Source organism: Salvelinus sp. IW2-2015, linkage group LG23 (assembly GCF_002910315.2).
Source record: "Salvelinus sp. IW2-2015 linkage group LG23, ASM291031v2, whole genome shotgun sequence".
Lineage (NCBI taxonomy): Eukaryota > Metazoa > Chordata > Actinopteri > Salmoniformes > Salmonidae > Salvelinus > Salvelinus sp. IW2-2015.
In genome coordinates this window covers 26,417,914-26,529,769 of record NC_036863.1, presented here as the reverse complement: position 1 = coordinate 26,529,769, position 111,856 = coordinate 26,417,914, and the positions used below count along the sequence as shown (strand labels likewise).

Genomic DNA, 111,856 nt, shown 5'->3' with positions numbered 1-111,856 from the left:
GTTGACTTGTTATTGTTTACTCCATGTGTAACTCTGTGTTGTCTGTTCACACTGCTATGCTTTATCTTGGCCAGGTCGCAGTTGCAAATGAGAACTTGTTCTCAACTAGCCTACCTGGTTAAATAAAGGTAAATAAAAAAATAAAATAACCAGATGTTCGTTCCTGATTCGGCCCAGCCTCAAGTCCTGGAATGGGCTTACTCCTCCAGGTATTAACTGTTATCCTGGTGCTCGTCATACCGTAGCATTCCTCCGACAACGCTTCTGGTGTGCCCACCATGGCTCCTGATGTTCGGCCTTCGTCGCCGCATGCATGGTGTGTGCTCAAAGCAAGACTCCTCAGCAAGGCTCCTTCTGGCTCCTTCAGCCACTTCCTTTTCCTCATCGCCCCGGATCCCATATTTCCTGGATTTTGTCACTGTGTTTCCTCCGTCAGATGGCAACAACACCATCCTGACGGTGGTTGACAGGTTCTCCAAGGCCACCCATTTTGTCCCTCTCCTAAGTTACCTTCAGCCAAGGAGACGGTCCAGCTCATGGTGCAGCATGTCTTCCGAATCCATGGACTCCCGATCGACATTGTCTCAGATCGGGATCTTCAGTTTTCGTCCCGATTCTGGAAGGCGATCTGCACCCTTATCGGGTCATCGGCCAGCCTGTCCTCCGGTTTTCATCCCAATCCAACGGCCAGTCGGAGTGAGCCAATCAAGACATGGAGACGGCACTCCGGTGTCTCGTTGCCAGTACCCCACCATCTGGAGTCAGCATCTGGTCTGGGTGGAATATGCCAGAACACTCTCCCCTGCTCGGCCAATGGACTCTCCCCTTTCGAATTTCCATGGGGTATCAGCCTCCGCTCTTCCCAGAGCAAGAAGTTGAGGTCAACATACTTTCAGCCCAGATGTTCGTCTGCCACTGTCAGCGTACCTGGAACAGAGCTCGGGCGGCTCTTCTCAAGACCACTTCCAGGTATTGTCAACAAGCGGATCACCACCAGACTCAGGCTCCCCGCTATCGTATTGGGCAGAGGGTATGATTGTTCACTCGCGGACCTACCCCTCCGGGTAGAATCCCGCAAACTTTCCCCCCCGTTTCATGGTCCTTTCCCCATTTCTAGAGTCCTTAGTTACACTGCGTCTCGCCTTCTGATGCCCCGTACCCTCGCGTTCACCCTACTTTTCATGTGTTCAGGATTAAGCCCTCTGTCTTCTGTTTCTAGGCCCATCCTCCCCCCGTGTCATCGATGGCCAGCCAGCGTATACGGTGAGACGCCTCCTGAGGGTTCGACCACGGGGCAGGGGTCGCTTATTTTCCCCGGTGTATTTATCACTGTGGTTTCCCGTCTCTCTGTGCCAGTTCGTCTTGTAAAGTCAACCAGTGTGTTTTTCCCGCTCCTGCTTTTCTTATCTCTCTTTGCTAGTCCTCCCGATTTTGACCCTTGCCTAACCGACTGAACCCACCTGCCTGACCATACTGCCTGCCCTGACCTCGAGCCTCCTGCACTCTGTATCTCCTGGACTCTGACCTTGTTATGATCTTTCTGCCTGCCCACAACCATTCACTTGCCTGGCCCTTGGATACTAATAAATATCAGAGACTCGAACCATCTGCCTCCCATGTCTGCATCTGGGTCTCGCCCTGTGCCCTTATAGTTTTAGTCAGTTTGTTATATACTGAATTATAAGCTTAAGGCTTAATTTGCATTCTTGTCCAAAGATGTTTTTATTAGAATTTTCTTATTTCACCTTTATTTAGCCAGGTAGGCTAGTTGAGAACAAGTTCTCATTGCAACTGCGACCTGGCCAAGATAAAGCATAGCAATTCGGACACATACAACAACACAGAGTTACACATGGAATAAACAAAACATACAGTCAATAATACAGTAGAACAAAAGAAACAAAAAGTCTATATACAGTGAGTGTAAATGAGGTAAGATAAGGGAGTTAAGGCAATAAATAGGCCATGGTGGCGAAGTAATTTACAATATAGCAATTAAACACTGGATGGTAGATGTGCAGAAGATGAATGTGCAAGTAGAGATATTGGGTGCAAAGGAACAATTATAAATAAAATACAGTAGGGATGAGGTAGGTAGTGTGGGCTGTTTACAGATGGGTTGTTACAGTGCATGATTGTAGCTGCTTGACAGCTGGTGCTTAAAGTAGTGAGGGAATATGAAGCTCCAGCTTCAGATTTTCTGCATTCGTTCCAGCACTGGCAGCAGAGAACTGGAAGGAAAGCGCCAAAGGAGGATTGGCTTGGGGGACCAGTGAATATACCTGCTGGAGCGCGTGCTACGGTGGTGTGCTGCTATGGTGACCAGTGAGCTGAGATAAGGCGGGCTTTACCTAGCAGAGACTTGTAGATAACCTGTAGCCAGTGGATTTGGCGACGAGTATGAAGCGAGGGCCAGCCAACGAGAGCGTTACAGGTCGCAATGGTGGGTAATGTATGGGGCTTTGGTGACAAAACGGATGGCACTCTGATAGACTGCATCCAGTTTGTTGAGTAGAGTGTTGGAGGCTATTTTATAGATGACATCACCGAAGTCGAGGATCGGTAGGATGGTCAGTTTTACGAGGGTATGTTTGCAGCATGAGTGAAGGTGTCAGGTTTTGGCCAAGACTGTTCGGGTTTTGGTCACTAGATGTCCACATTGCACCTTTTTTGTACCTTTTTGTTTTTCTTGCTCTAATTATTGTTTGCACCTGTAGGTCATTCCCTTGTTAGTATTTAAACCCTGTGTGTTCCTCAGGTCCTTGCCAGTGTTTGTAAGTTAGCACCAGCCCCAGGCCCCAGCCCAAGCCTTGTTTTATACAGATATTTCTCTTGTTGGATTTTCCAGAGGTTCTCTGGTTTAGTTCTTGTGTATTATTTGAGTAGTCTTTTGAGGTTTGTTTTTCCCTGCTGTTTTTAACCACTTTGTGGAGTTTCTTTTGTATTTTGGAGGATTTCCATTTTGTGCCTCTTGGCTTTATTTTTGGACATTGTGGATTTAGTTTCTTTGCCTGAAGATTTTGTTCTTTAATTAAACCACCATCTCTAGTACTGCTGTGTCTGCCTCATCTTCTGGGTTCTGACGATTATTAGTGACTGTTTCTCGCACCGGGTCCTGACAGAAGGATGCTTTGTTGCGATATAGGAAGCCGATTCTAGATTTAATTTTGGATTGGAGATGCTTAATGTGAGTCTGGATGGAGAGTTTACAATCTAACCAGACACCTACTMTAGGTATTTGTAGTTGTCCACGTATTCTAAGTCAGAGCCGTCCAGGGTAGTGATGTTGGACGGGCGAGCAGGTGCGGGCAGTGATCGGTTGAATAGCATGCATTTAGTTTTACTTGCGTTTAAGAGCAGTTGGAGGCCACGGAAGGAGAGGTGTATGGCATTGAAGCTCTTCTGGAGGTTAGTTAATAACAGTGTCCAAAGATGGGCCAGAGTATACAGAATGGTGTCGTCTGCGTAGAGGTGTATCAGAGAATCACCAGCATCAAGAGCAACATCATTGATGTATACAGAGAAGAGAGTCGGCCCAAGGATTGAACCCTGTGGCACCCCCATAGAGACTGCCAGAGGTCCGGACAACGGGCCCTCCGATTTGACACACTGAACTCTCAGAGAAGTAGTTGGTAAATCAGGCGAGGCAATCATTTGAGAAACCAAGGCTGTCGAGGCTGCCGAGGCTGCCAATAAGAATGTAGTGATTGACAGAGTCGAAAGCCTTGGCCAGGTCGATGAATACGGCTGCACAGTAATGTCTCTCACAGATGCYGGTTTAGTGAGCGAGAGAAGGGGTGCCAGAGATACAGAGAGAGGAGAGTTTGCCATACCCCAATTAACCTGTGYCAGCATGCAGTGTGTGCGTTCATGTGTTTGCTTTGTGAATGTGATAGTGAGGTCATAAGGGTTCATGATAGTTAGTGGGGTTTTAATTAGTAGGAAAAGTGTGTTTATGTTGACACTGCCCTATTAGTCTTCACTTCAGAAAATGTTCAATGCAGACACCTGGGGCCATCACCTCTCTTAATGAGCTATTACATCAAACAGACTCACGCACGTACACACACACACACACGTACACCCTAAGGACTCCACACGCTACATGCTGCCCCAGGTCAACTCTCAAACACTTGTGTGTAACACTTAAGCTCGATTCCTCCCTGACCTTTGGCAGCCACATCAAACAACTGTGTAAAGTGCCATTCAATACCTGAAGAACATTGCCAAACTTCGTCCAACCCTCACTCAGTCTGATGCAGAGAATCTTGTCCATGCTTTTATCTCCTCGAGGCTGGACTATTGCCTATTCCCGAAAGATTGGAAAGCTGCCACGGTCATCCCCCTCTTCAAAGGGGGAGACAGTCTATACCCAAACTGTTATAGACCTATATCTATCCTACCCTGCCTTMCTAAAGTCTTCGAAAGTCAAGTTAACAAACAGATCACCGACCATTTCGAATCCCACCGTACCTTCTCCGCTATGCAATCTGGTTTCCGAGCGGGTCATGGGTGCACCTCAGCCACGTTCAAGGTCCTAAAAGATATCATAACCGCCATTGATAANTATCATAACCGCCATTGATAAAAGACAGTACTGTGCAGCCGTCTTCATCGACCTGGCCAAGGCTTTCGACTCTGTCAATCACCACATTCTTATCGGCAGACTCAACAGCCTTGGTTTCTCAAATGACTGCCTCGCCTGGTTCACCAACTACTTCTTAGAGTTGTCCGAACCTCTGGCAGGCTCTATGGGGGTGCCARAGGGTTCAATTCTCGGGCCGACTCTTTTCTCTGTATACAACAATGATGTCGCTCTTGCTGCTGGTGATTCTCTGATCCACCTCTACGCAGACGACACCATTCTGTATGCTTCTGGCCCTTCTCTGGACACCATGTTAACAAACCTCCAGACAAGCTTCAATGCCATACAACACTCCTTCCGTGGCCTCCAACAGCTCTTTAATGCAAGTAAAACTAGGTCATCCAGGTCATCTGTAAGTCTTTGCTAGGTAAAGCCCCGCCTTATCTCAGCTCACTGGTCACCATAGCAGCACACCACCGTAGCACGCGCTCCAGCAGGTATATTTCACTGGTCCTCCCCAAGCCAACTCCTCCTTTGGCCGCCTTTCCTTCCAGTTCTCTGCTGCCAATGGCTGGAACGAATTGCAGAAATCACTGAAGCTGGAGTCTTATATATCCCTCACTAACTTTAAGCATCAGCTGTCAAAGCAGCTTACAGATCATTGCACCTGTACACAYCCCATCTGTAAATAGCCCACCCAACTACCTCATCCCCATATTGTTATCTTAAATTTTTGCTCCTTTGCACCCCAGGATCTCTACTTGCACATTCATCTTCTGCCCATCTATCACTCCAGTGTTTAATTGCCAAATTTTAAATATTTTGCCACTATTGCCTATTTATCGCCTTACCTCCCTAATATTACTACATTTGAACGCTGTCACGACTTCCGCCGAAGTCGGTCCATCTCCTTGTTCGGGCGACGTTCGGCYGTTGACATCACCGGCTTTCTAGCTACTGCCGATCCACTTTTAATTTTCCATTTGTTTTGTCTTTGTTTCACACACCTGTTGTCAATCCCACAATAACTTGTTAATTATTTAACCCTCTGTTCCCCACATGGTTTTTGTGAGTGATTGTTTATTGTATTTCGGTCCGTCTGTGTGTGCTCAAGATGTTACTTTGTATAGTTGTCTTTTTTGAGTAAAGCACGTTTATTTACTCGTATCTGCTGTCCTGCGCCTGACTCTCTCACCAGCTACACACAGGACTCTTTACACACGCAATCTATATAGATTTTTATATTGTGCTATTGACTGTACGTTTGTTTATCCCATGTGTAACTGTTGTTTTTGTCGCACAGCTTTGCTTTATCTTGGCCAGGTCGGAGTTGTAAATGAGAACCTGTTCTCAACTGATCTACCTGGTTAAATAAAGGTGAAATAAAAAATGTAAAAATAATAAATTGCAACACACTCTTCCTAGGGATCCCTGGCAGGAGTCTCCAGAATCTCCAATACATCCAGAAGAGCCTTGCCAGGATCTTGATGAGAGTGCGGAAACACCATCACATCTCTGCACTGTCTCCCCATCTCATTCTGGATTGAATTCAAAACCCCCCCTGCTGACTTTCCAGTGTATTCATCGCAATGCCCTTCCTTATRTTAAAGAACTGCTATCCCTCCATAACGCCACCCTCAGATCAAGCGATAGCCTGCTCCTCCACGCCCCCAGGACCAAGCGCCGCTCCTTGGGGTATCGACTGCCCCCAGCCTCTGGAATGCCCTCCTGGACCACCTGAAGGCACCACAAACTCTGGGCTCCTTTAAAACGGCTTAAAGACATTTCTCTTTAGGAAGGTTGTCTGTTGTTATCTGTGCTCCTTGGTGTGCTTGTACTTTATAGTGTCAGCTGTGTTCTTTGTGTCAGTTGCCCTATCTAGTTGTGTCCACAAATAAAGTAAAATGCACTATTATGCACTTTTGAGATGATTCTGTATAATGAAAAGTGCTTTACAAATGTAATAAATCATTATAATTCACATTACATCCACCGACACGAAGACAAACTGTATTTTGAAATAGGCAAACAAACACAAGCATGATGTTATTCTGTAATTCCCTGCTACAGAAAACAGAAAAGTGTGTTGTTGGTAACAAGGTTTATAATGACTGTTGATATGAGCTTGGAGGTGATGAGACACCCACAGGACTCATTAGGACTCTATCTGGAGGAGGGAGGGGGTGTCACGAGGGGGCAGTGTGTGTGTGTGTGHGMMMGGGGGGGGGGGGGTCATTAAAGACTGACTGCCCCTATAAACCAACTAATCCCTTTGTGGCATCGATATGAGTCAGAAACATTTATTCTAGTGTGAAAATTGACTACAAAGTGTAAATAGGATCATTTGCGTCATGAAGTCAGTCTTGTCTAAAACGGAGTTTGGAACCTCTGTGCTTCACAACGAGTAAATGAAAGTTGGGTTTGGATTACAATTATGTCAACAAATCAAGCCCCCTTTTGCCAGTAACAGTAATGGCAACATTGCCATCTCTGACAGAAGTTGTTTCCTACTAATTATTTGCTTACTTTAGTAATGTCATCGTATTTCCATGCCACTCTAAGTTAGTGGAATTCAGAACTAAACAGTACATAGCCTCTGAGGTGCAACCCATGTCTAGGGCACAAATACAGAAGGTAACGCACTTCATTCATTTGATATCCCAATTGTGAAACTGACATTATTTGTTGCTTATTTTCTATTTCCAGGGCGTAAACTAGCCTGGTGGATTCAGCCTGATCACTTCACATTTGATGATATCTGAAGTGAAATAGAAAGGTGAACACAGCGATCAGGTTGGTTCCATTATACAGTACCTCACATGTGACTCGTAATAAGACAAAGCAATTAGCCTATTCAAATGTTTATCTGACTACATAAAGATAATTTAAACATACAAGCAAGCATTCGGAAACTAGTGACGTTGACTAGAAAATAATTGGTCTGAGATATAAAAAGGTAGATATTTAATTAACATTGTACACAAACAAGACATACAGCTTACGCTACAAGCAATACAATATTCTGAGTATATTTATTTTTACCTTTATTTAACTAGGCAAGTCAGTTAAGAACAAATTCTTATTTTCAATGACAGCCTAGGAAGAGGGGGTTAACTGCCTTGTTCAGGGGCAGAATGACAGCCTTGTCGGCTCAGGGCTTTGAACTTGCAACCTTTCGGTTACTAGCCCAATGCTCTAACCACAGTCTACCCTGCCACCCCAAAGTGTAAATATAGATCCTAAAGTTAACTAACAGGACAAAGCATGAACAAAGAGATGCTTACTAGGCCAGAGGCCTATAAGCATAGGAAATGAGAATTGATAATACAACCTTCCTCAATGGACTAGATACAGGATAACAGAGAACAAAGGCAGTTAATTCTAACATCTGAAGGTGTAACCTTTCAACCCAAAACCAACAGCCATTGGCCAATCAAACAATACCAAGTTTACAGTGTAATCTGACCACCAAGGCCCACTCTCCACAGGGTGTCACAGCATCTAAAAACTTGTGATGGGGATGACACCAATGTAAATAAGACATAATTCATGAGAAGATAATAAAACTCCTTTCCATAATGTAATTCAGAGTTCACCCTGTACAGATACAAGTAACCACAGAGATAATACATCCACATATATAGCATCAGAGTTATCCTCAGTGAACAACTTCAGATAGAATAATGCTATATTATCCATGTTTGGTATCTATCACTCATTCAATAGTTAGTCCTCTGAATACTGTAACAGAAATGTTTTGGGCCCCTCAGAGGGGGAAGGGCTTACTAGTCCTTGTGTTCCTGGACCATTTTCCATGCAACTCCAGGTGACAGATCACATAAATTACAGTCTACTGTTTGTCTGTGACCAACCAGTATCTTTGATGAGGGGCCGGGAGCTGATCTATGCCCATCAATGYGGCTCTGGCAAAGACCTCACCTCCAGCCTCACCACTTGCCTGCTCATCAACGGTTGTCGATGGGAAGAACAGAACTAGGTAGGTTTAAGTCTGACCTGTTCAAACTTCAACATTGTACCTGTTTGTGTGTCAGATATTAACTATCCTAACTGCCATTGGTATAGAAAAGTGACTATGTTTGTATGTGTTCACAGAAACATGTATGGAGACTTGCAAGATGATGTGATGAAGTCCAGACTGACAGACAGGCTTGATAGTGGTGTCTCTGAATGGAGAGAAACCCGGCACCCGGCATTACATTTTTACTAGACACAACTTTTCCCTGTATTGTCTTTTATAAATCATTGAATGGTATCAGTCAATATGGGGAGGGAGAAACCATTTGTATTCTGCACCAGGATCAGGGTATACCAAACATTACACTGAGTATACCAAAATATTAGGAAGGTGTTCCTAATTTATGTTGCACCCCCCCTTTMCCCTCAGAACAGCCTTAATTCGTCAAGGCATGGACTCTACAAGGTGCTGTAAGCATTCAACAGTGATGCTGGATCCATGTTGACTCTAATGCTTCCCACATGTGTGTCATGTTGGCTGTCTGTCCTTTCGGTGGTGGACCATTGTTGATACACACAGGAAAACTCAGCAGTGTTGCAGTTATTTACACAAACTGGTGCGCCTGGCACCTACTACCATACCCCGTTCAAAGGCTTTTAAATATTTTGTCTTGACCATTCACCCTCTGAATGGAACACATACACAATCCATGTCTCAATTCCTTCTTTGACCTATCTCCGCCCATTCATCTACACTGATTGAAGTCGATTTAACAACTGACATCAATAAGGGATCACAGCTTTCACCTGGAATCAGCTGGTCAGTCTGTCATAGAAAGAGCAGGTTTTCTTAATGTTTCGTATACTCAGTGTTTACGGGACACCACACAGGAATGTATGACCACTCTGACATGTTTGCCAAGGTAGCCCCATTACCACCAGACAAAATGTTGATAGGCACAGTATCTGTATCAGCTGGGAATGACAATGAAAGATGAAATGTGATGGGTAAAGGTGGTAAAACAGTTGCGTAGGGCTGGTTCATGATATACCACTATCTCCATTGGCCATGGCGTTTCTCTGTGCTCTGTAAACAACTGTTCCCTCTTAAAAAAACATATCACTGTAGTAAGTAACTCAAAGTGCTTTTAAAGGCTATGGCCATAAAACTCACTAATCCGATGGATGGAATTTAAAAGCTGCCAAAACATCCACTCTCATTATTGTCCCAATGGTTATTTGACATCATCAGCTCAAATACCAGCAGAATCATTCAGGAGTTCAAAATGTTGAGGATACATACAGGTAACTGCCAAAATAATGAAAACACTTGAGTGACTGACGGATACAAAGTATATTGACAGCAGGTGTTTCTAAACAGATGTGGTTTCAGAGTTAATTAAGCAATTAACATCCCATCATGTTTAAGCTCATATGTAAAAATGCTGGGCAGGCCGTTATTTTGGAAACCATGGCTATGCCCCTATAAAATAACAATGCCCCCATCCACAGGGCATGAGCGGTRACTGAATGGTTTGATGACTATGAAAATTATGTTAACCATATGCCATGGCCATCTCTGTCACCAGATCTAAACCCAATTGAACACTTAGGGGAGATTCTGGAGTGTAACGTTCGTCGTCTGGAGGAGAAGAAGAGGACCAAGATGCAGCGTGGTATGTGTCCATAATGTTTTAATAATAAAACTGAACACTGAAACAAAACAATAAACCGACAAACGAACAGTCCCGAAAGGTGAAACACAAAAACACTAAACAGGAAATAACCACCCACAAAACACAACAGCAAACAGGCTACCTAAATATGGTTCCCAATCAGAGACAATGACTAACACCTGCCTCTGATTGAGAACCATATCAGGCCAAACGAGAAACCCAACATAGAAACACAAAACATAGATAACCCACCCAACTCACTTCCTGACCAAATAAAACAAAGAAATAACACAAGAACTAGGGTCAGAACGTGACATGGAGCGGTGCCTCAGACAGCATTTTCCACCACCATCAACAAAACCCCCAAACTTATGACATTTCTTGTGGAACAATGGTGTTTCATTCCTCCAATAGAGTTTCAMWCACTTGTAGAATCTACACCAAGGTGCATTGAAGCTGTTTTGGCTCATGGTGACCCAAAGCCCTATTAAGACACTTTATGTTGGTGTMTCCTTTATTTTGGCAGTTACAGTGAGCTCCAAAATTATTGAGACAGTAACGTATACACTGGGAGTCAGGTGCAGAAGGTGAGTCAAATCAAATGTTATTGGTCACATACGCATGGTTAGCAGATGTTAATGTGAGTGTAGCGAAATGCTTGTGCTTCTAGTTCCGACCATGCAGTAATATCTAACAAGTAATTTAACAATTTCACAACAACTACCTTATACACACAAGTGTAAAGGAATGAATAAGAATATGTACATATAAATATATGGATGAGCGATGGCCGAACGGTATAGGCAGGATGCAGTAGATGGTATAGAGTACAGTATGTACATATGAGATGAGTAATGTAGGGTATGTAAACATTATATAAAGTGGCATTGTTTAAAGTGACTAGTGATGCATTTATTACATACCATTTTTAATTATTAACTTCTTTGATATAGGGAAAAGCATTTTCACTTTTGGATGAATTGCATACCCATAGTGAACTGCCTCCTACTCTGTCCCAGATGCTAATATATGCATATTATTATTACTATTGGATAGAAAACTGTTTGAGTGATATCTGTGAGTATAATAAAAATACAATTCTGAGACTGGTCGATGTTAAAGTCATCGCCTATTCAATTCCCTGTAATATATGGATCTGTTTGCACTTCCTACGCCTTCCACTAGATGTCAACAGTCTGTAGAACGCTGAATGAAGCCTCTAGTGTGATGTGGGGCCGGATGGGAGGTGTTTCAGTCATTGGTCTGGCAGATTGCCAGTTCTTGGTCATGCGCTTTCCTCATGATATCGCCATGCGTTCCATTACTTATAGAGAATGAAAAGAATTCTCCGGTTGGAACCTTATTGGATATAAATGATAACATCCTGAAGATTGATTCTCTACTAAATTTGACCAGTTTATTCGACTTGTAATATAACTTTTTGAAGTTTTCGTCCGACGTTTGGACACGTTTACTACACATGCTAGCAAAAGTAGCTAATTGGACATAAGTAATGGACATTATCGAACAAAACAACGATTTATTGTGGAACTGGGATTCCTGGGAGTGCATTCTGATGAAGATCATCAAAGGTAAGTGAATATTTATAATACTATTTCTGGCTTCTATTGACTCCACAACATGGCGGATATCTGTATGGCTTGTTTGGGCTCTGAGCGCTGTACTCAGATTATAACATGGTGTGCTTTTTCCGTAAAGTTTTTTAAAATCTGACACAGCGGTTGCATCAAGGAGAAGTTTATCTAAAGTTCCATGTATAATACTTGTTTCTTTTATCAATGTTTATTATGAGTATTTCTGTAAATTGATGTGGCTCTCTGCAAAATCACAGGATGTTTTGGAGGCAAAACATTACTCAACATAACGCGCCAATGTAACCTAAGATTTTTGGATATAAATATYAACTTTATCGAACAAAACATACATCTATTGTGTAACATGAAGTCCTATGAGTGTCATCTGATGAAGATCATCAAAGGTTAGTGATTAATTCTATCTCTATTTCTGCTTTTTGTGACTCCTCTCTTTGGCTGTAAAAATGGCTGTGTTTTTCTGTGACTAGGTACTCACCTAAAATAATTGTTTGGTGTGCTTATGTCGTAAAGCCTTTCTGAATTCGGACACTGTGGCTGGATTAAAAACAAGTTTATCTTTAAAATTGTGTGAAATACTTGTATGTTTGAGGAATTTAAAATATGAGATTTCTGTTGTTTGAATCATGACTCACTCTGAAACATTTGCCTGGGGTTACAAAGTGAAAAAAGTCAGAGGGATTTGGATATTATTAAATATTTAATACATTTAATGGCGTACTTGTACATATGCAATATTCTTTATGGTACAAGACAAGTGATAAGCATTGGATACATTAGTCTTCTTAAGCATGGACCATTACTATTATTTTAGCATTGTCATTCTATACTATATCTACACATCAAATCTTCAACAGTGTCAAGTGCACTCAAAGAAAGTGTGCACTTCTCAGGTGTGCACTCATAAAGTACTGTGGTTCTCATGTAGTGACTGGCAGGCCTGAGAAGTACACTTAAAAATACAATTGTCTAATGGATTATTCACATACAGTAAATCGGTAAAAGGACGAAGAGTGGTAAAAGTTATAGTGATATAAAAATTTGCACTTGTTAAACTGTGTGTGTGTGTGTTTATAATAGTCGCCAGGTGGCAGAAGAATTGCTTTGGCTCCATTTCACAGATTAAGTTTGTTCCTGTCTCCCCTACAAACACTTTAGACTCACAGAAAACGACTTCTGTATGAAATGAGATCAATTAAGTCTACCTCACAGTGCTGAATATAAACAGCTAGTATACGTACAAAAACCCACACACAGTATCTCCCGTGGTAAACTCTGAATGGTTTAGTTGGCCTACTGCCCCTCGGAGTAGGATAAAGTTACCATTAGACACTGATCTAAGGTCAGTTTGGGATCCCCCTTAATGGTTAAGGTCAGCATTTGGGAAGGGTAGGATCTGATCTTAGATCTGTGCCTGAGGGTCACTTGTACCTGGAGTCTTCTCCCTCTTCTCTCTGCACGTGCTCAGACGGCCTTGCCCATAATGAGGAAGCTCATGAGGAAGACCATGATAAAGAAGAGCCACATGAAGAGTCGGTCCATGACCTTGGCCACCTTCCTCCACTCACCCGTACGTCTCTGAGTGGAACGCTGGTCATGATAGCAGCTGGCGATGTACTCGATGTTCCTGCATAGCGCTTGGTGCTGACACACACACTGGGCCCTCACCACCACCTCCCTCCTAACCCTAGCCTCTGCGCCTCCTAATGATCCTTTCCTTCTTTCTCCTCCTCCTTCCACACAGCCTCTCTCTCCTCCTCCTCTTGCACCTCCTCTCTCTCCTCCTCCACCTTTGCCTCTTTTTTCCTCTGCCCCTCCCATGCACCCAATTTTCCCTCTGAAACGTTTCTCTCTTTCTGCCTCTCCTCCTGCTGCTCCCTCCTCCTCCTCCTCCTCTTCTGCATCTATACTTACAAACAGGTCGTCTTTCCACCTACTGGGCTCAAACATTTGGTATGACCCTTTTTTCACATCCAGTCTATTCCCCTCCTCTTTCTCTTCCGGTGTCTTTACGCCCACCCATCCCACTTCCTCTTCACCCCTCTCTTCCATGTCTCCCCAGGCCTGCCCGTTCACATCCCAGTTAGTACCTCTAGTTTGGGGGTTGCTATTGTGGTCGGGTGGGGGCTCAGGCGGGGCCTGTTTCTTGGGGGTGCCAGTGAAGCAGTTCTCTCCCACCTCGAAGACGAAGCAGATCCGTGCCAGGTAGTGCAGGATGAAGCGGCGGGCCCACTCAGGMACAGGACGCGCCTCCGGACCACAGTGATGGATATTCATGATGAAGATAGTCAGGGCGGTCGATGCGGTGATCATCGTCATGGTAGCAATGTAGTACTTCCCTGTGGAGAAATAGTGATCCGCAATACAGTCTATTCCATGTATAACAACTCAACATTCAAACATAATCATTCAATGTAATGGTGTACATTGGCTAACATAACATCACTAACTTGCAGGATTCTAGACAGTGTTAAATAGACAGACACGCATAATTGCTCCAGAGAGAGAAGGCAGGGTATAGGTTATCAAGCTGTGATTGCAGCACATTAAATTATCTGGACAGTCAATATCGACTTGCCTGGCCTCTGTACCATTACATCAACATTATCCTACATACACCAACACAATTTAGTACAGCAGCTCTCTAAGCCAAGCACACACAAATGCTACAACTCAAATCATTCCTGTATTGAAATACAACTGCAAAAATGCCTACACTCTTGTTTAACTCTGCATGCATTTCAAAGTTGATTCAAATGTAATAAGTGCTTTTTGCTCATCCCAATACTATCACAATTCAATATGGAATAATATAGTGAATGTACATAGAAAATATGCTTATTCAGTATTCATAAAGGTCTCCCTGCTGTGTATCACATCTCTACTATTCCAGGCAGTTAAATGGAGCAGCAGAGAGAGGCTGTATGAGGACATTGTGCTGAGCAAGACCCATTCAATATTCACTAAACATTTCTGCCCGAGTTTATGGGAGAAGAAGATCTATAAAAGTCTCTGAGGCGAGCTGGTCAGTCTCTGTTAGTGTTGGAGAAGGAGATAAAATMACCTCAAAAGCCCAGAGAAAAGCATATATTCTAATGTGTCTTTCTCTCTGATTGCTGGCAAGCTGTTTCTCCCTCCCTCCTCCATATCTTCCCCCCCCTCTCTCTTTCTAACACCCCCAAGCCCCTCACCTATGAGTGGTACGTTCTCCGAGGGTGGCATGCTCTCTGCCACCAGCAGCTGGAACACGGTCAGGGCCAGCAGCACAGTGACCCCCAGGGATACTTTCTCCCCAGAGTCAGCCGGCAGGTAGAAGCCCAGAGGGGCCAYGAAGGAGATCATCATACAGGGGATGAGTAGGTTGAAGATGTAGAAGGAGGCTCTGCGTTTCAGGTGCAGGGTGTAGGTGATGTCTGGATAGGGGTCTGAGCAGCAGCCATACAGGATCACGTTCTTCTTGGCTGGCATACCCAGAACCTGTTGTTAGGATAGCATGGAAAAGAATAGAAATGCGTGCCCTGGGGTAGTCTAGGGGTCTACGAACACACGTACACTGTATACACCAAAGTATGTGGATTCAGCTACTTCAGCAACACCCATTGCTGACAGGTATATAAAATCGAGCACACAGCCATGCAATCTCCATAGAGAAACATTGGCAGTAGAATGTCCTTACTGATAGCTCAGTTACTTTCAACGTGGCAGACCTTTCCAACAAGTCAGTTTGTCAAATTTCTGCCTTGCTAGAGCTGCCCCAGTCAACTGTAAGTGCTGTTATTGTGAAGTGGAAAGGTCTAGGAGAAACAACGGCTCAGCCGCGAAGTGGTAGGCAACACAAGCTCACAGAACGGGACTGCCGAGTGCTAAAGCCTGTAGCTCATAATAAAAACATTTCTGGCCTCGGTTGCAGCACTCACTACCAAGTTCCAAACTGCCTCTGGAAACTGTTTGTCGGGAGCTTCATGAAATGAGTTTCCATGGCCAAGCAGCCACATACAAGCCTAAGATCACCATGCGCAATGCCAAGCGTCTGCTGGAGTGGTGTAAAGTTCACCACCATTGGACTTTGGAGTAGTGGAAACACTGGAGTTATGAATCACGCTTCAATATCTGGCAGTCCGACTGATGAATCTGGGTTTGGCGGATGACAGTAGAACACTACATTCCCGAATGCATATTGCCAACTGTAAAGTTCAGTGGAGGAGGAATACTGGTCTGGTGCTGTTTTTCATGGGCTAGGCTCCTTAGTTCCAGTGAAGGGAAATCTTGACACTACAGCATAAAATTACATTCTAGACCATTCTTTGCTTCCAGCTTTGTGGCAACAGTTTGGTGAAGGCCCTTTCCTGTTTCAGCATGACAATGCCACCTTGTACAAAGCAAGGTCCATACAGAAATAGTTAGCTGAGATCGGTGTGGAAGAACTTGACTGGCATGTACATACTCTTGGATCTCGTCACGGTATCTCTGTACATTCAAATTGCTATCAATAAAATGCAATTGTGTTCATTGTCCATAGCTTATGCCTGCCACTATGGGGCACTCTGTTCACAATGTTGACATCAGCAAACCGCTCGCCCACATGACACCATACACGTGGTCAATGTTTGTGAGGCCGGTTGGACGTACTACCACATAGTCTAAAATGATATTGGAGGCGGCTTATGGTAGAGAAATTAACATTAAATTCTCTGGCAACAGCTCTGGTGGACATTCCTGCAGTCAGCATGGCAATTGCATGATCCCTAAAAACTTGAGACATTTGTGGCATTGTGTTGTGTGACAAAATGTTATAGAGCGGCCTTTTATTGTCCCCAGTACAAGGTGCACATGTGTAATGATCATGCCATTTAATCTGCTTCTTGATATGCCACACCTGTCAGGTGGATGGATTATCTTGGCAAAGAAGAAATGCTCACTAACAGGGATGTAAACAAATTTGTGCACAAAATTAAACATAATTTGTGCAGAGATAAAAAGCTTTTTGTGTGTATGGAAAATGTTTTATTTCAGCTCATGAAACCTGGGACCAACACTTTACATGTTGCAATTATAGTTTTGTTCAGTGTAAAAAAAACATCAAGATAAGACAGTCTTACAAATGCAAAAGTGTTTTCAATCAATAAAGTGCAAAAAGGGAATAAAGATCAGGCTTTGCCTGTATAAACAGTAGCAAAAGCATTGGTATAAATAAAGGATAGAAAAGTGGCAAAATAAARTAATCAATCTGACCTCCCACTCTACGTTGGCCACAAAGTCGGCCAGGTCAGCGCTGTCCAGGGCGTTGACCAGGTCCATCTGGTTGCCGTTGTGTGTCCAGGAGCCGAAGGTTAGGCGACACTGCTGGGCATCAAACGGGAAGAAGGACACGTCCACGGAGCACGAGCTCTTACTGATGGCCGGCTGGTCCCACATGATCTGTCCGTCGTTACGGATCACCACGTTGGTCTCCATAGAGCTGGACGATCTCCTCAGCACTGAGAGTGGGGGGGGGGGGCGAGGAATGGAGAGTGTATGGGTAAGAGGTGAGAGGGAGGGAAGGAGGAAGGAGGAGTAGAGTTTGGAAAGAGGGGGGAGTGTATATGGGGGAAGAATAGCAAAGGATGATGGGAGGGAGGAGAGACGGGGAGGGAGAAGAGGCAGGGAAAGGAGTGTGTGAGGAATTCACTTTGCGAATACAAATGAAGGCAATAAACCATAGAAAATGATTTCCTTATTCAATTTGATTTAAAGAAAAAAAAAGATATACTTACTGTCAATGACTAAAGACCTTAGTGACTGACTAGCAGAGGCAGAAATGTAGGGAAGGAAGATGCATGGAGTGTTCTAATACCTTATGAAGCAGATGACAGACAAGACAGACAGACAGACGCCGCGCGACCAGCGACAGACGCAGACAGACAGACAGAACAGACAGACAGACAGACAGACAGACAGACAGACAGACGACAGAACAGAAGAGACAGACGACAGACAGCAGACAGACAGACAGACAGACAACAGGACAGCAGACCCAGACAGACAGACAGACACGACAGAAGACGAGACAGACAGACACGACACGACGGAAGACAGACAGACAGACAGACAGACACGACAGACAGACAGACAGACAGACAGACAGACAGACAGACAGACAGACAGACAGACGACGACGCGCGCGCGCGCAGACAGACAAGACAAGACAGACAGACAACGACAGACAGACAGACAGACAGACAGACAGACAGACAGACAGACAGCAGACAGACGCAGACAGCAGACAGACAGACAGACAGACAGACAGGACAGACAGACAGACAGGACAGCAGACGGACACAGACAGACAGACAGACAGACGACAGCACGAGACGACAGACAGACACAGACATGACAGACAGACAGACAGCAGACAGACGACAGACGAAGACACAGACAGACAGACAGACAGAGACAGCACAGACGAAGACGAGACAGACAGACAGACAGACAGACGAAAGGATTTAGAAAGGTGATGTTCGAGGCGCAAAGAGATTGGGGAGGGCAGGAGTGGAGCCCTCCTCTCATAGCCAACTCCTACACTCAACACTCTCACTACATTTCTGACCTTGATCACAGGGACTGGAATGAACATAGAACTTTAATAGTCACCACCCTCAAAGTTGGAATTTTCTCAGGAACCATATTTTAGGAACTTAATCTGCATTCTGTGGCATCCCCCTGCTACCAACCTTCCTCCAACAGGGATTCAAAATTTAAACAGGTAGAGTGTTAGCTCAGGAAGGGGATTATTGGGAGTTTCATGTAACACACAACCCTCACACCTGTCCAGATATAATCTCTGGAAAAAATGATATAGAACATGTTCAAGTCAAGCCCATCCTAAAGGGATTACTGATTCAGTTGTGTGTTGTAATTACAACAAATAGAGATTAAAACATAACAAAATAAAAGGAGAATAAGATACTGTGAAATAATAAATAGAAGGACTATTCCACTTATACTGTATTTCCCAATGCAAATCCCTGTGCACAGCAGTACGTCTAGATCCAGGTGCTAGTTTTGGCAAGAACAACTAGTATCCATAAACAAGCGTAAAAACCGCATACTAGAAAAGACAGGCGACCAACCTTGTCTTTAGTTCTATTTATTTTTCATTTCAGGTTGACATTGCCATAAATTATAACTAGTGCCAGGAAACCGTCCTGTCTACGTGACCTAACCAGGAAGAACCCCTGACACTAGTGAAAAAACTACTGCTCCAATACACTGTGATGAGCATCAGAAGCACACCTGTTGCCTTGACACCCCCTGAGTAACAGCATCTAGGGTGTCCAGCTSGTGTCCATAGCAGAGGAGGGTGAGGAAAAGGAGTGTGAGGAAGAGGACAACAAACCCGTGCAGGAAGAACCGATGTGTCTCAATACCAGCCAGACCTACTTGTTATATAGGACAATATCAGGCCTCCACACATAACTACTAGGTATGCGGATGGTATCGAGACCATCGTAGTCCTCCTTCTTCCAAGTGAGGTAGGCGTCCGTCCACACCATCCGGATCCACAGGTACGTGGTCAGGATCTGGTTACGCTCATCCTGCAGGCAAAACAGTATCAGTGGAGGCCTATACAGAGGATAAGTAGTGCATGTGGGGTCATCGTGGTGACCTTGTGTATGTATGCATTTGTATATATGTTTTTGTGTGTGTTACCATGTCAATGATCTGTGAGAGGGTGATCTGCAGTGTGACGTTGATGATGTGGTCTGTGTCCTCCACCGGTCTCAGAGCGTTGGTGTAGTTAGCGAACAAATCAGTCAACAACTTCTGAGCATATCTCCCATGAGCACCCAGACATACTGTCAGAGAGAGAGAGAGAGTGAGTTGTAAGCAAAGTAAGTAAAGCCTAGCAGAACTTAAGGAACCACATTAAATCCACATCACTCACAACCTTCATTATTATTCTAATTCAAYCCTCAGTTCCTCAAAGGAATGGGGCAAATTGACTCAACAGCATCCCAGCTTGATTAACCTAAGTGGTACCTTGTAATCCATTACTTTACATTTAATTGAGTAGTTAAGAGAATGTTAGTAACATTCTTCTGTGGGAATTTTAATAAATCAAATCAAATGTTATTTGTCACATACACATGGTTAGCAGATGTAAATGCGAGTGTAGCGAAATGCTTGTGCTTCTCGTTCCGACAATGCAGTAATAACCAACGAGTAATCTAACCTAACAATTTCACAACAAKTACCTTATACACACAAGTGTAAAGGGATGAAGAATATGTACATAAAAATATATGAATGAGTGATGGTACAGAACGGCATAGGCAAGATGCAGTAGATGGTATCGAGTACAGTATATACATATGAGATGAGTAATGTAGGGTATGTAAACATATAAAAGTGGCATTGTTTAAAGTGGCTAGTGATACATGTATTACATACAGATGGCAAGATGCAGTAGATGGTATAGAGTACAGTATATACATATGAGATGAGTAATGTAGGGTGTGTAAACATTACATTAAGTGGCATTGTTTAAAGTGGCTAGTGATACATTTTTTACATACATTTTTCCATTATTAAATTGGCTGGGGTTGAGTCAGTATGTTGGCAGCAGCCACTCAATGTTAGTGGTGGCTGTTTAACAGTCTGATGGCCTTGAGATAGAAGCTGTTTTTCAGTCTCTCGGGCCCTGCTTTGATGCACCTGTACTGACCTCGCCTTCTGGATGATAGCGGGGTGAACAGGCATAGCTCGAGTTGTTGTCCTTGATAATCTTTATGGGCCTTCCTGTGACATCGGGTGGTGTAGTGTCCTGGGAGGGCAGTAGTTTGCCCCGGTTTGAGCGTGTGCAGACCTCACTACCCTCTGGAGAGCCTTTACGGTTGTGGCGGAGCAAGTTGCCGTACCACGGTGATACACCCCGACAGGATGCTCTCGATTGTGCAATCTGTAATTGTGAGTGCTTTTGGTGACAAGACAAATTTCTTCAGCCACCTGAGGTTGAAGAGGCTCTGCTGCGCCTTCTTCACCACGCTGTCTGTGGGTGGCACAATGCAGTTTGTCCATGATATGTACGCCGAGAACTTAAAACTTACTACCCTCTCCACTACTGTCCCGTCAGTTGGATAGGGGGTGCTCCCTCTGCTGTTTCCTGAAGTCCACAATCATCTCCTTTTTTGTTGACGTTGAGGTTAAGGTTATTTTCCTGACACCACACTCCGAGGGCCCTCACCTCCTCCCTGTAGGCCATTCGTCGTTGTTGGTAAATCAAGCCTACCACTGTAGTGTCATCTGCAAACTTGATGATTGAGTTGGAGCATGCATGGCCACGCAGTCGTGGGTGAACAGGGATACAGGAGAGGCTCAGAACGCACCCTTGTGGGCCCCAGTGTTGAGGACACGGGTGGAGATGTTTTACCTACCCACACCACCTTGGGGCGGCCCGTCAGAAGTCCAGTACCCAGTTGCGCAGGCGGGTCGAGACCCAGGGGACCTTGATGACGAGTATTGGAGGTACTATGGTGTTAAATGCTGAGCTGTAGTCGATGAACAGCATTCTCACATTCTCCACATGACCTCTTGTCCAGATGGGTTAGTGCAGTGTGCAGTGTGGTTGCGATTGCTAGTCGTGGACCTATTGGGCGGTAAGCAATTGGAGTGGGTCTAGGGTTCAGTTAGGTGGAGGTGATATGGTCCTTGACTAGTCTATCAAAGCACTTCATGATGACGGAAGTGAGTGCTACGGGGCGGTAGTCGTTTAGCTCAGTTACCTTAGCTTTCTTGGGAACAGGAACAATGGTGGCCCTCTTGAAGCATGTGGGAACAGCAGACTGGGATAAGGATTGATCGAATATGTCCGTAAACACACCAGCCAGCTGGTCTGCGCATGCTCTGAGGACGCGGCTGGGGATGCCGTCTGGGCCTGCAGCCTTGCGAGGGTTAACACGTTTAAATGTTTTACTCACGTCGGCTGCAGTGAAGGAGAGTCCGCAGGTTTTGGTAGCGGGCCGTATTGTCCTCAAAGCAAGCAAAGAAGTTGTTTAGTCTGTCTGGGAGCAAGACATCCTGGTCCGCGACGGGGCTGGTTTTCTTTTTGTAATCCGTGATTGACTGTAGACCCTGCCACATATCTCTTGTGTCTGAMCCGTTGAATTGCGACTCTACTTTGTCTCTATTCTGACGCTTAGCTTGTTTGATTGCCTTGCGGAGGGAATAGCTACACTAATACCTCAGCATAACATTTCCTAACGGTTCTATTTAAAGTCATGTTCTCAAACGGTAAGAAAACTTTTCATAAAATCTTTAGTAACATTCAGAGAACATTAAGAAGTGTGTAACGTGTGCGTTAAGAATCGGGAAGCAAGTACAGGGAGCAAATTTAATAAATAAACAAACAGAACAAGAAACACGTAGCATACAGACATGAAACAAACAATCAATAACGCCTGGGGAAAGAACCAAAGGGAGTGACAGATATAGGGGGAGGTAATAAGGAAAGAGATGGAGTCCAGGTGGATCTCATGAAGCGCAGGTGTGCGTAATAATGAGCAAACTGGCAACAACGAGCGCCAGAGAGGAGGAGCGAGAGTAGATGGTACAGTACCCTGTCCCTGATGTGCAGCTCCGCCGACCACAGGGACAGTCCCGAGGACCAGGAACCTGCAGTGCCAGCTGAGGCGTGGGAACCTGCAGAGCCAACTGAGGCGTGGGAACCCCAGTAGTGTCGGCTATGGAAGCCTGACAAGCCAACCGAGGTTTGTGAACCTATCAAGCCAGCATCAAGCCAGCTGAGGCATGGAAGCTTGACGAGCCAGCTGGGGCATCCCCGGTTGCGTCGGCAGCCGCCCRTGGACCCGACGTCACCAGTTGAATTTTTTATWATTTTTTTATATTAAAAAGAACCCTGTTGCTTCCCTTTGGGGAGATGTTATTCTGTAACATGTACACTAATAATCAGGAAGCAAGTACAGGGATTGAATTTGATAAATAAACAAAACAAGAAACACGACTAGTGTACAGACATAAAACAGAGTCAATAACACCTGGGGAAAGAACCAAAGGGAGTGACAGATAAAGGGGAGGTAATCAGGAAGGTGATGGAGTCCAGATGAGTCTCGTGAAGCGCAGGTGCGCTTAACGATGGTGTCAGGTGTGCATAATAATGAGTAAACTGGCGACAATGAGCGCCAGAGGAGGAGCGGGAGTGTGTTGGCAGCCCCTATTAATTGGCCACACCTGATCTTAATGAGTGCTTGTTTCCTTTGAAATGGGGTCTGTTTGAACAGCTTAGTATGAGTAAAAAAGACATGGCATGCTAGCTCCATCCTGGATAGAGAACAGAAGATCATACGTTTGAATCTCACTGATGGCGTGCCACAATAAAAAGAAAGTGTTTGATGATGGTTAATGCCGAAGCAAATTAATTTTCCTCTGTCCTGTCTGTGCTTGGAGTTCAAAACAGTTAACCCAAACTAGCAGTGCTTTTAAAAGTCTTATTGAAAGATGTTCTCAGAACGTTATTTTATTACCTTCAAATAACCTATAATTTCCATTCTCAGAACGTTAATAAAACTTCCCAGGAGAATGTTCAGGGAACCATACTAAAATGCTCTCAGAACCTCCCTACAACCTAAAAATGTATATTTCAAGAACAAGAGACATTTTCACTTCAGTTTTACTGGTCAGGAAACGTATGACCTCGTTCCCAGCACCAATGAGAAACCAAAAACATACGTTGCCACAACTTCCTAGGAACCAAATGTGCTAGCTGGGATGGTTAATGTTATTACGGCTGGTGTGGCCATGAGGGCATTGCTAGCGTGATTATCCATCTGCATTGTACACTGTACATGTCATAGATGGAAAGCAGATGCCTAGTCAGTTGSACAACTGAATGGATTCACCCAAATTATGTCTTCAGCATTTAACCCAACCCCTCTGAATCAGCATCATCGGTGCCCGAGGAGTAGTTGTAGTGGGGATTAACTGCCTTGCTCAAGGGCAGAACAGCAGATTTTTCCACCTTGCCYGCTCAGGGATTTGAACCAACTACCTTTCAGTTATTGACCCAACGCTCTTAAGCGCCAGGCTACCTGACAAGGCTTAATATCCTCTACATACAACATGGATCGCATGTCAACCAACGAGAGGACTTGGCTAAAGTACCAACCACATCTGTCAACCAGGGCATCACTGTAAGTCTACCCCCTTTATCACATAGCGTTCATCCCATAACCTCAATGCCTGACACCTAGCCCATGACTAGACCAACAACTCTGGGTTCTAGTTGTAGTTAGGTTCCACAGTTTTCCCATCTCACATTACACAGTTAAAGCTGCAATATGTAACTTTTTGGGCGACCTGACCCAATTCACATAGAAATGTGGTGTTATAAATATGTCATTGTGAATGAAAGCAAGTCTAAGAAGTGGTAGATCTGTTCTATGTGCGCTATTTCAATGCTTCCCATTCTTAAGTTTTACTTTCTGTTTCGTACATCAGCTTCAAACTGCTGAAAATACATTATTTTTGGTAATGGAAAATATATTTCACAACGGTTTAGATGGTACAATGAATCTCTACACTATACTAGCTTGTTCTGTCACATAAAATGAAATCCCGTTCACCTTCTGTCTGTACAGTTGCTGAAACACTATACAAGGGATTTACTGTCCTTGATCAAGTTGCCTTAACATCAATCCAACTTATCCATCAACAGCAGTGACAAAGATGAAGTATTTATTGGCACCATGCTGTGTCATTTCCAATAGTCTACATCTACACATTTAGAAAAAAGGGTTCCAAAAGGGTTATTTGGCTGTCCCCATACCTGGTTCCAGGTAGAATCCTTTTTGGTTCCATGTAGAACTCTTTTGGTTCCATTTAGAACTCTTTGTGTAAAGGGTTCTACATGGAACTCAAAAGGGTTCTACCAAGAACCAAAAATGGTTCTTCAAAGGGTTCTCCTATGTGGACAGCCGAATAACCCTTTTAGGTTCTAGATAGCACCTTTATTTCTAAGAGTGTAGTCTAAAAGTACAGGAGGGACATCATGGCTCCTTCGCAGTGCTTTAAGGACTTGAGTAGCTACTCCATCATTTCCCTAARCCGTATAATGTGGTATTTGTAGCCATAAGGCATCATACCTCGGTGAGTAGCTCCTTCAGTATGCTAATTCACAGCTTTTTATTTAAATTAATAGATTGTATTTATGCATAGGAATGTAAGACAGTGTCACCTATAAGTCAAAAATAGTTAGAGCCTCTCGTGCTATGTGGCGGAGAGAACATTTTGCAATTTTACAAAACTTTTCATACAATTCTACTTATTTTGCCATGGTGCAGAGACAAATAATTCGCATTTTTACAGCTAATTTCCTGCAAATCTCTTTGCAGTTGTTTGTCGAAAAATGTTTGCAGTTGAAAAGCTAATTTCCTGCAATAAAAAAACCCCGCCATAACTTATGCCATGTTAACAATGACTAACGAAATCAATGAGAGCCCCCTGGAAGTCAAGGCCCCTGGGCACGTGCCCTGCGTGCCTTGTCGGTATACAGCCATGATTACTACAAGTTTAGATAGCTGGCTAGACTAACTACCAATCTACAAATTGTTAGCTGACATGGCTTATTGAGTTACTGTCAGTAGGAAGGTTTCCATTGACCCAGATCTATTTCACAAAAGCAATGTTGCAACAAAAATACATTGCAACATTTGAGCTCCCGAGTGGCGCAGCGGTCTAAGGCACTGCATCTCAGGACTTGAGGTGCCACTACAGACACCCTGGTTCAAATCCAAGCTGTATCACAACCGGCCGTGATTGGGAGTACCATACGGTGGCGCACAATTGGTTTGGCCGGTGTAGGCAGTCATTGTAACTAAGAATTTGTTCTTCACTGACTTGCCTAGTTAAATAAAATAGAAATAGCAGCTATAGGAGAAATGTTCTAAAGATCGACAAAAATGTTATCTGTTCATCAGGGGTAGATTCTTCTTTTGTCAAACTTTCATTATTGCGACAAATAATGGAAACAGTGTTTTTTGATTAAATTATGATTGCAGAGTAATTTTGAAGGTACCTCGTGGAACGTGATGTCATTGTGTAACATTAAAGCTCCACTCCACAATTCTAAATGCCTAGGCTAAATTTAAAAAAAATACTGTTTCTTTACAGGACAGGTATTGTGCTTACTTTAAAGAACGCCTGAAATGCTTCACCTTGCTTTTCTGGTTGGCTGGATGCAAGTTTCACCATCCAATTATTACAGATCMACAGGAGTGCAAGTTTTACCATGACACGATTAATCCTGCTCATGCCCTTCACTCAACTCGCTCTCCTCTAGCAACTGGAAACACACACACACTCACACAGACACAAACACATGCACACACACACACAAGAACTTTGGGATCAACTAATGGTAGTTTCAGAAGCCTGGACCTCATTTACTATGGCTCTGGGTCATCACTATCTGGACATAATTAACAAGCTTTCTAACCACAAATCATTTTTTAGATCACTATCACTAACCATAACTTTAAACGTTACCCCTAACCATAGTACGTAACATACACTACATGACCAAAAGTATGTGGACACCTGCTCATCGAACATCTCATTCCAAAATCATGGGCATTAATATGGAGATGGTCCCCCATTTGCTGCTATAACAGCCTCCACTCTTCTGGGAAGGCTTTCCACTAGATGTTGAAACATAGCTGCGGGGACTTGCTTACATTCAGCCACAAGAGCATTAGTGAGGTTGGGCACTGGTGATTAGGCCTGGCTCGCAGTCGGCGTTCCAATTCATCCCAAAGGTGTTCGATGGAGTTGAGGTCAGGGATCTGTGCAGGCCAGTCAAGTTCTTCCACACTGATCTAGACAAACCATTTATGAATGGACCTTGCTTTGTACACAGCGGCATTGTCATGCTGAAACAGCAAAGGGCCTTCCCCAAACTGTTGCCACAAAGTTGGAAGCACAGAATCGTCTAGAATGTCATTGTATGCTGTAGTATTAAGCTTTCCCTTCACTGGAACTAAGGGGCCTAGCCCGAACCATGAAAAACAGCCTCAGACCATTAATCCTCCTCCACCAAACTTTACAGTTGGCACTGTGTATTGGGGCAAGCAGTGTTCCCTTGGAATTGCACATGGTGATCTTAGGCGTGTGAGCGACTGCTCGGCAATGGAAACCCAACAAACAGTTATTGGGCTGACGTTGCTTCCAGTGTCAGTTTGGAACTCGGTAGTGAGTTTTGCAACCGAGGACAGGCAATTTCTTTATGAGCTACACGCTTCAGTCCCATTCTGTGAGCTTGTGTTGCCTACCACTTCGTGGCTGAGTTGTTGTTGCTCCTAGATGTTTCCACTTCACAATAACAGCACTAACAGTTGACCGGGGAAACTCTAGCAGGGCAGAAATTTGATGAACTGACTTGTTGGAAAGGTAGCATCCTATTTCAGTGCCACGTTGAAAGTCACTGAGCTCTTCAGTAAGGCCATTCTACTGCCAATGTATATGGAGATTGCATGGCTATGTGCTCCATTTTAAACACCTGGCAGCAACGAGTGTGGCTGAAATAGCCGAATCCACTAATTTGAAGGGGTGTCCACATACTTTTGTATATACAGTGGATTCMGAAAGTCATCAGACCCCTTGACTTTTTCCACTTTGTTACGTTACAGCCTTATTCTAAAATTGATGAGGAAAAAATGTATTCAATCTACACACAATACCTCATAATAACAAAGCGAAAAGTTGATATATATATATTAAAATAAATACCTTATTTACATAAGTATTCAGACCTTTTGCTATAAGACTTGAAATGAAGCTCAGGTGCATCCTGTTTCCATTGATCATCCTTGAGATGTTTCTACAACTTGATTGGAGTTCACCTGTGATGAATCCAGTTGATTGAACATGATTTGGAAAGGCACACACCTGTCTATATATGGTCCCACAGTTGACAGTGCATGTCAGAGGCACAGATCTGGGAAAGGGTACCAAACAATTTCTGAAGCATTGAAGGTCCCCAAGAACACAGTGGCCTCCATCATTCTTAAATGGAAGAAGTTTGGAATCACCAAGACTCCTCCTAGAGCTGGCCAGCTGGCTAAACTGAGCAATCAGGGGAGGAAGGGCCTTGGTCAGAGAGGTAACTAGAACCCGATGGTCACTCTGACAGAGCTCCAGAGTTCCTCTGTGGAGATGGGAGAACCTTCCAGAAGGACAACCATCTCTGCAGCACTCCACCAATCAGGCCTTTACGGTAGAGTGGCCAGACGGAAGCCACTCCTCAGTAAAATGCACATGACATATTGCTTGGAGTTTTCCTAAAGGCACCTAAAGGACAAGATTCTCTGGTCTGCTGAAACCAAGATTGAACTCTTTGCCCTAAATTCCAAGTGTCACATCTGGAGGAAACCTGGCACCATCCCTACGGTGAAGCATGGTGGTAACAGCATCATGCTGCGGAGACTAGTCAGGATCGAGAAAAAGATGAATGGAGCAAAGTACAGAGAGATCCTTGATGAAAACCTGCTCCTGAGCACTCAGCACCTCAGACTGGGCTGGAGGTTCACCTTCCAACAGGACAACGACCCTAAGCACACAGCCAAGACAACGCAGGAGTGGCTTTGGAACAAGTCTATGAATGTCCTTGAGTGGCCCAGCCAGAGCCCAGACTTGAACCCAATTGAACATCTCTGGAAAGACCTGAAAATAGCTGTGCAGCGACGCTCCCCATCCAACCTGACAGAGCTTGAGAGGATCTGCAGAGAAGAATGTGAGAAACTCCCCAAATACAGGTGTGCCGAGCTTGCGTCATACCCCAAAAAACTTGAGGCTGTCATCGCTGCCAAAGGTGTTTCAACAAAGTACTGAGTAAATGTCATATTTCCGTTTTTTTTTTAAACAAGTTTTTAACAATTTCTAAAAACGTTTTTTGCTTTGTCATTATGGGGTATTGTGTGTAGATTGCTGAGGGAAAACATTTATTTAATACATTTTAGAATAAGGCTGTAATGTATCAAAATGTGGAAAAGGTCAAGGGCTGTAAATAGTTTGTGAATGCACTCTGTCCTACACCAAATCCTCTTATCTATTATCAGTGATATGATCATTTGTACTACCAATATGGTTACCATTATTTATTATGATAATTTATTATTATTACTATTACTTTCATTGATGTTWTTACTACAATTAATATTATCCTCATTATTGATATTATCATGATTCATATTATGGTTACTAACACTATTAATTGCATTACTTCTGATACTACTTATTATTATTGGTACGAGGTATGACCAGAAACACGGACTACATTGAATCTCATGCTATAACATCAAATTATATCTGTTTGCTTAAATGCTTAATTTCAACTGACTGCTGCTAATTAGATTTTTGTATGAAGTGCCTATATTAGTACGTGTATTATATGTCTAATTTGAAAGGAATTCAGGCATTCAGTCATTTATTTCTATAATTGTACAAAAGTGATATATTACAACTGAGGTGAAAGGGTAGGAAATGCTTACTGCTGCTAACCTGATTTTGTGCTGTAAGTGTAACGCTCGTCTGAAGAAGAGGACCAAAGCGCAGCGTGGTACATGTTCATGATKATTTATTCAAACTGAACACTGAAACAAAACAGAACAAAACAGTTCTGTCTGGTACAGACACAAAACAGAAAACAACTACCCACAAACACAGGTGGGAAAAGGCTGCCTAAGTATGATTCCCAATCAGAGACAACGATAGACAGCTGCCTCTGATTGGGAACCACACTCGGCCAAAAACAAAGAAATATAACACATAGAATGCCCACCCTAATCAGTAAGTGTCACACCACAAGGGAAGGGTTCCAATTTCTTATGGGCCCTAGAATCCATGTGACGAAAAAATGCTACCCAAGGGAAGTGGTAGCACCGTTGGAGGTCATTTTATTCATGATTTTAAATAGCCTTTGGCTTGGTAATGTCTTAATGTACAGTTCGAACAAAACAATTTATAAAGACAATGCTGGAAAAAAATACGTGCAACGGATCAAATACAACTACAATAAATACAATATTATGTGGAAATGGGAGGAGACCAATGCATTTGGGGTACTACAAGAAACAAAGAGAATAACACCAGTTAGGAAGAGTTCTCAATACTTACAGTATACATTTAAATGGCTGGAGGAATAAAAATTTAAATGGCCTTAATAGCCCCATAAGAAGGAAAAAAATATTGTTAAAACTGGAGGTGATATCACCTTTCTCCAAGAAACACATTTATCTAAAGAGGAACATAGAAAACTAGAACGACTYGCATCAGAACAGGTGTTTTCCTCTTCCTACTGTTCAGCAAGAAGAGGGGTAGCAATAATGATAACAAAACAAAAAAATTATATCCCCTTTCACTCAGAACGAACCCTTGCAAAGACAGAAGATACATACTAGTAAAGGGAAGGATTGAGGGCACGGAAATAACATTATTAAATGTATATAACCCACCCGAACTAGGACCCAAATTCATATCCCCCCAAAAGATTTGGCCTACACATTATACCTTGCCATACACTTGTCATGCACTGCGCTCTCCTGCTGTGACTCCATCATAGTCCGAACTACAAATGTATTGGGGATACATGGGACGGACTATGATGACTCCATGCATCCCCAATACATTTGTAGTTCAGTTTAAATTCTGTAATGCTAGTATATCAGTCTATCAACCATCGATGAGTGAAAGAGACTCCGTTACTGAATTATCACTAATCAATTATTTGTAGGAAACCAAACCACAGTCGTTCTCCCTGCATGTACTTTTTTTTTCCTTGGTAAAACTGTTTAGGCCTATACTAAATAAGAATCGGAATCATGGAATATAATGAAATCCTTTTAGATTTTATTATGTTATGTTATATTCTATTCTGTGAATCTTTGAGCATTTTCCAGACAAATTGCCAGCAATAAAGTGCAGAATATGTCCAAACTGATGTGCATAGCGTTCTCTAAGCATGAGCGAGGCCACTCTCCAATTTGATGTACAATATGAAGGACTCTTTGGATTTACACTTTATTCATTTATAAAGCCATAGTATTTTCTTTACATGCGTGCTCCTTTAATCCATTTTCATAATTTGACCAAGCGTCTTGCTGTAGGTTACCATAGAGGTTCTTCAAAATACAAACTTTTGGTATGCTAATCCTTCTTAAGACCTCCCTAAACAACTAATGTACCTAGGCATACAAAGCCGTTTTACTGTTTTTAAAATATAAGGATTTATTAAATAATATTTATTTGTACAGCTGTGGACAGGTCGAGGATATTGAGACAGTAGCATATTATGGCCAGTCTTAACTCGTTGGATAACAAATATAGGCTGTAATAATGTGTAAATCTATTGACTATAAAAGTGTGCTGTTTTCTGTATACAGCTTGTATCTTAAGGAAGGTCCAAGGCAGGTGGATTCATTTGCATAAAGGGAAGGACCAAGGAATCTGGTCACAATACGGACACTATGGGAATATAAGAGACATTTTATTACCATAGTTATCGAATCATCTTGATCGGATGACCACAACCACATGTTAATGCAAGGTGTAACCACGGCTCCTGTTTCCCCTTTATTCATCTATCTTTTGTCTCCTGTCAGTATCTGCAGGACCAGGCATGAGTCTGGGTTAGAGGTCACAGGGATGACAGCATTAACCCGTTGACTGCTGGCAGATATCACGTGTCCAGACAACAGAGTTTGTAGGTGTAACGGTGTAATCTGTCATTCTCTCATCTGCTCTGATCTATTTGTGTGTGTGTGTGTATTTGCTCTTTCAGCTCAGTGGTCACGTCAGAACACACGAGCTGTGGGTTTGAGACCCAGATGGTGGGGATTATCAAGGGATGACATGAAGAGCAAGAGAGAGAGGAATTATGAGAGGAACAGCTTGCCATGAGTACAATCAATCAAATTTATAAAGCCCTTTTATATCAGCAGTTGTCCCAGTGTTTATAAAGAAACCCAGCCTAAACCCCCAAAGAGCAACCAATGCAGATGTAGAAGCATGGGCACATCAATCAGGTATTAAAGCACAAACACACCATCATCTCCACAGCTTTGTGAAGAGTGACACCAGCAATAACATGAATAATAGCTTCAGGCACTATGACATGGTAGACCATCAAGTACATCACATCATATCAACACCTAAGTTATCATCCTGAAATCACCAACCCAGAGTACATTGTGACAGTCCATGGATGCATGCATGTAATATCCACAGTCCACKTTTGCCCCTTAATACATCGTTGAAGGGTTGCTCATTCATTCAGCATCCAATGTGAATGTATAATCTGCCACATTTTCAATGTTAGGTCAGTTAGGTCACTATATTGTAGTTGGCATTTTAGAACACTCGGGGAATAAAACGAAATGGCCTACTGTTAAGCTACGGACTGCCAAAGTGAGAAAAATTGCCCTCAAATTCTTCCATCGATAAGCAATCAGAACCTCGTCTCTAATGCAATATATGTTGTAAAATGTTTAAGCAAAAAAAGAGCACGTACCTGGAAGAAAACTAAAACAGAGGAAGAATAGCCACGTAGAAAAGACGCTCCATAGATGCATGGTGCTGAACAGGCACAATATGCCGCTTTCTGTTTGACACAGCGGGCAGAAGAGCAAAATAGTCCCCTACAGCAGAGAGAATTTACCGTATTTGCGGAGTTCAGCGTAGGCCTGAAACACGCTGCGAAGAGACAGCTGCGCACAGGGCTGGTTTTGGAAGAACTGCGGCTGTATCCAGGAACCTAGTCTTCCTACCGCGCTGTGGTGCGCGCCACACATAGTGCAAAAGGAGGCATGGCGCGCCGCGCGATTTTATATACACTGCCTTTATAAAGTATTCACACCCCAGAACTTTATCCACATTTTGTTTAAAGCCTGAATTTAAAATGAATTAAATTGAGAGAAACATTTTGTTTCCGGCCTACACAGAATACCCGATAATGTCAAAGTGGAATGATGTTTTTCGATTTTTTWAAAACAAATTAATAGAGTTAATGAGTATTCAACGCCTTTATTATACGAACCTAAATAATTACAGGAGTTAAAATGTGCTTAAGTCACATACGTTCCAGTGCCCTTCTTTGGGAGTCATCTATTGGTAGATGTAAAAATAATAGCAGACATTGAATATTCCTTTGAGCATGGTTAAGTTTTTACACTTTGGATGGTGTATCAATACACCCAGTCACTACAAAATTACAGGCGTCCATCCTAACTCAGTTGCCAAAGAGAAGGGAAACCACTCAGGGATTTCACCATGAAACCAATGGTGACTTAAACAGTTAAGAGTTTAATGGGTGTGATAGGAGAAAACTGCAGATGGATGAACACCATTGTAGTTACTACGCAATACTAACATAATTGACAGAGTGAAAGGAAAGAAGCCTGTAGAGCATGTCATTCCACGGAGGACTGAATGMCTGCGGGTTTTCACTCTTCCCTTGTACTTGATTGATGAATTAAGGTCACTAATTAGTAAGGAACTCTCCTCACCTGGTTGTTTAGACCTTAATTGAAAGGAAAAAACAAAAACCAACAGACACTAGGCCCTCCATGGAATTAGTTTGAGACCCCTGATGTAGAGAATAAAAATATTCCAAAACATTCATCCTGTTTGCAACAAGGCACTACAGTAATACTGCAAAAAATGCAGCAAAGCAATTTACTTTTTGTCCTGAATACAAAAGTGTTATGTTTGGGGCAAAAACAATACATTACCGAGTTCCATTTTTTTTCAAGAATAGTGGTGGCTGCATCATGTTATGTGTTTGCTTGTAGTTGTTAAGGACTGGGGAGTTTTTCCATGATGAAAAGTAATGGAGCTAAGCACAGGCAAAATCCTAGAGGAAAACCTTGTTCCATCTGCTTTTCACCAGACACACCTTTCAGCAGGACAATAACCTAAAACACAAGGCCATATCTAGTTCTCACTGTCATTATGGGGTATTGTGTGTAATGGGTGAGAAACAATTTCATCCATTTTGAACTCAGGCTTTAACAATAAATTGTGGACTAATTCATTGGGTACAAATACTTTCTGAAGGCACTGTAATAATGTACAGAATGAATGGTAGGTTACATGCAATACTGTAGATCCATTTGAAACAAACTTTAAAGCTATAACACGGGGCACCAAAGAAGAGTCCAACTGGCACTTACTCCATAACTTCTGTAACATAGGAGGAAAACACACCATTAGGTTTTTAAAGATGCATCTGATGTGAATAATTGAACAGAAGGTAGGCCACTTGTCCGATTTCAATGTAATGGTACCTAAAGCTGCTTGTACCGTGGACACGTCAGGTGGCAGGTACTTAACGCATCCGTCCATCCATCGACACACACGGTCCCACTCAGCAACCCTGTTCATTGTAACACAATGTAAGCAAGGCACTTCATCTGGAGAAAGGAGCCCTTTAAAAATGCATTAGGCCTTTTAAAAACAGAGAGTAAATGCAAATTCTGTCCGATACAGAAGACGAACAGCCTAGAGAAGAATGGCGGTAGACTAAAAATAAACCTAGTGAGGGATTCAAGATCTGACAGAGTGCATGAGTAAAGGTATAGTATTGCACATAATTGTTGAATACAATTCAGGACAAAATAGAATGCATTTTATTCAGACTAATAAAAATGTTATCACCATCACAATCGTGCACAAAGCAACGGCAGCAACAGAAGTCCGGAGACCCTCCTCGTAAAAGGCACTGTGTGCGAGGGGAGCGGTCTTCCACCCAAAATATACTGCGACAGCAGCACAACAATCAATAAGTACATTTCTCTTGAAAAATCTAAATACAGAAAACTAGAGAGTAAGGGGAACAAAAGGATGATAATGGAGGGTGTGTGACTGAAGGTAACACCAAGGACTTGTAAATGATATTTAAAAAATCATTCAAACTCCTTGCTGACCAGAGAAATTGGATTGGCTCATTAAAAACAAACTATTGTTGGATCACTGATTACAAAAACCAGCTCTGGTAGTCCCCCATAAAATAGAAATCTGAAACATATATTTGTGATGAAGTGCTAGTTAGATTCCATTCCAATACACTACATACTCTAGGTTTCAGACAATATACAACAAAAAAGCTACAAAAATATAAGTTTATCCATTCTCAATTTACATTTTCTCTATGTCTTTTGGTATCCAAAAACAAGAATTGTTCATTTCAAGCCTGCAATTTGTACAATATTACATGAGTCTTCTCCATTTTCAGCTGGATAGATCTTCCCTATGTATTCACATATTGACAGTTCATCCCTGACAGCTCCCTAACCAATCTTACTATAATGACCTTTAAGTTTCCACGTTGATGTAAAACAAGTCAAACAAACAGTTTGCAGAAAGCATTTATACTGGCGGTACACACACCAGCCAATGAGATTGTCCCTTTAAACAGGGTCAAAAGTTGGGAAAGGTGAGTATTAGGAGGGTTGAGCAGTTCAATATTTAAACACATCTTACAAACTAAGTACAACAGAACTATACAAAAACAAAAAAACTTGCAAGTCATTCATTTCCACACACACACACACACACACACACACACACACACACACACACACACACACACACACACACACACACACACAGAAAGACACAGACAGAGGAATGCTTCATCCAATAATCTTGTGCCATTTTCTTCAGGAGAAACCAAAGTCCCAAAGGAGCACACTTCAAGTCCATCGCTGCATTCTCAACCAAACCCCAGTAGTTCTAAACTGTCCCAGATAGTCCCCTCCTACCCCCACTGTTCTCATTGGCTTCCAACAAACTACCTCAGTTGCTATTGGGCAGGGGGCAGATCATTAGCTGACAATGAGCTGTCTCAGATATGATTGGGTGAGACTGCGGAGCTCCTCGAGAGCATAGTCCTCGGGCATGGGCAGACGGCCGATGTTGGACGCAAGCTGGGACAAGGGAATCTCACCACCCTGCTGCAGACTCAACACCACACGCAGGATGTTAGCCACACACTTGGCCATCTCTGGAGACAGGAGAGAGAACAGGGTTAGATATAGGAACACACACACAACACTAAAGCAGACAGAGCTCGATCTCCTCACCTGATTGGGCGAGGCGGTCCTTGGCGGTGGAGCAAGGGAGGAGCTCTATCCTGCTGCAGAGTGACGTCACCTTAGTGTGTAGACACTCCAGCTCGTAACCAGTACTGTCCATCTGAACACACACACAGAGAGAGAGAGAATGACTCAGTAATATACCATTCCAACTGATAAACAGCTATGTTAATCTGAGTACACAGTAGAAACACTCTCCCATTAACATGCCCAAAGACACCTAAATGTGCAAGTGCTTCAGCTCATAGCCACTAGTGTCCATCTGTATATGACAGAGACAAATAATCAGGAGATTAGCAGCATAAATAATTGGCTAACATAATTAACAGTAATGGAGTCAACATAATGAAGACGACAGACAAGTGGAGCTAGCTGATGCGCTGTGGGACTAGCTTTCAAATGTCTGGACATGTGCTGATTATTTAGCAAATTTCAAGGTGAATTTTAGGTTAATTGAGCTGGGATATTGTGGTGACGACTTTTTCCTGTGTCTTTTGGGAATCATGACGGCACATGGCTACAGCTAGCTCAACTGATTTATGACAATATAACTGACAAATTCCAATTTGGGGGTTAGAAATCTTTAGGGCGCAGACAAAATCCCCCAAACTCACAGTATGTTATGCATGTCTGTTGTAGTCTAGTCTAGACAGACACACGTACCTGTTGTATGGCGTGTAGGGTCTGTATGACTCCGATGTAGTCCAGGTAGACTCTGCCAGCCGTGTCCCAGTCCTGGATCACAGAACTGCGCTCAGGAACTGCAAGCCCCTCCAGGAACACCAAGAGGTACTCATGGTTATCATTAATGATGCAATCTACAGGGGAAATTGCACAGAGACAGGGGAACAGGGTTAGAGGTTGTCTGGGTGTGTGTGCGCGCGTGTGAGTGTTTACATGCACACCTGAGGCAAGGTGCTGTATGACCAGACTGTGGCAGAGGTTCCAGTGTCCTGCTCTGTACAGGTGAAGGGCCTCTCCGTGTCTGTCTGTGTCTCTTCTGGCTCTGGTAGCTTTGGCCTGGTGGAGCCACTGTTCTGGGATCAGTAGTCTCTCTGTGAGAAAGTGCTCTTTCTTGGCAGACTCCTCCGTCTCCAGCAGGGGGCAGTGCAGCTGCAGCATCTCCCTCACCGCCCGCTCACGCAGCCTGGACAGAGGAGAAAGACATGTAAAGTCTTATGAAGTTAACTAGCTAACATGTTTCAAGTTTTCCAACAGTGCTTGCTCACGTAATGTGTAAGCTTTCCTGAGACGTGATTACTTCCTTTAGCTCACAGAGGGCTAACACATTGCGCAGACGAGTCGGGTTTGAACTTTGAACCCAGCTTGTCACAGTAGCACTTGTGAGATTATGATGAATCCTTGTCAGCCCATCCAGGTTATCTGCTGAGAGCACTGACCCTCAAATACTCCTCTCACTCATCAACTTAACCTTCCTCATGACTATGTGCCAGGTAGCCTGGCGGGTAGGATTATTGGGCCAACAACCGAAAGGTTGCTTGACCAAACCCCTGAGCTGACAAGGTAAAAATGTGTCATTCTACCCCCGAGCAAGGCAGTTAACCCACTGTTCCCTGGGCACCGAAGATGTGGATGTCGATTAAGGCAGCCCCCAGCACCTCTGATTCAGAGGGGTTGGGTTAAATGCAGAAGACACATTTCAGTTGCACAACTATCTAGGTATACCCCTTTTCCTAATAAGCAAACCACGTGTGTCTGTATGAGTGTAATACATTATATATACCTAGATATTGTTTCCACTTCACAATAACAGCTTAGTTGACGAGTGCAGAAATTTGACAAACTGACTTGTTGGAAAGGTGGCAATCCTATGATGGTGCCACGTTGAACATCAGAGTTCTTCAGTAAGGCCTTTCTACTACCAATGTCTCTATGGAGATTGCATGGCTGTGTGCTCCATTTTATACACCTGTCAGCAATTTCCATCTTTTGTCTATTCCATTTGCACAACAGCATGTAAAATGTATTGTCAATCAGTGTTACTTCCTAAGTGGACAGTTTGATTTCACAGAAGTGTGATTGACTTGGAGTTACATTGTGTTGTTTAAGTGTTCCCTTTATTTTTTTGAGCAGTGTATATATATACACACACACACACACAAATGTATGCAGACACCCCTTCAAATTAGTGGATTCAGCTATTTCAGCCACACCCGTTGCTGACAGGTGTATAAAATGGAGCACACAGCCATGCAATCTCCATAGGTAGTAGAAAGGCCTTACTGAAGAACTCTGATGTTCAACGTGGCACCATCATAGGATTGCCACCTTTCCAACAAGTCAGTTTGTCAAATTTCTGCACTCGTCAACTAAGCTGTTATTGTGAAGTGGAAACATCTGGGGGCAACAACGGCACAGCTGCGAAGTGGTAGGCCATACAACCTCAAAACGGGACCGCTGAAGCGCATAAAAATCGTCCGTCCTTGGTTGCAACGCTCACTACAGAGTTCCCAAACTGCCTCTGGAAGCAACGTCATCACAAGAACTGTTAGTCGGGAGCTTCATGAAATGGGTTTCCATGGGAACTTGTTCTCAACTAGCTTACCTGGTTAAATAAAAATAAAATGGACGATCAGCCGCACACAAGCCTAAGATTACCATGCGTAATGCCAAGGGTCGGCTGGAGTGGTGTAAAGCTCGCCACCATTGGACTCCGGAGCAGTGGAAAACGTGCTCTCTGGAGTGATAAATCACACTCAACATTTGGAAGTCCGACGGACGAATCTGGGTCTGGCGGATGCCAGGAGAACGCTACCTGCCCCAATGCATAGCGTCAACTGTAAAGTTTAGGGGAGGAGGAAAAATGGTCTGGGGCTGTTTTTCATGGTTTGAGCTAGGTCTCTTAGTTCCAGTGAAGGGAAAGCTTAATGCTACAGCATACAATGACATTCTAGACAATTCTGTGCTTCCAACTTTGTTTGGGGAAGGCCCTTTCCTGTTTCAGCATGACAATGCCCAAATGCACAAAAAGGTCCATACAGAAATGAGATCGGTGTGGAAGAACTTGACTGGCCTGCACAGAGCTCTGACCTCAACCTCATTGAACACTTTGGGATGAATTGGAATGCAGACTGCGAGCCAGGCATAATCGCCTAACATCAGTGCCCGACCTCACTAATGTTCGTGGCTGAATGGAAGCAAGTCCCCGCATCAATGTTCCAACATCTAGTGGAAAGCCTTCCCAGAAGAGTGGAGGCTGTTATAGCAGCAAAGAGGGGACCAACTCCATATTAATGCCCATGATTTTGGAATGAACTGTTCGACGGGCAGGTGTCCACATACTTTTGGTAATGTAGTGTACGTACGTGTTGTCAGGTATGTGCAGCAGTACGTAGATGGCCATGTCCCAGAGGCCAGCACTCTCCAGCTGGGCAGCATAGCTGGTGTGTATGAGGCCCTGTCGGGCGGGGCTGAGGTGTGTGTAGTGCAGCGCCTGCAGGACCGACCACAGGTGCCAGCTCAGACGGTAGTCAAGACACTCCCACGTCACCGCCAGGGGGTCCAACAACTGCTGCAGGCTGTAGTGCCTGGGAGGGAGAGGGAGCCATCACTTAAACCCGACTCTAGAGGTAGTTTACTGTTATTCTGTTAAATCTGCTTGATAATGATAATGTAGGATTAGTTCTAGTCAGAGAAACCTACAGCCCCACTCCACCCCTTAGTAAAGCAAAAAWWWWWWWWTTGAGAAACATATACAGTGCATTGTGGGAAGTATGTAGGCGCAGTGTGTTGTGGGTAGTGTAGTACCTGTCGCTGTAGAGTTTGAGCAGGTGGAAGCAGATATCGTAAAGCGGCCGTTTAGACTCTTCCTCCTCCATGTCCGGCTGGTCTGATTGGTCGAGGTAGGGGGGAAGGGGGGCGCAGGCATACTTCTGACCCTCAGCAGAGCCCTGGAAGGCAGCCTCGTACTTGGCCAGGGCTTCAGCAATGGAGGCGGTGGGAGGCAGCATGTACCACAGGTGGACCGCCATACAACGCTTCCAGTCCAGTTCTGAACACACATTCACCTCACAGTCTGTAGACTGCCACACCTAGAGAGACCAGTACATACAGCTCAGAAAACATTTCTCATTCATGTATTTTCCAACAAATTATGTGGATTACACACACATGACAATCCAGTTAATGGCGGTCTGAACACAACAACAGCTGGACACACAGTTACTTACAGGTTTCCCAGCGAGAAGGGCAAAGATCCGTAGCCTCTCCTCAGGCAGGAAAGAGTCTGTCTGCATCCTGTTCCAGTCTCCAAGCTGCAGTGCCAGCAGCTCCCGGCCGTACTGASAGCCCACCGCCTGGGACAGCAGCAGGGAGAGACGGTGGTCCCCTACACACAGGTTTAAGACAACTTAATGCGATCCTACAACCTGTCCCAACGGTTTCGTAAGACACCACTTGTATGCAGCAGGGTTTAGCTTCCTACCCCTCCCCTCCTCCATCCATCCATTCCCTCGTCTTCCTGATCTCCCTTCCTTCCTCAACATCCCCTCAATTTCCAATCCCCCCTACCTCTGTCACCCCTCCAATCCCCCTTCTCCTCACCACTCTTCTGAGCCAGCCTGCAGGCATCACTGATCCGGTGTCCAGTCAGGTAGCTAAAGATGGCATCCACGTTTCCTCCCCCCTGGTTCAGGCCCACTTCCTGCTCGATCCTCTGGGTGGCACTGTGGGACAGCCAAGCTGAGAAGCTCCTTCTCCTCTCCATCTGCTGCAGGTAGCCACTGGTACCAGGCACTGCTGAACACCGTCGGCCCCACAGGGCKTCACACAGAGTCCACACCTGAGCCCAGTGACCCAGGACTGGTACAGGGAGATGGACATAAAGAGGATAGCATTAGCAAGCATATATTTTTTATATATCTGAACACATCGAGATCACCATGGGAGAGGATTAAAACAGAAATATACAGGGGTGATGTCAGAATAATAGGGAAGTTTTGGAATTGGACCAATAATGAATGTGCACCATCTACCATTGTGTGTGTGTTGCATCTCTTACCATCTCCAGCACCAGCCTCCTGGTTGAGGTCAGTAATCCACTCTGCGTACTCGTGCAGGGCGGCCACACCGCTCTGGGGCTGGATGAAGGGGCAGGCCCCCTCTGTACTGATGCTGCTGTGCTTCAAGCTGATCTCCAGGGGCCGCTGGTACACCGCTTGGCTCTCCTCACTGTCCCGCAGCTCCAGACCAACCACCTGCTCGATCACCACCTTGAATGGACTGTCGGACAGTCTGTACAGTGAAAGACAGAAAGATGGATTTGGAGAGGAACGAGGAAWGTTTAGGCTTTAGTTTCGATCTCTAAACAAACCTCAAACAGTCCTTTCATACAGGTCTGGATCCCATTCCCACACTCCTGTGTAGATTTTTTATTTATTTTATTTAACCCGTATTTTACTAGTAAGTTGACAGACCAAATTCTCATTAACAACAAAAAACGACGGAATGGTTACAGGGGAAAGAAGAGCCTAATTGGAAGCTGGGGGTGATAGGTGACCATGATGGTACGAGGGCCAGATTGGGAATCTAGCTAGGACACACAGGTTAACAATAGTCTCACGATAAGTGCCATGGGATCTTTAGTGTCCACAGAGTCAGGACACTCGTTTAACATCCCATCTGAAAGACGGCACCCTACACAGGGCAATGACCCCCATCACTGCCCTGTGGCATTGGGATATTTTTTTAAGACCAGAGGAAAGAGTGCCTCCTATTGGCCCTCCAACACCTCTTCCAGCAGCATCTGGTCTCACAGTCAGGGACCGACCAGGACCAACCCTGCTTAGCTTCAGAGGCAAGCCAGCAGTGGGGTGCAGGGAGGTATGCTGCTGGTCAAGTGGTCTGATGACAGTGGTCTGGTGTGTGTGTGTGTGTATTGCTTACCGTCTACTCTTGGCAGGTTTGGGCAGGAATCCAAAGCCTGTAGCTCCTGTGTCTCCGTGGTCCTGCTCCTTGTCCCCGGCCCCACTTAGCCCGTCTCCACAGTGGACCAGAGTCCAGCCAGGACCCCAGCCCACACGAAATGACCGGCCCGTGAACAAAGCCGCATCCATCAGAAGACGGCCCTGGATGGATGGGAATGGATTACAACAACCCATACTTTACAGCCCTATTCACACATAATAAACAGTGGAATCATTCAAATTATCCAGCAAATCTCAATGTTCTTGATGTAAAGTTTCATTGCTTTGCCCCGTGTACATCTGAATGTATCCTTGTGTAAATCAGTCTACTGTACCTGATATTTCAACTCTTAACGATTATAATTGTATCATGAAGTGTCTAGCAAAAATTCCAGTAGCTTTCCCCAAATTCCCAGGTTTTCCAGAAATCCTGGTTGGAGGATTCCAGATTTCCTACTTAGTCCCTCTTAAATCTGTTAATCTTCCAACCAGGAGTTTTGGAAAAACCTGGGAATTTGGGGAAAGTTCCAGGAAATGTAACACATTAGAAGTATAGCTATCAATACCTTCCCCAGTGTGACTGAGTTCTCTGGGTCCACAGGTCCCCCCAGGCGCCGAGCCCCTACTGTCCGTACAGTGGCCTCGGGCGGTGGGGCTGTCAAAAGAAAAGAGGGCCAGGGGGAGACCCGCGAAGGCTCAGGCACCGCCGGCGACACCCGAGACTTGGACAGCCTGCCGGGAAGGCCCCCACCAAAGGGCACGTCAGGGAGCTGAAAGAAGAGACCGGCACTGCTGAAACGAGTCTGCAGGWGACCACCGACTGGAGAGAGAACGCAAGGGTGGGGGGAAGAAGAGCTCAATGAACACAATCCAAGTAAACCACCTTTAATTCATCCAATAGTAAAGCTTCCTTCAGAAGGACTGCTATATTAGCATTTTAGGCCTGTTAGGGTCTGTAAGTAAAAGATGGCGACTGTGGGTATAATTCAGTGTTTGGGCTGTGTGTCTGACACTTACTGGAGGGCCTGCCCTGCGTGCCAGGCAGGTGGATGTGAGGAGAGGCCACGTCTAGAGAACTTGTCATCCCTCCCTGCTCCTGGAACATGTCACCATCATCGTCCTCAGCAAACAGCGATGCCTTCATAATCTGAGAAAAGGGAAGCACACGCTACCGTCATGAAGCGAGTGAGGGAAAACACACCACCCACACCATTAAACAAGTGGCGCATGAGGGTGTACAGTAGTATATTACCTGTAGTGTGTGAGGGTTGATCCCCAGCGAGGAGGCGATCTGACTGGACGCTGAGACAGAGTCGTGTTCCGTAGGGGTCACATTTCCCAGCCGACTTCCCTTCTCCCCTATGCCACTCTCCCCTTCCTCCTCCCCCAACATGCTCTCCCCTGGGGCATCCTGGGTAATGTCGGCCATATCACTGTCCACCTCCAATACGCGATTCAGCAGCTCCAGCACTGCTGTGGACTGTACACACAGCGGGTCGACAAACGACACAGCAGGGAAAGTGCCGCCAAACACCAAGAAGAGACAGACACACAGACAAAATCAGTTTAGTGTAATCAGATTACGTAAGTAAATGTAAAATGTCAGTATCTGTATTCAGAGCAGTTGGTTCCAGGTCAGTGAGCTCCACTGGTCAGAGCAGATGGTACAGGTGTGTGGACGAAGACCACATATGGTGGACATCACTCTCAATAAGCATTATTTTCTTCTCTACATACACAAGTCTGACAGACCAGCAGAATGTGTCATCTTTAATCAGTTTATTTCATAGCATTATCAGATATCACAGATGTATATAGGAGCAGGTTTTACGTAAGATAAGTCGTAGCTTGAGTCAATAATACCCCAAGAGTAGTAGTTGTAGTTTCTTAAACCCTCAACCAGACAGAAGACCTAATCCTGAATATATTCTGCAGGACTGGCAGAGTTGCCCAAGAACCGCAAGTTATCACACATCTTTGGTACATTTTTTAAAGCTTGTTTGGCAAAAAAGATAAAACATAAGCAACTATGAATCTGTGAAGAGATTTTTCAGGTTTAACATCTCTGCATTAATACTGGATTTTAATGAGGTACAACCATGGTAATGAGATGTTTTCTGAAGATACCGTAATCAGTATTAAACCGTTTGTAAATGTTGACTTTAAATACCTAGCAGATGAGACTGACAGTTGGTAAAAAAAATATTTTACAATACAGATTTAATTTAAGAAAAATAAAAAAAATACTTCAGAGTTAAACATTTCCTTAAGTTAGTTTGATTTATTTTTATCCAAAAACCTCATTCAACACTTAGCCCTTAAAACATCTTATTTTCAATCCATTAATTACTTCATGCCTTTGCTAGTGATCCAGGCTGATGTTAAGCTCAGGATATTTAAGATTTAGAGCACAGATGAAGGTGTGCATTTTGAATCGGTTGTGAGGGGCAGAACTTAACCACTAACCAGGACTGACAGACTTGTGCAATCCACCCTGCCCACCTCCTGTCTGTGATTGGTGAGTTGTGGCACCTCAGGTACCGGTGAACCTGGGCGGAGAGGAGAACTCAGACCTCCCCACACCACTGATATATAGAACATGGAACATGTGGATGTTTCCCATCTCATCATGTGATGTCAGATTGATGTTTAAGAGCCTTATTGGGGTGCAGAGACCAACATCATCCAGGGCTATCAAACGTAAAACCTTTTTCATAGAAACCTATTGAATACAAGCCATAACAGGAGTGGTGAAACAGAGATATAGGCAGAAGACCCAACACACTGCATGTGGTAGTAATGGTAGTGGAAAGGAAACACTGCTTCTGTTCAGATCATCGGGTATATTTAGGTTGTATATTGATTAAGGCCATCCAAGTGATGTAGAGAGCAGTGAGTATGACTGTCAGTGTGGGTGGGCGCACTGTGCTGCTCAGTCTACCTGAGCCTGTGGCGCCACCTGCTGCTGGGAGGGAGGCAGCTGCTGCAGCCCTGGTGGAAGTCTTGTTGCCGTCTTCAGCTTCTTAGGGTCCACTTTGAGAGGGACTTCCTTATCCTCGTCAGAGTCCTGCAGGCCGTACTTAGAGAAATGAGCCACCTGCAGACACAGGGAGAGAAGAGTCAGACATGGAAGGGAGAAATTGATTCACAGACGCTGTGTGTGTCATGGCATGCTTACCTCAAACACCCAGGACCCCGTCTCGGAGCGGTACTCGAGGAAGCGGGCGCCCTGTTTGCGTGAGGCGTTCTCCAGGCGGCCCTCGTAGTTCATCTCAGACAGACGCTCAGGGCTCTTTATTTGAGTACAGGTGGTCTTATCATTAGGCCACACCCCATCCAGAGTCACCTCTGCTCGCCTGGGAGAGGGGATGAGTGAGTGAGAAAGAGGGGAGAGGGAGAAAGAGATAAGAATATGGGGTTAGTAAAGAGTTGCGGTAAAGGATGAGAGAAAGGGAGAGGAAATAAGGAGAACATTAACTTGAGTTATGCCTCAGCTGTGATCACTATCAAAGTATATGTCAAATCAGTTTGACGTCTGTGATGGCATTACAAGGAAACTGATAACGACAATGTCCCCACTGTGAAGGGGAGGAAGAGCCCCTGTCCCATCCTGTCACTGACCTGTTGAGCCCCTCCCCCTCAGGGGGCTTGTTCTTGTCGTCGAGGTAGACGATGACCTCTTTACGTCTGAAGTGGACAATCTCATCCAGGTTCAGCCCCGTCACGTTCACCTCACCATGGAAGAACACGGAGCCGTAACCTGAGAGCCAATCAGAGAGCAGAGCAGTGAGCTACCGACCAATATTTCTTAAAGAGCAGTATCCACCCGACCAATCCAGTCTTACCTTTTCTGCCCACGGTGAAGTTTTCCACCACACACACCCCGTTTTCATCCACCATTTTGGCCAGCTCGTCCATGGCAGGGATGGTGTAGTAGCCCACACGGCCCAGAACGATACCTGCAGGGTGGGGGGGGCCCTCCTCCACTCGCTCCTCCTGTATGGAGTCATCTCCCAGCGATATGTCCTCGCTGCTCACCTGAAATCAGAGGAGGCAGGTTCAGAACAGTCATGTCAAAAATGTCTAAAGTAGTGCACTATCTGAGGWGCGTGCCCCAAAAAAGAAGTGCCCTTTATGGGGAATCAGGTGTCATTTGAGACAACCATATTCACTGTCTGTCTACTCCTTTTTACTATCAGCTCACCTGCAGCCCGTTCCTGCCCCCAGCCCCCATCCTATGGGCATTGAGCTCTGAGATGGTGTCCTGCAGGCTGGGCTTGGCGTAGAACTTGATCTCCAGGTCGTCCTCTGCTCCTCCCTCCACCACCTCCCTCACATCATCATCCTCGTCCACACTGGCACTGTAGGGGAGAGACATGGTCAGCAACCAACACTCCACAGATACACATTTGAAATGTTAACTCTGTGTGTGTGTGTGTGTGTGTGTGTGTGTCTGACCCGAGTCCGTTGAGGGGGTACTCTGGTGGAGAGGACAGGTCGTCGGAGTCTCTGTTGAGCGGGCTGCTGTACAGGCTGCTGCCATTCAGGTTCTTCAGCACCAGCTTCTTGATGCTCTTCCTAGTTTATAACACCACAGAGAAACACAGATCAGACAACATACACAGATGTACTAACATACACATCAGGTACCATACACCAACATCAGTCAGCAGACAGACAGAAGCATATAGATGCAGCTCGTTACATACAAGAGGTGAAAAGCTGTTGAAAACCAAGTTCTAGTATCCGCTTAGAAAAACATAACAGAAAACAGCTGAATTCAGTAAATCAGTGGAAACAGAAACATGTGAACTAGTTAGAAGCAAATTTCCACAGAGACACCTACCTGGGCATGAAGGCTCCGTTGGTGAGAGAAGGCTCGTCGTCATCCAACCCATCAAACAGCTGGGACTTGGAAGAGCCCGATGATGTCAGAGCTTTGGGCCGCACACGTGTCGCAGGTCGCGGTGTCAGTTTGTAGTGAGTTGGCGTGGTCAACGCCTTCTGGGCCACTGGATTGGTGGGCTTCAGACGCTCCTCCTTCTTCTTGGGATCAGAGAGGGGGTTTCTGAAGAGGGGGGAGTCTCCGAAGGGGGAGTAGGCCAGAGCATTGATCTGCTGCTGCAGCACTGCCTGCTGGGCCGCCACCGCGTTAGGGTCCGTCACCGCTGAGTAGAGACAAGTGAAACAGGCATAAGAATTAGGAAGTTCACACCACATCGTGTAATGTTATCCAGACACTCTTTTAGTGTACTGAAGAAACTAATACAATTGGTACTAGAGCAGTGGTTTTCAAAGTCGGGCTGGCGGGGAAACTGCAGTGAGGAGATTAAYAGTACAGATTATTGTATGGGACAATATACAAACGTTTGAGAAAAAAACATTTGAAAATATACAATTGTATTAAGTAAATATATTCATTGGTTTCTTTTCATTTTGATAAGAGATAAAAATGCACTGAATTTAAGCTTATTTGTTGATGTAAAAATCTAAATTAACTGATTTTAAGGTTGTGTCATTAGATTTGGGGTGTGGTGGGGTGGCAATAAATTATTGGGGGGGGAAATAGGGTCCCGGCTGAAAAAGTTTGAATACCACTGTACTAGAGGAAAGGGCGAGGGATGTGCTTTCACATTCAGCTTCAGACTGGATAGATAGGTGGTGATAGACGGAAGTGGTATTTACCAACGGGCTGTTGTGGCGCTCCGAAGCCCAGAGTGCTGTTTCCTGTGCTGAATCCCTGCACTCCAAAACCTCCCATTGTTCCCAGAGTAGAACCCAGCGTCTTGTTATTCCCAAACAGAGACATCTGGCCAGTGCCTACTGTTGACAAACACAGAACACACACGCTCAGAGAAACACACAGACTAATGACTGACATAATGAAGACTCAGATAAAACACATCCAAAAAGGCAGGTCTTTGTTTTTGCTATTTTTTACATGATGGATATTTGATGCATTTGTGGTTTATTTATTATCTTCCATACGATACATGAGAAGTTAACATTATATTTCACTACCAAATGTATGCCAGGCCTATGGTGCTCTGGAAGTGTCATCTGTTCCATTCATACCTGCTCCAAAGCTGGCTCCCAGCCCGGTCCCTAGTCCTCCTGCTGCAGTCTTGTTCCCAAAAAGGCTTCCGCCAGCAGCAGTGGGTCCAAAACCTTCACACAACACAGAGAGAAGAACAACATGGTCACTGACATAGCCAATAATATCATCTATAAGTAGGGCTGGGCGATATGGCCAAAATATCATATCACAATATTTTTCATGTTTTTACCGTATAACGGACTCATATTTTTTAACAATGAAAGTTCTAAATATTCTTTATGAGTAGTAATTAGAAGGTGATTTCAATGGCTCTCTCCAGTCCGGCTGTTTTATAAAGTTCAATCCAACTTCAAACATGTTCATGAATTTCTGCATTTTTGTTATTTCCACGCTGTGCCACGCAGAGCAGCGTGCTGTGCAAAACATCTAGGGGYAAAAAACTGTTGGAAAATAGAATGATTGATTTCTAGTTGGAATATAGTGGGCAGCACCTTGAATACATTGTTGTTTGACATGACAACGAATGAATAAGCCAGGGAGGAATTATTGACAGGGTAGGAACCAAAGTGTTGGTCAGTGTTTCCAGGGGAGCCTAATTAGATGTTATATTACACATTCTTACCACATGTAGCGAGATAGCTAGCTAGCTAACATTCATGCTTTGCCTATTTCTCTCAGATTTAAAAGATACCATTGCAAAAACAATGCTCATCTATGCCTACACCAGTACCAGGCTGTATTAGCTAGCTACATTTGCTCTGACATTTTGCAAGTTAGCTAGCCAGCTAACTAGCAATTAGTGGGTAACAATTTATTTTGGCCAGAACTTGCTAAGAAAAGACAAACAAGCAATAGTTTGCAGACAAGATAGAAACTAATAGGGATGGGAATGGCTGTTCGAGTACTATCTTTAACCATAGAAAAATATATATATACTCATCCTGGTCCCTCCGTGGGGAATGAACCCGCAACGCCAGGGTTGTGGGTTCATTCCCCACGGGGGGACCAGGATGAATATGTATGAACTTTCCAATTTGTAAGTCGCTCTGGATAAGAGTGTCTGCTAAATGACTTAAATGTAAATGTAAATGTACTGTAAAATTACTTGGTGGAATGTGCTTTGTGCCCAAATGGGCAAGTGTTTTTTTTCTTTTATGTCTCAAAGACGTTAATTTCCATTTGTACACATGCATTTACAGGGTAAAAAAAAATGAAAAGCTAAGTAACAGTCCTTCTCCTCAAATTTCCTTTCCCCTCTAAGGCTCACTCAATTGCATTCCAATCGCTCCCCACAAGCTTCCGTTAGTGCTACAGAAATAAATGCCTATAAAAACATAACTGACAAGATACACAAGCTACATTCTTTGCCAAATGATGCTAGTTTTATTACAAATTCAAAATGGAATAGTTGATTGAAGTAGGGAAATACTGTATGTGTGTTCCAACAACGAGCTAATTTTGGAATAATTGCATCCCATCTTTTCTCCGCTTAGGCTACTTTGCGAACTTCTAGTGCCATTTAGAATTAGTTAGCCTAGGCTATAACCCCTAAACATAGGTTCCACGCTGAAAATATGTAAAATAAAAAAGTGAAGTRCACAAGAGCGGAATGCAGGCCAGAGACTAGATAATAATTCCACCAAAGCAGTGTAAAATATCCAGTCAGAAAATATTGTATCTCTTTCACTATGTTGGATGCATGGCCTAGACACATCCAGTTGTACAACTGACTAGGTATCCCCCTTTCTCCCGATTAAACAAGGAATATAACWGAGTTCCATCTAGAGGTCGACCGATTAATCGGAATGGCCGAATTCAAGTTTTCATACGTTTTTTTTTTTTTTACACCTTTATTTAACTAGGCAAGTCAGTTAAGAACACATTCTTATTTTCAATGACAGCCTAGGAACGGTGGGTTAACTGCCTTGTTCAGGGGCATAACAACATATTTTTACCTTGTCAGCTCGGGGATTCAATCTTGCAACCTTACGGTTAACTAGTCCAACGCTCTAACCACCTGCCTTACATTGCACTCCACGAGGAGTTGTGCGAATGCAGTAAGAAGCCAAGGTAAGTTGCTAGCTAGCATTAAACTTATCTTATAAAAAACAATCAATCATATTCACTAGTTAACTACACATGGTTGATGATATTACTAGTTTATATAGCGTGTCCTGCGTTACATATAATCGATGCAGTCGCGAAACAGGACTGTCGTTGCGCCAACGTGTACCTAACCATAAACATCAATGCCTTTCTTAAAATCAATACACAAGTATATATTTTTAAACCTGCATAMTTAGTTAATATTGCCTGCTCACATTAATTTATTTTAACTAGGGAAATGGTGTCACTTCTCTTGCAACAGAGTAAGGGTATATGCAGCAGTTTGGGCCGCCTGGCTCGTTGCAAACTGTGTGAAGACAATTTCTTCCTAACAAAGACAGCCAACTTCGCCAAACGGGGGATGATTTAACAAAAGCGCATTGCGAAAAAAGCACAATCGTTGCACGACTGTACCTAACCATAAACATCAATGCCTTAAAATCAATACAGAAGTATATATTTTTTAACCTGCATATTTAGCTAAAAGAAATCCAGGTTAGCAGGCAATATTAACCAGGTGAAATTGTCACTTCTCTTGCGTTCATTGCAGGCAGAGTCAGGGTATATGCAACAGTTTGGGCCGCCTGGCTCGTTGCGAACTAATTTGCCAGAATTTTACGTAATTATGACATAACATTGAAGGTTGTGCAATGTGACAGGAATATTTAGACTTATGGATGCCACCCGTTAGATAAAATACGGAATGGTTCCGTATTTCACTGAAAGAATAAACGTTTTGTCTTCGAGATGATAGTTTCCGGATTCGACCATATTAAATGACCTATGGCTCGTATTTCTGTGTGTTATTATGTTATAATTAAGTCTATGATTTGATAGAGCAGTCTGACAGTGATGGTAGGCACCAGCAGGCTCGTAAGCATTCATTCAAACAGCACTTTCGTGTGTTTTGCCAGCAGCTCGTCGCTGTGCTTCAAGCATTGCGCTGTTTATGACTTCAAGCCTATCAACTCCCGAGATTAGGCTGGTGTAACCAATGTGAAATGGCTAGCTAGTTAGCGGGGTGCGCGCTAATAGCGTTTCAAACGTCACTCGCTCTGAGACTTGGAGTAGTTGTTTCCCTTGCTCTGCATGGGAGCAAGGGAGGGAGCAAATCGGCCGATTAAACGGTATCTGCTTTTTTTGTCCTCCAATAATTGGCATCGGCGTTGAAAAATCATAATCGGTCGACCTCTAGTTCCGTCAACAAATTACTTGAATAGCCTAAAAACGTAAGGTAGCAAGGGGACTAATAATGAGAACAAACAATATCAATAGCCGACAGAAAAATAATGACAACCTTACTAAGAAAGAAATTATTTATGTGAACCATAAAATTAAAAAACTCCATTAGAGGTTGAAAACCAAATGGCCAATAACCTACCCTCCTACTAGGCCTATCATAAAAGCTTTAAGGCTAGTTAAAGTTATGAACAGTAGCTTATTTCTCAAATAGTCTGGCCTACGAAAGGTGTTGTCCTAAAGTTGTGAACTTCAAAAATAACAATGAAAGTATAAGCTATTCTCAATCACAGCTTAGAGATATGGCATAAACAATACATTTATTTATGAGGCAAATAAAGCAATTATTCAATGCTGAWGAATGTATGCACACACTACTGTAAGTCGCTCTGAATAAGAGCGTCTGCTAAATGTCAACATTTTTAATGTAAAAAAGTCGTAAGACTGTCTTTTTTTTTTTTAAATACATTTTTTACTTAAGACTTCATCTACCCAGCCCATGATGTAGGCCTATAATCGAGCTCACTACGGTAAGACTCCCGAGTGGCGCAGTGGTCTAAGACACTGCAGTACCTGGTTCGAATCCAGGCTGCATCACATCCGGCCGTGATTGGGAATCCCTTAGTGCAGTGCACAATTGACCCAGTGTTGTCCGGGTTTGTAAATAAGAATTTGTTCTTAACTGACTTGCCTAGTTAAATAAAATAAAAAATAAAGACAGCCCGTTCCTCAGATAGTCACTGCTCCATCATGTGCCTGCCACACAGATAGAAACAGACACGTACACAAACCTGTCCTGCTCCTCCACRGAAAGGAATATAAAAATAAAAGATTTGCCATTACCTCATGGTTGTCATGATTGCTTCAGTTGAATTTGATTTTGCGCTATAACTAAACTATCGTAGCGGGGTTATTAAATATATATTATTACTTTTAAATACTTTTTGGGGGTATAAAAGTTATGGGAAGATCACAACAGGTCAAAGGTTACATCACCCAACCCTAATGCCATAGGCTTCCACAAGCAGTTACTGCCTTTTTGAAGATTGTGTTCCACGATATAACCAGTTGATATTATGGTTAAATAAATTTTAAAATGCACTTTTTTAATTTTTTTTACACTATATTAAAAGAAATGGGGAAATTTAGCCATTAGGATTTGTTATCTGTAATGGTTATGATAAATTAGGCATTGTTGGCATATAGATAGTGCCTTCAGAAAGTACACACACATTTTGTTCGGTTACTGCCAGAATTTAAAATTGATTACATTTAGATTTTGTTTGGCACTGGCCTACACACAAAAGCCCATAACGTCAAAGTGGAATTGTGTTTCATTTTTTTCATTCAAATTATTATTATTTTTTTTAATGAAAAGCTGAAATGTCTTGAGTCAATAAGTACTCACCCCTTTGTTATGGCAAGCCTAAATAAGTTCTTTAGGACTACCTCATCTTTGTACCCCACACATATAGATAATTGTAAGGTCCCTCAGTCGATTAGTGAATGTCAAACACAGATTCAACCAAAGTTCAGGGAGGTTTTCCAATGGCTCGCAAAGGATACCTATTGGTAGATGGATACAAATAAAAAAGGCAGAGATTGAATATCCCTTTGAGCATGGTGAAGTTATTAATTACAATTCATTATTTCACCCAGTCACAACAAAGATCTATGCGTTCTTCCTAACTCGGTTGCCGGAGAAGGAAACCAGCAGGGATTTCACAGAGGGAAAAGAAGGAAGCATGTACAGATTAAAAATATTCCAAAATATGCATTGTTTGTAACAAGGAACTAAAGTAATATTGCAAAAAATGTGGCAAAGCAATTCACTTTTCATTCTTAAAAACTTCTTAGGGCTAGACGTCCTGCTAGCGGGACAACTTCCAGTGAAACTGGAGGGCGCGCAAATCAAATAAATAATCATAAAAATTATGGATATTAAACATTTAGGTACATACAAGTGTCTTATATCGGTTGAAAGCTTAAATTCTTGTTAATCCAACTSCACTGTCCGATTTACAGTAGCCATCACAACGAAAGCATGCCATGCGATTGTTTGAGGACGACGCCCCACATCAATATTTTTCCACCGGCACAGGTTTCATAAATTCACAAATAGCGATTAAATATTCACTTACTTTTTGAAAATCTTCCTCTGATTTGTCATCCAAAAGGGTCCCAGCTATAACATGTAGCGTCGTTTTGTTAGATAAAATCCTTCTTTATTTATATCCCAAAAAGTCAATTTAGTTGGCGCCATCGATTTGAGTAATCCACTCGTTCAACATGCAGATAAAGGAATCTGAAAATCTACCGCTAAACTTTGTTAAAACAAGTCCAAATACATTTCTATTGACTCCTCAGATACCCTAAAATGTAATCAAACTATAATATTTCTTCCGGAAAGAAGTACGTTCAATAGGAAACCGATATTAGCAGGTGGGTCTTGTCTTCATCATGTGCCCAAACACAAATTTACAAGAGCGTGTCCTTCTACTAAAACTATTTCTTACTTGTTTTGGAAGTTACAAGCCTGAAACCTTGAACATAGACTGCTGACACCCTGTGGACGCCATAGGAATTGCATCCTGTGGGCTAGAATTCATTATGCCCATGCCCATATTTCCATTGTAAGAGCATGGGATCTCAAAAMAAAAAAAATTCCGGTTGGTTTTCTTTGGATTTTCTCCTACCATTTTTATTGTGTTATAGTCTCCTACATTATTTTAACATTTATACAAACATCTAAGTATTTTCTTTCCAATGGTACKAATTATATGCATATCCTGGCTTCAGGGCCTGAGCAACAGGCAGTTTACTTTGGGCATGTCAGTCAGGCGGAAATTGAGAAAAAAGGACCCTAGCCCTAACAAGTTTTAAAACATTTCAAATCACCATCCCTATAAAGGAAGTGAAATTATAGAACACTTGTAGAAAGCAGAATCTTTGTCACCAACATCTTTCTGCATCTACAGTGCTGTGAAAAGGTATTTGCCCCCTTTCTAATTCTCTACTTAWGCATATTTTGAATACTGAATGTTATCTGATCTTCAACCAAAACCTAATATCAGATTTTTTTTAAATAAACTTGACTGAACAAATAACATTCAACTTATTTCATAATCAAAGTTATGAAACACCCAAGTGTGAAAAAGTAATTGCCACCTGACACTCAACTGGTTGTTGTGCCACCTTTAACTGCAATGACTCCAATCAAATGCTTTCCTGTAGTTGTTGATCAGTCTCTCAGATCGCTGTGGAGGAATTTTGGCCAACCCTTCCATGCGCAACTGCTTTAACTCAGCAACATTTGTGGGTTTTCAAGCATGAACTGCTCGTTTAAAGTCCTAACAACGTCACAGTGGGGTTTAGGTCTGGACTTTGACTAGGCCATTCCAAAACTTCAAAATGTGTTGCGGTTTCTATTTTACTGTGGAATGCAGTGTTTGGTTCCACCAGGCATAATGGGACTCATGTCGTCAAAAAAGTGATACTTTTGACTCATCTGTCCATAGAACATGGTGTGGGAAACGGCATGCAGTAGCAGGAAGGAGAAAGACGACAAGTAGCAAACGGAGTAAACTATAGAAGTGGACATTACACTTGCCAGAGTTGCAGATCACATTTAACAAACCAAACATTTAAATACCGTTATAGAATTTAAAAACCCAAACCTATCAATGCATCATACCTGTACATCGTAAAACACGGTATACCACCCTGCCCTACAGACGGTTTATTAGCATGTACTAGCCTTCGTCACACAGGTGCATACAAATAAGGGCAGATTATCAACTCACCAAAGTTGGATGTGTTGGTAGCTGTTCCGAGAGTGAGGGCAGGTTTGTTGCCGAAGAGGCCGGTGCCCGTGCCAAACGACGGGGCGCTGGTAGTGGTGACACCAAACCCTGCCGTTTTATTACCAAACAAGCCCTGCTAGGGATAGGAGCACAGACAGACACCATATTAATATACATCCATCATACTGTACCGAACAACTTTGTAAAGGCATTATCAGTTGAGTCAATTAATACCTGTGTGCCGACGTTGCCGAAAGCGGTGTTGGTTTGTCCAAAGAGTCCGGTGCCTGTCCCAAAGCCCGTAGCTGGTGCGGTCTGAGCGGTATTTCCAAACAACCCCCCTGCCTGGGATGCTGCCGTGGCCCCAAACAGACCCCCCTGGGATGGAGAAAGAGTTACTCTACTGGAATGGTACTATGTTAGGCATGCGTTAACATGTGTGTGTAGGCTCTCACCATGGTGCTGGTTTGTTGGGGCTGGCCCATGGTGCTGGTGTTGCCGAAGGAGAAGCCTGTGTTGGGGGTGGTTGTGGCCTGGCCGAAGGGCTTGAACAGGCTGACTGCCTGCTGGGCCTGCTGGGGCTGCTGCTGCCCAAACAGACTGCCTGTGGCTGCACCAAACCCACCCGCACCTGAGGACAGAGGGAAGGAGGTGAGAGGGAGTTACAACATTCCGATAGAATTTATGGTATTTATATTTTCTATAGGGCTCGGTGTGACTTACTAGTTCCGAAGGTGGTTTTGGCCTGGCCAAAGGAGAAGCCTGTGTTAGTGGCTGAGGAGCCAAACAGCCCTGTAGCCCCTGTACTGGGGGTGGCTGCGGCTGCAGCCCCAAAGATACCCCCTGTTGGTGCAGCCATAGGGTTAGTGGGTCCCTTCCTCCCTGCCTGGTAGTCCTCAAACCTCAGCTCCTACACAGAGGCAACACACCACAAAGGAGAGAGGGGGTGAGAGGCCTGGATGTATCTCAATACTCTGAAGTGGATCCCTCTCATCTCTTTCCCTTCCATTTTCCCTGATCTGAAAGATAGAGGACAGGTGAAAGTAAATGCCTAACAATGACCCACCTCCAGTGATTTGTTCTCATACTCCTTCATGGCCGTGATGCACTGGTGCTTGGTGTTGATGCTTGCCGTCACACCCCCTTTCACCATGGTGTCACTTCCTGTTGGAGGCTGGACGACAGCAGAGGAGATTCAATGGGGTASAAACTCTACTGTATTAGAGCAGGTTGAACTGATTACTTGTACACATAGCAGAGAAAACTGACCTCGGAATTAGGATTACAGTAAAGAGTTGCATAGACATACAGCATTAAGTACAGTACATTCCAGATGAAATAACATTTCGTACACGACACATGGCAAAGAGTACTAGTACAGTAGTTTGGCCCAGGTGTAGTTGGCTAGCCTAGGTCACAGGGATGCAAACTAGTGAGGGCCCAAAAAGGAGAGAATAATTATTTTGCACAGAAACACTGGAAAAATCTGTTAACTGCAAAACATTTAGCCTATTTTCAGAATGAGATTGTCATAATACCAACATTTTACTAACGATGTGATACCAGGCCAAGTATCACGATACCGAGTGGTAGTGGCTGTSGTCAATGGAGCAGTCTCCGGCCGCAAATTTTAGAGGCCCTCTTGGCCGCAGACTGTTCCTGTTTTAAAGCTAACTTCCTGCAATGCTACACATGTTGCCATGGCTTATGCAGTGTTCTTATGCTAGGTGAGTGACTCAAAACAAAAAATACATTTTTMGAATTTTTGATTCACCCCGACTGTCCGTTTTCATTTTGGTGATTGTAAATTGTGGTGGATGAATCAGAATTAGTTGGGTAACATAAGTAATTAAGATGTCATATCTGCATAATATTCTTATGTGATATACTTTTTGTTAGAATGCATTTCTAATATAATCTAGTGTTGGCAGATGCATTTCTTCCCTCAGCTGGGGCTTAGTCACTTGGGGCCCAGAGAGGGGAGAGGTCAGGCTTGTCTTTTACATGTCTCTGGTGCTATGCAGAATATCAGAAAGGGAAGAGGACAGGATGGAACATTGTTTTCATATGTAAATGTATCTGTTAAACCATGTGAAGGGATGGCGTGATTAAGGGTGAACCAATACTTGCCCCACAATGTCTGTGCGCAAGTCACTCCCTCCTTTGGTATTGGGGGAGGTGTATGGCAGTGTCTGGAAKCATCATATGTCCTCTCTGATGTTGCACTTATCCTGGGATAGTGTATGACCTAGAGGCTCACTCCCCTCAGTGAGCATGTCCAGGAGTGGGGTCAAGAGGGGGTTTACTTGAGATTGGAGTATCTAGAGTTGACAATTGATTTATGCCATTGGATGAGATGGTGTTTTTGTGCTATGAATTACCAGGAACGGGATTAGAACATCGACTTAGGGACCAAACTGAACGATAATTTATAGCGAATGTTATCTGGCTAAGGGATACTCCATTTTCAATTATAAAGTCCCTTTGTGAAGTGTTCCTAATATCTGTGATTCGTCATGTAGGTTGAGAGGGGTGTATCTTGGCTATAAAAGATCTTTGTACTTTTGTTTTGTCACTTTCAATGGTTCATTAGAAATGGCGCATCATTGAAAGTCAAGTGCTATCTTATGTTTAAAGATGTAGTTTAAGTATAACTCTGACTGGTGTGTGAAGTTTGTTTCTCCTCATTTGGTAATGCAGAAAATAGCCCCCAAAGTTCTCAAAGATTATCTTTATTTTAAGAACTATATATAAAAACACTGAACACTTTACACCATCATATTTTTGAGAGGCGGAAACACTGCACCTTTCACTGCATAATAGAAAAGGCTACTGCAGAAAATACCCGATTTGCATATATCCAAAGGCCTACCTGTGTGCAGGAGGAATGTTATAATGAATATACACAGAGTACAAAACATTAGAAACACCTTCCTAATATTGAGTTGCACCCTCTTTTGCCCTCAATTCATTGGGACAGACTCTACAAGGTGTTGAAAGCATTCCACAGGGATTCCGGCCCATGTTAACTCCAATGCTTCCCACAGTTCTGTCAAGTTGGCTGGATGTCCTTTGGGTGGTGGACCATTCTTGATACACACGGGGAAAGGTTGAGCGTGGAAAAACCCAGCAGCATTGCAGTTTTTGGCAGAAACCGGTGCGCCTGGCACCTACTACCGTAGTAGTAGTAGTAGTAGTAGTAGGTGCCAGGCAAACCGTTCAAAGGCAGTTAAATCTTTTGTCTTGACAATTCACCCTCTGACTGGCACACATACACAATCCATGACTCAAGCTTAAAAATCCTTCCTCAACCAATCTCCTCCCTTCATCTACACTGATTGAAATGGAATTAACAAGAGACATCAATAAGGGATCATAGCTTTCAACTGGTCAGTCTCATGGAAAGAGCAGGTGTTCTTAATGCTTCCTATACTCAGTGTAAATGCACAAATGATCTGCATTGTCATTGTGGCAGTAAGGGGAACCATATTTAGCCAACTCTTCAGACAACTTTACAGCCTACACAAGCTCCCTCCCACACAAGCTTACTCCCTCTCACACCTCCCATAAGTTAAGCAGAAACCAGAATTTTAAGAAKACCAGAAAAAAATATGATTCAGATTTAACTTACAATTACATTGATTAGGCATATGCATCCTACCTTTAAAGCATCTCTTTGAGAAGGCTATCCATCCCTTTTTTTCCTGTGCCATCCAAACGTGTGCATAGTCAAGGGTGTTAGCTAGCTAGCCATGACTAAACAAGGCCGTTTGTTATCAAACCAAAAACTTGCAGCCCACGAGTAGTTTAAACTGGCCCGTAACATGGTTTATAAAKTTATATAACACGTTCGCCCAGTCGCGGTAGAATGGGGTTTGGGCTATAAACTTGAGGATTTCAGTTACGTAAAGGCACAAGGTTGACTGTGTTTCCTCTATTAACACAAACCCCATCACTGTCTGCACACCCCAGCATCACGGCGAAATAACATTTTAAAACTGATGGAGATGCAGACAGAACGGACAGAGAGAAGCAGCAGAGTAGGCTAATGGCTGGTTAGGGGATGCGGCTGGCTGCCCACAGCTGTCACATGTGAATTTGGATAAAGCAAGCATCACTGAATGGGGGACACATTCTGCGTCTGCGCACCTTGTCAGTGCCCCCCCACCCACCAAACTCAGGCCAAACTCACGTTGAACTTGACAGTGGTGCCTGGCTGGGCAGCCTGCTGGGTAAACCCTGATGCTCCGAACAGGGAGGTAGACYCCCCTCCGAAAGGGTTGGAGTTGGTCGCCCCAAACAGCCCCCCAGTGCTGGCCGTGCTCGTACCGAACGCTAAAAAAATTAAATACACATCATTACGATCTCAGAGCACTTAAAAAGCATAACACAAACAAGCAATACATCATCATGAGGAGCCTAGCTATAAAAATACATTCATATATTAAAAGAAAATAAACAAAGGTATTACACATCATGATCTCATTATACACCAGCAGATAATCACAATTACTAGAATAGACCAGAGCTCTCTATTTACTACTATTTGGTCGGCTAAATAGAAGGCTCTGGAATGGCCATCGGAGTGTCAGCACAAAATAATCAAAATCCAAAACAAGTTCTATTTGCCATTGTTGCACGCATGGAACTATGAMAAAGGCACAGAACTCACAACACATATAGAACACCTAATATGACCATTGTCCCACCGGCCACATCATTTACTTGAATGGGAATGCCTATTGGTACTACTGATTCTAATTATTTGGTAAACCGGTTTAAAAGACCAATGCTAGACAATTAAAAAAAAGAGACTGACTGCCAAATGAGGCTGGTTTGGCAGCGCCGAAGGCATTGCTCTGCTGGGAGAAGAGTCCTCCGCCGCCGCCCGTGTTGGTGCTGCCGAACAGGCTGGTGGAGGTGCCGCTGGACACGCCAAAGCCAAAGCCGCTACTGGTGGATGACGTCACGGGCTGGCTGAAGGTACTGGAACCAAAAAGGCCACCTGGGGAGGGACATACAAACCAAACTAGCTCACACACAGGTCCCTTTGGCTTATTGTAGGAGTGCACAACTCAAATTCTTGTAGGAACCTGGGCCAATGGTTTGGTTTCATGTTCACCAAGGATCCTCTAGAACTGTAGTTGTGCATTGGTGATCAAAACCAGTACAGACCTTTGGGTTCGGCGCAACTACTTTACAGGAGCTCCGATCATTTCATTTCATCACAAGGAGATGTCGTCACAAAACATGCAGCCCTTCATCGCTCTCTCCACAGCTCCATTTTCTTCCTCTCACTCAGCACAAACAGTCCACTCACTCTCACATACAGTTGAAGTCGGAAGTTTACATACACTTAGGTTGGAGTCATTAAAACTAGTTTTTCAACCACTCCACAAATTTCTTGTTAACAAACTATAGTTTTTGGCAAAGTCGGTTAGGACATCTACTGTGTGCATGACAAGTAATTTTTTCAACAATTGTTTACAGACAGATTTTTCACTGTATCAAATTCCAGTGGGTCAGAAGTTTACATACACTAAGTGGACTGTGCCTTAAACAGCTCGGAAAATTCCAGAAAAGGATGTCATGGCTTTAGAAACTTCTGATAGGCTAATTGACATCCTTTCAGTCAATTGAAGGGTACCTGTGGATGCTTTCAAGGCCTACCTTCAAACTCAGTGCCTAGTTGGCTTGACATCATGGGAAAATCAAAAGAAATCAGCCAAGACCTCAAAAAAAAAAGCATGTAGACCTCCACAAGTCTGGTTCTCCTTGGGAGTAATTTCCAAACGCCTAAAGGTACAACTTTCATCTGTACAAACAATAGTACGCAAGTATAACACCATGGGACCACGCAGCCGTCATATCGCTTAGGAAGGAGACGCATTCTGTCTCTTAGAGATTAACGTACTTTGGTGCGAAAAGTGATTCTGGAGGATACAGGTAGAAAAGTATCTGTATCCACAGTAAAACGAGTCCTTAATCGACATAACCTGAAAGGCCGCTCAGCAAGGAAGAAGCCACTGCTCCAAAACCGCCATAAAAAAAGCCAGACTACGGTTTCAACTGCACATGGGGACAAAGATCTTACTTTTTGGAGAAATGTCCTCTGGTCTGATGAAAAAAAATAGAACTGTTTGGCCATAATGACAATCGCTTGGTTTGGAGGAAAAAGAGGTGGGCTTGCAAGCCGAAGAACACCATCCCAACCGTGAAGCACGGGGGTGGCAGCATCATGTTGTGGGTGTGCCTTGCTGCAGGAGGGACTGGTGCAATTCACAAAAATAGATGGCACCATAAGGCAGGGAAATTATGTGGTAATATTGAAGCAACATCTCAAGACATCAGTCAGGAGTTAAAGCTTGGTCCTCAAATGGGTCTTCCAAATGGACAATAACCCCACGCATACTTCCAAAGTTGTGGCAAAATGGCTTAATGACAACAAAGTCAAGGTATTGGAGATGCCATCACAAAGCCCTGACTCAATCCTATAGAAGATGTGTGGGCAGAACTGAAAAAGCGTGTGTGAGCAAGGAGGCCTAGAAACCTGACTCAGTTAACACAGCTCTGTCAGGAGGAATGGGCCAAAATTCACCCAACTTATTGTGGGAAGCTTGTGGAAGGCTACCCGAAACATTTGACCCAAGTTAAACAATTTAAAGGCAATGCTACCAAATACTAATTGGGTGTATGTAAACTTCTGACCCACTGGGAATGTGATGAAAAGAAATAAAAGCTGAAATAAATCTCTCAACTATTATTCTGACATTTCACATTCTTAAAATAAAGTGATGATCTTAACTGACCTAAGACAGGGAATTTTTACTAGGATTAAATGTCAGGACTTGTGAAAAACAGAGTTTAAATGTATTTGGCTAAGGTGTATGTAAACTTCCGACTTCAACTGTATGACAATAGGGCCATACACAGTGCCACCTGTCTACATGATCACACTCCCTTTAAGAGAAGAATACAGACTGTGGCTTTGCTCCAAACACTACATATTGCATATACTTTGTATGCACAGAAGCCCCCTTTCAAGAGTATAACACCGACTGAGTGTCCAGCCTTTTCATGTGTGCACAGCCGCCTGTTTAAGAGCGGGTTGTGTGTGCGCGCGCGGCAACCAATGCTTACCTCCTCTACCTGCACCAGTGTGGATTTGCTGAGGATTGGCTGTCACCACTTTTGAGAGAGTAGAGCATTACAGGGTGGGGTTAGACAGACACACACACACGCACACACATATACAATCAACCACCACATGTCAGTAGCAGCATCACGGCGGGCACAGATAACACTCACCATCGTATATTGAATAATGGAAAAATGTATAGAGCACATAGTCAGCTCTCGGTCTACTGCGAGTGGCAGTGTGATCATGCAGGTTCACGGTTCAGGTAGACGTCACAGTACAAAAGCTAGTTTTAAACATGCCCAACATCGTACTTTATCAGTGCCATCACATCAAAACATATAAAACCTCCTGAATCTTTTGTTAATACACCAGTGGGAAATGTAACAACGGAATCTGTAACTTTGCTGTGGTTATGCAAGTTATACAATTAAGCAATAAGGCACGAGGGGGTGCGGTATACGGTCAAATTACGACGGCTCAGGGCTGTTCTTAGGCACAACGCCCTTAGCAGTGGTTTATTGGCCATATACCACAAACCCCCTAAGGTGCCTTATTGCTATTATAAACGCAATTAGAAATGTTTTGTCATACCCGTGGTATACCACAGCTTTCAACCAATCAGCATTCAGGGCTCCAACCACCCAATTTATAAAATACCTTATACCACAGACACCTTTCTTCTGTGGCTTTTCATTCAAATGAAGAACATGGTCACCCTAAACACTCAGATGTCACCCATGTTAACCCCTAAACCACTGCAATGGAGAACAATGGCCTGCTCCTAAACCCAGAATGTAGTGGCAGAAACCACACTGCTATTGGGCCTAAGCTGAGATTGTAATGAAACAAAGTCAAAAGGAAAGCAGCTATGGCCCCTGTACTACAGGATGTTAAGCAGAAACGATATTCGCCAGGTCTAGGTGGGTACTGAGGGATTAACGTGTTAAAGTCAGGCTCAGGGAGATGTGGCAAACCTGGTTTATTCTGCGTTGCCCCAAAGAGTCCTCCAGTGTTGTTGGTCGCCCCAAACGCTGAGGCTCCGAAGCCACCTGTTGCCGCCCCAAAGCTAGTGTCTGCAAACACAGGGTCAACACCACCCCTCTTATAATCCACAACAAGTTTGATTTGAGAGTGAATCCCAAGGCGAAGACATTGATGAGACAAGCGTGAAACCATAAGGGTACTCAAGTTGCCAGGGCATACATTAAAGCTAACTGTACACCATGCACCCACTGTTGTTACTTACTTTGTTGCCCAAATGTGGATGAAGTCCCAAATCCTCCAGCCCCTCCCCCAAAGGGAGCACCAAACGACTTGTTGAACATCTTCCCCAGCTAGTAGGACTGCATATGTCTGCTCAGCATGACAGATAGAACAACTTAAGTTGACATCCCCAGACACACAGAATTGACAAACAGATTTGATAGTTAGAGAGCAATTACAGTAATCACACATGTTCTAAATTACCAATACCTAGATCGATATAGTTAGCTTTCTATGTATGATTTTTGGGCGTTGGGAAAAAAAATATGAGTCACAGTCCATATCTTTTAGGTATTCTCGTAGCCATGCAAGCAGTTGATAACTCTGGCGGGAACGCAGTAACTTGTTTACTTCAGGGTGTTAATGACGTTCACATTCCGAAAGAGGCTTCAGGCTACGAGACAGCTGATTGGGCTCAGCATCGGGTGTTTAACCTGTCTTCTATGGCATTTATGACACGTTTGCCAACAACAACAAAATATCAACTTTAGCTAGTTGCTATTTGGAACTGAGAGAAGCGGTGTAACTTAGTTAATTCGTTCTGGTGTGAGGTTTCCAGAATAGTTAACTAACCACCGTACACACATGTTCAATTCATACCACCTGCCAGTCACGCTTCTATATTTTCCAGAGGCAAGATCAAAAGTCAATTTCGAAAGCTTTATAACAATTTAGGTAACTAACGTTAGATATATCTAACATAGCGTCTACCAGTCGGCTGGTTTGCTAACTAACGACTGACTGAAAGCCAGTTAGGCGACAGAAGAATATGTTATCACGCTGTGGCCTGCCTGGCAGACATCGTTAGGTAACGTTAGCTATCTAATCTACCTAGTTAGCGCACTACTAGCAACACATACTGATATTATTAGTAACCTTAACAGTCGACGTTAGTCAGTTAGCTAACTACTGTAGCCAAATTAAACACAACTCCAATGGTCAAACATTGCATGAAATGAAATTATAGATCACACTAACACCGTACCAGTCGCACAAGATAAAACCAGATATGACCAGTTTAGCCTGCTAACGTTCATTGTAAACATCCGCAAATGTCGCTGGTGAGTCAGAACCACAACACTGCTAACACGACTAGTTGTGATGCTAATTGTGATGTTGTGCTAACACGTTAACTGACATGGTTGAAAAAGGGACGGCAGGACAATGTTAAAACTCACCGTAAATAAGACTATGGTCTATCCGGTCACAATATGGGTGAAAATAAGGTAGAAGTCTCTAAACGGGGATAGCTAACTAGCAATGCTAGTTTCCGTAACTAATCTCGTCGCACAACCAGGCAATCTGCGGTAAGGAGGCCAAAATGCGTCATGCTTTGAAAATTTCGATGTGCGCCAACGTTATTTTCCTTCTTCTTCTTATTATTATAATTTTTCTCTTTATTGGCAGACCACTCACACGGTGTATTACCGCCACCTACGGTACGGGGTTGTAAACAATATCACCAAAACAAAACGTTTTGGATGAACACATCATACTAATTACCAAAAACAAAAAAACACTAACCAAATTCACGCTACTACCCTGAATTTCCAACAAAAACTGTATTATTCAGATCTCTACACAGGCTCAGGAACCTGGGAGGAGGGAACTTCATCATTCAGTAGTACCTGTAACATTTTGGCTGTTAAGTTCCGCCTCCTACAGTGGGGGAAAGAAACATGATTCCCCAAAATGGAACAAAAACCCCCTCAAAATAAAATAGAAGAAAATAACTACCAAAAAGTAATAACTACCAAACAAGTTTTCCTTTAAAAACTAAAACAGATCTAATCCCTACACAGACTCAAGGGGAACCTGGGAGGGCGGGTCTTCCGGGGCCAGTACCCCTTGCAAATCTTCAGATTTAAAATCCTTAAATCCCAAAAACGTTTCTGCCGTAGCCACAATAATGTCCCGTTTCTTAGACTTCTTTGAGACTTGTGCTGTACAGTTTATATTAAACCCAGGCTGGCTGTTGATGTCCTAGGTCAGGGCTCTCCAGCCCTGTTCCTGGAGAGGTACCAACCTTCCTGTAGCTTTTCGCTCCAACCACAGTTGTAACTAACCTGATTCAGTTAATCAACCAGCTAATTATCTAATCAGATGCGCTAGATTAGGGTTGGAGTGAAAACCTACAGGATGGTAGCTCTCCAAGACAGGGTTGGAGAGCCTGTCCTGGGCAATAGATTCCAAAGCTGCATCCTCGCTAAACTTTTTGGAAATGGCAAGTTCGGTTTCTCACCAAGGTAAAATTAGTTTCAGGTCGGATGTTCGCCTGTAGTTTTCCTTACGTCCACCAACAGCAGTTAGAGACCATCAACATAGTGACAAATCACATTTTTCAAATTTCAATAGTTCTTTAACCATTACTCCTAAAACTTTAAAAACTGGTTGTAGCTAACCCGATGGCATAGACATATATTGCGCACACCTTTTTTTCATCAATATACATCTGGCACTTTTTTAAATTCTGTATTTACATTTTGAATTTCAATAGCTCTTTGGTCATATGACCTACTGACTTCAAACAAGGTTCAGAATGTACAGTCAGTGGGCCTACACATTGCACAATCTTTAGTTTGTCCATTTTAATCTCACACGTTTTTACATGAATTTTTCAAACTTTCAGACTTCAATAGCTCCTTGGTCATGTGACCTACTGACTTCAAACAAGGTTCAGAATGTCCACTGACTACCCATCTATATTGCACACCCTTTAGTTTGTCCATTTTCATCTCACTCGATTTTACATGAATTTTTCAAACATTAAAATTTAAATAGCTCCTTGGTCATGTGACCTACTGGACTCAAACAAACTTTAGAATGTCCACGGACTAGCCTTATATATTGCACACTTTTGTTTGTGTACTGTAAAATCACGCGGTGTAACGTACATTTTTCATAGTTTTACATTTCAATAGCTCCTTGGTCATGCCAATTACACACCTATGAAGCGTGCAGTGGATATACACCCATATTGCATAACCTCTCCTCTAGTCATGTATCTTCTATATTGTTGTACATTCATATTAGTTTGACAATTAGGGGTTCAGTCCAGTGTTATGTATACCGTTTTCTAACAGAGGTGCTTGAAGGAAGGCGTACAGGTAGGCCTCATGAAAAACAATGTTTCAAATGCTCTTTTTAATCACAGTAATAGGCAATGATTTGTCAGTCAGAGTGAGCTTGATAACGTGAAAGAATCCTTTTCATAGCATCACTTTCATGTACTGTACATTAAGACAAATCCTTCTACTGTGAGTATTAGCACGCAGTTTACATGACTTGATATTTGAGTGCATTCACAACAAGTAACCTGCAGACAACTTACAAAATGCAATAGTGCATTTGAGGGTTCCTTTTTCTGATGAAAATAGTTATTTGATGCATGGCCTACTATTTCTAACTGGAACAATAAATCCCTACGTCTTTTGTGTAACACCAAAATGTATAACATTCACACCACAACTACATGTTGAAACTACATTTTTTTTCCTGTGCAGTGATCAACTTACATTCTGATAGCTTTTTGTATTTCTGAGTCACGTAAAGGTATTGACATAGTGATTAATTAACTTTTAATGTCATTACAGAAAACATACAACAACAAAATGATCGAGTGAACAACACATTAGAAACAGAGGATGTCATGAAACTGGCAAATAAAGATGACAATGGAAAGGGAAATATTGATGATGACCAGAAATTCAGTCAACACCAACTAGATCACTACTCCAGAGACAGAGGGACAGAAAGTGAGTGATGCTAAAAGAATGACCAGACCAGGGGCAAAGTCATTTTCCACTTCTATTAAGATGGACAGGTGGAAGAAAATAAAGCCCTTACCAGGTACCTCAAATCTACAACAGCCATGGACAGATGTGCTTTATTCTGAATTTAATAAGGTCAATCCATGCTGCACCTTTGTCACGTTCCTGACCTGTTTTCTGTTGTTTTTGTATGTGTTTAGTCGGTCAGGGCGTGAGTTGGGGTGGGCATTCTATGTTATGTGTATCTATGTTGGTTAATGGGTTACCTGGTATGGTTCTCAATTAGAGGCAGGTGTAATTCATTTCCTCTGATTYAGAACCATATTAAGGTAGGATGTTCTCACTGTTTGTTTGTGGGTGATTGTCTCCTGTGTGTGTGTTTGTAGCGCCACACGGGACTGTTTTGGTTTGTTTGTAGTCTGTACCTGTTCGTGCGTTCTTCGTGTATATGTAAGTGCTTATGTTCAGGTCGGTCTGRGTCGTTTTTTGTTTTGTAGTTTGTTAAAGTGTTTTCGTGTTTTTTCGTCTTTACTTTAATAAATTCATTATGTCATATAACAACGCTGCTCTTTGGTCCAATCCCTACTCCTCCTCTTCAAGCGAAGAGGAGGAGAACACCCGTTACAACCTTGACATTCAAATACTAGCATTTCAAAGCTAGTCACAGCCGGATAAAAGCCTCACCTTACTTCTTTCTGTGCCTCGGCCACCTGCACCTTTCAGTCGTGTAAAGCGAAATACATGTTTAGACGACAAAAAATACCTACCAAATATAGCAAATATGTCAACATCATGGTATTCAGATTTGGTGAGATGACACACCAACGAAGTGAGAGAAGATGTAGGCCTGTAAGATATAATCGCAGAGGTGCAGTAGCAAAGGCAGCACAAAAAGGTGTCAGCAACTACCACTACAGACAGTTAGAAAACACACGTACAGAAGAGATTTTGTCAGGCAACATTATAAGAAGCCTTTCAAAAGATATTCTCAAAGTGATTGGGGCTGAAATTAGAAAGAGCACAAAGCTGCATGATGACATGATGCTAGAGCTCATGCTTACACAAAAGTTTTGAAGGAGTGTGCCACAACTTCAGCTACTACATATGGATAAATGCTGCACCTCCAAGTCGAGCCGTTTGGCATTCACTTGTACACAGAAGAGTGTTTGAAGATCCTAGTTGAACATCTGAGAAAGCGCAGTCCAGTGACTCTTCATATTGATACCATTGGTGGGGTTGTGTCTAAGATTAGCAATGACAGTAAAAGAGTTCTGTACTATGCTCTGGTTCTGCCCGGAATGGGCAAGGATACCCCCCCCCCCCCCGTACCCGAGATGATTAGTGTTCAGCACTCCATCCCAACATTAATCTTTTGGTTAATGGAGACAGTACGCAAGGTCTCACAAATGACAAGCTACAAGGTGAGACAGGTGGAGGCTGATTTCAGCTGGGTGCTGATTGGAAGTGTATTTCTCTCATTTAACGAAGAGAGCATCACTTCTTATCTAAACAGAGCCCACAGCATAGTTTCCTTGGAGGAAAAAGAAGATTGCGAAGACTTCACAGTGCTCCATCTGTGCTCTGCCCACATCCTTAAGCCTGTCGTACAGGGATTTGGGAAGAAAACAAATGACAAAGGGCTCAAAGAGTATGCAACTTTTTGCTTTTTCCTTGTTGCTCAACAGCACCTCTTTCTTCGAGGCACTTAATGTCTTTAGACACGTGTGTGCTTTTCAAATCACAACATAAAAGTAATCTTGTGGATGAATCACAAAAGCATTTAGATGAGAGTATTATGAAGTCAGAGAAGGTGAAAGTGGAGGACGTGATGAGAGATGACAGTTATGAAGAAAGTGCAATGTCAGAAGAAAAAAAAATATGTGGACAATGTGGTTGCTGTTGTGAGGTCTACAGACAAAAAGTCCTCTTTCCTTCTCCATCATTCAGAGTGTAAAACGCTGCAGCCCCACAAATGGCTTGTGGGTGAGGTAATAAATACTAGTCGTAACATGACAATAAGCATTTTTTCAATCACAATTCTAAACATATCGTGGGGGAAAAAATCATGCAGTATGAAGGATGAAAATAGATGTACATTAGATGTGCACCTAACCAAGTCTAAGGACATGTAATATCATTATGTAGTTACCTGGAATTGGAGTTGAATGTTTCTGATGACGTACACTTGAATATTTATGGCCCTTATTCTGTCACTTTAAAGTAAATAGTGAAGATGTGTCATCACGTAAACACAGTATTGTCAGCAATAACACACAATTTTGACTACATAACACCTTATGTATGATACTTAATCTCCCTAACAAGGCATATATACTGCATGTGACAATGACCCATTAAATTGCACGTAGACAGAATATAAATGTAATTACGTTTGTTTTAAATCTCAATAAACAATCCTTCTAACTAACCAATATTCTCTGAAATGTCTATGTATTTTAGTTTATGTTTAATTATTTGTATAATGTTCTTCACATTCAAAGCATTTGTGGTTTCACTTTCTCTCCTTATACAGACAATCGAATGGTACTTTCAAGCAACCACAAAAAGCTGCGGTCATGGGACAAAGATTTACATCTTAAATCATTACTCAGCCCAAGTCATTCTAAATGAAGAAAGAAGTTTAGTGCGCAAGCAAAGTCTGCCCAGGGTACTAATACAATCTGTTAGTGTAATTTTAAAGGATTAACTATTGATAAATTTTTTGGGGGCTTAGTGACAAGCATGTGAAATGATTTATTTCAGGTGAACTTCAGTAACTACAATGCTGTCATGAGTTTCTTAAATGTGAACCAGAACCACTGTAAGTTCATTGTGAGTTAAATCCTTTTTCCAAAATTGATTTAGGAACATTTTTGTGAAGAAGTATGAGGGTTGTGATATGGGTGATTTAATAGTAAAATCATTTAAGGGATCAATACATGTCTATATTGCTTCCCCAGTATCTGCATGAACCATCAGGCCAAGTGTTTTTGGTTGACCCTGCTGGACAGAAAGAGAAGGAGGAATCGGAACACGCTGCATTCAAATTCAGGTCTTAGTTATTCCATTGTACTGGATCTAATACATATTAGCATTTTACATACATTCATAAGTGTAATAGTTTTTTATGACATACTGTGAAAAAATCTTGGCTGCTGGCTCTGTCAGACATGCGCAGAGCAGACTGAAAGGGGAAGGGTAGCTCTTGACTTGAACCACAGGGGTTCTCTGTAAAGAGAGAGTAATCCAAAAGGCACAGACACCCCCCTTGACTTTCAATTGGCACCCTTGACCTGTATGTATTCACTCCTGATTGGCTCTGTGGTGCTTAGTCAATGGGAAGGCCATTGCCGGCCCCATCATAATGTCACGAATCCCGCCGAAGATGGTGCCTCTTCCTGTTCGGGCGGTCGTCGTCGCCGGCCTACTAGCTGCCACCGATCCCCTTTTCTGCTTCAGTTAGTTTTGTCTGATTAGTTTCATCTGTTTCTTGTTTGGGTTTTGTTTTGGGCTATTTAAACCCGGTAGGCCCGCCGGCTTTTGTGCGGGCTTGTTTTTCTGTTCATAGTGTGTGGATTATTGTGGATTCCGTTTTCCTGGACAGTTTCGTCCTATTTGTTGGACTGGGTATTTTATGCACCCTTGTGTTTGGCGGGACCGTTACTCTGTTCTTGGAATAAAGATCCACGTTTTGAACTACCCTGCTCTCTGCGCCTGACTCCTCTACCCACTACTCCTAGAAGCCATTACACATAAAGTTTTTACACAGTCTGGCAGTGTGACTAAAGTGCCAGAGGTATGAAGAGACATCCTCCTTTGTATTTATGGGAACAAATATTTCCAAACACTTTGGATCCTATTSTTGGACAGTTAGAAGACACAATGCGTAAATGCAAAAAAAAAAWAAWAATACTAATTACTGTCCATAAGTAACCTCAACCTTGTGGGTCTGTGGGTGTTTGGGCCAATAAAGTGCCAACTCAATTCTACCACTGACTAGTCTCTCATGCCCCTATGAACGGGGACACAGGGCAATAGTTTTTCATCTAAACCAGACCTTTTTTTTTACTGGAGTACACTAACCCCTAATCGGGACTCTTTTCTTGACACACAGTAGCAGTTTACCAGATAAGAAGTCAAGAAGATCAAAAAGTAGATGTTGTAAGACTGTATTACATCCTGTGCTGGCCCCATTGTCATATCCATTATGGATTCTGAGTGGTAAAATCATAGCTGAAAAATTACTCTAACACACAAAGTGTGTTTGTCAAAATAATATCTGAAAATGTCAGTTGTTGAACATAATACTTCTACTTGCAATAGCAATTTATGAGGAATATTCCATGTATCAACACTACATGTAGGACAGACATAAGACATTCCCACATAGAGTATGTATGATACATGACTAGAGGTTATGCAATAGGGCTGTATATCAACTGCACGCTTCTTAGGTGTGTAATTGACATGACCAAGGAGCTATTGAAATGTAAAACTATGAAAAACGTATGTTACACCGCGTGATTTTATAGTACACAAACAAGAGTGTGCAACATATACGGCTTGTCCATGGACATTCTAAAGTTTGTTTGAGTCCAGTAGGTCACATGACCAAGGTGCTATTGAAGTTTACATTTAGAAAAWTCATGTAAAAAAGAGTGAAATGAAAATGGACAAACTAAATGGTGTGCAATGTGTAGGCCTACTGAGTGGACATACTGAACCTTGTTTGAGGTCAGTAGGTCACATGACCAAAGAGCTATTGAAGTTTGAAAGTTTGAAAAATTCATGTATAATCGAGTGAGATTAAAATTGACAAACTAAGGGTGTGCAATGTGTAAGCGCACTGAGAGGACATTCTGAACTTTGTTGGAGGTCTGTAGGTCACATGACCAAGGAGCTATTGAAATTTGAATGTAAAAAAAGTTTGTACTTTGTTTACACTTCCTAACTAATTCAACTAGGAATATAAAATGCTGCTCACATTTCCACATGCTTATTCACTTTGGAAAGCGAATTATGAAAATAAGACCTCTGCAATGTTGTGTGCAATTTTTCCAACATCATGACACTTATTTGGAGTCTGTGGCTCAAGTGGTTTGAAAGCTATTTAGGTTTGAAAGCGTGAATATCCATTGAATATCCAACTGAAAACTGTCTTTACCTCGGTCACTTACCGATCCATATACACAAGTGCAAATAGGTTCAATAGCTCAAATCAGCAGGATGTGGGGCATTGTTATTAGGAGGACGTCCAACATGGATGGATCGCAAAAATAATTATTATGATCACACTTAATCGATTTAAATATTATGTGGAGACCTATACATTTGGCCGCCAAGCACGATTTCAGTGTAGCTAGCCTATTATCGTCTAGACATGACGTTGAAATATCTTCACGCCTACAAAAACTTCCTGGGTTCCGTCATAAGTCAATTCAATTTGAAAAAATTAAGAATTACAGTGTGCTGTTTGGAAAAACGAATCCTGTGTGATACCAACGTCTCTTGTAATACCCATTCCGACTAGGGCTATAAAATGGCTAAGAATAGGTTTATCAGCATAGTGCGCCGCATCATCCCATGGGATCCGGCAAGGCTGCACACAGTAGAACTATCACTGAAATATTCTAGTTCCCACAAATCACCCTCTTTCGATTTTCAAACAAAACAAGCCTTTTTTTGGGGCAAATGTGCAGCATTATGCTCATGTCAGTCCTCAAGAACGCAAATATAGTCTTCCTAGTAGGACTGCAATAATGCGAAGGTGTGTATGGGCCCTCGAGTTGCGCAGCGGTCTAAGGCACTGCATCTTAGTGCTAGAGGTGTCACTGCAGACACCCTGGTTCAAATCCAGGTTGTATCACAACCGGCCGTGATTGGGCACCCAATACCTTGCCTAGTTAAATAAAGTTGAAATTAAAAAAACGGTAGCCTAACATCAATCATTGTTTAGTACTCTGAAAATGTTTWAAAAAACATTAACTTGATTGACCATGCTGTAGGTCATGTAACTGTTTGTTACAGGCACTATGCTTTGTGGGCTTGACAGATGTTGTTCTCCGGTTTTGTGATGAAACAGGTGTGGTTGAATTTATTCTGCCAATGTCTTCTTATTGTCTCAGCCTTAGGCCTATATATAATGGTGGCAAGGCATATGAACTAACAGGTTAAAGAGCAAACGCAATTATTACAAGACAGGTTGTAATATGGCTATTTTCTTCCCTGGCATGGCTTCCCCAGTGATTTTACTCATGCACTGCTACTGGTTGTTCATCCTTGTACCAATCATAATCTGAGCAGCATTGCACCACTGCAAAAAAAAGACTAGGCCTACCTGGAACACCACCCATTGGGATTTTAATGGTAAAACATTGTAACTTTACCTATAGCCTGGACATTTGTCTAGGCTTATGGCTAAATCCAAACAATGTTAATGCATGTACTGGTCTTCAAGTGCCTCATTAAAATGTATGTATGCTGAGCGAACAGCTGTGCAAACCACATTCCAAAATGTATTTAAAGTTATGAATTAATGATGTGTGCCTACGGCTGTGGCCGTCATGACATTTTGTCCACAGGTGTATTGTCATGCAAAAGCCTGCCAGTCTCACTTAATTTACCATTAATTAACATAAACACATCTCCAGGCCTCCACACATACAAACCGTTTTTTTTTAAGTCTAAAAAAGCTATTTAGTATACACCATCACAATAATCCACTTTTTATTTTAGGCGTGTCAAAAGAAACATTATGAAATGAAGAAAATGTACTTAAGAAGAACAGAATATGAGGTGGCCTACTGTATGTTATCTGGCTATGCGCRATGCTGTAGGTTTGTTAATTTAGCAGACAAGATCTGTACCATTGTTTCATATTATTTTATAGTAAGAAGAATATCATTGACCTTAGGTGAATAAAATAGAAAGGATATTTTTCCCATTGCAGTGCAAGTGCGCGCTCATATGAAGTGGCTATGTTGAGCATAAAGGGGATCATTTGAAACAGGTCCTATACGCTAGATTTAGTTATTTGTTAACTTTAGTTCTGAATTCTAAGTTACAAATCTTAGAATTTCTTAGAAATCAAAACATATATGGGCTGCATGATGCCACAGGCTATTGATGATTTGAGAAAGTCTAAAAAAGCTTGCCTCAGGCTGTACACTCTCTTCTCTCATCAAATCATCATATTTTCACTCATCAGACTATTCTCAAATTAATCTTGTCTTTACTAATATGTAAAATTGGTTTATATTTATAATGGTCCATTTATCAAATGGGCAGGAACAGGGGCAGGGGAAAAAATACATGTCATCTGTATGCACTCGAATAGCTGATGGAGGCCACTTTCCCGCCAGTTCGTTTTTTCTCACTCATGCCAGGTAGGCTACTCCGGTTATTTCACTCCACACATCAACCATTGTTTGAGGAGCATGCAGCCTATTGCTGCACCACAGATCATATTCCGCCATTGGTTCTCCTTCCGTGTTCCTGCAGCTACCCAGAGCTTAATTTGGGATACCAAATTAAATATATTCGGGAACATCGATGGTAACATATTAAATAACTAAACATATTAAATTGTTGACCGACCATCTCTCTGCGCACTTGAGAAAGGAATGAAGGAGAGAGGGGAGGAGACAGAAACGCAAGGTGGTGAGATATTCTGTAGCAAATACAAATGTACTATAATTGTAGGCTAACTCTGTAAGCCGCCCTGAACAATCAATGAACCAACAGTATCGCCGAGGCCTACACATTCTCTCCAAGACTCATGGATAAAGTAATCAAGTCTATCCAGTATGCATAATAATACAGTCCACAGTCAAAGACAATTACTAGAATTTGTTGAATTTTGGAGTATAGTGTACCAAAGGACCAATAATGTACCAAAGACATCTTAAATCTGTTTTTTTATGTTTTTCAGCCATTTGTAATATGCAGTAGACTAAGTATTGTATAACAGCTCAATCATTATTTGAATTACGTTTTTGGGGGGGATTGGGCTCATATAAAGGCCTATGCATATGGGTTTTTTGAATGAATCATCACCTTAGAAAGCGCTGTCCATTTTGTTGTGTTATGCTTTGAAACAACAGCCACAGAAGCCATGTTTTCCACTCAGTTTGAACCTGTTGTTGAACTTCTTTCTTCAAATTGGTCAAGCACAGTGAGGTAAGTTGTAAAAGCACCTACTGTCTTGATGATAAGTGTTTGATGTGGTTTTCGATTTCATTTGCATTGATGTCAGAGTGGTTAGAGGGACAATACTAGGTCATTAGCGACCTGATGATTGTTAGAGTGTTTAGTACTACCAACACCTGTCCAGAGTGCACAAGAGGGGATTACCGTGACTCAAAGGTCAGGTGGAAGTTTACTGTGGTCATGACTCATGACTGCCGGTGTGGTGGTAATACGGTCACCACAGCAGACCTAGGTGTGCCCACTGGGATGCGGAAACTCCAAATCAAACGAACCTGTTTTTGGAGTGGCAAGTTTGTAGTGATAAGATGCCCACAGGGAATTAGAATAAGCAGACCATTATTGACACAAAATTACACAAAGGGATCTTGTCCCTCAATCTTAATTGGCGCTCCAGTCCACAGTGTTATAGACCGGCACAGTGGGCGCTTCATAATACCTATAAAACCTAGCGCTAAAACCCGGTAATGGTTCCAATTGTTTTTTCCCTATTCATTTTTGCGTTTGGAACTTTAGAACTACTTCATATAAGGTCTGTGTTTTAGGCTTACCCTGCTGTGATGTTTTGATAGCCGTGTAATTCTCTCTTGCATTTTATCATGGGTACAGTGGAAATTTACATATTTGATGTTTAAGTTATTTCTTACCCCTTTTGTTGTGTGGAGCTTCCTTTTCTGGTAAATGCAGGATGGGAGAGACACCACTTCCAGCAGATCTTCTTCCTGTGGGTGGCGTTGATCATGCACTGCTTCTCGTGGGGTGAGCCTGATGTTTCGCATGTTACACCTGATGACTAATACATGGGGAAAAGGGGGACGTAAAGTCAAAATTTCGATGCATCTACAAATTCAATGTTTTACACAATATTGTATCATATTTGATGAGTTACTGACCTGTTCGTCCACAGGCTCGATGTGCTGTAGTCTCCACAACTGGACACTCGCGCTCTGATCACACTGCCACAGGATGTCCATGCACCAGATGGTCTGAGGGATGCACTCCTGTTAGACTGGAAAACAAAGAGACATTTGGTCAGTGGTGGGTCTTTTACAATCCTGTATCAAATAAAAATGTATTTGTCACATGCGCTGAATACAACCTTACCGTGAAATGCTTACTTACAAGCCCTTAACCAACCATGCCATGTAGAGTAAGAAAATATTTGCTAAATAAATTAAAGTTAAAAAAAGTAACACAATAAAATAACAATAATGAGGCTATATACAGGGGGTACCGGTACCGAGTCAATGTGTGGGGGCACAGGTTAGTTGAGGTAATTGAGGTAATATGTACATTTAGGTAGGGGTGAAGTGACTATGCATAGATAAAACAGTGAGTAGCAGCAGCGTAAAAAAAGGGTGTCAATGCAAATAGTCAGGGTAGCCATTTGATTAACTGTTCAGCAGTCTTATGGCTTAGGGGTAGAAGCTGTTAAGGAGCCTTTTGGACCTAGACTTGGCGCTCCGGTACCGCTTCCCGTGTGGTAGCAGAGAGAACACTATGACTTGGGTGGCTCGAGTCTGACAATTCTTAGAGCCTGACAATTTTTAGAGCCTTCCTCTGGCACTGCCTGGTATAGAGGTCCTGGATGGCAGGAAACTACCCTCTGCAGCGCCCTGCGGTCGGATGTCGAGCTGGTGCCATACCAGGCGGTGATGCAATCAGTCAGGATGCTCTCAATGGTGCAGCTGTAGGACCTTTTGAGGATCTGAGGACCCATTCCAAATCTTTTCAGTCTCCTGAGGGGGAATAGGCATTGTCGTGCCCTCTTTACAACTGTCTTGGTGTGTTTGGACCATGATAGTTTGTTGGTGATGTGGACACCAAGGAACTTGAAGCTCTCAACCCGCTCCCARTACAGGACTTAGCTTAGTGATGAGCTTTGTGGGTACTATGGTGTTGAACATTGAGCTGTAGCCCATGAACAGCATTCTCATGTAGGTGTTTCTTTTGTCCAGGTGGGAAAGGGCAGAGTGGAGTGCAGTAGATATTGCGTCATCTGTGGATCTGTTGGGTCGGTATGTGAATTGAAGTGGGTTAGGGGAGGGTTTGGCCGGCAGGGATTACTTTGTCCTATGGTGCTCTAGCGACTCCTGTGGCGGGTCGGGCGCATGCATGTTGACATGGTCGCCAGGTGTACGGTGTTTCCTCCGAGACATTGGTGTGGCTGGCTTCCGGGTTAAGCGGGCATAGTGTCAAGAAGCAGTGCGTCTTGGTTGGGTCGTGTTTTGGAGGACGCATGGCTCTCGACCTTCGCGTGTCCCGAATCCGTACAGAAGTTGCAGCGATGAGACAAGACTGTAACTACCAATTGGATACCACTACATTTTGGAGAAAAAAGGGTCAAATAATTTTAAATAAAAAAAAGTTAATTTGTGGAATGTATTTTCTTCTTAATGCGTTTGATCCAATCAGTTGTGTTGTGAGAAGGTAGGGGTGGTATACAGAAGATAGCCCTATTTGGTAAAAGACCAAGTCCATATTATGGCAAGAACAGCTCAAATAAAGAAAAAGAACGACAGTTCATCATTACTTTAAGACATGAAGGTCTGTCAATGCAGAAAATGTCAAGAACTTTGAAGGTTTCTTCAAGTGCAGTCAGAAAAACCATCAAGCGCTATGATGAAACTGTCTCTCATGAGGACCGCCACAGGAAAGGAAGACCCAGAGTTACCTCTGCTGCAGAGGAAAAGTTCATTAGAGATACCAGCCTCAGAAATTGCAGCCCAATCAAATGCTTCACAGAGTTCAAGTAACAGACACATCTCAACAGCAACTGTTCAGAGGAGACTGCGTGAATCAGGCCTTCATGGTCGAATTGCTGCAAAGAAACCCCTACTAAAGGACACCAATAAGAAGAAGAGACTTGCTTGGGCCAAGAAACACGAGCAATGGACATTAGACTGGTGGAAATCTGTCCTTTGGTCTGATGAGTCCACCGCCGTGTCTTTGTGAGACGCAGAGTAGGTGAACGGATTATCTCCACATGTGTGGTTCCCACCATGACGCATGGAGGAGGAGGTGTGTTGGTGTGGTGGTGCTTTGTTGGTGACACTGTCGGTGATGCATTTAAAATTCAAGGCACACTTAACCAGCATGGCTACCACAGCCATCCCATCTGGTTTGCACTTAGTGGGATAATCATTTGTTTTTCAACAGGACAATGACCCAACACACCTCCAGGCTGTGTAAGGGATATTTGATCAAGAAGAAGAGTGATGGAGTGCTGCATCAGATGACCTGGCCTCCACAATCACCCGACCTCAACCCAATTGAGATGGTTTGGGATGAGTTGGACCGCAGAGTGAAGGAAAAGCAGCCAACAAGTGCTCAGCATATGTGGGAATTCTTTCAAGACTGTTGGAAAAGCATTCCTCATGAAGCTGGTTGAGAGAATGTGAAGAGTGTGCAAAGCTGTCATCACAGCAAAGTGTCCACTTTGAAGAATCTCAAATATAACATTTTTGGGGGGTTACTACATGATTCCATATGTGTTATTTCATAGTTTTGATGTCTTCACTATTATTCTACAATGTAGAAAATAGTAAAAATAAAGAAAAACCCTAAAATGAGTAGGTGTGTCTTTTTGACTGGCACTGTATATCTATCTATCATGGTTTACAAGACCCCCGTCTGATTCACGCTGAGTGGACTGATCCATTGTGGAGGCCTTGGGGATGGCACAGTCCATCAGTGTAAGACATGTGCTACTGAAATTGGATATGGTTATTTTACATAAGAACAATGGTGCAACACTAATAAAAATAATATTATTTTATAACAAATGTGCTTTCTCCCTCAGATAGCGGTCGCTGTTCACGGTTCTGAAACACATCAGTCCGCTGTTAACTTGGTGCCTTTTCTTAGACCATGTTGCTATGTGCATAATAGCAAAGTTAACCAGCATATTGGTGTTGAGAACAATGCTGCGGAGGCAGCAGTAGAATGAGGAGATGAGAAAACAGCCCTTGCATACATATGTCATGTAAAGAGATTAAGGGTTGAGGGAATAGGGAATATTCTTCGGTAACAGAACTTTTCAGTCAGAAATAGCTGTAATTATGTTGCAGCTTCAGCAACATGGACAACACAATAAACACTTTTGTCATTTGTGCTCCCTCTCTGGCCTCTAGGTCACCAAGCTGCTCGTTATGGCACACAACTGTCACCATCGTTATGCGCAGCTGCGCATCATCAGACTCACCTGGACTCCATCACCTGATTACCTTCCCTATATATGTCACTCCCTTTGGTTCCTTCCCCAGGCGTTATTATTTCTGTTCCAGTGTCATGCCTGTGCGTTGTTTGTGTTTCTTGTTTTGTATTTAGTTGTGTTTATTTATTAAAACACTCACTCCCTGAACTTGCTTCCTGACTCTCAGCGCACTTGTTACAACTTTGATGTTCTGTGGTGGTCGCTGCAGCAGGGAGGAGAGAGTGACAATCAAATCATCAAATCAAATCAAGTTTATTTTATATAGCCCTTCGTACATCAGCTAATATCTCGAAGTGCTGTACAGAAACAATGGGTGCTAGTCAGTCACTTGCTATCTTTTTTTTTTTAAACAGCAAGTCTGAGCCCGGCACAATGAAAGAAATTGCTGGTCGGACTCCCTCTAGAAATGTGTGTCTTAATTATTTATTCAAACCGCGTGCTTAAAGCATCAGACAAGCTCACTGAATATAGTACATAGGATGTGTCAATATACAGTATGGAAAAATAAAAAATATTGACCAATCGATTGGTCAAAAGAACAGACTCTTGGTCGACCAAGATTTATTTTAGTCGGAGACAGCCCTACTTCAGTGTTGCTTGCCTCGAAGCGTGCATAGAAGTAATTTAGCTCATCTGGTAGGCTGACGTTACTGGGAAGCTCGCGGCTGGGCTTCCCTTTGTAAAGCGCAATCGTTTGCAAGCCCTGCCACATCTAACAAGCATCAGAGCCAGTGTAGTAGGATTCAATCTTAGTCCTGTATTAATGCTTTTCCTGTTTGATGGTTTGTCAGAGGGCAAAGCGGGATTTCTTATAAGCTCCGGATTAGTGTCCCGCTCCTTAAAAGTGACAGCACTAGCCCTTATACAGCTCGTTGAGTGCGGTGTTAGTGCCAGCATCGGTTTGTGGTGTTAAATAGACAGCTACAAAATATATACATGAAAACTCTCTTTGTAAATAATGTGGTCTACAGCTTATCGTGAGATACTCTACCTCAGATGAGCAAAACCTCGAGACTTCTGTCACGCCCTGACCTTAGTTCCTTTTTTATGTCTCTATTTTGGTTTGGTCAGGGCGTGAGTTGGGGTGGGCATTCTATGTTTTGTGTTCTATGTTTTCTATTTCTGTGTGTTTGGCCGGGTGTGGTTCTCAATCAGAGGCAGCTGTCTATCGTTGTCTCTGATTGAGAACCATACTTAGGTAGCCTTTTCCCACCTGTGTTTTGTGGGTAGTTGTTTTCTGTCTCTGTACCAGACAGGACTGTTTCGTTTGTTCCGCCTTTGTTATTTTTTGTTCTAGTGTTATTAAAAATCATGAACACGTACCACGCTGCACCTTGGTCCTCTCCTTCTTCCTCAGACGAACATCGTTACAACTTCCTTAATATTACAGATTGTGCACCAGCTGTTATTGACAAATAAACACAGACCACCACCCCTCGTCTTACCGGAGGTAGCTGTTCTGTCTTGCCGATGCATGGAAAACCCAGCCAACTATATTTTATCCATGTTGTTGTTCAGCCATGACTCGGTGAAACATAAAATATTAGTTTTAGAAACAGAGGGTCCAGATTGTCTAGCCCAGCTGATTTGTAGGGGTCCAGATTGTGCAGCTCTTTCAGAACATCAGCTATCTGGATTTTGGTGAAGGAGAAGCGGTGGGGGGCTTGGGCAAGGTGCTCACATTTTTCATGGACTTTACAGTGTCCCAAAACTTGTTGGAATTTGTGCTACAGGGTGCAAATTTCTGTTTGAAAAAGCTAGCCCTTGCTTTCCTAACTGACTGTTTATATTGGTTCCTAACTTCCCTGAAAAGTTGCATATCTCTGGGGCTATTCGATGCTAATGCTGTACACCAAAGGATGTTTTTGTGCTGGTCAAGGGCAATCAGGTCTGGAGTGAACCAAGGGCTGTATCTGTTTTTAGTTCTACATTTTTTGAATGGGGCATGCTTATTTAAGAAGGTGAGGAAAGCATTTTTAAAGAATAACCTGGCATCCTCTACTGACAGGATGAGGTCAATATCCTTCGAGGATATCCGGGCCAGGCCGATTAGAAAGGCCTGCTCACTGAAGTGTTTTCGGGAGTGTTTGACAGTGATGAGGGGTGGTTGTTTCACCGCGGACACATTACGGACGCAGGCAATGAGGCTGTGATCACTGAGATCTTGGTTGAAGACAGCAGCGGTGTATTTAGAGGGCAGGTTGGTCAGGATGATATCTATGAGGGTGCCCGTGTGTAGGGATTTAGGGTTGTACCTGGTAGGTTCCTTGATAATTTGTGTGAGATTGAGGGCATCTAGCTTAGATTGTAGGACGGCCGGGATGTTAAGCATGTCACAGTTTAGGTCACCTAACAGTACGAACTCTGAAGATAAATGGGGGGCAATCAATTCGCATATGGAGTCCAGGGCACAACTGGGGGCTGAGGGGGTCCATAGCAAGTGGCAACAGTGAGATACTTATTTCTGGAAAGGTGGATTTTTAAAAGTAGAAGCTTTAACTGTTTGGGCACAGACCTGGATAGCATGACAGAACTCTGCAGACTATCTCTGCAGTAGATTGCAACCCCGCCCCCTTTGGCAGTTATATCTTGGCAGAAAATGTTGGGGATGGAAATGTCAGAATTTTTGGTGGCCTTCCTAAGTCAGGAATCAGACACGGCTAGGACATCAGGTTGGCAGAGTGTGCTAAAGCAGTGAATAAAACATACGTAGGAGGCTTCTGATGTTAACATGCATGAAACCAAGGCTTTTACGGTTACAGAAGTCAACAAATGAGAGTGCCTGGAGAATAGGTGTGGTACTGGGGTCTACAGGGCCTGGGTTAATCTCTAGATCACCAGAGGACAGAGGAGGAGTAGGATAAGGGTACGGCTTAAGGCTAGAAGAACTGGTCGTCTAGTGCATTGGGAACAGAGAATAAAAGGAGCAGATTACTGGCCGTGGTAGAATAGATTCAGGGCATAATGTACAGACAAGGGTATGGTAGGATGTGAGTACAGTGAAGGTAAACCTAGGCATTGAGTGACGATGAGAGAGGTTTTGTCTCTGGTGGGACCAGTTAAGCCAGGTGAGGTCTCTGCATGTGTGGGGGGTGGGGCAAAAGAGCTATCTAAGTTAAGGTGAGCGGGACTGAGGGATCTACAGTGAAATAAAACAATAAAAACTAGCCGAGACAGCAGTAGACAAGGCATATTGACATTAGAGAGAGGCATATTGACATTAGAGAGAGGCATAAAGCAGTCACAGGTGTTGATCGGGAGAGCTAAAACAACAATGGGTAAATGGCGATGAATGGGCAGAGCGAGTCAGTTAGGTACATACAGGACCTGAGTTCGAGGCTGTGGCCGACAGATAAACAAAATTAGGTACCGTGTTATTGAAACAGTCCAGGAGGCATCAGCTGTGTAGCCGAGTGATCATAGGGTCCAAAGAACAGCAATAGATCAGTTAGGGAGCCGTTCAGTCGTCAGTACTACGCTAGGCGAGTGGGAGACATGGAGCTTAGAAAGCTAGCGGGCCGGGGCGAGAAGATGGGTCTTCGGCGACATCGCAACGGAAAAGCTTGTTGAGACCACATCGGGTGACCACGTCGCAGACCAGTCGTGATGGATCGGTGGGGCTCCGTGTCGATAACGAAGGGTCCAGGCCAATTGGCAAAAGAGGTATTGTAGCCCTAGAATTAGCTGGTATATGGGCTTAGCTCGTGGCTAGCTCAACGCTAACTGGTGCTTGCTTCGGGACAGAGGCGTTAGCTAACAGTAGCCACTCAATAGCAGCTAGCTAGCTGCGATGATCCAGTGTAATGATCCAGAGCGGCAGAAATACGGTGATGTGGTAGAGAGAAGCATTCCGATATGCTCTGGGTTGATATCACGCTGTGCAGACTGGCATGTATTGTCCGAGCTAAAGCTGGCAGTGTTTTAGCTAAAAGGTGAAGACCGCTAGCCGTGGCTAACAAAGACTCGTAGCTAGTTAGCTGGCTAGCTCCTGACGGAGGTTCCAGTTATAAGGAATAAAAATAGCAGATCCGTACCACGTTGGGTGAGGCGGGTTGCAGGAAAGTATATTTAGTTCGTAGATAGAAAGTGAGATTAAAATGTATACGAGAAAAAATAAAAAAACGTCTATTACACGGGATAAGACAAAGACAAACACAACAAACAACCGACTGCTACACCATCTTGGATGACGTCAAAGTTTGCTACAAGATGTGTAGTTCTGACAGAATGATCTGTATCTGTATGATAGCCACATTAACGGCTAATTAGCATTTCGTTTTGGGGGGATAGTTACAGGCGAATATATGTATAAAAGTTACATTGACCGAGAGAGATTTGCACAGCTATCAAAACATCATGCCAGGGTAAGCCTACACGAAACACAGACCTTATATGACTTTGGTCGCCAGCTGTACAGTGTTTCCTCAGACACATTGGTGCGGCTGGCTTCTGGGTTAAGCGAGCAGTGTGTCAAAAAGCAGTGCGGCTTGGCAGTGTCATGTTTTGGAGGACGCATGGCTCTCGACCTTCACCTCCCCCGAGTCCATTTGGGAGTTGCAGCGATGGGACAATTGGGAAGAAAAAGGCGTAAAAAGTACAAAAAAAATTAAAATACTCTTTGCCATGGAGATGTGTCGCGTTGAATGAGGCAATTGGTGGTCACATCAGATACTGACTGGTTTTCTGATCCACACCCATACCTTTTTTAAGCTACAGTATCTGTGACCAACAGATGCTTATCTGTATTCACAGTCATGTGAAATCCATAGATTAGGGCCTAATACATTTATTTAAATTGACTGATTTCCTTATATGAACTCCATGTAAAATATTTGAAATTGTTGCATGTTGCATTTATATTTTTGTTCAGTATATGTTTTTTACTTTCAAATGACACTAGATGACTGTGATATGAACTGTGAGCTGTGAGTTTCTCTGTGGCTCTGATAAGATGCAGACCTACTGGACTTCTAAATGGATTTATGAGAAATGGACATATCAGTGTGGCAACTCTGAAGAATCATAAAGGATAGCTTTTAATGTATTCAAATCAAAATGCCATGGATGGGATGCCTCCACATGAGCCCTGAAAAATATATTTCCTCACTTTATGGGTTCATATATTAAATGTATGATGAAAACTTTCTATCCCTACATTTGACGGCTAGTATAAAGACCCTGTGTTCGTTTTCCTAAATCCTTAAAATGTATCCTTATTCATTGTGTTTCGGTATTTACCCCCATTAATCTCACCGTATACTTCCCAATCGAAACAGTTTGCGCATATATTATGACGAAATTGTCACGTTTTGTTAATTTTGGCCTTCTGCAAGGTTTTTTCAGCTGTTTGTGCACACACATTTTTTTCTTGAGGCAAGTCTAAATTCGGTAGCCGAAGTCTACGCCCCTTCGTCTGTGATTGGTCAACAGTAAATACTCCTAGTAGGAGTGGGAACTATTGATGGGAAGTGTTTGCTGTCACGGGAGATAGTAGTTATCATGCACATTCTTCCACTTGAGAAATACTGCACCAAACATATTAGTTAGATGAAAAATTGCGTGACTAAGACCTCTTTTGCAAAAGCGTCAGTTTATGACAGATTTCTTGTTTTTATCTCAGATTTATTTTTACTGTTTTGAGGAAGTGTATACTGGCTATAAGAGGGACAAACAATAATATTGTCGCTTCTTTCTAGTATTTCAAGCAAAGTCTTCTAAGGTAGTATGTGAACCACAGACGTTTGCTTCGCCTAGCCGAGATCTGCTAGGAGCAAACCGAACCTATGTATGTGGACGCCTTTAGCAAACTCAATGGATCCCATTTATGAAGCACCTTTTGTTTAAGAATCTTTTACATATTGGGGTTTACTCACATCTCCCACTACTTAATGTATATGTATGTGGGAGACAACATTTCTGTTCTGCTGCATCAAAATGCTATTTGAGTAGATGTGTAGGGAACATTTAAACTCAAACCACTGTGTGCATCTATTTACTTAAAATTGTTAATTTGTCTGTGATTGAATCACTTTGGTAATATAATAGATTATTTGTTTTTAGGTCCGAAGATCATGGAAACAGTAGGACAACATTTTGAGGGGATGTCGGGCACTGGGAAATTTTTTCAGCTGGTACAGAAAAGGTTGTTGTTGGAGCAGATAAACTAACCATTACAGGTACAGTATGTAGTGTATTTCACACTATTCAGGAAGACAGTCCAACTTTGTTGAATCATAAAACATCCTATGCTAGTTGTCTGATGTAACTAAAGGATGTGGCATACATGATGTATCTGCATACTGATTCACATGTTACCATAAGAACATAATCTAAATTGGGCAGCACTCCTACATTTATGTTCCACAGGGTGTGATGGTGCTCTTTGTGAACATTCCATAGAGACAGAGCCTTCCAAGGACTTGAGGTAACTTTGAAACTTTGACAAGTAATGGGAGTTTTTCCTGATCATAGGGGAGAGAGGCCTTTGCTTTTCTTGTATTGTTAAATTAGACTTCTGATAATATTGTCATCTCTTTGCTAAACACATACCTTAAGTGATTAAAGAGAATTGGATGTTTTACAATTACCATAAATATCACACAGCAGGGCAACATTTCCCAAGATGTCTTCTCTCCTCAATATAAATGTCCCAGGCTGCAACACAGGTGTAACAAGAACAACAGTCCCCTGCGCTGGGGGTTCTGAGCAGCATGTGTCTCCTGTGCCATTGTTATTCTCCCTCCAGCTTGGTTCACCCCAGTATGTGGCCTTCAGAATGCACAGTGCTCTGCTCGTTCTCTCCCTCAGCATACAAAGTGTCCTACCTTATAAAAATTCTAAATCCTTATGTCACACACTCCATGTAGTGCCAGTGGGTGGGAGTAAAGACCTCTGTTCTATTGTGTACATGAGTGGGCAGACCAATAAGTTGGAACTTATGTATTCAGAGGCTTACTGTTGATGTTAAGAGAACACTTAAAGCTTTTTTTTTAAATAAGGGAATCCAATTTACATATTTAATTAAGATAAGAGGTATCAGAGGGGTATTAAGATGGTTTCTTATTTGGAGGGATCCATGGGTCTCATAGCAACAGCTTAGAGATGCTGGGTATAAATAGCCCTGTCATTGGCTCATATTGTTTGGTGAAAACCCCAGTGAAGTTGCCCACAGTTCTTCCAGCCTCTGCAAACTAATGCAATTCAAATATCTTCTGAATTCTAATTGATAACATAATTGAATTCATTTTCATGTATAATTAATAAAATGTTCTAAACTGCCAATGTTTGGATTTGCTGCTACCTAAAGTCTTATTGTTGCGCATGCAAATAATTCACAAGTCCTATTCCACCGTGTAAGTGTGAAGTATGCACCAATTGTCCATTCTCTTATTATCATATATTTTACTGTATACCCCATCTTTCTGTGTGGTCAGGCTAGAGGCCCCCACCCGTACCCTCCACCTGGATGCTCCAAAGGGAGTCCATATCAAAGCAGTGTCCGGCAGTGCCCAGGCAGTGTCCAGAATGGACATCTCTCTACTCTCTATGGATGGAGTGGTAAGAAAAAGGCTGGGGGTAACACCACTAAATCTATGATAGCATACACGGCAACACTTTACTTCAGTGTCCTGATTACAATACTTATTACACTGTATTTATTAATGTAATTGCATTGTAATAAGGACACTGTAAAGCAGTGTTTCCAAATATATGTCTTATTGTTAGAAAAAGAAATACATCAACTGTCTTCTTTTAATTCAATGTGTCCAAATAAATAATGAATGGTGCATCATAGTGTGTAGGCTATCAGTTGAAATTATTTCTCCCCTCCGAGCATGCGCTGACCAACTGGCAAGTGTCTTCACTGACATTGTCAACTTGTCCCTGTCTGAGTCTGTAATACCAACGTGTTTCAAGCAGACCACCATAGTCCCTGTGCCCAAGAACACTAAGGTAACCTGCCTAAATGACTACCGACCCGTAGCACTCACGTCTGTAGCCATGAAGGTATTTGAAAGGCTGGTCATGGCTCACAACAACACCATTATCCCAGAAACCCTAGACCCGCTCCAATTTGCATACCGCGCCAACAGATCCACAGATGATGCAATCTCTATTGCACTCCACACTGCCCTTTCACACGTGGACAAAAGGAACACCTATGTGAGAATGCTATTCATTGACTACAGCTCAGCGTTCAACACCATAGTGCCCTCAAAGCTCATCAATAAGCTAAGGACCCTGGGACTAAACACCTCCCTCTGCAACTGTATCCTGGACTTCCTGACGGGCCGCTTCCAGGTGGTAAGGGTAGGTAACAACACATCCGCCTACTCAGGGTTGCATGCTCAGTCCCCTCCTGTACTCCCTGCTCACTCATGACTGCACGGCCAGGCATAACTCCAACACCATCATTAAGTTTGCCGATGACACAACAGTGGTAGGCCTGTTTACCGACAACAACGAGACAGCCTATAGGGAGGAGGTCAGAGACCTGACCGTGTGGTGCAAGGACAACAACCTCTCCCTCAACATGATCAAGACAAAAGAGATGATTGTGGACTACAGGAAAAGGAGGACCGAGCACACCCCCATTCTCATCGACGGGGCTGTAGTGGAGCAGTTCCTTGGCCTCCACATCACCAACAAACTAACATGGTCCAAGCACACCAAGACAGTCATGAAGAGGGAACAACAAAACCTATTCCCCCTCAGGAGACTGAAAATATTTGGCATGGGTCCTCTGATCCTCAAAAGGTTCTGTATCTGCACCATAGAGAGCATCCTGATGGGTTGCACCACTGCTTGGTATGGCAATTGCTCGGCCTCCGACTACAAGGCACTACAGAGGGTAGTGCGTACGGCCCAGTACATCACCGTGGCCAAGGATCCTGCCATCCAGGACCTCTATACCAGGTGGTGTCAGAGGAAGGCCTAAAGAATTGTCAAAGACTCCAGCCACCCCAGTCATAGACTGTTATCTCTGCTACCGCACGGCAAGCGGTACCGGAGCACCAAGTCTAGGTCCAAGAGGCTTCTAAACAGCTTCTACCCTCAAGCCATAAGACTCTTGAACATCTAATCAAATGGCTACCTAAACTATTTGCATTGCCTATGCATAGTCACTTTAATAACTCCACCTATTAATAACTCCACATATTACCTCAATTACCTCGACTAACCTGTGCCCCCGCACATTGACTCTGTACAGGTACCCCCTGTGTCACACCCTGGCCTTAGTATTCTTTGTTTTCTTTATTATTTTAGTTAGGTCAGGGTGTGACATGGGGAATGTATGTGGTTTTGTAGTGTCTAGGGTGGTTGTATGGTTTAGGGGGTGAAATAGAGTAGATGGGTTTGTGTTTAATATAGGTGTCTAGCTGTGTCTATGGTTGCCTGAATGGTTCTCAATCAGAGACAGATGTCATTTATTGTCTCTGATTGGGAGCCATATTTAAGGCAGCCATAGGCACTAGGTTAATGTGGGTAATTGTCTATGTTGTACGTTTGTAGCTTGTGTGTGCACTTACGTCTTTAGCTTCACGATCGTTTGTTGTTTTTGGTTTCAGTTTGTTAAAGTGTTCGTTGCGTGTTTGTTTCCGTTTCTCTAATAATAAAAGAGAATGTATTTTGCACACGCTGCGCCTTGGTCCACTCTCTCTCAGCAAGACGATCGTGACAGAATTACCCACCATAGGACCAAGCAGCGTGTGAAACAGCAACAGGACCCACCTACACAGGATTCATGGACATGGGAGGAGATATTAGATGGAAAGGGACCTTGGGCACAACCGGSAGAATATCGCCTCCCTCGTGAAGAGCTGGAGGCAGCTAAAGCCGAGAGGAGGCGATATGAGGAGGCAGCACGGAAGCAAGGCTGGAAGCCCGTGAGTACAACCCAAAAATTTATTGGGGGGGGCCTGAAAGGGAGTGTGGCGAAGTCAGGTAGGAGACCTGCGCATACTCCCTGTACTTACCGTGGAGAGCGAGAGTACGGGCAGACACCGTGTTACGCAGTAGAGCGCATGGTGTCTCCTGTACGTGTTCATAGCCCGGTGCGGGTTATTCCACCTCCCCYCACTGGTAGGGCTAGATTGAGGATTGAGCCGGATGTCATGAAGCCGGCCCAACGCATCTGGTCACCAGTGCGTCTCCTCGGGCCGGCTTACATGGCACCAGCCTTACGCATGGTGTCCCCGGTTCGCCTACATAGCCCGGTGCGGGTTATTCCACCTCCCCGCACTGTCGGCAACGGAGGCATACAACCAGGTAAGGTTGGCAGGCTCAGTGCTCAAGGGCCAGTACGCCTGCACGGTCCGGTATTTCCGGCGCCACCTCCCCCCCCAGCCCAGTACCACCAGTGCCTACACCACGCACCAGGCTTCCAGTGCGTCTCCAGAGCCCTGTTCCTCCTCCACGCACTAGCCCTGTGGTGCGTGTCTCCAGCCCATTACCACCTGTGCCTATACCACGCACCAAGCCTCCTGTGCGTCTCCAGAGTCCTGTCGTCCTGCTGCTCCCCGCACTACCCTGAGATGCGTGTCCCTACCCGGTACACCAGTTCCGGCACCACGCACTAGGCCTAATGTGCGTCTCCAGGTCCAGTATGCCTGTTCCTTCTCCCCGCACTAGCCCTGAGATGCGTGTCCCTAGCCCGTACCACCAGTTCCGGCGCCACGCACTAGCCTAATGTGCGTCTCCAGGGTCCAGTATGCCCTGTTCCTTCTCCCCGCACTACCCTGAGATGCGTGTCCCCAGCCCGGTACCACCAGTTCGGCACCACGCACCAGGCCGACAGTGCGCCTCAGCGGCCAGAGTCTTCCGTCTGCCCAGCGGCGCCTGAACTGTCCGTCTGCCCAGCGCCATCTGAGCCATCCGTCGCCCAGCGCCATCTGAGCCATCCGTCTGCCCAGCGCCATCTGAGCCATCCGTCTCTCCAGCCATCTGAGCCATCCGTCTGCCCAGCGCCATCTGACCATCCGTCTGCCCAGCCATCTGAGCCACCGTCTGCCACGCCATCTGAGCCATCCTCTGTCCCAGCCGTCAGAGCCGCCCGTCTGTCCCGAGCCGTCAGAGCCGCCCGTCTGCCCGAGCCGTCAGAGCCGCCCGTCTGTCCCGAGCCGTCAGAGCCGCCCGTCTGTCCCGAGCCGTCAGAGCGCCGTCGTCCGAGCTCAGCCGTTCGTCAGTCAGATCTGCCAGAGCGCCAACCAGCCAGGATCTTCCAGAGCCGCCAACCACCAGGATCTTCCAGAGCCGCCAGCCAGCCATGAGCAGCCAGATCCGTCAGCCACCATGAGCAGCCAGATCCGTCAGCCAGCCATGAGCAGCCAGATCCGTCACCAGCCATGACAGCCAATCCGTCAGCCAGCCATGAGCAGCCAGATCCGTCAGCCACCATGAGCTGCCTCCCTCAGTCCGGAGCTGCCGCCCCTCAGTCCGGAGCTGCCACCCTCAGTCCGGAGCTGCCACCCTCAGTCCGGAGCTGCCACCCTCAGTCCGGAGCTGCCAACCCCTCAGTCCGAGCTACCCCTCAGTCCGAGCTACCCCTCAGTCCGGAGCTACCCCTCAGTCGGAGCTACCCCTCATCCGGAGCATCCCTCAGTCCGGAGCTACCCCTCAGTCCGACTACCCTCAGTCCGGAGCTACCCTCATCCGGAGCTACCCATCCGTCCGGTGGCCCCTCTGGATGGTCTTCAGTCCGGACTTGCTACAAGGGTCGCCGCTCCAGAGGCGCTACCAAAGCGGGTGTTGACAATGGTGGAGTGGGGGTCTCGTCCCGCGCCCGACCGCCGCCATGATGGGACACCCTGGACCCTCCCCTTCTGTTTCAGGTTCTGCGCCGGAGTCCGCACCTTTGGGGGGGGGGGGTACTGTCACACCCTGCCTTAGTATCTTTGTTTTCTTTATTATTTTAGTTAGGTCAGGGTGTGACATGGCGAATGTATGTGTTTTGTAGTGTCTAGGTGTTGTATGGTTTAGGGGGTTAAATAGAGTAGATGGTTTGTTTTAATAAGGTGTCTAGCTGTGTCTATGGTTGCCTGAATGGTTCTCAATCAGAGTCAATGTCATTTATTGTCTCTGATTGGAGCCATATTTAAGGCAGCCATAGCACTAGGTTAATTGGTAATGTGGGTAATTGTCTATGTTGTACGTTGTAGCTTGTGTGTGCACTTACGTCTTTAGCTTCACGATCGTTTGTTGTTTTTGTTTCACTTTGTTAAAGTGGATTCGTTGCGGGTTGTTCCGTTTCTCTAATAATAAAAGAGAATGTATTTTGCACACGCTGCGCCTTGGTCCACTCTCTCTCAGCAAGACGATCGTGACACCCTGTACATAGCGTCGCAATTGTTAACTTACTGCTGCTCTGTAATTATTTGTTACTTTTATTTTGTACTTTTTTAGGTATTTTCTTAAAACTGCATTGTTGGTTAAGGGCTTGTAAGTAAGCATTTCACTGTAGCGTTTACACCTGTTGTATTCGGCGCATGTGACAAATATTATTTGATTTGATTTGATTCTGCAGTTGATTCTGGATGCTGAGATGGTGCGAGGTTACCTCTGTGTGGATAGGAAAAGACAGGAAGTCCTGGGGAGCAGCTGTATGAAGTGTGTGTGTGCTGATGGGAGACTGTACCGGTCCAAGGCTGGTCACACTTCCACCTGCCATGACAACAGTCACAAGTGTTAACAGAACACACTCCATTATCTACCTGGGATCGTCTTTATAAAAAATATCATCATAGATATACAGTCTCGCCTGAAATGTATGCAAAATGCCTTTTTAGAAAAATGTGAAAGTTCAGAAGTACTTTTTAATAAAGAAACATTTGTCAATTTCAAGAGTTTTRCCCCAGCGTCATATCTAAAACAATGTACATGCATGGTGATCGACTCTAGTGGCCACTTAATATGGCAACCCAACTCTGTTGCTTGTTTTGCCTGGGAAAAAAGTTGAATGAATTTGATCAAGCAGAGTGTACAGATGTGAAAATCGCTCACAATGTTCAGGGGGATGAATTCGATCATGCAGAGTGTACTGATGTGAACATTGTTCACAATGTTCAGGGGGAACTTGATATGCTAGTGTCTGGTGACGTCAAGGCAGGCAGCAACATAATAATGTTGGGACACGATATACTCTAGGGACCCATTATGGAATAAAGGCTGTTGCCTGCATACGTCAGGTCTGCCAGATATCTACTTCTTTTTATGTATTATTTTATTTTAACTTTATTTAAGTCATTTAAGAACAAATTGTTTTTTACAATTACGGCCTACACCGGCCAAACCCTTGACGACGCTGGGCCAATTGTGCGCCGCCCTATGGGACTCCCAATCATGGCCGGTTGTGATACAGCCTGGAATCGAAGCAGGGTGTCTATAGTGACGCCTCAAGCACAGAGATGCAGTTCCTTAGACCGCTAAGCCACTCGGGAGCCTATGTAGGCCTACTTAATATATCATTGAACATTGGATGTATCAGAAGATGGACCCTTTAATCGCATTATTATGAGCATGGGTGGTATGAAGGTATTAGCCTATTGATTCTGATCCAGGTATTGGCAGAAAAGGAAATGTTTACCTAACTCTGAGACAAAATGGTTAACATGGAGTGGAAGCTAAAGAAGATTCTGTCCCTTTTATTGGAGCTGATTATTTAGTGCTATTTGGAAAGGCATGTTTTTCATTTACACATTTACGAATGGAGTTTTTCATTTGTTGTAGTGCATCTGAAGTTTGAGTGATGCCCTTGGGCAGCTTCATGGAACAGCAGAGGAGGATAGAGAATGCAGTCAATGGGGTCCTGGACAGGAGCTATCTATAATGAGTAGTAAAACTTGATAGCTTCTGTCAATATTATTGATACAACCAGTTATGCTATTGTATGAAGTGCATTCGGTAAGTATTCAGACCCCTTGACTTTTTCCACATTTTGTTACGTTACATACAGTCTTATTCTAAAATGTATTTTATAAAAAAAATCCTCATCAATCAACACACAATACCGAATAATGACAAAGCAAAAATAGGAGTTTCTCCCATTCTTCTCTGTAGATCCTCTCAAGCTCTGTCAGGTTGGATGGGGAGCGTTACTGCACATCTATTTTCAGGATTCTCCAGAGATGTTCGACTGGGTTCAAGTACGGGCTCTGGCTGGGTCACTCAAAGACATTCAGAGATTTTCTCCGAAGCCACTCCAGCGTTGTCTTGGCTGTGTGCTTAGGGTCGTTGTCCTGTTGGAAGATGAACCTTTGCCTCAGTCTGAGGTCCTGAGCACTCTGGAGCAGGTGTTCATCAAGGATCTCTCTGGACTTTGCTCTGTTCATCTTTTGTATTTGAAAAAAATGTAACCCCCCTTTTCTCCCCAATTTCGTGGTAGTTACAGTCTTGTCTCATCGCTGCAACTCCCGTACTGACTCGGGAGAGGCAAAAGTCGAGAGCCGTGTGTCCTCCGAAACACAACCCAACCAAGCAACACTGCTTCTTGACACAATGCCCACTTAACCCGGGAGCCAGCCGCACCAATGTGTCGGAGGAAACACCGTACACCTGGCGACCGTGTCAGCATGCACTGGGCCCGGCCCGCCACAGGAGTCGCTAGTGTGCGATGGGACAAGGACATCACTGCCGGTCAAACCCCCCCTAACCCGGACGATGCTGGGCCAATTGTGCGCCGCCCCTTGAGCCTGGACTCAAACCCAGAATCTTTAGTGGCACAGGTAGTACTGCGATGCAGTGCCTTAGACCACTCCGCCACTCAAGAGGCCCCTGCTCCATTCATCTTTGCCTCGATCCTGACTAGTCTCCCAGTCCCTGCTCTGAAAAATATCCCGACAGCATGATGCTGCCACCACCATGATTCACCGTAGGGATGGTGCCAGGTTTCCTCCAGACGTGACGCTTGGCATTCAGGCCAAAGAGTTCAATCTTGGTTTCATCAGACCAGATAATCTTGTTTCTCATGGTCTGAGAGTCTTTAGGTCCCTTTGGGAAAACTCCAAGCGGGCTGTCATGAGCTTTTTACGAATGAGTGTCTTTCGTCTGGCCACTCTACTATAAAGGCCTGATTGGTGGAGTGCTGCAGAGATGGTTGTCCTTCTGGAAGCTTCTCCCATCGCCACAGAGGAACTCTAAAGCTCTGTCAGAGTGGCCATCAGGTTCTTGGTCACCTCACTGACTAAGGCCCTTCTCTCCCGATTGCTCAGTTTGGCCGGGCGCGAGCTCTAGGAAGAGTCTTGGTGGTTCCAAACTCCTTCCATTTAAGAATGATGGAGGCCACTGTGTTCTTGGGGACCTTCAATGCTGCAGAAATGTTCTGGTAACCTTCCCCAGATCTGTGCCTCGAAACAATCCTGTCTCGGAGCTCTACGGACAATTCCTTCGTCCTCATGGCTTGGTTTTTGCTCTGACATGCACTGTCAGCTGTGTGACCTTATATAGACAGGTGTGTACCTTTCCAAATCATGTCCAATCAACTGAATTTACCACAGGTGGACTCCAAGTTGTAGAAACATACCAAGGATGGTCAATGGAAACAGGATGTAACTGAGCTCAATTTCGAGTCTCATAGTGAAGGGTCTGAATACTTACTGTTTTTTTTTTTTTTTTATAGATTTGCAAAAATTTCTCAACCCGTTTTTGCTTTGTCATTATGGGGTATTGTGTGTAGATTGCGGAGGAGTATTTTTATTTAATCAATTTTAGAATAAGGATGTAACGTAACAAAATGTGGATAAAGTCAAGGGGTCTGAATACTTTCTGAAGGCAGTGTAAATATAATGAATGTCTTTCTTGTCACGTACTGTGTTGACATGCCACATTTATCCTATCCCATACAGAGTATCCTATTTATGTTTTGAATTCAACATTAATGCATAAGCTACTATATTTGTGCCAAGTATTCAAACTTTCTTACACAGCTTCACACTATGCACTTTCCAATCAGACACAGGTGGTTTAAACTCCTGGCAGTCAGACCAGCACAAAGTAAGTTACTGTAGCTTCTCAAGTGTTCATGGCACCTGAGAACCCCCAGAATATGAGGTTTGTAACATGCCTCTATGCAAGTTGTCTCTCTTTTTCTCACAGCCACTGTCAGGGAACTCCCAACCCCCACATCACCACCTCCCAATCAGCTGGGTCTCCTGTATGTGTGTGGGTTAATCCCCACAGGAATGTGGATTTGGCTACAGGGCGGGTGCCTGCTGTGTGCCCTGTAGACCTGGCAGCTACGAAGAGGAGGCAGGAGGGCAAAAATGCAAGTCGTATCTATCATGTGTCCACGCCAGCCGCCTTCAAAAGGCTAACTGCACCGCCACAGGCGGTGTGTGGAGACTCACTGCCCAGGTGAGAATAGCTACTGTCTGATCCTCCCATTATCTCTGAAGTGTGCACCCATTCTGCCACTAATGCTGTTGTTTATATTACATGTCCTATAAGAACCAAACTGAGTGTGTTTCAGGACATGGACTGTGTACCCTGTGGAGACCCTCCTCCTGCCTATGAGCCTCTCTGTGAGTTGGCCTTTTCATCAATGCAAATTATCTCCCATAGGCAAGACTGTGCTTCAGTCCATGTAGGGTGCATCCCTATCACATGCACACTTAATGTTACTGTACCACTTCTAGATTAATTCAGGAAAATATTTCCAGGGAACATGTGAAATGTGCTTTACCGATGTCTGTCTGTTTAAACATCTTTTTGGGATTGTTTGCCCACATATCCACTATGTACCAGCCTCAAATGAAATTCTTGGAAGATCAAATCATGCCCACCATTGTTTTGTAGTAGAGTGTGAGCTAGCTGGCTGTTGAACCTCAGTATCTCTCTGTGTGTAACTTGGCAGTCAAATGGGGTTTAAAAAAGAGCACATTTCCCAGATGTTACAACCTACTGTTAGATGTTAAAAATACTCCCGGTATTGAAGCTCAGATGATTTTAGATGATTTCAAGAGCATCTGTTTTGATATTTTCCCACTCCACTCTTGTAGTTGCAATGTTAAATCCGTATGAGACATATAGGTTGTTGTATCCAGAGTGAGGGTGCTCTCCAAGTGTCTTATCTCTACAGCCTCCAGTTGTGATTGAGCGGCATTTCATTCATAGTGACGATTAAAAAACTAAAACAATGTCTAGGCCAGCACAAGTAAGTTCTTGCATATCCTGAAGGATCTTACCGTAGTTTGTACTTCCAAGCTAACCCCTTGATGATGCCCTGGGGGTATGTACTAAAGTGGTTTTGGCACAGAACAGTGTTAAGATTAGATCAGCATGTGACCTTGTTTCAATAGGTTGTCCTCTATCTGAACTGATGAGCAGGAAGGATTTGGGGAAACAGAGACAACCAGACTCGTGCTGCGTCTTTGGCTCTGAGAAGCCACTATTAAAGAGGACTTATGAGAGAGCATTCAATGCCTCACTAAAAGACAAAATATACACATGCCAAAACACACAGTAGCCTACAAACACATGTAGACACACACTGAACCCACACTCAATTGCAAATCTGACTCATCCCACACTTAAAAAGACATCTCCATGGCATACTTTGAGACAATGGGTGTCATAACTGTTCTATTATTAAAGGTATGTAGGCAGTATTGCACCTAAGGATAAACAGTGCGTGTGTATTTGCGTGTTTACTGTTTAGGCAGGAGCAGGGTGAACCCGGTGCCCCTTTCAGTCATGGTTTCGTCCAGCCCCAGGGACACGGTCCTGGCTGTGGTCATCTGTAGTGCCCTGGCCTCTGTCCTACTGGCCCCTGTGCCATCTACTGAAAGAGACAGTTGGAGAAGAAACCTCATGTTAACCCTGCCTCAATCAAAGATTCTCCCTCATCCCCCTTGTGCTGACAAAGATTGTCATCATGTGAAACAAAGTATAATGTAGATGTTATGCTGTTTTTATACCATGCCAAATATGTATTGCTATAAACACTTATTGTGGTACACTTATAGTTTTGCACTAAGGTGGTAGCTGCTAAGACGCAGAGTTCCCCAGCTTTGAGCATATTCAGGCCCATCAGGTATCACATAAAGCACAGCCGTACCATGGCACGGCCGTAACTTTTGGTATTTTGTTCTGTTGTTAGCCTTGGCTTGCAGGGGACATTTCACTGTCATTCTTGACCAATATGGACATGGAGCCAAATCCTAACTTGAGATCAGTGCATAACTTTAATTTCTGCACTTCACATGTCCCCTCGACATCAATAAAACTGCATTTTCCTGTCGTAAGGTCAAATGAAGCTGTTCCCCTATTCTCTGAGGAACCTTGCAGCACTGAGCACAGCAGTGGTTTCTTTCTCCACGTTTCTCAGAACAGCAATGGAATGGCCARATATCCTGCCTGAGAGTCACAGAGAAGACCTCTAGTGCCAGTGAGATGAACCATGACCCTTCCCAATATGACCTGGAAGTGGTAGAGGTGTCTGATGAGGAATTTACCCTAGAGCAGGGCTCTCCAACCCTGTTCCTGCTCACTCCAACCCCAGTTGTAACTGACCTGATTCAGCTTATCAACTAGCTAATTATGAGAATCAGTTGCGAAAGAATAGGGCTGGAGCGAAAACCTAAAGATCTGGGATTCACTAAACAAACTGTAGTAGGACCGTTTCTTCATGAGTATAACAGTTGATATGTTGACTGTGTCTTAATAGACTTGTGGTTATGTGACATGACAACTGCTCAACCTGACAGAGACGTGACTTGCTGGTTTCAAAAGCCATTAAAACCTGTAATTTTCTGCTTCTGTTATTTTCCTCATACAGTATATTTCATTGACATTACCAAAATGTGCGGGCCGGGTCTGATATAGTATACGTTTAAAGCTAACATCTGCAAAAGTTGAAACAGCGCCACTGGGCGCACAAGGTGTATTTGTTATTGTTTTATTGAAACGGGGCAGAGGCGCATCCTGCCTCGTGGTAAAAATAATTATAGTACATACTCTGCTGTTCTTTCACGCATGCAATGATATGCAATGATGCCTGTGTTTGTCATTTGAAGTAACGTTTTTGTTGTTGCAATATTGCGTGTTTCACCACTACGGATTCCAGCTTTAAATTTGACCAATTATCTTGGAATGTGTCTTTTCGGAATCATCTGTAACGTGTATGTAAATACATTCTAAATCTTGTAATTTAAAAGAATGAATATGACATGTTTACGTCATTGTCATGAAGGCATAACGAGCAGGGTGTCAAGTGTTACCCATTGTTTTAATGGTGTTTTTTAGTCTGAGGGAAACCCAGAGAATAGAGTAGAGCTCTTGGAGAGGCCAGCACAGTGCCAGATGCCTCTTACTGCTCCAGTGAGTCTCATTTATCTGCAGCCCCTCCAGACCCCCTGACAGACAGACAACCCACACACCTTCCATGCCCTTATCCTCCATGTCAAAACACTGGCAGCCCCACAGCTCTTTCACTTGTTTCAGGAATCCGGCTGCTGTCGGTCTGACTCATAAAAGGAGTATTCAAGAATGATTTATTCAATAGCTTAAACCCTTAGCTAGAGTAATGAAGTGATTGCCTACCACGCGAGGACACTAGCTGTTCAGATGGCAAATGACAGTAGACAACACAATATGGGGTTGACACTGGCAACATGCAGGTTTTATAAGGGTTCATTATTCACATTGGGATAAGGACGCATCACAAGTCATAAAATACAATATTATACACACTTCATTCCGTCATTCTCACTAGGACACTGCAGCGGAATTGCACTTAAATTTGTATATTAAATATCAATTTATTTCAGGCCACCATTCAGTCATTACGCACTTCCATTCTCTGCATCTGAGGCTGTTTCTCAATACATCCTTTACTACTCAGGTAATAATGCAGCCATTATGGCTTCCATCATATTACTATCGCCTATCCAGAAAGGGATAGTGTGTCAAAAGAGGCTTTTTCAAAGTATTGAGATGCAAGTCTCCAGATGTGAAGATTAAATAAGGACACTGAGGGATAGGTATGTGTGTGTGGGACGGGTGAATCTCAAAAGTCCTTCCTTAATTCCTTGTGTCCTCTTCTTGCCTGCTTAAACAAGTCAGAGGGAAGTGGAGACAGAGGACGTAAGCATTCGAGGAAGGACCTTTGACATTCGCTTTGTGTGTAGGATGAGGTAAGTGGAGAGGGGCACTGCCCCTAATTTCCGGTGGTAATTCGCTGTAGGTAAAATACAAAAGTAGGATTCGCTCATGAGGAATCATCGCAGCAGGTTACAGAGTCTGTGTCCAGGTCAACTACTAGAGCGTCCACTAATTCTTCAATGGTAGGGGACCTCTGAAGCATGCCTACAAACCATGGAACAGGCCAGGAGAGAGGGAGAGATTTAGATACAAAGAACTTACAAGGACTTCTATGAAGAACCTTTTTAACTTGTTTGGAGGATAGAAAATCTTAATTCTTTTGTGTTCTTTATCTATTGTTTTAACTCTGAGTATTTGTGTTTGGTTCATTCATATTACAGAAATTAAACTAGATGTAATCATGTTAAATTGGCCTGTAATACACCATTGATTAGCTGTGCTTGTTCTGTATTGTAACACATCTCAGCTTGGGCTATACTCATGTCATGCTGACAGCTACTAAGAGGTTCATTCCCCATGATGCATGTCAACACTCTCAGAATCTGATCGAGTAACCACGACAATTGAAAATGAAAGCGCTGCCATATACAGTGGCAAGAAAAGGTATGTGAACCCTTTGGAATTTCCTGGATGTCTGCATTAATTGGTCATCAAATTTGTTCTGATCTTCATCTAAGTCACAACAATAGACAAACATAGTGTGCTTAAACTAATAACACACATATTATTGTATTTTTCTTGTCTATATTGAATACATCATTTAAACATTCACAGAGTAGGTTGGGAAAAGTATGTGAACCCCTAGGCTAATGACTTCTCCAAAAGCTAATTGGAGTCAGGAGTCAGCTAACCTGGAGTCCAATCAATGAGACGATATTGGAGATGTTGGTTAGAGCTGCCTTGCCCTATAAAAACCCTCACAAAATGAGTTTGCTATTCACAAGAGGCATTGTCTGATGTGAACCATGCCTCGAACAAATGACATCTCAGAAGACCTAACATTAAGAATTGTTGACTTGCATAAAGCTGGAAAGGGTTACAAAAGTATCTCTAAAAGCCTTGATGTTCATCAGTCCATGGTAAGATAAATTGTCTATAAATGGAGAAAGTTCAGCACTGTTGCTACTCTCTCTAGGAGTGGCTGTCCTGCAAAGATGACTGCAAGAGCACAGCGCAGAATGCTCAATGAGGTTGTCACGAATCCCGCCGAGGATGGTGCCTCTTCCTGTTCGGGCGGCGCTCGGCGGTCGTCGTCACCGGCCTACTAGCTGCCATCGATTCTTTTTTCTTTTTGTTTCTGTTAGTTTGGGCTGATTGGGTGCACCTGTTTTGAGTTTAAGTTTGGTGGGTAGGCTATTTAAGGGCAGGTAGCCCGCTGGCTGTTGTGCGGGCTTGTATTCTGTTATGTTGGTGTTGGATTTGTATGTGATTTTGTTATTTTCTCGAACAGTTTAGTCCGATGTTTTTGGACTCATCTTTTCATGCGCCGTGTGTTTTAGGGCATGATCGTTTCCCTGTGTATTTGGAAAATTAAATCCACGTTTCTGGAAACCTGCTCTCTGCGCTTGACTTCATCCACCCAGTTCTCCTAGCAGCTCTGACAGAAGCCCGCACCATCATATGGAGTCAGCAGGAGCAGCGACCACCCCTCTCCCAACTATGGAGGAGCGTGTCCATCATCATACCGCTGTCCTTCATCGTATCGGGTCAGCGATGGACAGATGATGGAGAGGATGGAACGATGGGAGAGAGTGGTCTCCCGACGGCCCCTTCAGCTCCCCTGCAGACGACACAACCCACTCCTACAGGGTCATCGGCTGGGACCAGCATTTGCGTCTCACCCCCGAGGGTGTACGATGGAGCAGCGGCTGGTTGCCAGGGATTTCTGCTCCAGCTTGAGCTTTATCTGGCTACCGTGCGTCCGACTCCCTCGGGTGAGGAGAGTGTAAGCCTCCTTGTCTCCTGTTTGTCGGGAGGCCCTGGACTGGGCCAACGCAGTCTGGAACAGCCAGACTCGGCTCGGGACCATTACGCGGAGTTCACCCGCCGGTTTCGGGCTGTGTTCGACCACCCACCAGAGGGCCGAGGCGGCGGTGAGCGTCTGTTCCACCTCAGACAGGAGACGAGGAGCGCCCAGGAGTTCGCTTTAGAGTTCCGGACCTTGGCTGCTGGTGCGGGTGGAATGACAGGGCCTTAATAGACCATTACCGTTGCAGCCTCCGGGAGGACGTCCGTCGGAGCTAGCTTGTCGGGACACACACTCTCCCTCGATGAACTGATAGACATGTCGATCCGACTAGATAACTTGCTAGCTGCCCGCGGGCGTTCAGAGGGGTCCTGTCCATTCCCACTCCCAGCCCTCCCGCGCTCCAACTCCGATGGAGTTGGGAGGAGCTGCATCTAGGGACCAGAGGAGGTGGCTCCTCTTGCCACTACTGTGGCCGGAGAGGACACACTTCGGACCGGTGCTGGAGGAGTCCATCTGGGAGTCGAGATGGCAGGCGGAATACTCCTCGGCCACCCAGGTGAGTAGGCACAAGACTCACCCAGAGCTCCCTGTTGGTCACATGTTTTTGGTTATTTTTTTCCCTGCGTTTTTCCCCTCTCTTCAGCATAAGGCGCTAGTCGATTCAGGCGCAGCTGGGAGTTTTATGGATCGCGGACTCGCCCGTAAGTTGGGTATTCCGCTGGTGCAGATAGACCCACCTTTTCCCGTGCACTCCTAGATAGCCGACCGTTAGGATCAGGGTTGGTCAGGGAGGCCACGATTCCGCTGGACATGGTAACCCAGGGGGATCATAGGAGCAGATCAGCTTTTACCTTATCGATTCACCTGGGTTTCCAGTGGTTTTGGGGGTTCCCTGGCTGCATTCACAATCCTCATTTCCTGGCGACAGGGAGCTCTTCAGGGTGGTCAGATGAGTGTTCAGGTAGGTGTGTGGGAGTTTCCATCGGTGCCACATCGGTGGAGAGTCCAGACAGGTTTCCACTGTGCGCATTCCCCAGAATATGCCGATTTGGCTATCGCTTTTAGTAAGAAGGAAGGGACTAAATTACCACTCATCGACGGTGGGATTGCGTGATAAACCTCCAGGAGAACGCTGCACTTCCAGGAGTCACGTGTACCCATTGTCACAGGAGGAGACGTTGGCTATGGAGACATATGTCACGGAAGCTCTGGGACAAGGTTCATTCGGCCCTCCATGTCACCCGTCTCCTCGAGTTTCTTTTTTGTGAGAAAAAAGGAGGAGGTCTGCGTCCGTGCATTGATTATCGAGGTCTAATTCAATCACAGTGGGATTTAGTTATCCACTACCTCTCATCGCTACGGCGATGGAATCATTCCACGGAGCACGTTTTTTCACAAAACTGGACCTCAGGAGCGCGTATAATCTGGTGCGTATTCGGGGAGGAGACGAGTGGAAAACAGCGTTTAGTACCACATCAGGCCACTATGAGTACCTCGTCATCGCGTATGGGTTGAAGAATGCTCCAGCCGTCTTCCAATCCTTTGTAGATGAGATTCTCAGGGACTTGCAGGGGAGGGTGTGGTAGTATATATTGATGCATCTTGATCTATTCTGCCACACGCGCGCGGCATGTCTCCTGGTGCGCAGGGTGCTTAGGCGACTGCTGGAGCATGACCTGTACGTCAAGGCTGAGAATGTGTGTTCTCCAAACCAGCCGTTTCCTTCCTGGGTTATCGCATTTCACACTCGGGGTGTGAGTGGAGTGTGACCGCGTTAACGCCGTGCGTAATTGGCCGACTCCAACCACGGTAAAGGAGGTGCAGCGGTTTTTAGGTTTGCCAATTACTACCGGAGTGTTTATCCGGGGTTTTGGCCAGTGGCGGCACCCATTACCTCACTGCTGAAGGGGGCCCAGTGCGTCTACGGTGGTCGGCCGAGGCAGATGGAGCCTTCAACCAGTTGAAGGCAAGGTTTACTGAGGCTCCAGTGTTGGCGCATCCGGACCTTCGTTAGCGTTCATAGTGGAGGTGGATGCGTCCGAGGCTGGTGTTGGAGCGTGCTATCACAGCGCTCGGCCACACACCGAAGCTCCGTCCTGTGCTTTCTTTTCTAAGAAACTGGAGCGGCGGAGCGGAACTATGATGGGGGGACCGGGAGTTCTAGCTATGGTAAAAGCCCTGAAGGTGTGGAGCCACTGGCTTGAGGGGGCTAAATACCCTTTTCTCATCTGGACTGACCACCTGCAATCTGGAGTATATCCGAGAGGCGAAGAGACTGAATCCGCGTCAAGCTAGGTGGGCCATGTTCTTTACTCGTTTTAGATTTACGATCTCTTACCGACAGGTTCCTCCACTAAGGCCGACGCGCTGTCTCGTCTTCTATGAACACGGATGACCGGCCATCGATCCGACTCCATTCTCCAGCCTCGTGTCTGGTGGCCCGGTAGTATGGAGTTGGACGCGGACATCGAGCGGGCGTTGAGGGTAGAACTGTGCCGTCTCAGTGTCCTACTGGCCTGAGGTACGTACCGTTTGGTGTTGTGATCGTTGATTCGGTGGGCTCATAACTACCTTCTTCGGGTCATCAGGGATTGAGAGGACAGTCGGGGTCTTAGGGGAATACTGGTGGCCCACCTTGGCTAAGGACGTGAGACTCTATGTCTCTTCCTGCTCGGTATGCGCACAGAGTAAGGCTCCTAGGCACCTGCCTAGAGGGAAGTTACAACCCCTCCGTTCAACAACGGCCATGGTTCATTTATCGGTAGATTCTGACTGATCTTCCCCGTTCAGCGGGGAACACTACCTTTTGGTCGTTGTGGATCGGTTTTCTAAGTCCTGTCGTCTCCTTCCATTGCCTGGTCTCCCTACGGCCTACAGACTGGCGGGCTCTATTTACCCACGTCTTCCGGCACTACGGGTGCCGGAGGACATCGTATCTGATCGAGGTCCCCAGTTCACGTCCCGGGTATGGAGGGCGTTTATGGAGCGTCTGGGGTCTCGGTCAGCCTTACCTCTGGGTATCACCGAAAGTAATGGGCAGGTGGAAAAGAGTGAACCAGGAGGTGGTAGGTTTCTGAGGTCGTATTGCCAGGAGACCGCCAGGAGAATGGGCAAGGTACGTCCCGTGGGCAGAGTTGGCCCAGACTCACTCCGCCACTCTCAACTACATGTCGCCATTTGAATGCGTATTGGGGTACCAGCCGGTCCTGGCTCAGTGGCATCAGAGCCGACCGAAGCTCCTGCGGTGGAGGAGTGGGTACAGCGCTCTAAAGAGACCTGGCGGGCAGTCCAGGCCTCTCTCAGGCAGGCAGTGAGCGGCAGAAGAGGAGCGCTGACCGCACCGCAGTGAGGCCCTGTGTTCGCACCAGGGGCAGGGTCTGGCTCTCGACCCGAAACCTGCACTCCGCTGCCCTGCCGGAAGCTGGGGCCGCAGTGTGTGGGGCCATTTAAAGTCCTGAGGAGGATAAACGAGGTGTGTTTATAGATTACAACTCCCTTCTTACTATCGATTTTAACCTCGTTTCATGTGTCTCTCCTCAGGCCGGTGGTAGCTGGTCCTTCAGGAAGGTGAGGTACCGGAGGTCCCTCCGCCCCCTCTGGATATCGAGGTCCCCGGCGTACGCTGTAACAAGCTATTCTGGACTCGAGACGCCGGGTGAGGGCCTGCAGTACCTCGTTGACTGGAGGGTACGGTCCGGAGGAGAGGTGCTGGGTACCGGGGAGAGACATTTTAGATCTTCCCTCTGGGCTGATTTCCACCGTCGCCACGGATACGATTGTCCTGCGCCTCGCCCTCCGGGTCGTCCTCCGAGGCCGGGGTCGGCGGCGCTGGCGGAGCCGCGCGTCAGAGGGGGGTACTGTCACGAATCCCGCCGAGGATGGTGCCTCTTCCTGTTCGGGCGGCGCTCGGCGGTCGTCGTCACCGCGCCTACTAGTGCCATCGATTCTTTTTTTTGTTTCTGTTAGTTTGGGCTGATTGGGTGCACCTGTTTTTGAGTTTAGTTTGGTGGGTAGGCTTTAAGGGCAGGTAGCCGCTGGCTGTTGTGCGGGCTTGTATTCTGTTATGTTGGTGTTGGTTTGTATGTGGATTTTGTTATTTTCTCGGACAGTTTAGTCCGATGTTTTGGACTCATCTTTTCATGCGCCCGTGTGTTTTAGGGCATGATCGTTTTCCCTGTGTATTTTGGAAAATTAAATCCAGTTTCTGGAAACCTGCTCTCTGCGCTTGACTTCATCCACCCAGTTCTCCTAGCAGCTCTGACAGAGGTTAAGAAGAATCCTAGAGTGTCAGCTAAGACTTACGGAAATCTATGGAATGCTACATCTTGTTGACGTGTCTAGATACGTAAGACACCAAACAAGAATGTTGTTCATGGGAGGTCACCACAGAAGAAGCCACTGCTGTCCCCAAAAAAACATTGCTGCACGTCTGAAGTTTGCAAAAGTGCATCTGGACGTTCCAGCGCTCTATTCTATATTCTGTGGAAGATGAAACTACAGTTGAGTTGTTTGGAAGAACACATTTAAGAATGTGAAATGTCAGAATAATATTAGAGAGAATGGTTTATTTCAGCTTTTATTTCTTTTCATCACATTCCAGTGGGTCAGAAGTTTCACATACACAAATCATTAGTATTTGGTAGCATTGCCTTTAAATTGTTTAACTTGGTCAAAAGTTTTGGTTAGCCTTCCACAAGCTTCCACAACAAGTTGGGTGAATTTTGGCCCATTCCTCCTGACAGAGCTGGTGTAACTGAGTCAGGTTTGTAGGTCTCCTTGCTCAACACGCTTTTTCAATTCTGCACACAAATTCTCTATAGGATTAAGGTCAGGGCTTTGTGATGACTACTCCAATACCTGACTTTGTTGTCCTTAAGCCATTTTGCCACAACTTTGGAAGTATGCTTGGGCATTGTCCATTTGGAAGACCCATTTGCGGCCAAACTTCCTGACTGATGTCTTGAGATGTTGCTTCAAAATATCCACATATTTTTCCTGCTCATGATGCATCTATTTTGTGAAGTGCACCAGTCCTCTGCAGCAAAGCACCCCACAACATGATGCTGCACCCCCGTGCTACACGGTTGGGATGGTGTTCTTCGCTTGCAAGCATCCCCTTCTTTCCTACAACATAACGATGGTCATTATGGCCAAACAGTTCTATTTTTGTTTCATCAGACCAGAGGACATTTCTCCAAAAAGTAAGATCTTTGTCCCCATGTGCAGTTGCAAACCATAGTCTGGCTTTTTTTATGGCGTTTTTGGAGCAGTGACTTCTTCCTTGCTGAGTGGCCTTTCAGGTTATGTCGATATAGGACTCGTTTTACTGTGGATATAGATACTTTTATACCTGTTTCCTCCAGCWTCTTCACAAGGTCCTTTGCTGTTGTTCCTGGATTGATTAGCACTTTTCGCACCAAAGTACATTAATCTCTAGGAGACAGAATGCGTCTCTTTCCTGAGCGGTATGATGGCTGTGTGGTCCCATGGTGTTTATAGTTGTGTACTATTGTTTGTACAGATGAACGTGGTACCTTCAGGCGTTTGGAAATTGCTCCCAAGGATGAACCAGACTTGTGGAGGTCTACAATTTTTTGTCAAGAAAAGAGGCACTGAGTTTGAAGATAGACCTTGAAATACATCCACAGGTACACCTCCAATTGACTCAAATGATGTCAATTAGCCTATCAGAAAGCTTCTAAAGCCATGATATCCTTTTCTGGAATTTTCCAAGCTGGTTAAAGGCACAGTCAACTTAGTGTATGTAAACTTCTGACCCACTGGAATTGTGATAGTGAATTATAAGTMAAATAATCTGTCTGTAAACAATTGTTGGAAAAATTACTTGTGTCATGCACACAGTAGATGTCCTAACCGACTTGCCAAAACTATAGTTTGTTAACAAGAAATTTGTGGAGTGGTTGGAAAACAAGTTTTAATGACTCCAACCTAAGTGTATGTAAACGTCCGACTTGAATTGTATATAACTTTCAAAATACAGAAATCATACTGGCTGTATTTCTGTATTTTGAAAGTTCTACATCTTGAAAACTTGATTGTTGACATGAAAAACACACGTTAAAGCTTCCTGTTTTGAGATTTACAGTGGTTTCAGGATAACCTGGGAGGCATCAGAGAGTAGCACAGTAGCAGCCCTTACCTGTATCCAACCACAGGGCAAAGCAACTGCCATCATCATACATACCCCTATAATTAAGATTTTGAAGTATCCGAGGCCTGCGCCTCATCCATATGCACTAGCAAAATAAACTTCAAGCGCTATGCATTGATGGCAATGCCAAAATTAAATCAGTTGATCATACTATACATATAGGAGTGGTGACCTCGGGAAGGAACTAATGATTGTAAATGCAAAACCCAGCTTATCACCATAGGAGGGCAAAGAGTGTGCAAGAACCCTAAGTAGTAAGGAAAAGGAGGAAGGTAGCTGGCAAAGAAAAGGGTGAGTTTGAGTGAGCTCCTTACCTTGCACCATAAGCATAGGCTCCTTACTGCCATGAGCTAGCATCGCCCTGCAATAGTGCTCTCCCATCTCCCTGTGGGGGAGATTAAGTGGAGGGGGTGAGTAGGCAGAGATTGAGAGACAGGTAGAGAAGGAGAGGGAGAGAGGGCTTGAAAGAAGAAAAGTGGAAAGCGAGAGGATTGGGGTTTATGCCAGACAGATGAGGATATGGCTGCCTCTGTGAATACTGTACTGGCTTAGTGTGCATGGGGGTTGAGCTGTGCTTTCACTGCAACTGACAGGGAACTGTAGTCTGCCACTCTACAAGCCCCCATGATGAAAAGAGCAGAGACAAAATGTATTCTAAGAAAGTCAAAACACTCCAGGCAAAACAATCCTGCATTTCTAAACACAAATCCCCTGATGTCCAATAAAGGAAATTACAGTGATATAGTATATGTGGGTGTGAGTATATGTGGGTTGTTACTGTCATGTACAGACTAGTGTGAGTGAATCCATTTATGAGGTAGTAGAGATTTCTTTAAAGTCAAATAGCAGAGACCTCACATGGCAGACCAGACATATAAGACTTTTGAGAAAATAGAACATCTGCTTTTACAACATGGACAGGTGAATTTCTCTTTTTGGAAGCACTGCCTCCACACCATGGAGGCTACAGCAAGCGACATGAGGTAGGAGTAGTACTTCACACTGTAGCCAATGAGGTGATTGAATCTCAGCTGCCAGGCCTTGAGACAGAGTACCAGTTACAACTAAAGACACTTATTTTCACTATATTGGAAAATGTATATTTTTTTAACTCTCCTAGGCACCTTCTCAAATATGGCTTACACAAAGGAAAGTATTTCACCCAAAATTGGCTACAGAACATACAGTGCATTCGGAAAGTATTCAGACCCCTTCCCTTTTTCTACATTTTGTTACGTTACAGCCTTATTTTAAAATGTATTAAATACATGTTTTTCCTAAACAATCTACACACAATACCCTATAATGACAAATCGAAAGCAGGTTTTTAGAAATGTTTGCAAATGTATAAAAAAAACAAAAAAACAGAAATACCTTATTTACATAAGTATTCAGACCTTTTGCTATGAGACTCGAAATGAAGCTCAGGTGCATCCTGTTTCCATTGATCATCCTTGAGATGTTTCTACAACTTGATTCGATTCCACCTGTGGTAAATTCAATTGATTGGACAGGCACAAACCAGTTTATGTAAGGTCCCACAGTTGACAGTGCATGCCAGAGCAAAAACCAAGCCATGAGGTCGAAGGAAATGTCCGTAGATCTCAGAGACAGGATTGTGTAGAGGCACAGATCTGGGGGAGGGTACCAAAAATGTCTGCAGCATTGAAGGTCCACATGAACACAGTGGCCTCCATCATTCTTAAATGGAAGAAGTTTGGAACCACCAAGACTCAACCTAGAGCTGGCCAGCTGGCCAAACTGAGCAATCGGGGGAAAAGGGCCTTAGTCAAAGAGGTGACCAAGAACCTAATGGTCACTCTGACAGAGCTCTAGAGTTTCTCTGTGGAGATGGGAGAACCAAACTGAGCAATCGGGGGAAAAGGGCCTTAGTCAAAGAGGTGACCAAGAACCTAATGGTCACTCTGACAGAGCTCTAGAGTTTCTCTGTGCAGATGGGAGAACCTTCCAGAAGGACAACCATCTCTGCAGCACTCCACCAATCAGGCCTTTATGGTAGAGTGGCCAGACAGAAGCCACTCCTCAGTAAAAGGCACATGATAGCTGCTTGGAGTTATCCAAAAGGCACCTAAAGGACCCAGACCATGAGAAACAAGATTCTCTGGTCTGATGAAACCAAGATTGAACTATTTGGCCTGAATACCAAGTGTCATGTCTGGATGAAACCTGGCACCATCCCTACGGTGAAGGATGGTAGTGGTAGCATCATGCTGTGGGGATGTTTTTCAGGGGCAGAGACTGGAAGACTAATCATGATCGAGGCAAAGAATGACAGAACAAAGTACAGAGAGATCCTTGATGAAAATCTAGTCCAGAGCGCTCAAGACCTCAGACTGGGGCGAAGGTTCACCTTCCAACAGGACAACGACTCTAAGCACACAGCTAAGACAACGCAGGAGTGGCTTAGGACAAGTTTCTGAATGTCATTGAGTGGCCCAGCCAGAGCCCAGACTTGAACTCGATCGAACATCTCTGGAGAGACCTGAAAATAGCTGTGCAGCGACGCTCCCCATCCAACCTGACAGAGCTTGAGAGGATCTGCAGAGAAGATTGAGAGAAATTCCCCAAACACAGGAGTGCCAAGCTTGAAAAGTCATACCCAAGAAGACTCAAGGCTGTAATCGCTGCCAAAATTGCTTCAACAAAGTACTGAGTGGAGCAGCGGTCTTTAAAAAAAACAGGTTTTAACCAGGTAGGCAAGTTGAGAACAAGTTCTCATTTACAATTGCGACCTGGCCAAGATAAAGCAAAGCAGTTCGACACATACAACAACACAGAGTTACACATGGAGTAAAACAAACATACAGTCAATAATACAGTAGAATAATTAATCTATATACAATGTGAGCAAATGAGGTGAGATAAGGGAGGTAGAGGCAAAAAAAGGCCATGGTGGCAAGGTAAAAACAATATAGCAAGTAAAACACTGGAATGGTAAATTTGCAGTGGAAGAATATGTAAAGTAGAAATAGAAATAATGGGGTGCAAAGGAGCAAAATAAATAAATACAGTAGGGGAAGAGGTAGTTGTTTGGGGTAATTTATAGATMGGCAATGTACAGGTGCAGTAATCTGTGAGCTGCTCTGACAGCTGGTGCTTAAAGCTAGTGAGGGAGATAAGTGTTTCCAGTTTCAGAGATTTTTGTTGTTCGTTCCAGTCACTGGCAGCAGAGAACTGGAAGGAGAGGCGGCCAAAGTAGGAATTTTCTTTGGGGGTGACCAGAGAGATATACCTGCTGGAGCGCGTGCTACAGGTGGGTGTTGCTATGGTGACCAGCGAGCTGAGATAAGGAGGGACTTTACCTAGCAGGGTCTTGTAGATGACCTGGAGCCAGTGGGTTTGGCGACGAGTATGAAGCGAGGGTCAGCCAACGAGCCAATGACAGGTCGCAGTGGTGGGTAGTATATCAAATCAAATCAAATGTATTTATATAGCCCTTCTTACATCAGCTGATATCTCAAAGTGCTGTACAGAAACCCAGCCTAAAACCCCAAACAGCAAGCAATGCAGGTGTAGAAGCACGGTGGCTAGGAAAAACTCCCTAGAAAGGCCAAAACCTAGGAAGAAACCAAGAGAGGAACCATGCTATAAGGGGTGGCCAGTCCTCTTCTGGCTGTGCCGGGTGGAGATTATAACAGAACATGGCCAAGATGTTCAAATTTTCATAAATGACCAGCATGGTCAAATAATAATAATCACAGTAGTTGTCGAGGGTGCAGCAAGTCAGCACCTCAGGAGTAAATGTCAGTTGGCTTTTCATGGCCGATCATTAAGAGTATCTGTACCACTCCTGCTGTCTCTAGAGAGTTGAAAACAGCAGGTCTGGGCAGGTAGCACGTCCGGTGAACAGGTCAGGGTTCCATAGCCGCAGGCAGAACAGTTGAAACTG

General features: G+C 44.0%; 2 protein-coding genes and 1 pseudogene across 6 annotated transcripts; all 3 read right to left on the bottom strand.

Moving 5' to 3' along the window:
- Positions 1-12,536: 12,536 nt before the first annotated feature.
- LOC111950162 (neuronal acetylcholine receptor subunit alpha-10-like) lies at positions 12,537-32,644 on the bottom strand. The gene is made up of 6 exons (XM_023967563.2): positions 32,404-32,644; positions 19,539-19,684; positions 19,269-19,423; positions 17,082-17,316; positions 15,041-15,326; positions 12,537-14,188 (listed from the first exon to the last, which is right to left on the bottom strand). Exons 1-6 carry the CDS (start codon positions 32,462-32,464, stop codon positions 13,314-13,316), a joined length of 1,758 nt encoding a protein of 585 aa, XP_023823331.1. The 5' UTR covers positions 32,465-32,644; the 3' UTR covers positions 12,537-13,313.
- Positions 32,645-34,496: 1,852 nt separating this feature from the next.
- On the bottom strand, positions 34,497-64,891 carry LOC111950105 (nuclear pore complex protein Nup98-Nup96). 5 transcript variants are annotated; one of them, XM_070434454.1, is made up of 33 exons: positions 64,699-64,891; positions 63,504-63,610; positions 63,232-63,330; positions 62,257-62,304; positions 59,936-60,121; positions 59,309-59,451; positions 56,183-56,290; positions 55,840-56,026; positions 55,572-55,747; positions 55,351-55,494; positions 55,117-55,249; positions 47,986-48,078; positions 47,596-47,733; positions 46,757-47,078; positions 46,369-46,488; positions 46,115-46,271; positions 45,756-45,948; positions 45,532-45,670; positions 45,089-45,266; positions 44,852-45,007; positions 43,163-43,390; positions 42,928-43,057; positions 42,477-42,730; positions 41,891-42,072; positions 41,007-41,239; positions 40,550-40,807; positions 40,177-40,334; positions 39,755-40,038; positions 39,313-39,534; positions 36,892-37,133; positions 36,650-36,804; positions 35,975-36,086; positions 34,497-35,895 (listed from the first exon to the last, which is right to left on the bottom strand). In XM_070434454.1, the coding sequence occupies exons 2-33, from the start codon at positions 63,580-63,582 to the stop codon at positions 35,717-35,719; spliced, it is 5,436 nt and encodes a 1,811-aa protein (XP_070290555.1). In that variant the 5' UTR covers positions 63,583-63,610; positions 64,699-64,891; the 3' UTR covers positions 34,497-35,716. The 5 variants fall into 5 exon arrangements, with proteins under 5 accessions (XP_070290555.1, XP_023823234.1, XP_070290554.1 ...); XM_023967466.2 differs by having other exon boundaries at positions 55,117-55,252; positions 64,699-64,890; XM_070434453.1 differs by lacking the exon at positions 64,699-64,891 and adding an exon at positions 64,506-64,583 and having other exon boundaries at positions 55,117-55,252.
- Positions 64,892-99,303: 34,412 nt separating this feature from the next.
- Positions 99,304-111,856, bottom strand: part of LOC111950201 (mitochondrial intermediate peptidase-like) — a 26,462-nt pseudogene continuing 13,909 nt past the window's right edge.